Source organism: Saccopteryx leptura, chromosome 5 (assembly GCF_036850995.1).
Source record: "Saccopteryx leptura isolate mSacLep1 chromosome 5, mSacLep1_pri_phased_curated, whole genome shotgun sequence".
NCBI classification, from domain to species: Eukaryota; Metazoa; Chordata; class Mammalia; order Chiroptera; family Emballonuridae; genus Saccopteryx; species Saccopteryx leptura.
In genome coordinates this window covers 130,377,685-130,486,025 of record NC_089507.1, presented here as the reverse complement: position 1 = coordinate 130,486,025, position 108,341 = coordinate 130,377,685, and the positions used below count along the sequence as shown (strand labels likewise).

Here is a 108,341-nt window from a genome sequence, read left to right as displayed (position 1 = left end):
GTTGATAAATAGAGATTTAACTATACATCTTAGGACAGTCACATGCTGAGAAAGAATATAGTCAACTAAAATCTAGTGGTTAAGTAAAGGAGAGAAAAGAGAAAAGAAATATAGTAAGGACTCAATAGACAATCTAAAGAAATAGATGATTAAGGACACCAGGTAACATTATAATTATTATGGTAACCCTGAACAAAAATACAAACCTTTCAAATGAGCAAAACACATACACACACCTACAGCAAATTAAACAAAATCACACAGTGAAATACTTTTTTAAAAATTACAAAACAGAAAGCATAAAAAAAAAACAATATGACAGAACTAAGATCAGACACCTTACATGAATAAACATAAATGTGCTAAATCAGCTGATTTTAAACATACAGTTTTACATTGGAGCACAAAACATAACACAACTCTGTGTTGTATACAAGAAAATATGTAAAATAAGGCGATTTGGAAAGTTTGAAAATACAAGAATAGAAAAGCTATATAAAGAATATGCAAACAGCCTAACCAGGCGGTGGCACAGTGGATGGAGTGTCTGACTGGGATGTGGAGGACCCAGGTTCGAGACCCTGAGGTCGCCAGCTTAAGTGTGAGCTCATCTGGTTTGAGCAAGACTCATCAGCTTGAGCCCAAGGTCACTGGCTCAAGCCACTCAGGGGTCACTCAGTCTGCTGTAGCCCCCCCCCCCCCATCAAGGTATATATGAGAAATTAAGCAACAAACAACTAAGGAGCCGCAACGAATTGATGTTTCTCATCTCTCTCCCTTCCTGTTTGTCCCTATCTGTCCCTCTTTCTGACTCTCTGTGTCTCACCCACAAGAAAGAAAAAGAAAAAAAAAGAATATGCAAACATAAAGACATCAGTGATCACAAACTTACTGCCACACAGGGTTGAATTTATGACAGAAAGCATTGAGATTAAGAAAGACATTTTAGCCTGACCAAGTAGTGGTACAGTGGATAGAGTGTCGGACTAGGACATAGAGGACCCAGGTTTGAAACCCTGAGGTCGTGGGCTTGAGTGCTGGGCCGCTTGCTTGAGCCCAAAAGTCGCTGGCTTGAGCAAGGGGTCACTTGCTCTGCTGCAGCCCCCCACACCTGTCAAGAAACATATGAGAAAGCAATCAATAAACCACTATGAAGACTAAGGAGCTGCAACAAAGAATTGATGCTTCTTTTTTTTTTTTTTTTGGTATTTTTCCGAAGCTGGAAACGGGGAGAGACAGTCAGACAGACTCCCGCATGCGCCCGACCGGGATCCACCCGGCACGCCCACCAGGGGCGACGCTCTGCCCACCAGGGGGCGATGCTCTGCCCCTCTGGAGCATCGCTCTGCCGCGACCAGAGCTACTCTAGCGCCTGGGGCAGAGGCCAAGGAGCCATCCCCAGCGCCCGGGCCATCTTTGCTCCAATGGAGCCTTGGCTGCGGGAGGGGAAGAGAGAGACAGAGGGGAAGGAGGGGGGTGGGGTGGAAAAGCAAATGGGCGCTTCTCCTATGTGCCCTGGCCGGGAATCGAACCCGGGTCCCCCGCACGCCCGGCCGACGCTCTACCGCCGAGCCAACCGGCCAGGGCGAATTGATGCTTCTTATCTCTCTCCCTTCCTGTCTGTCCTTCTCTCTGTCTCTGTCACAAACACACACACACAAAGAAGGAAGACATTTTTAGCCTGACCTGTGGTGGAGCAGTGGATAGAGCTTCAACTGTCAATGCTGAGGTCACAGGTTCAAAACCCCAGGTTTGCCCCGTCAAGGCACATATGACAAGCAAATCAATGAACAAATAAAGGGAAGCAGCTAGGAGTTGATACTTATTGTTCCCCCACCCTTCTCTCTCCTCTTTCTGAAAAATCAATATATATAATCTTTTTTTTTTTAAAAAGTGGGAAATTTTATAATCATAAGAATTATAATTCACAATGCAGAAGACACAGGATTATCTATACACTGAATAACAAAATTTTATTATTTAAAGAAATTATAAGCAAAGATTATAGAAGATATAAAGAGAATAAATAGAAATAATTGGTATAGTCTTTTCCAGATGAATGGCACAAGAGGAAAATAAGGTTAGAGTAGACCTAAAAATACAATGAATATGATAGATTTAATATATCAAACTCTGTACCCTGACACAGTGATATCATTTCAAGTGTCCTTGGAACATTCAGAATTATTGGCCATATTTTAGGCCACAGAGAAAATTTTAATATATTCCAATAAGTAGAACCACATAGATAATATTTAATCACAATTTAAAAAATTTTCCAGAAATTAGTGACAAAGCAAAATAAATTAGTCTTATTCCTTGGAAAATTTTAAATTCTTAGATAACATTTGGATCAAACAGGAAAACAAAAAACAAAATAGATAATACCTAGACAAGTATAAAAATGAAAATGACATATCAGAACCCATGGAGTTTCACTAAAATAAGAGCAAAGTGTATGGTTTTAAATGACTGCAATTATTAAAAAGCTATGATAAACTAAATTAATTAAGCACTCATGTAAGAAATTAGAAATAGAACAAAATAAGCCTTTTGAAAACCAGAAGTATATAAGTAATAAAGATATAATTATAAAAGGATGATGTATAAAATAGAAAAATATAAAATTAAAACAATAAATCCAAGACTGATTCTTTGAAAATAAATAGATGAGCTGTTCACTGATCAGGAAAAAGAGAGAAAGGCACAAATATACCAAATATGGACTACGGAGAATTGGCTCCAGGTGCAGAGGGAAGTATTCTTATCTTGAGACTAGAAAGCCCGGCGGTCATACGAAATGACCGCTGTTCTAGATATTATAAATTGTAATTAAAATGATTTGTGCAAAGGTGTCTGCTAATTCAAACTGAATTACCCAGGGCAGGTGGCGAGGATGCCTCTTTGCTTAGTGCCCCATGGGGTTTCCCCCTTCTACTTGCTTAATTGCTTAAAGTAGAGTGCAATGAAGGAAACCACTAATGGATCGAATGCTATCCATGTACTGTTTGCTATTTGAATGCTGATTAGTCAATAATTTATTCAAGAGTGGTGGATAATTCTCAATTAGTGGAACTACAATGTTTCTGTACTTGCAACATTGAGAAAATCCTTTCTTGCCACGGTCAAATCGATTAGTTTCTAACTTAAAGTTTAAGGACTGACAGTGTTCACATTTAATATTCATGTCACCAGAGGAATGCTCAAAAATTAAAGTTTCTCCGTTTGAAACTGTTTTAATCCTTTTTGCGTTTCGGTCAGCATTACTCTGTCGTGTTTTTTTTGCATTTCTCTCCTGCCTTTGTTCAAGGGACTCATTTTGTCGAGACAGGCTTTTTTGTCTTGCATCTGAGGCAAGCCTTGTTTCTCTATGCTCATCAGTCTCATTTTGCCGAGAAAGACGCATTTGCTCTGCGACTGAAGCAAGCCTTGTCTTTCTCTGCTCAGTGGTTTCTTTTTGTCAAGAAAGCCGTTTTTGTGCAGCTTTAGTTCCTTTTCTCTCCTCTTCAGTGCTGTATTTTCTAGGAGGCATTCTTAAAAGAAATTACGTTAAGACGTAGTTTTTATGTAAAACAGATGATTGCCAATGCAAACAAATGTTCACCTTCCCCCTGACACGCTCAATTTGCGTTCAGCCTTAAATTGTTTCAAAAGCAGATGATTGCCAATGCAAACAAATGTTCACTTTCCCCCTGACCCGCTCAATTTGCGTTCAGCTGTGGCAACTTCACCCCATTGGCTAGTACAGTTACACAAGCAACCAATAAGCTATCGGCGACAAACAGACACTTAAGCCGCATATAATGAAGATGACTTCAGTTTTGTCAAATAAATTAGAAAATCTGAATGAAATAAATAATGTTCAGAAAAATATAATTTCTTAAAATGGACTGTCAATGAGTTATAAAATATAAACAGACCAGCTGACACAGGAGAAAAAGGGAGAAAGAGCGAAGTGCTACTCTCTAAAATAGCACCAGGTCCAGATGTTTCCAAAGGGGAATTTGACCAGCCTTGAGGGCCAATGAATTCTGATGGATTGTTTCCGAGCCTAGAAAAAGAAGGAAAGCTTCAAATGTCTGTATGGAACTAGCACAGTAGTGATACCCAACAAATACAGCCTGAAGAAAACTGTAGGCCATTCTCACTTATGACTCTCAATCCCAAAACTCTAAGTAAAATATTAGTGCAGCATTAGGACAGAAAGGCTCAGTCCTAGAATAAGATTATTCCCAGAGCTCCAGAGATCACCCTCCCCTTCTCACCCCCCATGGGAAGGGGAACATTCTGATAGTAAGATAACATGCTTTGGACTGGAGTACTACTCAGGTTAAGCTTCTGGTAGGACTTAAAATGTGATTAATGAAAAAGGAAAGGGAAATTTGTTTGAAATAGGATATGTTCACTGAACATTTCAGAAAAAATCAATTTATCAAATGCCTCCAATAGTTTCTGGCTCTGGGTTTAGAGAGCAAAGACAGAAAATGTCAGGACTGGATCTCTTCCCCCAATCAAATAACAGGTAGAGTGGGCAGAGCCCTGACATTGAGGCCCAGAGCCCTGAGGCTCCGAGTGCAGTTTGCTGTCTACCAAGCCACTGTCATTTGCTGGAGGTCTCCAGTTTGCAGGCTGTTAACTATCACTGCCTGCCTTGTGGCTTTTTTGTGCATTTTTCTGTGCATTGAGTTTTATGCATTCCCAAATAATTAAGTCACATGTTCACAGACAACTTTTTGATTTACAGACCATAGATGCAGTCATCTCCATCGTTGGGGAATTTTCTAGTTTAATTCTCAGAAGGAAATCTTTTTCCCTCTCATCTCTGAGTGTAATAGAAACATCATTCTTTCTTCCACTTTCTGTCCAAGGTAACTAATATTACTTTTATTTTATAAACTGAGAATCTCAGGCTTAATAAGATGGTGGACTGTAAGCCAGGCCATGTAGTTAGCAGAAGGATAAACTAATTGTGGAGTCAGAAGAGGGACAAGACAAGGTCCAGGCTGGAGAGCAACTATACCTGGTGACTCCCAGCAACAGAAGTTGTATAATCCCCTCCCCCAAGTGTTTAGCAGCCTGGAGGGAGGAGGGCAGAAAGTAGATGGTAGAATTAGTCAAAAAAATAGAAATTAGCATGGCAAATGTTCTAGAAAAAAAGGAGACAAGAGAAGTGCTTAGAATGGCAGGAAGTGGGTAGAATGAAACGCCATAGTACACAGGACAGACAGAGGCTGGGGGAGGATCAGGAAGAGTGAAAAATGAGTGGGTGCCCTGAAAGGAAAACATGTTAGTTAAGATGACAGTTTAATTAAAATTATAATTTAGACAAATATGATTGATTATTTCCAGGGACTTTGTGTGTGGTGATTCTTTTGACAGACCCTGAAGGATGATTTTTGTTTATTTTTATATAACTCTAAGCAGCTTTGTCCATTTTTCAGAAATGGCTTCTAAAGCAGCTGTATCAGTTTGCATTCTCATTAACAATAAATGAGAGTTCACATTGCTTCACATCCTAGTCAGCATTTGGTGGTGTCAGTATTTTGCATTTTGGCCATTCTAATAGATGTATCAAAGGTATCTCGTTGTTGTTGTTTTCACTGATTCATTTTCAATGGTTGCCAAGTTGTTATTAAAACCTCATCTTCCAGGAACACAAAGGCCTTTGAAACTTCCTCTTAGTTTTCATGTGTATTTCGTTGTTGAAATCTGTATCCCTGAATTTCATCATCAAAGATGTGTCTTTGGTAATCTGGCGGTATTTTTTTGTTTGTTTTTTTGACAGAGAGAGAGAGAGGGAGAGAGAGAGATAAGGACAGACAGACAGGAAGGGAAAGACATGAGAAGCATCAGTTCTTTGTTGTGGCTCCTTATGAGTTGTTCATTCATTGATTTTTCATATGTGCCTTGACCAGGGACCACAGCAGAGCGAGTGACCCCTTGCTCAATACAGCAACCTTTGGCTTCAATCCAGTGACCCCATTGCTCAAGCTGGTGAGTCCCACTCGAGCTGGTGAACTCAGGGTTTTGAACCTGGGTCCTCTGCATCCCAATCTGATACTCTATTTACTGCATTACTACCTGGTCAGACAATCCAGTGGTGTTTAATTTTGAAATAATTACTGCACAGATCCAATAAGTCTTTTTTTTAAAATATTTTTCCGAAGTTGGAAATGGGGAGGCAGTCAGACAGACTCCCGCATGCGCCCGACCGGGATCCACCTGGCACACCCACCAGGGGTTGATGCTCTGCCCATCGGAGGCATTGCTCTGTTGCAACCAGAGCCATTCTAACACCTGAGGCAGAGGCCACAGAGCCATCCTCAGTGCCCGGGCCAACTTTGCTCCAATGGAGCCTTGGCTGCGGGAGGGGAAGAGAGAGACAGAGAGGAAGGAGAGGGGGAGGGTGGAGAAGCAGATGGACACTTCTCCTGTGTGCCCTGGCCAAGAATTGAACCCTGGACTCCTGCATGCCAGGCCGACACTCTACCACTGAGCCAACTGGCCAGGGCCCAATAAGTCTTTACTCAAGTGAATGAAGATTATACTGAATTGATTTACAAATGGGTTTTATATTGAATAGCAATTCACTATTTAGTCCTGATTTTAATCTATAAATTGTTGGAATCCATGGGAGTCCGAAAAGACCAGAGTAACAGGCTTTACTGAAAGGAAGAATGGAACCCTGCCGGGCACTTCTCCAAGGAGAAGGGCACCAGTTACAGACTAGGGGCAAATTTTATAGGGTTTGGGAGAGCTTGAGGGGGTACTGATTCAAAAGTTCTGGTATGTTCCCATTTATGGTTTTAGGATTTCAGCTTTCTGGAATGCTCCTTCTTGGGGCAGGTTGACCAGCTTCCTGGAACTCTTCTGCCTCAGGGGCGAGTGTCCAGTAAGTAAGGGTGAGGTCAGGCAGCCAGGTGGGACAACAAAAGGGCAATGGGAAGTTCTGGTATATTCATGTATCTATCATTTCTCAACTCTGTGGTATGATAAAAAGGAAAAGAGGTGGGGGAAGGAAAGGGTATTGGGTTCAGGAAGGAGGTTTGTCTCGGACCAGCCATCTTCTGGAGCTACTTCCTGCTGTTATCCCAATTGGGGGCCTTCGTTGTGAACCCCCCCTGGGGCAGTTGGAATAGGGGTTGTAAAAGCATTTGATTGTAGGTAATCCTGGAGATTTCCCTCATTCAAGCCTGCAAGAACTTGATAAAGAAAGAAGCAAGCATTAAAATTAGGTACAAAATTAGGATTGGTCCTATAATTGGTGCTAGCATCGAGAACAAGGGGTTTTCCACCATTGTTCAGAGTAGCGGTGTTTTTATAGGGTTCCAGATTTTTCTGTTTCACGAGGGCAACTTTTAGGGTTGGTGTGTAGGGTTAGGTAGATTTTTCCAATTTTCTGATTGACAAAAGTCTGCATGTGGTTCTGTAAGAAACTAGTGAACAAATGTAAGAGGCAGGGTTCAAAAGTTAGAAAAATAAATAGGAGAGTGTGTGGACCAATGAAAGGCAATAGTCAAGACACCCAGTTTGTGCGAAACCACTGATTCCATGACTTGGTTTGTTTTTTTACAAATTCTCTCTCTCTCTCTCTCTCATGGGAATCAGACAGGGCAGTGGCCAGTCCCCCTGCCCCTAGACCTATTTTTATAGAAATTCCTAAAGCAACAAGAAGAGGGATTACCTGTTCAGCTCATTTGGTCCTTAGATTGACGGGTAGTGTACTAGAAATGGAAAGAGGCTCATGGGGTGGGATTAGGTAGATATTTGGGGTGAGATAGATTAGGGTACAGGTTTCTGTCCAGTTAGTAGTGAGACACATATAGGTGTTGGTCCCACACAAGTAGAAAGCCCTTGGTTGGGTAATATAAGATGAGAGGTGAATAGAGAATAGAAGGACAAGGGGTTGGCTTCGTTTCTCTGTTTCTGAGCTCCAGATGGTCAGGGTAGAGGAAAGAGTCTCCCTTAGCAGCAGTGGGAGTTGTCAGGATCATGGTGTGTGGACCTGTCCATGTGAAAGTCAGTCCTTGGGTAATGTACTGCTGGAAGCACCTCTTGGACAGTCTTTGAACAGTTTGCTGAGTAACCTGTAAATCATGCAAGTACTTAGGTGGTTACATTTCTACACTTTGCAGCTAGAGTTTAAGTCCTAGTGACCACTGCTTCTAGCTGGAATTAGCAGCAGGTCCCAGCCTAAAATAGGCATGGGGCATTGAGACAGAGCAATAAAGGAGACACTATACATTAAATAAAGCAATCAAAATTAGACTGTCAATCCCCACAGTAGAGATCTTTGAGGGATAAATAAAACTAGAATATTCAGGCAAGGCATAGTAGATGGCCCTTGTGTTTAAAAGAAATGAGATCAGTTTATCTGCTACTTGGAAGAAATACCTTAGGCTCATGAACAATGTCCCTTGGGCCTTCTGTGGCAATTCCTAGCATGCTGGGCAAGGTCAGGTCACAGGTAGCTGGAGCAGGGCTAGAAGAGACTGAACCCCCCTCCATGGAGCATGGGGGCAGCTTACCTTCTCGTGTCCCTCTTTCCACAGCAAAGACATATCAACTGGTGGGCTGGGAAGCCTCACAGGCTTCAGTTCAATGACCATTCTTTCCACTCTTGAAGCAGGGCCCTGATGGAATCCAATGAAACCCTTTAGGGCTCTGGAGCCTTTAAGAGTGTATGCCAAAAGCTGGTATTTTCTGAACTCTTTTGGGCCTTATTTGCCTTTTCTGTTACTTCCTTGACCATAATAGACCTTAAAAGCCATGCTCAGAAGATCTCACTGAGAGGCTTGACTCAGAGAGCAAAATTGGGAATCTAGTGTCTAAAGAAGCCTATTAGACCAAGGAAAGAAAGAATTTGATATGTGGTAATAGGTGGTTGGAGATTGTGGAGGGTCTGAATTCAATCTAGGGTGGGGGTATTGCAGGTTGAATCCATGGGGATGAGTAAGCCTTGATTTAAGAGGTGGGTAGTTATTGGTTTAAGGCCTTAGAAACAGACACAGTTACATGTTAAACAAAGACTTCACATACAAATTATGAATTAAGGAATTTAAATGAGTGCACTTTACTTGTTTCAATTAAATTGTACTAGAGATATTTTCTAACAAACAAAGAGACAAAACAGATTACTCACTCACACAGCTCAATAGACAACTCTGCTTTTTAAGCTTTTTGAGATGGCAGGGAGTTGTCAGCATAGAGGGGAGGAAGAGAGGAAGCAGATGGATGAACAGTGTAAGCAGCTGGATAAAAAAGAAGGAAGGTCAGAATCTGCAGGTAGAGGAGGAGGAGGTTAAAGTGCTGATGGTGGCGCCACATGGTCAGAGGAGTCAAAAAGATTTGGATCTCTGAAGAGAGGAGAGAGGACAAGGGGGAGAAAGGCATAGCTGTAGCCAAAGCTGGTGGGGTGGGAGGATTGGTAAGATACAGCCAAAGCCAATGGGGAGGGTGGAATGGGTCAAAGAAGAAAAAGAGACAGAGCCTGCCAGTCTGTAAGGAGGGAGGAGGGGTTTAAGAACACAGTGGAGAAAGGAGGGGCCCCTGGCCAGCAGGGGAGGAGAAACAGAGAATGGTATTTGTAGGTGAATGAAAAAAGAGGCTCCTGTGAAGGGAGGGGGATTTCTGGAGGGAAGAGACTCAAGTAAAAGAGATTTGCAGAGGGACCAGAGAGGGGTCCCAAGAGAGGGGTGCCCCCGGGGGTCAGGCAGGAGGGGAGAGAGTTGGGAGTCCACAGAGAAGGAAAGATTAGGAGTGGAGGTTTTAGGTGAGGTTTCTTTGGCCAAAAATGGCCTGCGTGTAGAACAGAAGGCACAGAAATTAAGGACAGGAGCAAAAGTAAAAGGAAGCCTGCACATAAGGAATTTCAGAAGCCTTTCTTGTCTGGTGGCAAAAATTATCTAGATCTCTCAGTATGTTGAAATCAAAGGTCCCATTTTCAGGCCAGTGGGAGTCGTTGTCTAGTTTATATTGTGGCCAAGCAGTATTGCAAAAGAAAATGAGTAGAAAAGACAGCCCAATGGGGTTTGGTCAGACGGCTTTGACTCCAAAGAGCCCATTGTGGGGATTAGTGATTTAGAGAGGGCACCCCCACCTCCAATCACAATCTCAAAGGAGAAAGCTCTCCTGGGAATGTGGAGTCATCCTACTTAGGGGTCGTCACCACCCAAGAAGGAGCTCAAAGAGAATGTGGAGGGATTTGGCTAAGCACTTAGACTTTTGGAATGTGCTGGCTCCTGAGACAGAAAAATGGCAAACTCCTCAAAATGTGAGGCTGATCAGAGAAAGCTATCTGACAATGGATTGGGGACTTATGGGTCAAATTAAAGCCAACCAGTAGAGGGAAGGGAGAAACTCCTTACCTTTCTGGTCTGGCAGAGGTTCAGGACAGGGACAGATCACCAGCCAATCAACCTACAACTACACATCCAAACAGAATCAGGGAGTAAGCCCAGGATGAGCTGCCACTGTCCATTGCTTCCCTGGTTGTAAGTTTGGGCAGCAAAGAGGGATTGTCCAGGCAGTTATTACCCTGTTTCAGGTTTTGGCACCAAATGTTGGAATCCATGGGAGTCTGAAAAGACCAGAGTAACAGGCTTTATTGAAAGGAAGAAAGGAACCCTGCTGGGAACTTCTCCGGGGAGAAGGACACTGGTTACAGACTAGGAGAGAATTTTATAGGGTTTGGGAGAGCCTGAGTCAAAAATTCTGGTATATTCCCTTTTACAGTTTTAGGATTTCAGCTTTCTGGAATGCTCATTCTTGGGGCAGGTTGACCAGCTTCCTGGAACTCTTCTGCCTCAGGGTGAGGTCAGGCAGCCAGGTGGGACAACAAAAGGGCAGTTGGAAGTTCTGGTAAATTCATATATCTATCATAAACTATTAGTAGAACTAAATATGTGGGCCCTGGCCAATTAGATCAGTTGCTCAGAACATCATCCCAATATGCCAAGGTTGTAGGCTGGATCCCTAGTCATAGGACATACAAGAATCAACCAATGGATGCATAAATAAGTGGAACAACAAATCAATGTCTCTTTCTTTCTCTTTCTTTCTTTTCTTTCTTTCTTTCTTTCTTTCTTTCTTTCTTTCTTCCTTTCTTTCTTCTTTCTTTCTTTCTTCTTTCTTTCTTTTCTTTCTTTCTTTCTTTCTTTCTTTCTTTCTTTCTTTCTTTCTCTGTCTCTCCCCCTTTCTGCTCTCTCTTTAAAATCAATAATAATAATAATAATAATAATAATAATAACTGCAGGCTTGAGCAGAAAGGGGAGATGGTCTTTGTGATGGGATTCCATATGCTGTAGCACCTGAATAAATCTCTTTCCTTTTGCATCAGCACTGTCTCAGTCTTGAGTGGGAATTATGTGGGTTTAGGAAATAAACACAGAGAAAAAAAGAACGGGATCCAGAGGTCACCTCGCAGGCTGATGGCAAGCCAGAGCAAAGGGAAACTCCTGATTTGCTTTACTATATATAGTGCAGAGCCATATGCAAAGTAAGGAAGTCTCCATACAAAGTCACATATCTGAGGCATAAACAGGAATTCTCCAAATGTATAAACAGGAATTCTCATAAGGCATAAACAGGAATTCTCATAAGGCATAAACAGGAACCTCCCATCAAGCATAACATTTCAACAAACAGCAGAACAAACAAAGGGTGAGAGGAAGGGCATGTAAATTGCCTCTAGCAACTTAATCAAGCAAATGAGGTAGGGGGATGGGAGGAGTAGAAACAATCAGTATCACAGCTAACATGGAATTGTGGGGAAGAGTTTAGCCTTTGGCTTAACCCTTAAACTGAAAGGATCTTTGTCAACTTGCAGTCTCCCACTTCTCAGGATTCTGACTTTTGTTAGGACAGGTAGCCAGATTTTTGGTTATATTGTTACTATAAATAAACCACCACCAGAACCACTGCCATGGAACCACCATTCTAAATTGGAAAAGAAAGTTAGGTCTTCTTTTTTCCTAGAAAATGAGGACAGGTTAAGTGAAAATCACAAATTATTTAAAATTATGTTGAATATCCAATAGTTATTTCAGATTGGGTAGGTGTTGGGCAGATAAAATATATTATGCTCACTTTGTTAAAGATGGTGCTGCCCACGTGGAAGCCCATTGCCCCAGGGACATTAGTTGCCCTTCTTGCTTGGGATGGGTGTGATTATATTAATGTATGTTGGAGGTGGGCTGTGGGCAGGCAGGATTTTTGTAGCCTGGGGCTTGGTTTTGAGACTAAGCCTTTCCCATGCTTTTTGATGTAGGGTGGTGCACTCTCATGAGGAATCCCATTTGCCTCAGATAAGTGACTTTGTATCAGAGACTTCCTTGTCTGTACAATATATTGGATTAAAGGTTTTGGTTTCTATGCTATAAAGTTGGGAGACCAGGAGCTTGCTCTCTCTCAGTTCCTGAGATTAGCATTAGGAAAGAGAGCAGAGAGGAGAGCAGAGAAAGGCCACGCGGAGGAGGCCAGGAGAAGCAGCCATGACGGCAGAGTGCTGAAGGAGAAGCCAGTTTGTGCAGAGAGAAGGAGATGGGAAACAGAGGTGAATAAGGCTGGTGAGGTAGATACCTTTGATCCTAGGAAAACTCAGATAATTCAGTGGCTTTGGGAGCCCTGAATGTAAAGAGAGGTGTTTTCTCACTGTGTGTATTTCTTGCTCACTGGGTGCAAGCTAGGATTAAAGGTAATGGCTCACCAGTTCTTAGCTCTGTTGTTTCATTACCGTCTGTCCGAATCTGATGTGAACCTGCATGTGAATGGCCACGATGGCGGCTCCTGGCCTTACAGTAGGGAAGCAATGAAATATATACTGATGAATGAGTTTCATGGCAGCTCCTAAATTTAGCATGTGTTAAAGCGTTTAGTGCTGCTAAGAGCTTGGAATTTCTCTTTTTTAGTGTAAAAATATTTTTCACATGGAACAAACATCAGAATTTGGGGCACTGAGCAGATTCTCTTTCATTGTCTGATCCAGTGTTTCCAGCAGCTTCAGTGAAGTGCACAGTTAGCTGGTGAGGAAGAAACAGTATATCCTTTCCCCTAACTTTACCAACAGATATATTTATATTCAACAAGAGATGTATCTATTTTCATAAACTATTTCATACTAGGTTCTTCTCCCCATCCTCAAAAAGGAACAAACCTCAAAAGCAGAAAACTCAGGAGATGACATCAGAGTAATGGTGCGATAGGAAGCAATACCGATAAATCTCCCCCAAAACTCAACAAGATCTTCAACCAGAAACAGAAAAACCTATCCTTGGAGCCTCCAGATGTTTTGCAATACACTGGAAGGTATGGTTGAGTGAAAAATTGGCTAAATATATAATCAAACCCCGAAGGAAATAGGGAGTAAGAAATGCTCCGCCTTCCTCACTAACCTAAATAGGGCTGCTTTCACTGGGAACTGAGAATATAGAAACTAAGGCGGGCAAAGGAGGTGAATAGATCCAGGCCGCAGCACAAACGGCCGAACCAGGCTGTGGCACAGAGATCCAAGCTGAGGAAAAACTGTGCCTGTGGCAACCCAGTCAATACATACTAACACTCGCGCCAAACCCAGACAAAGAAAGACAAGTGGGGCAGCCATTTTCCCCAATCTCCTAGTCGGCACATGCAGATAGTGGGTGAGAGATTCCTTAGAAAGCCCGAGGAGTGGGTGCTCATGGTAACCCAAAGAGATGCAGAGTCAGAGGCCTTTGGGTGTGCTGAATGGGAATAGAGTGGGGACTTGCCAGATCTTTGAGCCTCTTACTATCCAGGCAGAGGCAGGAGCAACCACATAGCTGGATTATCAGGTTACTAATTGAGGAAGGAAAGACTAGGAGAAAGGCTCCAGGAACACAGACTCTCACTGTCGGAGCCTATAAATGCTAATGAGCCTCGACTGCCAACGAGAATGGAGCCCAATACATGACATCGCCATAGAGACTTATCAACTGCAAACCTCTACCTAAGCATGCCAAAGGGGCAGAAACCGGGGTAAAGAGTCACCGACCAGGAAGAGAGAGAGAAAAGAAAAAGCAAAAAGATAACCTCTCAAAATCAAGAATAATCCGCAGACTTTATAACCTATCCCATTTTATTATATTTGTTCGTTTCTCTTATCTTCATTCTTGATTTTTTTTTCCTCCTCCAATTTGGTCGTTTAACTCTCTGCCAGTCTTACTCTCTCCTCTCCTTGAACTACACTACCCATAAGTGTTACATCTCCCATTATCTTTTCTTTCCTCTTCCTTTCTCTCTATGAGGGTTGCACTCCAAAACCCTTAACTCTCTCTCTCTCTCCTCTTTTTTCTTCTTTTAGTGGTTCCCTCTTTTTTTCTCTCTCTCTATTTCTTTTCTTCCTCTATATTAGTTTATTCCTTTCGCCTTTATGTCTCCTCTCATTCAAACCTCAATAATGAACAAATTATCTTATCTGGGACTAAAACTTATGTTTGTGGCATTTCGGGTTTTTTTTTTCTTTTGCATTTTTCTGAAGCTGAAAACAGGGAGAGACAGTCAGACAGACTCCTGCATGCGCCCAACCGGGATCCACCTGGCACGCCCACCAGGGGACGACGCTCTGCCCACCAGGGGGTGATGCTCTGCCCCTCCGGGGCGTCGCTCTGTTGTGACCAGAGCCACTCTAGCACCTGGGGCAGAGGCCAAGGAGCCATCCCAGCGCCCGGGCCATCTTTGCTCCAATGGAGCCTTGGCTGCAGGAGGGGAAGAGAGAGACAGAGAGGAAGGAGAGGGGGAGGGGTGGAGAAGCAGATGGGCGCTTCTCCTGTGTGCCCTGGCCGGGAATCGAACCCAGGACTTCTGCATGCCAGGCCGACGCTCTACCACCAAGCCAACTGGCCAGGGCTTCAGGGGGTTTTTACTTCATCTTTTTAACTCACTAGCAGTGCTCCCATCTCTGGATCTCCATTTTATCTAGTTCTTGTTCCACTAAATACAATAGTAATTTTTTAATTTGTCCCCCCATTTTCCTGTTTTCCTCTTATTCCTCTCATCATAACTCTTAGCCAACACCTAAAAGCAAATCATTTTATTCTTAACCCAAAATTTTTCCTTATTTGCTTTTTCTGGGTCCATACCCCCTTTTTTTCTGATTTTTTTTTTGCCCCTTTATTACTTTTCTCCAATTCAGGCCCTCCATTATAGGCATTGTTTGTTCTATTTAGTACAATATAATTCAGAGTTCACCACAAGATTCTCTCAAGTAAGAGAGGAGAGGAGAGGAGAGGAGAGGAGAGGAAAAAAGGAGAAGGGGATAATTTCCTTTTTTAAAAATTTTTATTTTATTTTATTTTTCTTTATTTAATTATTAATTTAAAAAAACAATTTTTTTATTTTTTTATTTTTGTAACTTTTTATTCTTTATTAAATCTCCTTAATACTATCAACAAACCAGCCTCAGATGCTATTAAGGAAGAGAAAATCGAATATCATGGATACAAAAGAAAGAGAGGTAACACAGCTAGATGAGGAAAAATCTATGGAGAAAAATATTTAATATATTGGAAACCTGGGAGATAAACATCAGAGAATTCAAAATACAAATCCTAAAAATACTCAGAGATATACAAGAAAACACAGAAAGGCAATTTAGGGAGCTCAGAAACCAACTCAATGAACACAAAGAATATATTTCCAAGGAAATTGAAACTACAAAAACAAATCAAACAGAGATGAAAAACTCAATTCACGAGCTGAAAAATGAGGTAACAAGCTCAGCTAATAGAACAGGGCAGATAGAAGGTAGGATTAGTGAAATAGAAGACAAGCAACTTGAGGCACAACAGACAGAAGAAGAAAGAGACTCAAAAATAAAAAAAAATGAGGTCCTGGCCGGTTGGCTCAGTGGTGGAGCATCAGCCTAGTGTGCAGAAGTCCCGGGTTTGATTCCCAACCAGGGCACACAGGAGAAGCACCCATCTGCTTCTCCACCCCTCCCCCTCTCCTTCTTCTCTGCCTCTCTCTTCCCCTCCCACAGCGAGGCTCCATTGGAGCAAGGATGGCCCGGGCACTGGGGATGGCTCCTTGGCCTCTGCCCCAGGCGCTGGAGTGGCTCTGGTTGCAACAGAGCGATGCCCCAGAGAGGCAGAGCATCACCCCCTGGTGGGAAGAGTGTCGCCCCCTGTGGGCATGCCGGGTGAATCCCGGTCGGGCGCATGTGGGAGTCTGACTGTCTCTCCCGGTTTACAGCTTCAGAAAAATACAAGAAAAATTAAAAGAAAAAAGAAAAAAAAGTGAGATAGCCCTACAGGAATTGTCTGACTCCATCAAAAAGAATAACATAAGAATAATAGGTATATCAGAGGGAGAAGAGAGAGAAAATGGAATGGAGAACATACTCAAACAAATAATAGATGAGAACTTCCCAAGCCTGTGGAAAGAACTAAAGCCTCAAATTCAAGAAGCAAACAGAACTCCGAGTTTTCTTAACCCCAACAAACCTACTCCAAGGCACATCATAATGAAATTGGCACAAACCAACGGCAAAGAAAAAATTGTCAAGGCAGCCAGGGAAAAGAAGAATACAACATATAAAGGAAGGCCCATTAGATTATCATCTGATTTCTCAACAGAAACTCTACAAGGTAGAAGTGAGTGAACCCCAATATTTAAAGTCCTGAAAGAGAGGAACTTTCAGCCACGAATACTATACCCATCAAAGCTATCCTTCAAATATGAAGGAGAAATAAAAACATTTACAGATACAGAAAAGATGACGAAATTTATCATCAGAAAACCCCCACTCCAGGAATTACTAAAGAGGGTTCTCCAATCAGATACAAAGAACAAAAAAACCCAGAAAAACAAAAAAACAAAGCCACAAGTAAAAGCTCCAAGAAGAAGACAATAAAACCAAATTTAAACTGTGACAACAACAAAAAGAAAGGGGGGGGAGAGGATGGAGATTAACAGTAGCAAAGGACGATGGAGTGCAAAAAGTATTCACAAAATAGTGCATTACAATGAACAGGGTAGGAACCCTTTTCATTACTTAAAGGTAACCACCATTGAAAAAACCACCACAGAAGCACATGATTTAAAAAAGATAGCAACAGAGGAAAGATGTATGGAATACAACCAAATAAAAACAAAAGATAGAAAAACGAAAGAGAAGGATCAAACAAGACACAAAAATAACAGAAAGCAAGATATAAAATGGCAATAGGGAACTCACAAGTGTCAATAATTACACTAAATGTAAACGGATTAAACACACCAATAAAAAGGCACAGAATAGCAGAATGGATTAAAAAAGAAAATCCAACTGTATTCTGCCTACAAGAAACTCATCTAAGTAACAAGGATAAAAACAAACTCAAAGTGAAAGGCTGGAAAACAATACTCCAAGCAAATAACATCCAAAAAAAAAGCAAGCATAGCAATACTGATATCTGATAATGCTGACTACAAGACAGCAAACGTACTCAGAGACAAAAATGGCCATTTCAAAATGGCTAAGGGGACACTGAATCAAGAAGACATAACAATTCTTAATATATATGCACCAAACCAAGGAGCACCAAAATATATAAGACAGCTACTTATTGACCTTAAAACAAAAACTGACAACAATACAATCATACTTGGAGACCACAATACACCGCTTTCGGCTCTAGATTGGTCATCCAAACAGAGAAACAACAAAGATATAGTGGCCTTAAACAAAACACTAGAGCACCTGGATATAATAGACATCTATAGGACATTTCATCCCAAAGTGACTGAGTATACATTTTTCTCCAGTGTACACATGGATCATTCTCAAGAATTGACCATATGTTGGGCCACAAAAACAACATCAGCAAATTCAGAAAAATCGAAGTTCTACCAAGAATATTTTCTGATCATAAAGCCTTGAAACTAGAATTCAACTGCAAAAAAGAGGAAAAAATCCCCCCAAAATTTGGAAACTAAACAACATACTTTTAAAAAATGAATGGGTCAAAGAAGAAATAAGTGCAGAGATCAAAAGATATATACAGACTAATGAAAATGACAATACAACATATCAGAATCTATGAGATGCAGCAAAAGCAGTGATAAGAGGGGAGTTCATATCACTTCAGGCATATATGAACAAACAAGATAGGGCCCAAGTGAAACACTTAACTTCACACCTTAAGGAACTAGAAAAAGAAGAACAAAGACAACCCAAAACCAGCCGAAGAAAGGAGATAATAAAAATCAGAGCAGAAATAAATGAAACAGAGAACAGAAAAACTATAGAAAAAATTAATAGAACAAGGAGCTGGTTCTTTGAAAAGATCAACAAAATTGACAAACCATTGGCAAGACATACCAAGGAAAAAAGAGAAAGAACTCATATAAACAAAATCCAAAATGAAAGAGGAGAAATCACCACGGACACCATAGATATACAAAGAATTATTGTAGAATACTATGAAAAACTTTATATCACTAAATTCCACAACCTAGAAGAAATGGATAAATTCCTAGAATACAACCTTCCTAGACTGAGTCAAGAAGAAGCAGAAAGCCTAAACAGACATATTAGTAGAGAAGAAATAGAAAAAACCATTAAAAACCTCCCCAAAAATAAAAGTTCAGGCCCAGACGGCTATACCAGTGAATTTTATCAAACATTCAAAGAAGACTTGGTTCCTATTCTACTGAAAGTCTTCCAAAATATAGAAGAAGAAGCAATACTGCCTAACACATTTTATGAGGCAACATAACCCTCATACCAAAACCAGGCAAGGATGGCACAAAAAAAGAAAACTACAGACCAATATCTCTAATGAATAAAGATGCTAAAATACTAAAAAAAATACTAGCAAATCGAATACAACAACATATTAAAAAAAATACATCATGATCAAATGGGATTCATCCCAGAATCTCAAGGATGGTTCAACATACGTAAAACGGTTAACATAATACACCATATCAACAAAACAAAGAACAAAAACCACATGATCTTATCAATAGATGCAGAAAAGGCTTTCGATAAAATACAACACAATTTTATGTTTAAGACTCTCAACAAAATGGGTATAGAAGAAAAATATCTCAACATGATAGAGGCCATATATGATAAACCATCAGCTAACATCATATTAAATGACACTAAACTGAAGGCTTTCCCCCTTAAATCAGGAACAAGACAGGGTTGTCCACTCTCTCCATTCTTAGTTATATTGGTACTAGGGGTTCTAGCAAGAGCAATCAGACAAGACAAAGAAATAAAAGGCATCCATATCGGAAAGAAAAAGTAAAGGTATCACTTTTTGCAGATGTTATGATCCTATACATCGAAAACCCCAAAGAATCCACAAAAAGACTACTAGAAACAATAAGCCAATACAGTAAGTTCGCAGGATACAAAATTAACATACAGAAATGAATAGCCTTTCTATATGCCAACAATGAAACATTTGAGAACGAACTCAAAAGAATAATCCCCTTCACGATTGCAACAAAAAAAATAAAATACTTAGGAATAAACATAACAAAGAATGTAAAGGACTTATATAATGAAAACTATAAACCATTGTTAAGGGAAATCAAAAAAGATATAATGAGATGGAAGAATATTCCTTGTTCTTGGTTAGGAAGAATAAATATAACCAAGATGGTCATATTACCCAAAGCAATATACAAATTTAATGCAATTCCTATCAAAATTCCAATGACGTTTTTTAAAGAAATGGAGCAAAAAATCATCAGATTTACATGGAACTATAAAAAACCCCGAATAGCCAAAGCAATCCTAAAGAAAAAGAATGAAGCTGGGGGCATTACAATACCTGACTTCAAACTATGTTATAGGGCCACGGCAATCAAAACAGAATGGTACTGGCAGAAAAAGAGACACTCAGACCAATGGAACAGAATTAAAAACCAAGTAATAAAACCACATATATATAGTCAAATAATTTTTGATAAAGGGATTAACAGCACACAATGGAGAAAAGAAAGCCTCTTCAATAAATGGTGCTGGGAAACTGGAAAGCCACATGCAAAAGAATGAAACTGGACTACAGTTTGTCTCCCTGTACTAAAATTAACTCAAAATTGATCAAAGATCTAAATATAAGCCCTGAAACAATAAAGTACATAGACGAAGACATAGGTTCTAAACTCATGGACCTGGGTTTTAAAGAGCATTTTATGAATTTTCTCCAAAGGCAAGAGAAGTGAAGGCAAAGATAAATGAATGGGACTACATCAGACTAAGAAGTTTTTGCTCAGCAAGAGAAACTGACAACAAAATAAACAGACAGCCAACTAAATGGGAAATGATATTTTCAAACAACAGCTCAGATAAGGGCCTAATATCCAAAATCTACAAAGAACTCATAAAACTCAACAACAAACAAACAAACAATCCAATAAAAAAATGGGAAGGGGACATGAACAGACACTTCTTCCAGGAAGAAATACAAATGACCAACTGATATATGAAAATATGCTCATCTTCTTTAGTTATTAGAGAAATGCAAATCAAAACTGCAATGAGATACCACCTCACACCTGTTAGATTAGCTATTATTAACAAGACATGTAATAGCAAATGTTGGAGAGGCTGTGGAGAAAAAGGAACCCTCATACACTGTTGGTGGGAATGTAAAGTAGTATAACCACTATGGAAGAAAGTATGGTGGTTCCTCAAAAAACTGAAAATAGAACTACCTTATGACCCAGCAATCCCTCTACTGGGTATATACCCCCAAAACTCAGAAACATTGATACGTAAAGACATATGCAGCCCCATGTTTATTGCAGCATTGTTCATAGTGGCCAGGAGAGGAAAGAACCAAAACGCCCATCAATAGAAGACTGGATAAAGAAGATGTGGCACATATACACTATGGAATACTACTCAGCCATAAGAAATGATGACATCGGATCATTTACAGCAAAATGGTGGGATCTTGATAACATTATACGAAGTGAAATAAGTAAATCAGAAAAAAACAGGAAGTGCATTATTCCATATGTAGGTGGGACATAAAAGTGAGACTAAGAGACATTGATAAGAGTGTGGTGGTTACAGGGGGAGGGGGGAGAGGGAGAAGAAAAGGGAGAGGTGGAGGGGCAAAAAGAAAACTAGATAGAAGGTGACAGAGGTCAATCTGACTTTGGGTGATGCGTATGCAATATAATGGAATTACAAGATAACCTGGACATGTTATCTTTGAATATATGTATCCTGATTTATTGATATCGCCCCATTAATAAAATAAAATTATTTAAAAAAAAAGCAGAAAATTCAGCCTGGTCACCCAATTTAACTCTTCCCTTAATAAGCCTGTCAGTTTAGGAAGGCAAACTAGGAAGAGTCTGAAGAGGGTATAGAATAACAGTAGGAGCTAAAATGTGTTGACACAGGAGAAAATATTATCCACAACAGTGACTGTAAGGTATTTCCCCACCGAGGAAGAAAGAAGGGTGTATTTACCAAGTGTGGAATAGCAAAAGCTTTATTTACTTTAGCGCATCCTGGGTGAGGTTCTCTGGTCTGCGAGACTGGTCAGAGAAGTCGCATGGATTCTCCCAAGGTGTGGGAATTTATAGCGTCGGTAGGGTGGTTGAGTTGATATGATGTGGTGAAATTTCATTGGCTGACAGTCGTTCTTTTCCAAAGTGTTCCTGGGAAGTTTCTTTTGGCAGGCATGGGTATGAGCAGTTCCAGCCAAGGTCTCCAGACCTGGTTCCTCACATGACCTTCCTCCATTGCCAACCAACCTCACAGTGACCATGGGAATGAAAACCATTCAAAGTACCTTAAACACCAAATTACCTTACAGTATCTTAAAGCTTCCATTAATGTTAAGTCTGACCAGGTGATGGCAGTAAATAGAGCATTGGTCTGGGACTCTGAGGACCCAGTTTCAAAACCCCAAGGTTGTTGGCTTGAGTGAGGGCTCACCAGCTTGAGCACAGGGCCACTGGCTTGAGCATGGGATCATAGACATGACCCTATGGTCACTAGTTTGAGCTCAAGGTCGCTGGCTTAAGCAAGGGTCACTGGCTTGGCTGGAATCCCCCAGTCAAGACACCTATGAGAAGCAATCAATGAATAACTAAAGTGCCACAACTATGAGTTGATGCTTCTCATCTCTCTCCCTTCCAGTCTGTTGCTTGTTCATGTATATCAAGAAGTTCTGTAAAAAATAGTTAGCATTATATCAGTACACAAAAAATTTTAAAATTACATGTATGGAAGTATATATGTATGTATTGGTATATGTTTTATATAAAAAATATTAGCCCTGCCTGACCTGTGGTGGCAAAGTGGATAAAATGTCGACCTAGAATGCTGAGGTCGCTGGTTCAAAACTCTGGGTTTGCTGGTCAAGGTTCATATGAGAAGCAGCTATGAGTTGATGCATTCGGCTCTCTAATCCACCTCTCTTTCTCTCTCCTCTCTCTAAAATGAATAAATACAAACCTTTAAAAAAGGAACACATAAAAAATTTTATCCCAAACTATACTTAAAACCTAGATTTATTTTTTAAAATTTTATAAGTCATCATTATAGTACTACTCATTATAAAATAACATTAGATAGGCCTCACCAGCAGTGGCACAGTGGATTAAACATTCACCCAGAACTCCGAGGTAGCTGGCTCTGAGTGCAGGCTACTCAGCATGGGGTCACTGGTTGAGCAGGGTATTATCTACAAGATCCCAAAGCTCACCAGCTTGAGCCGAAATGTCACTGGCATAAAAAGTCTAAGGACCCCGAGCAAAGGGACACTGGCACAGCCCTGGTCAAAGCATGTATAAGAAGCAATCAATACAATGAAAGTGAAAGCAACTATGAGTTGATGCTTCTCACCCTCTCTCTTTTCCTCTCTCTCTTTCTCTCTCAAAAAACAAATAACATTAGATCAGGTTTGTGATACTTCAGATGTTATAAAATGTATTTATAAAACTTTATATTCAGTATTATCTTTTTTAATGGAGGCGTTTTCCCCGAAACTAAAGAATTATTGGTAAGAATAAAAGGGGAAAGGTACTTAAACATATTCACAGAAAATGACTGATTTGAAGTGACTTAGCTTTAGAAAAACAAATGAATATGCTAATTATAATTTGTAAATTTCACTATTGGGTAGCAGTGAATCCACTTGCATAATACTTGAAACATAGACAGTTGATACTGTCTCTTCTATGAATAAACCTAGGCAGTGTGCTTACGACTAGGAAAATAAAGACAAATAGAACATGGTATCTGCCTTACAAAGGCTAATAAGTTATTAAGGGAGACAGATGAATAAATCTGTGCTCTCTCTGTGTTTACACAAACACACTGTAAGGCCAGGAGCCACCATCGTGGCCATTCACATGCAGGTTCCCATTGGATTCGGGCAGACGATAAAGAAATGGCGGAGTCAGAGGACGGGGGGCCATCCTATTTATTGGTGTCTCACCAAGACAGGCAAACCACAAAAGAAGACAAGGGAAAAGCAGAAAACCAGCTCTTCCCATGAAGGGCAAGGGATCAGGGAAGCCCCTGCAATTGTGATAGCAGGAACTGTGTGTCCAAGCTCCTGGTCTGTCCCACTTTATAGTGTAGAAAACCAAAATCCCTCAATCCAATATACAAACAAGGAAGTCTCCGATACAAAGTCACCCATCCAAGGCACAATTGGATTCCTCATGAGAGTGCACCACCCAGATAATACAATCATTCAAGGGTGTGGGGAAAAGCTTAGTCCCAAAACCAAACCCCAGGCTACAACGACCCGGCCTGCCTACAGCCTGTCCCCCACACCCAATACAAGTCACAAGCGAGCAAACATATACATCACATTTACAAACCTATTTGACCAACACACACTTAATAATATAATAACATCTGCTAACTGTGTTACAGAAGTGGCAACATTTGAGATGAATCTTTAAGTACATGTACTAAGATTTTCAAGTGAAGAGAGGATAAGAATAAAATTCAAAGCAGAGGAAACAGTAAAAAGACATAAAAAAATCAATGTATTTAAGGGTGAAGAAATTGTCACAGCTTCCTTATGTTTTAAAGTACTGTAATCCATGGATTACTTAGAGACATCAAGGCAGGTTACAGGAGAAATTTTGAGGAGTTTATTAATTATCCAGCTAGCTACATGGGGCATAGTCCCAAATCATGTAGGCTCTCATACAGTTCTGGGCCTGCTTTTATACAAAATCAAGTACTGGTTGGGGTGGGTAAGGAGGGGGAGCATGGAACAAAAGTCATTTACTAGCAAGCTTACAACATCTATCTATAGGATCTATTAAAAAGCAAAAACATCCCCACACACCAAGACCACAAGATAACACAGTAGTGATAAATGTTTTACATACCCGGCAAAGACATTCCCAAATCTTCTAGGGTCTACTACCTATCCCTGTCACCACAATAGTGGGAAAAGAAATGTTTAGCTTAGGATAAGGAGAGAAGCTAAATGAAAAAACCTTTGCTAAAAGTGTTGGGGCTTAATAAGCTAGTCCCTGCTTGCTTAGTTTACAAGTTTTATACATATAAAGAATTTCAAAAGGGATGATTATTAGAAAGCATATAAAATGTTACAGAATGCAGGTTTTTCAAGCAAGGGGAGTGGGCTCGTGATCCCTTTGTCTAGAGGTATACCTCACTCTCAGGACTCCAGGAGGGAGAAAGAGTTATAGGAATTTTTAATTAAGATATGTAAACATTGTCTCCTAAAGGCTCTTAAGAAAGGGGAAGAGGAAGTTTTCAGATAAGTCCTACCTTCTTTGCTCTGTCTAGCAAGTAGCCTCAGTCCTTCCAGAGAAGTATAGTTAAACTATGACTAACTACTAACTAACTTTTGCCCCTTTAATCTCTTTCTCTTGTTTTTTTTTCTCCTCAGAAAGGAGGGGTAAGGAGGCCTGACTCTTCCTTTTAAAACACTAATATTAACAATTTTTCCAATTTCTTGGCACCGTATCACACTTAAAGGTTTCTAGCCTGATGAAAGTGATAAATGGTGATTAAATAAAGAAGGAATTAAGGAGGAGTAGGTCTGGAGTGATAAGAAGGGAGAACATGAGTTTGGTTTTACATAAAATGAGACTAAGGACCTGTTAGAACTTCTACCTGGAGAGATGATAGTGCAGATCTGGAACACAGGGAAGAGTGGTGAGGGCTGGACACACAGCTCTGGGAATCATCAGCACAACGATGAGAGTTGAAGTCCTAGTTGTCGATCAGAAAGGACAGCCTGACCAGGCGGTGGCACAGTGGATAGAATGTTGACCTGGGATGCTGAAGATCAGGTTTGAAATCCCGAAGTGGCTGGCTTGAGCATGGGATCATAGAAATGACCCCATGGTCACTGGCTCAAGCCCCAGGTTGCTGGCTTGAGCAAGGGATCACGGGCTCAGCTGGAGCCCCATGGTCAAAGCAAGTATGAGAAAGCAATCAATGAACAACTGAGGTGCCAGAACTATGAGTTGATGCTTCTCATCTCTCTCCCTTCCTCTCTTTCTGTTCCTGCCTGTCCCTATCTCTGACTCTTTCTATAAAATAAAAAGAAAGAACAGACAAAGCATAGAGAAGGAAGAGATAAGAGATAATTTCACAACAGAATTGTAATTGTGATGATATAGCTTACAGCTTTCAGCTATTTTATATTAAATAGAATTATAATAATAATTGGGGGCCATACGTACTTCTAATAAGCATATTTGCTGAATAAAATTATGTCTATTGTAACAATGTATTTATAACTGCATTTTTTAACTCTCTGGTCATCTTTTGTCATTTTTATCTATTAGAAAATTACATTTTTCTTATCAAATAATTTTATAATAGGCTAGCATTCTCTTTTAATTTATATGGATGAGCTAGTCATATTGTTCAAGTTTTTCTCACTCTCTAGTGTTGGAATCCATGGGAGTCTGAAAAGACCAGAGTAACAGGCTTTACTGAAAGGAAGAAAAGAACCCTGCCGGGCACTTTTCTGGGAAAAGGGTACCAGTACAGACTATAAGGCTAATTTTATAGGGTTTGGGAGAGTCTGAGGAGATACTGAGTCAGAAGTTCTGGTATGTTCCCTTCTATGGTTTTATAGTTTTGGCTTTCTGGAACACTCCTTCTTGAGGCGGTTGAACAGCTTCCTGGAACTCTTCTGCCTCAGGGGTGATTGTCCAGTAAGTAAGGATGAGGTCAGGCAGCCAGGCAGAACAACCAAAAGGCAGTTGGAAGTTCTGGTAAATTCAGATATCTATCATCTAGTACAGTGTTTTTCAACCAGTGTGCTGCGGCACACTAGTGTGCCGTGAGACATGGTCAGGTGTGCCATGGGGAAATTAAACATGGGTCTCCAAACTACGGCCTGCATGCCGGATATGGCCCATGGAGGCTACTTATCCGGCCTGCCGCCAGCCGCCTGCATCCGAACATAAACATTCCGCTCACAATCCCTCCAGCTATCAGCGACAGGAAGAGTGGAGGCACAGGGAACGCTCACTGATCAATCACCTTCTAGGACTCATCCCGACCACTAGCGATGAACCAATAGTAGGCTGCCTCTCATCCACACCCAGGAAGGTCCCCACTCGGGCTGCTGCACACTTGTTATTGTGTGGCCGGGCGAGTAGTTGAAGCTGCTACTCCTCCCCATGGTCCCGATTTCTAATCCTGGTCAGGACTGGAGGTAAATGTTACCATCACTAGATGAAGCCTCAGCCTCAACTGGTTATGTCTATCCTGATGGTGTATATAGATATTTGACCTTTTTCTTTTTAAAAGAGGCCCCCGCAGAGGGAGATATACAATGCATTACAATGCATCACAATGTTATCTAACTTTAAAGCTAAAGTTTGCTGATCTTCCTTTGGACAGTTTTTGGTTATCTGTTGCCAAGGAGTTCCCCATTCTGGCCAACAAAGCTATTTTGACATTGCTCCCGTTTTCAACCACATATCTATGTGAGCTGAGCTTCTCAAGCTTGACTGCGATAAAAACTAAAAACAGAGAGAGACTGAGAACTGTTGAGGAAGAGCTTCGTGTGTGTCTTTCTACCATTCCTGCCAGGATGTCCCTTTTGTGTTCATCGAAACAGGCCCAGGTTTCACACTAAGTGAGTATAAATACATTTAGAAAGTATATTATTAACTATATGCATAATAGGTACTGTGTTAGAGTGTCATTTTGCTAGGTGGTGTGCCCCAGGATTTTGTAAATGTAAAAAATGTGCCACAGCTCAAAAAAGGTTGAAAATCACTGATCTAGTACATTGATTTTGGCAAGAAGGTAACTTCAGAAATTCTGATGTGAACTTCTGGTATAAGCTTCTGGCATTTAACATAATTGTTCTGCCAGGAGGTTTTTAGACCTGGACGAACCGGTACAAGCAGGTATAATAATTATTTCATTAAAAATGAAGCATGTCGACCCCCACGCCATTCAGAAGACTTTTTTTTTCCCTTTTTTTTCTGAAGCTGTTTCACCTGGAAACAGGGAGAGACAGTCAGACAGACTCCCGCATGCGCCCCACCGGGACCCACCGGGCACACCCACCAGGGGGCGACGCTCTGCCCACCAGGGGGCGATGCTCTGCCCATCCTGGGCATCGCCATGTTGCGACCAGAGCCACTCTAGCGCCTGAGGCAGAGGCCACAGAGCCATCCCCAGCGCCCGGGCCATCTTTGGATCCAATGGAGCCTTGGCTGCGGGAGGGGAAGAGAGAGAGAGACAGAGAGGAAAGTGCAGCGGAGGGGTGGAGAAGCAAACCTGGCCGGGAATTGAACCCGGGTCCTCCGCACGCTAGACCGACGCCAGGGCCAGAAGACTCTTGTTTCAAGTCCACTGTCATTTGTATCTATAGCTGGGAAACTACAGGGGCACTACTGGAGGGCGCCACCAGGCGCCGCTCATCACAGAGGTTTCGTCAACAACGGGCGCCATGGGCGCTCTCTTTCCTCCTGTCGCTTACCTCAGCTTCCGCCGGAAGCGCCCCTGTCAGTGCTGCAGCCAGTATTGGGGCTCGCAGTTTTTCTTGGTCGGGTGTGCCCGGAAGGGTGAGCCTTGTCTCAAGGCGCCCAAGAGGAAACCTGGAGCTCAAAGCCAAGCGACAACATGGACATTTTGAAGTCGGAGATCCTCCGGAAGCGGCAGCTGGTGGAGGACAGGAACCTGTTGGTGGTGAGGAGCCCTGAGGTCGCGGGCGCGGGGCTGTGGAGGGGACAGCGGAGCAGGGCCGAGTGAGGGGTGGTAGTGCGAGCATGTGGGCGGGCGCGGGGCTTAGCGAGACGCCTCGCGACCCTGGCGCGGCCCCTCCAGCCCACTCCGACACCGCACTGGGGAGCCTTAGGGAGGAAGTGTGTGTGTGTGTGTTTGTGTGTGTGTGTGTGTGTGTGTGTGTGTCCCCGCACTGGGGAGCCTTAGGGAGGGTGTGTGTGTGTGTGTGTGTGTGTGTGTCCCCGCACTGGGGAGCCTTAGGGAGGGTGTGTGTGTGTGTGTGTGTGTCCCCGCACTGGGGAGCCTTAGGGAGGGTGTGTGTGTGTGTGTGTGCGCGCGCGTGCAGGAAAACGCGAGAGTTCGACAATTGCCCCCGATGCCCCTCATTACCAGCGCTGTCCCAGGTCTTGTCGTTCACGCCTGTGGCTTCACCAGGGTTTGTGCCCAGCTGAGACCTAGAGGAAGGGTAGCCTCGGAATTGGTCTTTGAGTCCTTTCTACCGGGAAACCCGTTTTTTACTACATTCTACCCAGCCCCAAGTACACATAGAAAAGTCTGTTGGTCAGCTCGTCACTGAAAGGAAGGCTAACACCGTTGGAGAAACAGTGGAGAAAGAGGAATAAGAATTACGTGATTTAGAAACAGTGGAGAAAGAGGAGTAAGAATTATGTGATTGAGGAACTTCCTTAAGTTGATCTCTGTTACCTCATTGCTTAACAATAACTTAGATCACTGGTTCTCAAAGCTTTTAATCTCAGGACCCCTTTACACTCTTTCAAATTATTGAGGATCCCAAAGGGCTTTTGTTTATGTGTTTATTGGTGTTTAATGTATTAGAAGTTAAAACTTAGAAGCTTTTTAAAGATTTATGTATTAATTTATTGATTATTTGAAAGTAGTGGTCCACTGAGTTATACAGATCTTCCAAATGTTGATATATTTCATTTACTGTAAAAGATCACCTTATTTAATATTACCAGTGACATCATGAGAAACATCTAAGTATTGGGACACTTTCAAGCTCATGATGGCAGGTTTAGGAGCTCCACAATTTTCATTTTCATGTGAAAGCTGGAATTTTATCATAGACAGCAAATGTAATCAGTTGTTTCCCAGAAGTAGCAGGCTCACTTTGTTGTTAAACTGGAGACACTGATAAGCCTCCTACCACCTGTCCTAAAACCTGCCTGGTAACTGCTCTGAGGTAACTGCTCAAATACCAATTTCACTCAACACAATGCCTCATTTATGTGGAAAACCAGGCTGTTGTTTCTGTGGCCCATTTTGTTTAATCAGGATAATGTTTTCAGTTGTATTCATGTTGTTATATGTATCAGTTGTTTATTCCTTTTATTGCTGAGTAGTATTTCATCTACATATACCCTGTTTGTTATTCCATATTACTGATGATGGGCTATTTTCAAGATTTGGCTGTTATGATCAAAGCAGCTGTGAATCTTTTTGTACAAGTCTTAGGTTTTCTCTTCTGGGAAACGCCAGGGATTGGATTTGGTAGATCTTAGTTACTTGTGTGTTTAGTTTTTATAAAAAGCAAGCAGATCTTTCTCCAAAGTGGTTGAATTATGTTACACATTGACCGCAAAGTACAGAGTTTAGATGCCTTACATTGTTTCAAAGATTTGTCAGTCTTTTTAATTTCAGCTATTAGGGTAGGTGTATTGTGGTATCTCATTGTGCATCTCCCTCTTAATAAATGGTACTGACTTTTAATTTTTTTTAAAGCAAGAGTGAGAGACAGAAACAGGAAGGGAGAGAGATGAGAAGCATCAACTTGTAGTTGCGTCACTTTAGTTGTTCATTGATTGCTTCTTATATGTTCTTTGACGGGGGTGGGGGGGTACCTCAAGCCGAGCCAGTGACCCCTTGCTCAAGCCAGCAACCTTGGGCTCAAGCCAGAGACCATAGGAAAATGTCAGTGATCCCATGTTCAAACAGGATGAGTCTGTGTTCAAGCCAGTGACCTTGGGGTTGAACTTGGGACCTCTGTGTCCTAAGTCAGTGCTCTATCCACTGTGCCACCATCTGTCAAGAGGTGTTGAGTACTTTTTAAGTGTTTTTTTTTTTTTACTATCTTTTGTTAAGTGTTAAAAAAAATTTTTTTTGGGGGGGTATTTTCTGAAGTTAGAAGCTGGGAGGCAGACAGACTTCCGCATACGCCAGATATGGATCCACCTGGCATGCCCACCAGGGTGCTATGCTCTGCCCATCTGGGCGTTTCTTCGCTGCAGCTGGAGCCATTATAGCGCCTGAGGGGGGAGGCCATGCAGCCATCCTCAGTGCCCAGGCCAACTTTGCTCCAATGGAGCCTTGGCTGTGGAAGGGGAAGAGAGAGACAGAGGAAGGAGAGGGGGAGAGGTGGAGAAGCAGATGGGCGCTAGGGGAAGAGAGAGACAGAGAAAAAGGACAGGGGGAAGGGTGGTGAAGCAGATGGGTGCTTCTTCTGTGTTCCCTCACCGGGAATTTAACCCGGGACTTCCACACGCTGGCCTGACGCTCTACCGCTGAGCCAACCAGCCAGGGCTAAGTGTTAAAATTGCTTGCGTATTTTTCAATTTTTTTTCTGATTTTCCCATTGATTTGAGAGAGAGAAAGAAAGAGAGGGAGGGAGTGGGAGGGAGGATAGGTAGAGAAGCATCAACTCACTGTTCCACTTAATTGTTCCATTTAGTTGTGCACTCATTGATTGCTCCTCCTGCATGCCCTGATTGGGGTTCGAATCGGCAACCTTGGCAGGCTGGGACAGTGCATTATCCACTGAGCCACTCGGCTAGGGCCTGTTTTCTTTTTTCTTTTATTTTCTTTCTTATTTATTTGAAGGCATTCTTTACATATTTTTGATACCAGTCCTTTGCCTGGTATATGTTTTGTGAAATAATTTCTCCAGACTGTACATTTTCTATTCATTTTTTAAAGCAAAAGCTTTTAATTTTGAGAAAGCACAGTTTATCAATTTTTTTTATGGCTACTATTTTCTGTGTACTATATGGGGATATAAAATAGTATAACCTGGTGGAAAACAGATTGGCAGTTTCTTAAAATATAAAAATACACCTGCTTTATGATTAAACCATTCCACTATTAAACATTTATTCAACAGAGTGAGATAATCTCTTGTATTATTTTCAAAAAGCTTTATGGTTTTAAAGGAAGTTAAAATAACTATTTTTTTTAAGTGAGAGGAAGGGAGATAGTGAGACAGACTGCTGCATGTGCCTCAACCAGGATCCACCTGGCACCACCTGTCTGGGGCTGATGCTCAAATTAGCCAAGCTATCTATCCTCGGTGCCTGAGGCCAACACTTGGACCAACCAAACCACTGGCTGTGAGAGGGGAAGAGAGAGAAGGGGGAGAGGGAGGGAACAGAAGCAGATGGTCGCTTTTCATGTGTGCCCTGACCAGGGATCAAACATGGAACATCTGCACACCAGACCAACACTCTCTCCACTGTGCCAACTAGTCAGGGCCTAAAATTTTTTAAATAATATTTTCTGTGGTAAGAGGTAGGGGTATTGTTTATTGTTTTACATGTGGATACCCAGTTGTTTGAGCACCATTTACTGAAAATAGTTTTCTTTCCCCCTTAGATAATTTTGGCATCATCAGAAATTAACACATTTGACCTTTGAACAATGTAGGGGGTTAAGGGTGCTGACACTCCATGCAGTCAGAAATCCTTGTATTACTTTTGACTTCCTCAAAAAGTTAACTACTAATGACCTATTGTTGAGTGGAAGCCTTACCAATAATGTAAACAGTTCATTGAAACACTTTGTATGTTATTTGTATTATGTACTGTATTCTTACAATAAAGTAAATGTTAAGAAAATTATAAGGAAGAGAAATACATTTACAGTATTAAAAAAATACTGTAATACGTGGATAAAAAATCCACGTATATGTGGAACCGCACGGTTCAAACCCATGTTGTACAAGAATCAACTAATTATTTGTATGGCTCCAATTCTGGGTGCTTTATTCTGTTCTTGTGACCTGTTTTGGATCCTTATGCTGGTGCCATACTGTCTTGATTACTGCAGCATTATGGTGAGTCTTCAAGGCAGGCAGTGTAAATGCTACCACCACTGCTACTAGGTTTTTTTGTTGTTGTTACCTGTAATTCTTCTTTGTGATATTTTGTTTTTATAGCAGCTTTACTGAGATATAATAGATATACAGTAAACCCCACATATTTAAAGTGTACCATTTGGTGAGTTTTGACATATGTATACAACCGTGCAACTATAAACATTGTAAAGAGAGTAAACATGTCCGTCTCACTCCAAAGTTTCCTTTTGCCCTTTTGTAATCCATCTTCTCATCCCTTCCTGCACTGCAATTCCATCCTGTTTACAGGGAACCACAGATCGGCTTTCTGTTACTTTAAATTAGTTTGCATTTTCTAGAGGTTTATGTAAACAAACTGGTTTAATATGTTCTTTTTTCAGTCAGCCAAATAATTCTGAGACTCATTCATGAGGTTGTATATATCAGAAATTCATTATATTTGTTACTGAGCAGTATTCCACTCTTGTATGAGTATATTATTAGTTCCCATTTTTGGCTGTTACAATAAAGCTGCTATGAACTGGTGTACAGGATTTTGTATGGACATATACTTCCATTTCTCCTGAGTAAATGCTTAAGAGTGGAATGGTTGGGTCATATAGTAAGTTTGTGTTTGACTTTATTAAAGAGTTTTTACAATATTATATTATTTATTTATTTATTTTTACAGAGACAGAGAGAGAGTCAGAGAGAGGGATAGACAGGGACAGACAGACAGGAACGGAGAGAGATTAGAAGCATCAAACATTAGTTTTTCATTGCACGTTGCAACACCGTAGTTGTTCATTGATAGCTTTCTCACATGTGCCTTGACCACGGGCCTTCAGCAGACTGAGCAATCCCTTGCTGGAGCCAGCGACCTTGGGTCCAAGCTGGTGAGCCTTGCTCAAACCAGATGAGCCTGCACTCAAGCTGGCGACCTTGGGGTCTCGAACCTGGGTCCTTCCGCATCCCAGTCTGATGCTCTATCCACTGCGCCACCGCCTGGTCAGGCTATTAAAGAGTTTTTGTAAGACTGGTGTTATTTCTGTTTACATTATTATATAATTTTATTTATTTTATATTGTATATAGTTATGTAAATACATGTAATTATAAAATAAATAGAATTCACTCCTGCAAGGTGGATTTTGATGTAGTTTTCTAGTTTGGTTGACATTGAAAAAACATATTGCCTAACTAACAGTATTCATTGACTCTACCATTTGTTTTTAATTTTCAAAAGCATTGTGTCTTTAAATTTTGTATGCACTACCATGTAGCTTATTCAGACTAAGACTTATTTTTAAATTATTTATTTGTTTAAATTTTTTCATTGATTTAACAGGGTGGGGAAGGGAAAGACAAAGACAGAAATACATCAACTTGTTTTACTTAGTTGTCCCATCTAGTTGTATACTCATCAGTTTCCTCTTTTTTGGGGGTGGTTTTTTGTTTGTTTGTTTTTTGTGAGAGAGACATAGACAGACAGGAAGAGAGATGAGAAGTATCAACTCATTGTTGTGGCACTATTAGTTGTTCATTGATTGCTTTCTTATATGTGCCTTGACTGGGTGGCTTAAGCCGAGCCAGTGACCCCTAGCTCTAGCCAATGACCTTGGGTTCAAGCCAGTGATTTTGGGTTTACATCAATGATCCCACGCTCAAGCTGGCAACCCCTCACACAAGCTCTACTACCGCTATATTACTGTCAGTCTCTCCCTTTAGGTCTGTCAGTATTTGCTTTATATATTTAAGGGCTCTTATGTTAGGTGCATAGATGTTTAGGATAGTCATAGCCTCTTTTTTTTTTTTTTAATTATTATTGAGGGACAGAGAGGCAGAGACAGACTCTAGTATGCGCCCTGGTAGCCTAGCTTTTAGCATCTGAGGCTGAGGCTATTGAGCCAACTTCAGCACCCGGGGCCAACTTTGCTTGAACCATTCAAGCCATGGCTGTGGGAGGAGAAGGGGGGAGGGAGGAGAAGCAAATGGTCACTTCCTCTGTGTGCCCTGACTAGTAATTGAACCCAGGACTTCCACAAGACAGGCTGATGCTCTACTGCTGAGCCAACCAGCCAGGGCTGTCATACCCTCTTTTCAAGATTGCTGAGGCTATTCATGTTCTTTTTTGGTTATATAGAAATTTTTGGAATAAGTGTTCTATATCTTTGAAGTATGTCATTGGTATTTTAATTAGTATTGCATCGAATTTATAAATTGCTTTGGGTAATATAGATATTTTAATGATGTTTATTCTTCCTAACCATGAGCACGGCATATGCTTCCACTTGTTTGTATCTTGCTTGATTTTTTAAATCAATGTTTTATAATTTTCTGAGTACAAGTCTTTAATCTCCTTGGTTAAATTTACTCCTAGGTAAATTTTTTGGTTGCAATAGTGAAGGGGATTGTTTCCTTAATTTCTCTTTATGACAGTTCATTGTTGGTGTATAAAAATGCCTCTGATTTCTGAGTATTAATTTTATATCCTGCCACCTTGCTGAATTCATTTATCAGGTCTAGTAGTTTTTTTACTGTAACTTTAGGGTTTCCTATATACAATATCATATCATCTACAAATAATGATAGTTTTACTTCTACTTTTCCAATTAGGTTGCCTTTTATTTCTTCTTCTTGTCTGATTGCTGTGGCTAGGACTTCCATCCTTATGGGTGTTTCTTTGTATAGGTGATTGACTGTTTTTCTCTTACAGCTTTTAATATTCTTTCTTTATCTCTTAGCTTTAGTATTTTGATTATGATATGTCTTGGTGTGGGTCTCTTTGGTTTCTTTTTTAATGGGGTTCTCTCTGCTTCTTGAACTTGTGCGACTCTTTCCTGCATCAATTTAGGGAAATTTTCAGCTAAAATTTCCTTAAAGAACTTCTCTGGTCCTTGTTCTTTCTCTTCTCCTTCAGGAACCCCTATGTGGATATTGTTTCTCTTCATGTTGTCACAGAGCTCTTTTAGAGTTTTCTCAGTCTTTTTGATCCTCTTTTCTTTTTGCTTTTCTGTATTCGTGCTTTCGCTTATCTTGTCCTCTAAGTTGCTGATTCGATCCTCTGCTTCATCCAGCCTGCTTTTAATTCCTTGTAGTGTAGTCTTCATTTTTGATATTGTGTTTGTCATTTCTGTCTGGTTATTCTTTAGGATTTCTGTGTCCTTTTTGATGCTTACAGTTTCTTTATTGAGGTGTTAAGTCCATCCATTGTAGCTTTGAGATCCTTAAGCATCCAAATAATCATTATTTTATACTCTGCATTCAAATAATCAAATAATTTGATTATTTCCGATTCATCCAGGACTTCTTCTGAGGAGTGATCTTGTTGAATTTGACTTATGCTTCTCTGCCTTCCCATTATGTATGACTTGTATAGGCTTTTTCCAGTTGTGATCTCCTTACCTAGTAGAGCCACTTTGAAGTCTTGATTTGCAGTTTTCTTAACTGGGTGGTAATTTTGTTTACTGATCTGAGCAGGGAGCTTAATTGAAGTGTATCCAGGAATGCGGTGGGTATAACCTCTGAGACTCTGCCAGCTACTCTCTGGGGGCGGGTGCTTTCTCAGTTTCAGTGTGTGTGTGGGAGGGTGTATCTCAGATCTCCATGGAGACCTGAGTTACTGCCCCTCCTCCCCACTTTCTGTTTTCAGCTGTGTCTTTTTGCGCTGATTGGAGCTGGAAAGCTTTCTGGAGGTGGGTCACCCAGAACCACTTTAGGCTTGTGCTGTGTGGAGGGATCAACCCCTCCTGCAGCTATGGCCACCTCTGCACTGGATGAGTCAGCTTCTCAGGTCATCCCATGCATTCCTCTGCCCGTCACCATCTGCCTCTCTCTCTCCCCCATTTCCTTTTGGAAGACAAGCCAGTCCTCTCAGCCCATCTCCTTCCCAGGTCCCCAGGCAGTGGCTGTGAGCAATATTTTCTGCTCTTCTTCTTGTAATGAGAGTCCTCTAGGCTCTCAGCCTCACCCCCTTCCCTCCTGGAAGCAGGTGAGCCCCCACCATGCCTCCACACTCCCTACCAGGCTTGGGTGGCTTCTTCTTTGCTCCTTGGTTTTTGAGACTTGTTCTTTTAGTCCAAAGTTAGTTTTTTTTGCTGATTGTTCCTAAATTAATTTGTAATCCAGTTTGGTGGTGTAAGATGGGATTCTGTGCATCTGCCTACTCTGCTGCCATCTTGGTATCCCTCAGCTTTTTTTTTCTTGTTTTCACTTGATATATCCTTTTTCATTCTCTTCCTTTTTTTTTTTGTATTTTTTTGAAGTTAGAAGTGGCAGGGGAGAGGGAGGTAGACAGACTCTTGCATGCACCCAACCGGGATCCACCTGGCATGCCGACCAGGGGTGATGCTTGGTTCATGTGGGGCATTTTTCCACTGCAACCGGAGCCATTCTAGTGCCTGAGGCGGAGGCTGTGGAGCCATCCTCAGCACCCAGGCCAGCTTTGCTCCAGGGGAGCTTGGCTGCGGCAGCGGAAGAGAGAGACAGGGAGAAAGGAGAGGGGGAAGGGTGGAGGAGCAGATGGACACTTCTCTGTGTCCTGGCTGGGAATCGAACCTGGGACTTCCACATGCCAAGCCCACACTCTGCCTCTGAGCCAACTGACCAGGGCCTCATCCCTTTACTTTTAATCCATATATGTCTTTCGATTAAAGTAGGTCTCCTGTAAGTAGCTTATGTACAGATCTTGTCTTCTTACCCATTTGGCCATCTATGTCTTTTGATTAGAGCATTTAATCCATTTACACTTAAAACAATTATTTATTGGTATGTGATTATTGATATTTTATTGTTTCTGATTGGTTTAGTAATTCTTGCCTGTTCCTTATTCTCCTGCTCTCTTACATGGTGATTTGTATAGTGTTGTGTAAAGGGATTCCTTTCCCTTTATTTCTTGTATATTTTTTTACAGGTTTTTGGTGTTTGGCTATCATGTGCTTTATATATATATATATATATATATATATATATATATATATATATATATATATATATATATATTAAGCTGTGTTTATAGCCGACTATCTTAAGTTGATGGTCGCTTAAATTTGAGTTCATTCTAAAATCACTGTAGTTTTTATTCATCCTCTCCATGTTTATGTTTTTGTCATTATTTTTTACATCCTTTGTATGTATGTGTTTATATCTTTTTATTTATTCTTGTAATTACACGATTTTCTTACTTTTGCCTTTTAACCTTTGTACTAGCTTTACAGTTGGTTGATCCATTGCTTTTACTGTTTGTCTTTGCCAAATTTTTTTTCTTATACTTGACTATTCATATTTTCTGTTTTTTAATTTTCTACTTTCAATAGTTCCTTTAGTATTTCTTGTGATACTGGTTTACGGGTGATGAACTCCTTTCACTTTTTCTTATCTAGGAAACTCTTTATCTCTTCTTCAATTCTAAAAGATCGCCTTGGTAGGTAAAGTAATCTTCATTGTGAAGTCTTTACTTTTCATCACTTTGAATATTTTGTGCCAGTCTCTTCTGGCCTGCAGTGTTTCTTTTGAGAAATCAGCTGACAGTCTTATGGGATCTCCCTTGTATGAAACTAAGTGCTATTCTCTTGCTTCTTTTAAGATCCTCTCTTTATCTTAGACCTTTTTCATTTTAATTATGATGTGTCTTGGTGTGGTTCTTCACCAGGTTAGGGAACTCTTTGGTCATCGTTTCTTCAGATAGGTTTTCAAACCCTTGCTCTCTCTGTTCTCTCTGGTACCCCTATGATGTGAATGTTAGTATGCTTATTTTTGTCCCAGAGCTGTTTTTTTTTTTAATTATTATATACTTATTTATTTTAGCTGAGAGGAGGGGCGTTGTGAGGTAGACTCCCGCATACGCCCTGATCAGAATTCACCCAGCAACCCCATCTGAGGCTGACACTTGAGTACCAAGCTATCTGTAGCACCCCAGGCTGTTGTGCTTTGAAGGAGCTATCCTCAGCACCAGGGCCATACTCAAACCCATCCTGCCACTGGCTGCAGAAGGAGAAGAGGAAGAGCAAGGGAAGAGGGAGAGAGAGAAGCAGATGGTCACTTCTCCTGTGTGCATACGCCAGGCTGATGATCTATCTACTGAGCCACCAGCCAGGGCCATATCTAGCTATTTTTAGCACCTTAGGCTGACACACTCGAACTAACTGAGCTGTCCTCAGTGCATGGGGCAAAACTCAAACCAGTTGAGCCACTGGCTGTGGGAGGGAAAGGGAGAGAATGGGGAGAGGGAGTGGGGAGAAGCAGATGATCAGTTCTCCTGTGTGCCATGACCGGAAATCAAACCTGGGACATCCATATGTCGGGCTAATGCTCTGTCCACTGAGCCACCAGCTAGGGTTTTGTTGTTTTTTTAAAATGTATTCACTGTTTTTGGCAAGAGAGGAACAGAGAGAGGGGGAAAGACAGGAACATCCATCTGTTTCTGTATGTGCCCTGGGTGGGGATTGGACCCACAACTTCTGTGCTTTGGGACGATTCTGTAATCATCTGAGTGGTCTAGCCAGGGCTTTTTTTTTCTTTTGCTGTTCTGACTGGGTGTTTTCTGCTGCCTATCTTCCAGGTAGCTGATTTGATCCTTTGTTTCATCTGATCTACTGATGATTCCCTCTAACATTCTTTTCATTTTAGTTATTTTTTTCTTTATTTCTGACTGGTTGTTTTTTATCATGTCTGCTTCTTTGATGAAATTCTCACTGAGATCATCTATTTTTCCCCTAAGTCAGTGGTCGGCAAACTCATTAGTCAACAGAGCCAAATATCAACAGTACAAAGATTGAAATTTCTTTTCAGAGCCAATTTTTTAAACTTAAACTATATAGGTAGATACATTTCTTATCGAGGTAGTTCCCACATATGGTATTTTGTGGAAGAGCCACACTCAAGAGGCCAAAGAGCTGCATGTGGCTCAGGAGCTGCTGTTTGCCGGCTAGGGCCCTAAGTTAATTGAGCACCCTTATAACCAGTGTTTTGAACTATATATCTGGTAGATTGTTTATCACCATTGTTTTAAGTTTTGTTTTTGTTTCTAAAGTTTTTTTTGGTTCTTTTATTTGGGACCAATTCTGTCTCCTCATTAGGCTGATTCCCTGTGTTTGTTTCTGTATATTAGGTAGATTTACTATGTCTCCTGCTCTTGGCAGTTTGGTCTTATGTAGTAGGTGTCTTGTGCAGCCCTGTGGTGAAGTCTCCTTGGTCACCTGAGCCGGCTTGGTTGTATGTTCCCCTCTCTTGTTATGGAGCCTTGATTGCTGTTGGGATGTCAGGCTGACTGGCAGTGAGGGTTCTGTGACAAGAGCAGACAGGCTGTTGTGTGGGGTTGACCACATGGTGTGAGAGTTGTTTTAGCGAGGCTCTGGTGCCAGCTAAGTCTACCTTTCAGGTGTGTCATTGTGGTGCTGGCTGTGTGATGCTCTGTGTTATCTGAAGCCAGCCACTGGGTATGTTGGATCTGGAACCTCTTGAGAGGGTGAATTGCAATTGGTTGTTGCTTGTGCTGGACTTGGAGGTCCTTGGGAGAGCCTGTGCTGCAAACCGAGGCCAGCTGCCACTAATGTCAGCCTTGGGACCCTTTGGTAGGCACCATGGTGTGAGCTGAGACCTTTTTTGCCAGGCTTGGGGCCACCTGGTGGGATTTACAATACAAGTTGAGACAGGTCACTGTTTGTGTTGGGCTTGCGCCTGCTTAGCAAGAGGTACAGGGAATATTAAGGCCATCTGCTGCTTGTTTGGTATTTTTGGAGCTTTGACAGATTTTAGGGAAGTCTTCAGGACAAGCCAAGGCAGGTCACTCTTTTGGAAAAGCCTCTGAAAATGGCTCCAACCATGTGTATGAGTTGTTTGGGATAGGATCTCATGGAATAACCAAGGTGTGGTCAGCACTATTAGCCAGGTCAGTGGAGAGCAGAGATATGGCACCTGTCAGTTCATCCTCCCAGGAGAGAGTTGCCTGACCTCTGCCCTTCACACCCTCACTCTGAATCTACTCAATTTAATTCTTCCCTGTACGTCCCTAGTGCTTTATCTGTTGCTGCCTGTGCATTGGAGCCTAGAGTAAGTTTACAAGTAAGAGGGTCTGTTCTCAGGCTCTCTAAGAGGATGCTTTGGTCTATACCAGCTCTCTTTCTTACTTAGAAACCACCTTCACTGGTTTTCTCAGGCTGATGTTATGCAGACTCCTTCCTGGCACTGGTATTCTGGGTTTAGGAGCCCAGTGTGGTACTGGACCCTTGACTCTTCAAAGGGGACCCTTTGTACTGAGATATTCCTCCTAATTCTGAACCACCACACTGTGGGTTCTGTGTCTCTACCCTACAGTCCCATAGTGGTTACTTCTTTATATCCTTAGTTATAGGATTTCTGTTCACCTATTCTTTAGGTGGTTCTCACTGATGGTTGTTCTGTAATTTGGTTGTAATTTTGATATGATTTTGGGAGGAGGCCTGCAGAGCATTAAACCTACATTGCCATTTTGACCAGAGTCTGTTTTCTTCATTTTTAATACAAATGATAGCATATAAGAGCCACTCACTACTACATAGGGTTTTCATTTGTGAAAATGTAAAACCCACCTAATTAAAAAAACAAAACCTCATATAACAAAAACTGACAAAATCCTGAAATTGAAACAATAAAGGGAAGAACTTTAGTAACCAATTTGGAAGATAATTGGAAAATAATAAACAATTAGGGAGAATAATGTATCAATATATTCTAGTAAATTGGAAAATCAAAGTTATGTAAATGACTAAAAAAGAAATAAAAGAGAAAATGAGAACGAATCTGTAAGTGAGAAAGAAATAAGGAATTTGTCTGCCAGCTGAAAGAGGAAAGCAGATGAAGCATAAGAGAAGTCAGAGAGGATTCTTTGGGTTTGCACCTTGGATATTGTTTATGACCTGAGTATTTTTCAGTAGAGCAATAAGAAAGGACACCCAATTGTTTGGTGACTGCAAAGAGAATTGGAGGTGAGGAAATGGAGACAGAGGAGAGAAATATTTCAGTGTAGTTCTGCTGTAAATGGCACTCAGCATGGTACCCAGTGCAGAGTAAAGAATTTTTCCTTTAAGTTTGCCGTCTTGAGCTTATGTAAGAAATGGTTGTCTGCTGCCAGTAGAGGGGAAAGGTATAGATACAGAAGAGAAAATAGATAATTGATTATGAGACATTCCTGAGAAAGGCAGGAGGAATTGATGGAATACAGTTGAAAGGTAGTGGTCTTAATCAGGAAGGATCCCTTACATTCTGAAATGAAGGGATCCATACAGGTGCAAGTAAGGATTGGTGCTGGAAGGAATGTGCAGAAATATTTGTTGATGGTTTCAAGTCTTTGTAGATTGGCTTAGTTATATGCTGAAAATGAGAGGAGAAATGAAGGGATAAGAGGTTTAAGCAAATGGGGAATGGGTAACGATCAGTGTAGACAGTAGGAGAGAAAACAGTGGTAAAGTACACCAGGATCAGAGGACACCATTGGGGCCCAAATGGTGTCCCACTATTGCTTAGCACCGTGCGTGCAGGCATGGAGAATTCCAACAAGAAGATTCTGCTAGGACTGTTCTCACTCACTGGTCTCAGGACCTCTTTACAGACTTTTTATTGGTAGTTCTGGAGAGCTTTTGATTATGTAGGGTGTGTTTATTGATAATGACTTTCTTAGACATAAAAAATGGGGTCCTGGCTGGTTAGTTCAGTTGATTCGGAGCATGTCTTTAAATGACAGGTTGCAGATTGGATCCTGGATCAGGGCACACATGGGAAGCAACCAAGAAATGTACGACTGAGTGGAACAATTTGTGAATGCTTCCCGTCCCCTCACCTCTCTCTCCCTTCCTCTCTCTGTCTCTCTAAAAATCAATAAAAATTATGCCCTGGCCGGATAGCTTGGTTGGAGCGTTGTCCCCGAGCACTGAGATTTTTGGTTCTATTTCCTGGTCAGGGCACACACAGGAGCAGCTCAATGTTTCTGTCTCTCTCTCTCTCTCTCTCTTCCTGCCACTCTCAAAAAAATAAATCTGTCCATCTATATAAATAAAAATGTAAATGTTCATTTGTTCAAAATCTTAAATCTCCAAAAGTTCTACACTGATTGCTTTGAAATTTTGACACAATGTTGCATTCGAATATTCATGTGTTTTTATGTTTTTATATACCTACTATTATGTAGATGTCACACCTGTGACAGGTAAAAACATGCTTTTTTTGAAAAACAGCTCCATCTGTTGGATGTAAAAGCAACACACACTATACTAAATATTTTACGATTCCATTTCAATGTTATGGGAGAAATATAAATCGCACATGGCTGAAGATATTTTCCGTCGAATATGCAAGAAAATTCAAATATAAACATGGATTTCACAGCAGAAATCTACAACGAAGCATTGATAATGATTGAAGATTTGTGCTTAGAAATCATGAACAAAGTTCTCAATCAATTGGGAATGCCATCACTGAATCAATCTGCTGCTGCTTCGTTCGATGTAGAATTGTGTCATGAACAAAATTAAAACATGGGTGATCTTTTGTCGTATGTGCAATCAAATATTCCTAAGCTAACGCTTGAGCAAAAAGGCATTTATGATCAAATAATGCAAACTGTCAATAACGGGGTTGGAGAAATCTTCTTAGATGTGCCAGGAGGAACTGGTCAAACGTTCCTAATTAGATTGATTCTGGCAGCAATTTGATCCCAAAATGACATAACGTTAGCTCTTGCATCGTCCAAAATAACTGTGACATTGCTACCAGGTATAAGAACTGCTCATTTGACTTTGAAATTGCCATTGAACATGCAATTCATTGAAACTCCCACGTGCAACATTTCCAAAGCATCCGGCATGGGAAAATTATTGGAAAAATGCAAACTTATTGTTTGGGATGAATGCACAATGGCACACAAAAAATCGCGCAAGGCTCTTGATTGATCATAGCAAGATTTGCGTGGAAACGTCAGACCATTTGGGAACGCATATTGCTTGCAGGAGATTTCAGACAAATATTACCTGTAATTCCTTGATGGACACTAGTGGATGAAATAAATGTTTGCCTGTAATACTCTACTTTGTGACGACGCATAAAAACATTAAAATTAACTACAAATATGCATGTCCAGCTGCATAACAATTGATCAGCTGAGATATTCTCACATCAATTTCTGGAAATTGGGAATGGAAAGGTGCTGGTTGATCTGACCTTACAACGAATTTAATTGCCTCATAACTTCTGCAATTTAGTGACGTCAAAAGAAGAATTGGAGATGACGTCAGAGTAATGGCGCGGTAGGAAGCGATACCGATAAATCTCCCCCAAAACTCAACAAGATCTTCAACCAGAAACAGAAAAACCTATCCTTGGAGCCTCCAGATGTTTCTCAATACACCCGAAGGTATGGTCGAGCGAAAAATTGGCTAAATATATAATCAAACCCCGAAGGAAATAGGGAGTGAGAAATGCTCCACCTTCCTCACTAACCTAAACAGGGTGGCTTTCACTGGGAACTGAGAATATAGAAACTGAGGTGGGCAAAGGGAGTGAATAGATCCAGGCTGCGGCACAAACGGCCGAACCAGGCTGTGGCACAGAGATCCAAGCTGAGGAAAAACTGTTCCTGTGGCAACCCGGGCAATACAAGCTAACACTTGTGCCAAACCCAGACAAAGAAAGACAAGCAGGGCAGCCATTTTCCCTGATCTCCTGGTCGGCGTGCGCAGATAGTGGGCAAGAGATTTCTTCCAAAGCCCGGGGAGTGTGCGCCTGTGTTGTCCCACAGAGAGGCAGAGTCAGAGGCCTTTGTGTGGGCTGAAAGCGGAATCTCCGGGCCGCCCCAGCGCCCTGGAAAAGCCACGCAAGGAGAGAGAGGAAGAGACAATTCCAATGCTGGAACTTTTCCGTGCGGGCGGGGGATTCACTCAGAGGGTGAGGCGGCTGGCATGATATCCTGTTAGGCGCACGCGCGCGCAGAGTGAGCAAGAGATTCCTCCGAGCACCTCAGGAGTGGGCGCCTGTGTTACCCCACAGAGGGGCAGAGTCAGAGGCCTCTGTGTGGGCCAAAAGCGGAATCTTCGGACCGCTCCAGCGCCCTGAGGGAGCCGCGCACGGGGACGGAGCGAGAGCCAATTCCAACGCTGAAACTTTTCCGTGCGGGCGGGGGTTTCACTCAGAGTGAGAGGCGGCCGGCCTGATATCACGGTCTGCCCGTGCAGATAGTGAGCAAGAGATTCCTCCGAGTGCCATGGTAGTGCCTGCCCATGTTATCCCACAGAGGGGCAGAGTCAGGGGCCTTTGTGTGGGCCAAAAAGCGGAATCTCGGGCCACCCCGGCACCTTGAAAAAGCCGCACCCGGGGACGGAGCGAGAGCCAATTCCAACGCTGCAACTTTTCCGTGCGGGTGGGGGTTTCACTCGGAGTGAGAGGCGGCTGGCCTGATATCCTGGTCTGCACGTGCAGATAGTGGGCGAGAGATTCCTCCTATCCTGGTCTGCACTGCGCAGATAGTGGGTGAGAGATTCCTCCAAGTGCCTCGGCAGTGCGCGCCCGTGTTATCCCACAGAGTGGCAGAGCCAGAGGTCTTTGAGTGGGCGGAAGCCCCGCCTGATTATGCTAGCAGCTCTGACTGGCTGAGTCTTACCCAGAGCCCTGTGCTGAGTGGGAAGAGTGGGGATTTGCCAGCTCTTTGAGCCTCTTACTATCCAGGCAGAGGCAGCAGCAACCTCATAGCTGGATTATCAGGCTACTAATTGAGGAAAGAAAGACTAGGATAAAGGCTCCAGGAAGATGGACTCCCTCACTGGCGGAGCCTATAAATGCTAATGAGCCTCGACTGCCAACAAGACTGAAGCACAATACACGACATCACCATAGAGACTTATCAACTGCAAACCTCTACCTGAGCGTTCCAAAGGGGCAGAATCCGAGGTACACAGTCACTGACCAGGAAAAGGGAGAGAAAAGAAAAAGCAAGAAGATAACCTCTCAAAATCAAGAATAATCCGCAGACTTTATAGCCTATCCCATTTTATTATATTTGTTCGTTTGTTTCTCTTATCTTTACTCTTGATATTTTTTATTCCTCCTCCAATTTGGTTGTTTAACTCTCTGCCGGTCTTACTCTTTCCTCTCCTTGAACTACACTACCCATAAGTGTTACATCTCCCATTATCTTTTCTTTCCTCTTCCTTTCTCTCTATGAGGGTTGCACTCTAAAACCCTTAACTCTCTCTCTCTCTCTCTCCTCTTTTTTCTTTTTTCTTCTTTTAGTGGTTCCCTCTTTTTTCTCTCTCTCTGTCTCTTTCTTTTCTCCCTCTATATTAGTTTCTTCCTTTCTCCTTTATGTCTCCTCTTATTCAAACCTCAATAACGAACAATATCTTATCTGGGACTCAAACTTATGTTTGTGGCATTTTGGGGGGTTTTTACTTCACCTTTTTAACACACTAGCAGTGCTCCCATCCCTGGCTCGCCATTTTATCTAGTTCTTGTTCCACTAAATACAATAGTAATTTTTTAATTTGTCCCTCCATTTTCCTATTTCCCTTTTATTCCTCTCATCATAACTCTTAGTCAACCAACACCTAAAAGCAAATCATTTTATTCTTGACCCAATTTTTTTTTTCTTATTTGCTTTTTGTGGGTCGATATGCCCTTTTTTTTTTTTTTTTTTTTGCCCCTTTATTACTTCTTCCCAATTCAGGCCCTCCATTACAGGCATTGTTTATTCTATTTAGTATAATATAATTCACAGTTCATCACAACATTTTCTCAAGAAAGAGGGGAGAGGAGAGGAGAGGAAAAAAAGGAGGGAGGGGGAAATTTCCTTTTTTAAAAAAAATTTTTATTTTTTATTTTTCTTTAATTATTAATTTTTTTAAAAAAACAACTCTTCAATTTTTTATTTTTTTAACTTTTTATTCTTTATTAAATCTCATTAATACTATCAACAAAACCACCCTCAGATGCCATTAAGGAAGAGAAAATTGAATATCATGGATACAAAAGAAAGAGAGGTAACACAGCTAGATGAGGAAAAATCTATGGAGAAAAAATTTAATATATTGGAAACCTTGGAGCTAAATGACAGAGAATTTAAGATAGAAATCCTAAAAATTCTCCAAGATATACAAGAAAACACAGAAAGGCAATTTAGAGAGCTCAGAAAACAACTCAACGAACACAAAGAATATATTTCCAAGGAAATTGAAAGTATAAAAACAAATCAAACAGAGATGAAAAACTCAATTCACGAGCTGAAAAACGTAACAAGCTTAGCTAATAGAACAGGCCAGATAGAAGGTAGGATTAGTGAAATAGAAGACAAGCAACTTGAGGCACAACAGAGAGAAGAAAAGACTCAAAAATTAAAAAAAAATGAGATAGCCCTACAAGAATTATCTGACTCCATCAAAAAGAATAACGTAAGAATAATAGGTATATCAGAGGGAGAAGAGAGAGAAAATGGAATGGAGAACATACTCAAACAAATAATAGATGAGAACTTCCCAAGCCTGTGGAAAGAACTAAAGCCTCAAATTCAAGAAGCAAACAGAACTCTGAGTTTTCTTAACCCCAACAAACCTACTCCAAGGCATATCATAATGAAATTGGCACAAACCAATGGCAAAGAAAAAATTCTCAAGGCAGCCAGGGAAAAGAAGAATACAAAAAATAAAGGAAGGCCCATTAGATTATCATCAGATTCCTCAGCAGAAACTCTACAAGCTAGAAGAGAGTGGACCCCAATTTTTAAAGTCCTGAAAGAGAGGAACTTTCAGCCACGAATACTATACCCATCAAAACTATCCTTCAAATATGAAGGAGAAATAAAAACATTCACAGATACAGAAAAGATGAGGGAATTTATCATCAAAAAACCCCCACTCCAGGAATTACTAAAGTGGGTTCTCCAATCAGATACAAAGAACAACAAAAACAAAAAAACAAAGCCACAAGTAAAAGCTCCAAGAAGAACGCAATAAAACCAAATTTAAACTGTGACAACAACAAAAAGAAAGGGGGGAAGAGGATGGAGATTAACAGTAGCAAAGGACGATGGAGTGCAAAAGTACTCACAAAATAGTGCGCTACAATGAACAGGGTAGGAACCCTTTTCATTGCTTAAAGGTAACCACCATTGAAAAAACCACCACAGAAGCACATGAGATAAAAAAGATAGCAACAGAGGAAAGATGTATGAAATACAACCAAATAAAAACAAAAGATAGAAAAACAAAAGAGAAGGATCAAACAAGACACAAAACTAACAGAAAGCAATCTATAAAATGGCAATAGGGGACTCACAAGTGTCAATAATTACACTAAATGTAAACGGATTAAACTCACCAATAAAAAGGCACAGAGTAGCAGAATGGATTAAAAAAGAAAATCCAACTGTATGCTGCCTACAGGAAACTCATCTAAGTAACAAGGATAAAAACAAATTCAAAGTGAAAGGCTGGAAAACAATGCTCCAAGCAAACAATATCCAAAAAAAAAGCAGCCGTAGCAATACTCATATCTGATAATGCTGACTACAAGACAGCAAAAGTACTCAGAGACAAAAATGGCCATTTCATAATGGCTAAGGAAACACTGAATCAAGAAGACATAACAATTCTTAATATATATGCACCAAACCAAGGAGCACCAAAATATATAAGACAGCTACTTATTGACCTTAAAACAAAAACTGACAACAATACAATCATACTTGGAGACCTCAATAAACCGCTGACGGCTATAGATCAGTCATCCAAACAGAGAATCAACAAAGATATAGTGGCCTTATACAAAACACTAGAGCACCTGGATATTATAGACATCTACAGGACATTTCATCCCAAAGTGACTGAGTATACATTTTTCTCCAGTGTACATGGATCATTCTCAAGAATTGACCATATGTTGGGTCACAAAAACAACATCAGCAAATTCAGAAAAATCGAAGTTGTACCAAGCATATTTTCTGATCATAAAGCCTTGAAACTAGAATTCAACTGCAAAAAAGAGGAAAAAAATCCCACAAAAATGTGGAAACTAAACAACATACTTTTAAAAAATGAATGGGTCAAAGAAGAAATAAGTGCAGAGATCAAAAGATATATACAGACTAATGAAAATGACAGTACCACATATCAGAATCTATGGGATGCAGCAAAAGCAGTGATAAGAGGGAAGTTCATATCACTTCAGGCATATATGAACAAACAAGAGAGAGCCCAAGTGAACCACTTAACTTCACACCTTAAGGAACTAGAAAAAGAAGAACAAAGACAACCCAAAACCAGCCAAAGAAAGGAGATAATAAAAATCAGAGCAGAAATAAATGAAATAGAGAACAGAAAAACTATAGAAAAAATTAATAGAACAAGGAGCTTGTTCTTTGAAAAGATCAACAAAATTGACAAACCCTTGGCAAGACATACCAAGGAAAAAAGAGAACTCATATAAACAAAATCCAAAATGAAAGAGGAGAAATCACCACAGACACTGTAGATCAATGTTTCACAACCTTTTTTGTGCCATGCCCCACCTTAACCTTTCTAAAATTTTTATTTTCCCCCTATGTAACATACATAACTTTTAACGTTAAAAAATTGATTTGTTCACTTAATAAACATAAATGATAGGTTCTAGGAAGAAATCTCTATGAAATTGTTAACAAAACACTAAGTAAAATTTCAAAACATATAATGGAAAACAAATTTAAATTCCAAATAATATTAATACAGATTTTTCTATATTAATTAATTATTTTAATTTAGTGTGATCCTTGCGCTTGATGCTTGCTGCACAGAGATTTTATATAAGGTTCCAATTTGGTTAGCTTTAGTCTCAAGTCTCCATGTTGTGTTATATCCAGCCAATTTCTATTTTTTACCAGTAAATCATTTACAGCACTAAATCCACATTCAGCTAAAAATGAAGATGGAAACGGTAGCAATAGTTTTCTTGCACATTTGGTTGAATTTGGGTATTTGATTTCTGTTTCCTCACAAAGCCATGCCATCGCTCCTTTGATATTAAATAAAGCTTTAACTGACTCATCATTTTGCAATTCTGCGAGTTCTTGATACTGCATATTTGATATATCAGACAAATCCACTAACATTGGCTGCATCATCCATGTTGGGAAATCAATTTGTTTTAAATCAGAAAATCTTTCTTTTAAATCAGCCGATAGAATATTCAAATGATTGACAGTAACAAGTAAAGCGGTATCAGTTACTTCACATTTTTGGAGCCAATGAAACTGTTTAAAGTTTTTTTTTTTGTTTGTTTGTTTTTTTGTATTTTTCTGAAGCTGGAAACGGGGAGAGACAGTTAGACAGACTCCTGCATGCGCCCGACCGAGATCCACCCGGCACGCCCACCAGGGGCTACGCTCTGCCCACCAGGGGGCAATGCTTTGCCCCTCTGGGGCATCACTTTGTTGCGACCAGAGCCACTCTAGCGCCTGGAGCAGAAGCCAAGGAGCCATCCCCAGTGCCCGGGCCATCTTTGCTCCAGTGGAACCTCGGCTGCAGGAGGGGAAGAGAGAGACAGAGAGGAAGGAGAGGGGGAGGGCTGGTGAAGCAGATGGGCGCTTCTCCTGTGTGCACTGGTCGGGAATCGAACCCGGGACTTCTGCACGCCAGGCCGACGCTCTACCACTGAGCCAGCCAGCCAGGGCCTGTTTAAAGTTTTTGTTGTTAATATGTTTCTGACGTAACTCAATATTGGTAATGAAACCAAATATCTTTGCTTTTGCATTGACAAGAGTTTTATTTGTTCCTTGAAGTTGCTTATTTAATATATTTAGTTTTTCAAAGATATCGGCTAAATAACTCACAAATGCTTTACCATCTATTGTTAACAGATACTTCATTTCAGGTTTGTCGCTTAAAAAATCACTAAGAGTATCAAACAGTTCCATAAATCTTTTCAAACAGTTTCCTTTAGATAGCCATCTTACTTCATTATGAAGTAAAAGTCTCACATGGTCTTCATTTTGTTCTTCACAAAATAGCTTGAAAAGACGCTCACATTTGGTACTAACTTTAATAGCATTAACACACTTTATTACTGTATGTAATACTTCATTCAGAACAGGCGAGATGTTTTTAGCTACCAAGTTTTCCCTATGAATAACACAATGCACAAGAATCATTTCTGGATTTGCATCTTTCATCAATTTTTTTTTTTTTGTATTTGTCTGAAGCTGGAAACGGGGAGATACAGTCAGACAGACTCCCGCATGCGCCCGACCGGGATCCATCCGGCACACCCACCAGGGGCGACGCTCTGCCCACCAGGGTGTGATGCTCTGCCCCTCCGGGGCGTCGCTCTGCTGCGACCAGAGCCACTCTAGCGCCTGGGGCAGAGGCCAAGGAGCCATCCCCAGCGCCCAGGCCATCTTTGCTCCAATGGAGCCTTGGCTGCGGGAGGGGAAGAGAGAGACAGAGAGAAAGGAGGGGGGGGGGGTGGAGAAGCAAATGGGCGCTTCTCCTATGTGCCCTGGCCGGGAATCGAACCCAGGTCCCCCGCATGCCAGGCCGACGCTCTACCGCTGATCCAACCGGCCAGGGCCTCTTTCATCAATTTTAAGCAGCCATTTTTCTTGCCCATCATATTGGGAGCACCGTCTGCAGCACAAGATGTTATATTTTTCATTGGTATATCATTGACATCTAAGTAGTTTTTTAGCTTATTATATATATCTTTGGAGGTAGTGGTGCTTTCTAATCTTTTACAGAACAACATTTCTTCAGCAAAATGTCCTTTATCAATATATCTTACGTAAGTTATTAATACTGCCTCACTGTCTCTCAAAGTTGATTCATCCATTTGCAAGGAGAATTTTCTTGTTTTCAGCTTTTCAATAAGTTGTTTTTCAATATCCTCACTCATTTCATCTCTTCTGCTATCAGAATTGTTATTGAGTGGCATAGCTTTCACATCTTTGTCATCTTTTTCAAGAACCGTTTTAGAAATGCTGATATTGACGGTTTTATTAAATTCTCTCCTATAGTGTGATTTTCTCCAGTTTTAGCGATGACTAAAGAAATTTGATATCTAGCCTCAAGAACACGATTATTAGTTGAAGTATGAGCAGTAAATAGAGACTTTAATGTTCGTTTTTCAAAATTTTTCTTTAAAGTTTTAAAGTAACTCAAATCTGAATTAATATGAGCTCTATGTTTCACCTTCAAATGTGCCTCAAGACGACCTCGTTTCATTGATTCGTTGGTCAAGCATTGCTGGCATAAAAGACAAAAAGGAATCCGCTCATCGTGAACAGTGGGTATGAACCCAAATTTTAAATATTCCTCCGAATATTGACGAGTTTTTTTCTTGCTTGCACCACTCATTATACTATCGGCTATAATAAAAATAAGATCAATTAAAAACTAATATTAAAATATGTGTTAAAATATATTCAATGTGACAGAGTAAACATATACTAAAAATTCATATTTATTTAAATGTATATAACACATTTACTACACTACCACCACAAATCAAAAGGTATCTTTATTTTTTCCACTTGACAACATTTTCTGGAAAGTTATGCTTCTACAATTAAAATTGTCGTGCATGCACTATTATAGCCCCAATAATATTTATAAAATATTATTGCTTTCTAGCCCCGATGCAAGAAGTACTTAATAAAGAGTTTAATATTGATAAAAATAAAATCAAATACCAATTATATCTATGCAATATATATATGTATATTTATTAAATCAACGAGCTTTTACAAGTTTTGACTGACATTTATTTCAAATTAACACCAACTGAATGATGTGAAACACTACAGAAGTTGTGATGGGCCAATTAGGTGAGAATAACTGTGTTGTTTAGTGAGTTTTTAAAACATCCGGGGTTCCCCACGGCAGACGGCACGCTCCGCGGTGAACCCAGGACGAAGTTTACTTGACGACGCCAATCACCCAGTTGATATTTTGGTCTCGTCAAACGAAATTATACTTAATAATTATTTACTGCAATTATTTAAGAATTGCATTTTTTGTTAAATTTGGCACAGATATCTAGCATTGCATTTAAATGGCCCGGGGCGAAAGAGTTAAAGTCATGTCGAGTCCATTTTCAAATTGCCCCCCTTAAATATTGGATTGCCCCTTGTGGGGCGTGGGCCCCACATTGGGAAACACTGCCGTAGATATACAAAGAATTATTGTAGAATACTATGAAAAACTTTATGCCACTAAATTCAACAACCTAGAAGAAATGGATAAATTCCTAGAACAATACAGCCTTCCTAGACTGAGTCAAGAAGAAGCAGAAAGCCTAAACAGGCCTATTAGTAGAGAAGAAATAGAAAAAACCATTAAAAACCTCCCCAAAAATAAAAGTCCAGGCCCTGATGGCTATACCAGCGAATTTTATCAAACATTCAAAGAAGACTTGGTTCCGATTCTACTGAAAGTCTTCCAAAAAATTGAAGAAGAAGCAATACTTCCAAACACATTTTATGAGGCCAACATAACCCTCATTCCAAAACCAGGCAAGGATGGTACAAAAAAAGAAAACTACAGGCCAATATCTCTAATGAATACAGATGCTAAAATACTAAACAAAATACTAGCAAATCAAATACAACAACATATTAAAAAGATAATACATCATGATCAAGTGGGATTCATCCCAGAATCTCAAGGATGGTTCAACATACGTAAAACGGTTAACGTAATACACCGTATCAACAAAACAAAGAACAAAAACCACATGATCTTATCAATAGATGCAGAAAAGGCTTTTGATAAAATACAACACAATTTTATGTTTAAGACTCTCAACAAAATGGGTATAGAAGGAAAATATCTCAACATGATAAAGGCCATATATGATAAACCATCAGCTAACATCATATTAAATGACACTAAACTGAAGGCTTTCCCCCTTAAATCAGGAACAAGACAGGGTTGTCCACTCTCTCCACTCTTATTTAATGTGGTACTAGAGGTTCTAGCCAGAGCAATCAGACAAGACAAAGAAATAAAAGGCATCCATATCGGAAAAGAAAAAGTAAAGGTATCACTTTTTGCAGATGATATGATCCTATACATCGAAAATCCCAAAGAATCCACAAAAAGACTACTAGAAACAATAAGCCAATACAGTAAGTTCGCAGGATACAAAATTAACATACAGAAATGAATAGCCTTTCTATATGCCAACAATGAAACATTTGAGAACGAACTCAAAAGAATAATCCCCTTCACGATTGCAACAAAAAAAATAAAATACTTAGGAATAAACATAACAAAGAATGTAAAGGACTTATATAATGAAAACTATAAACCATTGTTAAGGGAAATCAAAAAAGATATAATGAGATGGAAGAATATTCCTTGTTCTTGGTTAGGAAGAATAAATATAATCGAGATGGCCATATTACCCAAAGCAATATGCAAATTTAATGCAATTCCCATCAAAATTCCAATGACATTTTTTAAAGAAATGGAGCAAAAAATCATCAGATTTATATGGAACTATAAAAAATCTTGAATAGCCAAAGCAATCCTAAGGAAAAAGAATGAAGCTGGGGGCATTACAATACCTGACTTCAAACTATATTATAGGGCACTACAATCAAAATAGCATGGAATTGGCAAAAAAGAGACACTCAGACCAATGGAACAGAATAGAAAACCCAGAAATAAAACCACATATATATAGTCAAATAATTTTTGATAAAGGGATTAACAACACACAATGGAGAAAAGAAAGCCTCTTCAATAAATGGTGCTGGGAAAACTGGAAAGCCACATGCAAAAGAATGAAACTGGACTACAGTCTGTCCCCCTGTACTAAAATCAACTCAAAATGGATCAAAGATCTAAACATAAGACCTGAAACAATTAAGTACATAGAAGAAGACATAGGTACTAAACTCATAGACCTGAGTTTTAAAGAGCATTTTATGAATTTGACTCCAAAGGCCAGAGGAGTGAAGGCAAAAATTAATGAATGGGACTACATCAGACTAAGAAGTTTTTGCTCAGCAAGAGAAACTGATAACAAAATAAACAGACACCAACTAAATGGGAAATGATATTTTCAAACAACAGCTCAGATAAGGGCCTAATATCCAAAATATACAAAGAACTCATAAAACTCAACAACAAACAAACAATCCAATAAAAAAATGGGAAGAGGACATGAACAGACACTTCTCCCAGGAAGAAATACAAATGGCCAACTGATATATGAAAAGATGCTCATCTTCGTTAGTTATTAGAGAAATGCAAATCAAAACTGCAATGAGATACCACCTCACACCTGTTAGATTGGCTATTATTAACAAGACAGGTAATAGCAAATGTTGGAGAGGCTGTGGAGAAAAACGAACCCTCATACACTGTTGGTGGGAATATAAAGTAGTACAACCATTATGCAAGAAAGTATGGTGGTTCCTCGAAAAACTGAAAAAAGAACTACCTTATGACCCAGCAATCCCTCTACTGGGTATATACCCCAAAAACTCAGAAACATTGATACGTAAAGACACATGCAGCCCCATGTTCATTGCAGCATTGTTCACAGTGGCCAGGACATGGAATCAACCAAAAGCCCGTCAATAGATGACTGGATAAAGAAGATGTGGCACATACACACTATGGAATACTACTCAGCCATAAGAAATGATGACATCGGATCATTTACAGCAAAATGGTGGGATCTTGATAACATTATACGAAGTGAAATAAGTAAATCACAAAAAATAGGAACTGCATTATTTCATACATAGGTGGGACATAAAAGTGAAAGTAAGAGACATTTATAAGAGTGTGGTGTTACGGGGGAGGGGGGAGAGGGAAAGGGGGAGGGGAAGGGCACAAAGAAAACTAGATAGAAGGTGACAGAGGACAATCTGACTTTGGGTGATGGGTATGCAACATAAGTGAACGACAAGATAACCTGGATTTGTTATCTTTGAATATATGTATCCTGATTTATTGATGTCGTCCCATTAAAAAGAAAATTATATAATAAAAAAAAAAAGAAGAATTGGTTGAAAAAGTATTTCTCAATATTCAAACCAATTATAAGAATTACGATTGGCTGAGTGAATGAGCTATTTTTGCGGCCAAGAACAAAGATGTCTACTAACAATATTATAAAGTCTAACATTCAAAGTGAGGCAGTCACATACAAGTCCATCGACACTTGTATGTGTTGCTTAATTAACACAGATGAAGCGGTTAATTATCCAACAGAATTTTTGAATTCACTGGATCTGCCAGGGATGCCACCGCATGTACTGCAATTGAAAATCGGCTGCCAATTATCATGTTGTGAAATATCAACCAGCCAAAGCTTTGCAACGGCACGTGGCTTGCAGTAAAAAAATTAATGAGCAACGGCATAGAAGCAACAATCTTTACAGGACCTTTCAAAGATGAAGATGTCCTCATTCCTCGCATTCCTATGATTCCAACGGATATGCCATTTCAATTTAAGACATTGTAGTTCCCAATTCGATTGGCGTTTGCAATCACCATCAACAAAGCTCAGGGCCAGTCTTTAGAATTGTGCGCTTTAGATGTAGACACAGATTGCTCCTCACATGGCCAGTTATATGTTACGTGTTATAGAGTCGGCAAACCAGACAATCTATATCTGCACAGACAATGGAACAACAAAAAAATTGTATACCCACAAGCATTGTGAAATTAAACATATTAGAAACATGCACTTTCTCTATTCTTTTCCATTTAACCAGACTGAGCCACAGCAACGCGTGGCCGAGTACAGCTAGTAAATAAATAAAAAAGAAAGAAAGAAGTTAAAACAGGAAAATTTATTTATTTTTTATTATTATTATTTTAAGTGAGAGGAGGGGAGATAGACTGACTCCCGCCCTAACTGGGATCAACCCAGCAACCCCGTGTGGGGCCAATGCTTGAATCAACTGAGCTGTTCTCCGTGCCTGGGGCTGTCACTCAAACCACCACTGACTACGAGACAGGAGAGAGAGAAGGGGGAGAGGGAGAGGAAGAGAAGCAAATGTTCGCTTCTCATGTGTGTCCTGACCAGGGATTGAACCTGGGATGTCTGCATGTCTCTATCCACTGGGTCAACTGGCCAGGGCAAAACTGGGAAATTTAAAAATGTTTGTACAGAGTGGGGCAAATGTAGATTTACTGTTGTGAGTACATGAAACACAGAGTTTATTCTTGTATTATTATTTCTTAATTATTGTATTACTTTTCGTACAATTATAAACCTACTTTTGCTCCACTGTGTATATATTTCATGTAGAAATACAATAGAAACCCATCATAAGTTAACAAATATTACATTTTTATGAAAACTGACTATGTTTTCAGAAAAAAAAGAAATTTAGAAAAATGGTGTATTTGACAGTTTTGCAGATCTCTTTAATCTCTGGCATATTAGGAGACAGTTGGATTCTCCCGTGCGTTTCTCAATTCAACCTGCTGCGATATGGTGTTTTTGTTCAATTATATGCTGAAACTTCATCCTCGTACAGATAGGTAATTGGAAAGGGGAGTGTTTTAATAGCCTTTTCAGATAATGTGGTTCTTTGTTATTATACCACAAGTAGACAAATGGTAAATTTTTTAAAGATTAATTAAGAGTGTGGATTCTAACTCAGATCAATGACTTTTTGTATATAAAATCTATTGATATATTCTGCTCTATATCTGTTCTGATCTAATCTGTTCATACATCTTCTGCCTATGCATGATTTTGTAACATCTTGCCTTTATAACATCATGGTTTGCTGAGTTAAGCAGATCTTTAAATGTTGACAGATTTCAGTAGATGATACAAAGAAAATCCCATTCATTAATATTATTCCTAGTTGATCAGAAAATCCTTTAAATATTGGGAAACAATCAAATTCACAGTGATGGATACATATTTTCCAACATTCTAAGTTTTGCTTGAAAGATGGAATTTTATCATAGGTGATAAGTACTATCAGTTTCTCTTGAAGTGACAGGCTTGCTCTGTTCAGTTTTGAGAAAATACCCAATATGCATATCTGAATAATTATTGCACAAGTGCTTTTCTTTGAGACAATGATCCCATTTCATTATGTAGCAGAAGTGCTTTGCTTATTTCATTATACCAAAACTCAAGAGTTGAGATTTAGTAAAATTGTACTTTATCACGATATAAGAAGAACTGACTTCTTGATTTTACTGCAAGCCCATGGTAGTGAGGAGTATGACCACAGCTCTATAAATAAGGTACTTAGCCTTTATTTATGCTAAGATTCCAGTAGTTTTCCTCACCATCGTTTTAGTACCATTAGTGCGAATGTGTGCACAGTGAAAAGGGGGCACATAACATATTATGAAAATAAATTTGACCTTGAAGAATCTCTGAAAAGGTCTAAGGTACTCCCAGGATTTTATCAACCACAGCTTGAGAATTGATGTTCTATATTTAAGATTTTATTAGTTGTGTTCAATGAAACACATGAAAGTAAAAGATACAGTAATTGATTAGACTGTGGACTGTGAGCTGGAGAGTCCTTTTACTTTCCTCCTATGTATCTTCTTTTTCTGAGAGACACCACATGTTTGTCAACTTGTTTATTTGAACTATGACAGTTATCTGCTACATAAAAGGAGCAATTCATGATGCTGAAATAACATTTTGGGAGCGAAGAACTGTAGCTTGGAATATTGAACAGTACAAAGGATTTAAGGACAGAGTTCTAGTCCTGCCTCTGTTACTCATGAGGTTAAGTTTGGGAATGTCACCTACCCTTTCTAATTCTCAAATTTCTCACCTCTCTTGTGGGATTACTGTAATATTATTTGCTCCTACCTTTTGTCAGGGTAGTTTTGATATTCAACTGATACCATCAGTTCTTTACCCCAGGTAGTGTCTTCTTCATCTTTACATCGTAATGCTGCATTTGGTATGTGATAGTATTTATTGAGTCAATGAAAGAACTTTTAAAAAACTTTATTATGAAAGTTTTAAACATATACATAAATATAATTATATAATAAGCTCCTGTCTACCCCTCCCCCTAATACATTTGTAACTCTAGGAAATATCAGTATGTTTTTATATAAACGAAATGACACCTAGCAAAATTAAAATTAGGTCCTTATTATCATCAGATACTCTTTTTCATTTACATATCTCCAATTGAATTAAAATATATTCATGTATATGTTTTTACAGTTGGTTTGTTCAAATCAAACCCACACAAAGTACAGTCATAGCATTTGTTTATTATGACTCTTGGTTTCTTTTAATTGAGAACATTTTTATTCCCTCAGCTTCGCTCCTTTTTGATGCTATTAACTTGGAGAATCTGGAGCTAGTTTTATAAACTTCCCAGTGCTTGATGGTTTCCCTGGTGTTAGTTAGCTTGTCCCTCTATTCCCTACATTTCTGGTAAACTGGTAGTTAGACCTAAAAGCTTGATTAGTTTTATATTTACCTTTCTGGAAAGAATGTTGTATCACATAGGAAGTGCATAAAGATTTTATTTTACTAATTTTAGGAAGAAGAGAGAGAGAGAGAGAAGGGGTGGGAAGCAGGAAGCATCAACTCATGGTAATTGCTTCTTGTATGTGCCTTGACCAGGCAAGCCTGGTGTTTCAAACCTGTGACCTCAGCATTCCAGGTTAGCACTTTATCCACTGCACCACCACAGGTCAGGTGCCTGTGTTTTTGGTGCCAGCCATGATCAGTATGTTCAAGTATTGGCAGCCTGATCATTCCATTGAAAGTCATTGCCGAGTAAATGAGCTTTGGACTATGAGGTGCTACATACGTGAGTAGAGGTGGTATTGAGGTACTATTATAATTACTACTAATAAAATAGGGCAATATCTTTATTTGAGCAAAGTCATCAATGGAATAAGAGCTGCTGATAGTAACAAGCCTCCAAATTAGTAACTGTAGATTTAACAGCAAGGGTAATTTTTTATTTATTCATTTTTTTAGAGAGGACAGGGAGAGAGAGGAGAGAGACAGAGAGAGAAGGGGGGTTGGAGCTGGAAGCATCAACTCCCATATGTGCCTTGACCAGGCAAGCCCAGGGTTCAAACCGGCGACCTCAGCATTTCCAGGTCGACGCTTTATCCACTGCACCACCACAGGTCAGGCAGCAAGGGTAATTTTTTATATGGTACAGAAAGCACTAACATTTTTTCTCCTGTCATAGTAGATTCAGAGCTTGTCTCCTAACATCAAGTCTTATTAAAACAAATGCCTTTAAACTGTATTTTCAATTAAAAAAAAAGACTCTAAAATCTGTCAGAATGATTTTAAGGATTAATACAATTTTAAGAATTAATAAAATACTATTAAATGATACAGTAAGTTTCCAAATGACAAAAAGAATTTGGACACACTCTTAGAGCTCTCTTGGTAATGAGATTTAAGATGTTCGCTATAGATGCCATAATTTTTGTTTGATTACTTCTGTTAAGAAATATAATTAAAACATTTCATTTTATATGGTTCATAATGAATCCATTTATAGAGATGATCGTTGAACTCAAATCTTGGAAAATTAAATGAAAACTATGAACATTTGGAAAATATTGTTGGTTTCTTCTCTTTGCTATTGAATATGTCTGTTAAAATGACATTGCAAGAAAAATAGTACTTCAAATTTAGACTAGAAGTTGAGGACAGGTGGCAAGTTTAGGAAATCAATATAATCTCTATGGAACTAAAAATCTTGACCAATTTCTTGAAAAACTGAAGAGTGTTTTCCAATTGTTGACTCTGGGAAATGAAATTTTACCCAAGGACATATTATTAACATATTTATTTCTTCAATAGGAAAATAAAAAATATTTCAAGCGTAGTGAACTTGCAAAAAAAGAAGAGGAAGCATATTATGAAAGATGTGGCTACAAGGTACAAATTCCTGCTATTATGTTAAATTGTCTATTTCTCAGTTTAAATTTATACAGCTGTTCTTAAAGTGACAAAATTATTGATCTCTGTTTAATTTATCAATGTTATACATTAGCCTATAAGTGAGAAGCCATCTGGAGAGGTATGAGTTTTTGTTTTCATTTTTTCTTTCTTTTTTTTTCTTGAATTCAGGAAAATACATGCATGACTTTTGGCTTGGAATGGTTTGGCCTTCAGTGGACAGCATGAAGTGGCTTGAGATCAAAGCTTGACTTTGTTTTTTAAATTAAGTCCTGGATCATTTTTATCTCTACCACTACTCCTCTCCCCACCTCTCCCAATAAAAGTCTATTTAAAGGGCTAAAAACATTTTATTCATTCAACAACAATGGATGGTATAAGCAGTGGTATTCTTTCTGCTTTCTCCTGAATATTTTAAGCCATTGTTTTTACATTTGCATTGTTAATAATTCCTTTTGGTTTTAAGTACCTCTGCCTGAAGTATAGTGTCATATAGCATATGCTTTTATGTAATAAAGAACCACATTTCAAACACTTGATCAGGCTATTGGATAGAAAATGTACTATTGAAATATGTGTTAGAAACAAATGAGTTGTCTGGAAGACTATTGTTTTTGAAGAATGACTATAATCATCTTTGAGATTACCTAGTTGAATAACATTGAGTTTTTTATTGGGAGGGGTTAAAGGTTATGAAGTGAAGTTATGTTTAAATTATTTTTAAAAGACTATGTCTAGTTTTATAATTTTTTAAACCAAATTTCAGAAGCTCTTTGAAATACTTTTGCCAAATCATGAATTTGAAATAAACTTTTTGCTTGTGAAACACCAATATAAAATATTTACTCTATGCATGTCATCTTGAAAGTTCTGGAAATTAATTTATCTGGCATAGCATTTCTAAGAGAAGCATGAGTAGTGCAAGTGGTATGTATATGCATTTGGTTCTATTTTGTAGTGCTGGGAGAGGGCCAGTTTGAAAAATGTAGTTATACTATTTCTGATAGGTTCCTATAGTATGAAAGTTTATATTTGTATTTTGACATTTACCATGAATATATTGATTTCATTTACTTCTAATGTAGGAGATTAAAATGTTTTGTTTAACTAACCATTGAATAAATATTCAGAAAAAATTCTCATCTTTTGCTTGCCTCAACATTGTCAAACTCTAACTAGATTTAGAATAAGAATTACTTACCCTGAGTTTAGTCTACTGACTTGTTACTTTGCCTGATTCCTAAATTTGAACCTTTCAGCTTTTTGATAAGATAGGAAAAGAATGTATAACAATGTAGCAATTTTGCTTTGCTTGGGTTACTCTGCCAATACAGCAGTATTTCTTGCTTACATGGAGGAAAGCACTGAAGCAAAGTAATTACTGGGAAGTGTTGCTTGTAATGTTGAGTCCAGCTGCCATTTCATAATTGAAACCACTTTTCATCCAAAATTTTTGGAGAAATGACCTGGTTTTTTTGTTTGTTTGTTTGTTTGTTTCTTTTTGTATTTTTCTGAAGTTGGAAACGGGGAGGCAGTCAGACAGACTCCCGCATGTGCCCGACCGGGATCCACCTGGCACGCCCACCAGGGGGTGATGCTCTGCCCATCTGGGGCATCGCTCTGTTGCAACCAGAGCCATTCTAGCGCCTGAGGCAGAGGCCACAGAGCCATCCCCAGTGCCCGGGCCAACTTTGCTCCAGTGGAGCCCTGGCTGTGGGAGGGGAAGAGAGAGAGAAGAAGGAGAGAGGGAGGTGTGGAGAAGCAGATGGGCAGCTTCTTTGTGTGCCCTGGCCGGGAATCGAAATCGGGACTCCTGAACGCCAGGCCGACGCTCTACCACTGAGCCAACCGGCCAGGGCAGGAGTAACCTGTTTTTATGCTTAAAGAGAAGGCACGGGTTGTTTCTCAAAGATTTTTAATATTTCCTTCTTGGTAGTAATGAAAATACAGCATGTATTGCTTTTATTCCTTTTTTAAAAAATGTTAATTTTATTGATTTTATTGGGAGGAAAGGAGACAGCAGGAAAGAGACAGGAACATCTGTTCCTGTCTAAGGATTGAACCTGGCAACCTCTGTTTTGGGGCTTTTATTCCTTTATAGAAACTGGTTTCCATTTTTAAAAGGCTTGATGCTGATTTGTTTTGTAAAAATATACAAGTTTTTTTTTTTATCTTAGTTTTCTTTTACACTAATTAATACTGACAAACCTAACCATTAACCATAAACTGTGGAATTGTAAATTATATAATTTTAGTTGTATAGCCTTTCTTAGGTGAATGTGAGTTTTTCCTTAATGTTGATCTTTTATGTTTTTGTGATCTTTTGGAATTTTAGATTTTCTATGGTCAGTTGGGAAACCATATTTCAGTATCTTTTTAGAGAACACACCATGGGGCTTATAAATTGCTTAACTCAATTTTCTTAAACGGTGAGGTGGCAGATTCAAGAAAATATTTGAAGAGATTTTTTTCCCTGCAGGTTCAGATGAACAGAAAGGAATGTCCACTTTTTCTTTGTGTGGTATGAGTAGAGAGGTGTGATTTCATTATTGTCTCACAAAGTTTGTAACTCAGTTTATGAGCAAGTTCTGGATAGCATTGGAAATTTTTCTACGTGTCCAAAAGTAGAAATTTCTGTGATTTCTGTGTATGTGGAATAATACTTTTCAAAAAGCTGGATCTTGAAGCTTCATAGATTTCTTTTAGAAAGCAGTTTTCTTTGGCCTTCATTTTAAACCCAGAGCAAGGATCAGGCAACCTTGTAGATGATTTTCTCAAAGAGAAGAAACAGGTTAGTAGTTTTTCAAGAAAAAAATAACATTCTTTAGAGTTGAGGAAGAAAGTCTAAAATTCAGCTTTTTAAGGTTTGGTTTTGGAAACCATTATACTTGTGTCACTCTTCCGTAGCAGAATGCTGATGTGCGTGCTTCCTCTTTGTGCTGCTCTGGAAATGGACAGAATTGATAAGCTCTTAAAGCTGCACATTTATTATGAGCTCTTTCCTTGGAGTAACGTTCAGAAGACCTTCAGTAGTTAAAACATTTAACTTTCACAAACAGCTAATCTAGTAGAATAGTAGAATAATAAGGATTATCTACAGTTTAAAAGCTGAATTTTATTTTATTTTATATTTGCTGTTAATATAGATACAGCCAAAAGAGGAGGACCAGAAACCATTAGCTTCATCAAATCCAGTGTTAGAACTTGAACTAGCGGAGGAAAAATTACCCATGACTCTTTCTAGGCAAGAGGTAAGTTTCTGTATAGAGTGTTTCATGAAAAGAAAAAAAAACCTCTCCATAACATTTACATTTATCTGTAGTTCTATCCAATAGTTTTATTATGTCATTCCTATATAAGATAACTTACTAAACTCAATTATTCTGCAGTTGGCCAGTTTTCTTCGTGAAGTTCTAAATTAATCTCTGATTTTCTTGATGCTACTTATATTAAACTTTTTTAAGTAGTTATTTTATACTTTAAGAACTAAACACATTGTTTTAAATGTACATATTCTAAAAAATTATACTTAAATTATTTTTATAAATTATTTTAAATATACTATTTTGTAACTTTCTTTAATACATCTTTCTAGGTCACAATATGGAGATCTTGCCTGACCAGGTGGTGGCACAGTGGATAGAGTGTCAGACTCAGATGCAGAGGACCCAGGTTCAAAACCCTGAGGTTGCCTGCTTGAGCACAGCTGATCTGGCTAGAGCGCGGGCTCAGCAGCTTGAGCGCAGGGTCTCTGGCTTGAGCATGGGATCATAGACATGGCCCTATGGTTGCTGGCTTGATTCCAAGGTCACTGGCTTGAGCAAGGGGTCACTTACTCTGCTGTAGTCCCCCGGTCAAGGCACATATGAGAAAGTAATCAATGAACAACTAAGACACTGCAACAAAGAATTGATGCTTCTCATCTCCCTGTCTGTGTGTCCCTATCTGTCCCTCTCTCTCTGTCTCTGTCACACACAGAAAAAAAAATTTATATAAGGAGAGCTCTTTCTAGGTCAAAATATAGAAGTATATATATAATTTTTATGACTATAATTTCCCATAATGTTTTTAAAACCAATTTATTATTGGTCATTTAGATTGCTTCAGCATTTCCCTATTATAAATCATACTAAAAGAAACATCTTTCTGTAGACATCCTTGCATGCATAATAATGTGTGACTATTTCCTTCGAAAAGTTTTCTAGAAGCGTGATTTCTGGTGTGTATATACTAAAGATTAAAGTCTCTGTACATTTCTAAGATTTTTGATACTCATTACCAGAGAACCCTATATCTGTTCCACCAGTTTATATTCTCATCTGTAGTGTTTGCCCATACCCTGGTCAATATCAACTATTATTTTCTTTAAAATATTTCTAAATGATATTTATGTGATATAAAGAGTTCAAGCTATTAGAAGGTACAAAACAAAAATAAACTTTGAATAAAAGAAAACCTTTAGCGGAAAGGATTGCTGACTCTGGAAGCTGTCATGTGAAAATTAGAGGAAAGTATTTTGAATACTTAGCCTGAAGAGTGGAAGAGTAGAGACTTTTAAAAGCATCCATTGACAACAGCTCTAATTTTGAAAAGGAATTGAGTATTCTCTGTGGTTTCATAAAGTAGAGCTAAGGTAAATGGGTTTCATATAGTAGAGCTAAGGTAAATGGGTAAAAGTTTAAGGCAGGTAGATTTTACTTTATTTTGAGAAGCAAAACATGCCCCAAAATGCAGTGGGCTGTTTTCATGAAGAGATGTGATTCCTGTCATTTGTCAGGAAGGGACCTGACAGGTGTTTTTGAGATCATTTCTGCATTGATTAGAGAAAGCAATAGATAACCTCCTCAGTTTCTTTTTAATACCAGGCTTTCAGTTAATCCATAGAGAGCCCAGGTAGTGGTTTCTAAGTGGATTCCCAGGTGAAGTTCTTGGTATTTTTATTTAGTTTGGATCAACCTTTATTAATTATAAATTTTATTTCTCCTTCTTAAGAGATAAAACATGTATATAGTGTCTAAAACACATATGTTCAATATATTGGATAATTATAAAGCAAGCACCCATATAAGCTTCACCTAAGTCAAGACATAGAATATTACCAGCCTCTCCAAAGCCCTGTACATTCCACATTCTGATCATACTCAGTCTCTCTTCTGAGAAACAAATGTTTGGTTTAAAATGTAGTATTGAGTACTGCAACGCTGACCTTAGTTAGCTATGGTCATTGAGTTACCAGCTGACTCTAAATTTTATTTTCCTTGTCTATATCAATATTATCATTTGCTCCCATCTTACTGTTTTTCTTATGTGTTCTACTGCAGTGGTCCCCAACCTTTTTTGGACCACGGAGCGGTTTAATGTCAAAATATTTTCACGGACTGGCCTTTAGGGTGGGACGGATAAATGCACAAAATAAAATTATGCGACCGGTGTAAAAACTGGTATTTTTAAATATAATTGTTGAACTTATGAGACAAGCATCAAGAATGAGTCTTAGATGGATGTAACAGAGGGAATCTGGTCATTTTTTAAAAACAAAACATTGTTCAGACTTAAATATAAATAAAACGGAAATAATGTAAGTTATTTATTCTTTCTCTGCGGACCGGTACCAAATGGCCCACGGACCGGTACTGGTCTGTGGCCCGGGGGTTGGGGACCACTGTTCTACTGCACAGTTGATACTTACCTGAAACAGCCAAAGGACCTAAACCATTAAGGTTATTTAAGATGTTTCATTTACCCTGTATATTCGTTCATGGAAAATAAAAGGAAAAACAAACACACATTTTTGCATTGACATTTCAAAATAAGTGTTTGTTCACCTAAAATAGGAATTACTATTACTAATAAAATAAGAAATTACTAATGTGTTTTTGTTTTTTTAATAGGTTATCAGAAGATTGAGAGAAAGAGGAGAACCAATCAGACTATTTGGAGAAACTGATTATGATGCTTTTCAACGTTTAAGAAAAATAGAGATCCTCACACCAGAAGTTAACAAGGTAAGAAGTCAGAACAAAGCTAGCAGAATATCACTAGTTTATTTCACATAAACTAGAATAGTATGGGTTTGACAGTTTGACCAGTTGCATTAAACACAAAATGGAAACAGCCATAGTACTGCTGTTGAATGTAAGTTTTTCAAAAAAATTAAATTTAACAGGGTGACTTTGATCAGTAAGAGTACATAGGTTTCCAGTGAACCTCTCTACACCATTTGAACTGTTGATTGTGCTGTGTGCCCATCACCCAAAGTCAAATCATTTTCCACCACAGTATATTTATCCCTCTTTCCTCTCCTCCTGCCTCCTCTCCCTGGTAACTACTTAACTATAATCTATGTCTATAAGTCTCAGTTTTATATGACATGTATGTGTGAAATCATATAGTTATTAGCTTTTTCTGATTTACTTATTTCACTTACTATAATGTTCTCAAGTTCCACCCATATTGTCATAAATGGCAAAATGCCATCATTTCTTATGGCTGATTAGTATTCCATTGTATATATGTATCACATCTTTATCCAATCCTCTATTGAAGACACTTTGTCTTGGCCACCGTTTCCATGTCTTGGCCACCGTGAATAATGCTGCGATGAATATGAGGGCGCACGTGTCTTTGCGTACCAGTGTTTTCGAGTTTTGGGGGTAGATACCCAGCAAAGAAATAGCTGGGTCATATGGTACTTCCATTCTTAATTTTTTGAGGTACCACCATACTGTTTTCTATAATCCCTGTACCAATTTACATTCCTACCAGCAGTGAATGAGGGTTCCTTTTTCTCCACAGCCTCTCCAACACTTGTTATTACCTGTCTTGTTGATAATAGCTAATCTAACAGGTGTGAGGTGGTATCTCATTGTAGTTTTGATTTGCATTTCTCTAATACCTAATGAAGATGAGCATCTTTTTATATATTTGTTGGCCTTTTGTATGTCTTCTAGGGAGAAGTGTCTGTTCAGGTCCTCTCCCCATTTTCCAGTTGGATTATTTGTTTGCTGTTGAACTTTGTGAGTTCTTTACATAATGTATTGCCCATGTATAAATGTACCTTTTCCCGAAAAATTTGGGGTCTAAAAATTGGGTCTTACACAGCGGTTGTAGATTTTTTTTTACTTACATTTCCCACTTTTTTGCGCTTGTTTTTGTACTTGTTGAAGACAGTGATTTGTCATCAGACACAGATGAGGACAAGCTAATGGATGGGAGTTTTGATAATGATGAGGAGTTGTATGAATTTTATGATGAATAAAACTTGAGTTCAGTAACTTGATGTAGTACATTTTTTTTCCTTCAAATTTCGGGCCTCAAAATTAAGGTGGTGCGTCTTATACATAGAAATGTCTTATATCTGGGAAAATACAGTATTTTGTATATTTTTTCCTTATCAGAGCTGTTTTTTGTGAACATCAACTCCTGTTTGTTTGGCTGCCTGTTTGTTTTGTTGTCAGTTTCTTTTGCTGTGTAGAAGCTTTTTAGTTTGAGATATTCCCATTCATTTATCTTTGCCTTTACTTCCCTTGCCTTCAGGGTCAAATTCATAAAATGTTCTCTATGACTAAGGTCCATAAGTTTAGTACCTGTGTTTTTTTCTCTAATTTATTGTTTCAGTTCTTATATTTAGGTCTTTGATCCAATTTGAATAATTTTTGTACATGAGGACAAACTGTAATCTTCTTTTATTATTTTGCATGTGGCTTTCTAAATTTCCCAGTACTATTGAAGAAGCTTTCTTTTCTCTATTGTGTGCTCTTGGCTCCTTTTAGATTATTGTTCTATATATATGTAGTTTTATTTCTGGGCTCTTGATTCTGTTGCATTGGTTTGTTTGTGTGTTATTCTGCCAATACCATGCTGTTTTGATTATTGTGGCTCTGTAGTATAATTTGAAATCAGGTACTGTGATACCTCTGGCTCCATTCTTTTTTCTCAGGATTGCTTTGGCTATTCAGGAGCCTTTTTTGGTTCCATACAGATCAGGTGATTTTTTGTTCTATTTCTTAAAAAAAAGGACATTAGAGGGGTGGAGGAAGGAGAGGGAAGGGGTGAGGGGAGAGGATGGGCACAAAGAAAACCAGATAGAAGGTGACAGAAGACAATTTGACTTTGGGTGATGGGTATGCAACATAATCAAATGTCAAAATAACGGGGAGATGTTTTCTCTGAACATATGTACCCTGATTTATCAATGTCATCCCATTAAAATAAAAAAAAATAACATTGGTATTTTGATGGGAATTGCATTAAATTTATATATTGTTTTGGGCAATATGGCCATTTTAATTATTGTATGTTGATTCTTCCAATCCATAAACATGGAATATTTTTCCATTTTGTTGTGTCTTTTTCAATTTCTTTTAATAATGATTTGTAGTTTACAGTATATAGGTCCTTAATATCTTTTGTTGTCATTTTTAGGTATTTCATTTTTGTTGTTGCGATTATAAAAGGACTTTTTTTTATTTTTAGTTCATTTTCTGAATTTTCATTGTTGATGTATAGAAAAGCAATAGACTTTTGTACATTGATTTTGTATCCTGCGACTTTACTGTATTCGTTTGTTTCTTATATATTTTTGGTGGAACCTTTGGTGTTTTCTATATATAGGATCATGTCATCTGCCAAAAAATAATACCTTTACTTCTCTTTCCCAATAAGGGTGGCTTTTATTTCTTTCTCTTGACTGTTTACTCTGGCTAAGACTTCCAATACTATGTTGAATAAGAGTCGAGAGAGTGGGCAGCCTTGTCTTCTTGATTTTAGAGGAAAAACTTTCTGTTTTTCACCATTTAGTATGATATTGACTGATGGTTTGTCATATATGACTATTATGTTGAAGTACTTTTCTTCTAGACCCATTTAATTGAGTGTTTTAAACATAAATGGGGTCCTGGCCGGTTGGCTCAGCGATAGAGCGTTGGCCTGGCATGCGGGGGACCCGGGTTCGATTCCCGGCCAGGGCACATAGGAGAAGCGCCCATTTGCTTCTCCACCCCCCCCCCTCCTTCCTCTGTCTCTCTCTTCCCCTCCCGCAGCCAAGGCTCCATTGGAGCAAAGATGGCCCGGGCGCTGGGGATGGCTCCTTGGCCTCTGCCCCAGGCGCTAGAGTGGCTCTGGTCGCGGCAGAGTGACGCCCTGGAGGGGCAGAGCATCGCCCCCTGGTGGGCAGAGCATCACCCCTGGTGGGCGTGTCGGGTGGATCCCGGTCGGGCGCATGCGGGAGTCTGTCTGACTGTCTCTCCCCGTTTCCAGCTTCAGAAAAATACAAACAGAACAAAACAAAACAAAACAAAAAACCATAAATGGATGTTGTGTCTTATTGAAAGCCTTTTTTGCATCTATTGATATGATCATATAATTTTTGTCCTTTGTTTTGTTGATGTGGTGTATTACATTGATCAATTTGTGTATGTTGAACCACCCTTGTGCCCCTGGGATAAATCCCACTTGATTGTGTTATATTATCTTTTATTTATTTTTTGTATTTTTCCAAAGTTAGAAGCGGGGAGGCTGTCAGACTCCCACATGCGCCCAACTGGGATCCACCGGGGGGTGATGCTCTGCTCATCTTGGGCATTGCTCTGTTGTGGCTGGAGCCACTCTAGCACCTGAGGCAGAGGCCATGGGCCAACTTTGCTCCAGTGGAGCCTTGGTTGCGGGAGGGGAAGAGAGAGGTAGAGAGAAGGGAGAGGGGGAAGAGTGGAGAAGCAGATAGGTGCATCTCCTGTGTGCCCTGACTGGGAATCGAATCCAGGACTTCCACACGCCTGGCTGATGCTCTACCATTGAGCTAACCAGTCAGAGCTTGTATTATTTTTTAACGTATTGTTGTATTCAGTTTGCTAGTATTTTGTTTATGATTTCTGCATCTGTATTCATTAAAGATATTGGTCTGTAGTTTTCTTTTTTTGTATTGTCCTTGGCAGGTTTTGGTATGAGGGTTATGTTGGCCTCATGAAATGTGTTACAGAGTTTTGCTGCTTCTATTTTTTGGAAGACTTTGAGGATAGGTACCAAATCTTCTCTAATGTTTGGTAGAATTCACTAGTGTAGCCATTGTGGCCCTGGACTTTTATTTTGGGGGAATGTTTTGATAGTTTCTGTTTCCTTCCTGCTTAGGGTCTATTTAGGTTTTCCACTTTTTTGTGCTTCAGGCTAGGAAGGTTGTATAGTTCTAGGAACTTGTCCGTTTCTTCTAGTTTGTTGAATTTGGTGGCATATAATTTGTATAGTATTCCAGTATGGTCCTTTGTATATCTGTGATGTCTGTGGTAATTTCTCCTCTTTCATTTCAGATTTTGTTTATATGAGTCCTTTCTCTTTTCTCTTTAGTGAGTCTAGCCAGGGGTTTGTTAATTTTATTCATCTTTTAAAGAACTAGCTCTCTGTTGTATTAATTTTTTCTATAGTTTTTTTTTTTTTGTTCTCTATATCATTTAGTTCTCTAATTTTACTGTTTTCTTTCTTCTGCTAAAGTTGAGTTGCCTTTGTTCTTTTTCTTGTTCTTTCAGATGTGATGTTAGGTTGTTTACTTGGAATCTCTCTTGTTTCTCATTATAAGCCTGTAATGATAAAAACTTTTCTCTTGTTATTGCTTTTGCTGCATTGCAGAAGTTTTGATATTTTGTGTTGTCATTCTCACTTGTCTGTATATGTCTTTTGATTTCTGCTTTTATTTCTTCTTTGACCTAGTCATTTTTAGAAGCATGTTATTTAATTTGTCCTTTTTGTGTGTTTTTTTTACTTCCTTTTGCAATTAAATTCTAATTTCAAAGCCTTATGGTCAGAGAATATGCTTGGTTTAATTTCAGTCTTATTGAATTTGTTGAGGCTAGTTTCTGTGGCCCAATAAAGTCTACCTTGAGAATGTTCCATGCACACTAGAAGAGAATGTATAATCTGATGTTCTGGGATGGAATGTCCTGTAAATGTCTACTGTATTCATTTGATCTAGTGTGTCGCTTAAGGCCAATATTTCTTTATTTATTTTCAGTTTGGATGATCTAGCTAATGCCATCAATGGTGTGTTGAGTTCTCCAAGTATGATTGTGTTTTTGTCTTTTTCTATTTTTAGATCTATTAGTAGATGCCATATATATCTTGGTGCTCCCTAATTCAGTGCACATATATTCAGAGGTGTTATATCTTCTTGATACAGTGTCCCCTTTATCTTATGAAATGTCCATTTTTGTTTCTTGTTACCTTTGTTGTCTTGTATATGTGCTGTCGAAGTGAGCACACCTTTGTTGTCTTGAAGTCAGTATTACTGGGTATAATTATGGCTATCCCCACTCTTCTCTGGGCCTTATTTACTTAGAGAATCATTTTTCATCCTTTTATTTTAAGTCTCCTTTTGTCCCTGCAGCTCAGATATGTTTCTTGAAGGCAGAATTTGGTTGGGTTTTGCTTTTTGATCCAGTCTACTACTCTGTGCCTCTTTATTGGTGAGTTCAGGTTCATTTACATTTAGGGTAATTATTGATGCTTGAGGATTTCCTATAGTCCTTTTATGTTTTGTTTTCTGCTGGCACTGTGTCTCTGGTTCTTTTCCTTTGTATTTCTATCAGATATTTTTGTTTGGTGGTATTCCATGCTTCTTTCCTCTTACTTCCTCTTTTCTTAAAGTTATGTATTTCAGTTTTGGTTTTTTCATGGATGGTTACCGTTAGCTTATTAAGAAAAAAAATTTTCATATACACACAAGTCCTTTATCTTTTGAGTACTTCCCCACTTCATCCTCCTTTACTACTTCAGCCCTTTATCCTCTCTCCTTTTGTGTGTTTGTTGTCACAGATTGTCCGTGTTTATATTGTAACTTTGTTGGAACTTTTACTTACAGTTTTGTGTTTTGTTCTTTGTATTGGTAGAAAAGCCATTTCTTGCAGTGAGTGTTTTCTGGTGATAAATTCCCTCAGCTTTTGTATGTCTGGAAAAATTTTATTTCTCCTTCATACTTGAAGGTTAACTTTGATGGATATAATATTCTTGGCTTGGTAATTCTTCTTTCAGTACTATAAATGTTTGGGCCCCCTGTTCTAGCTTATAGAGTTTCTGCTGAGGAGTCTAATTGATGACGGGCCTTTATTTTAATTTTTTTGTGACAGAGACAGAGAGAGGGACAGATACGGACAGACAGGAAGGGAGAGAGATGAGAAGCATCAACTCTTCATTGTGACACCTTAGTTGTTCATTGATTGCTTTCTTATATGTGCCTTGACTGGGGGGCTACAGCAGACTGAGTGACCCTTTGCTCAAGCCAGCAACCTTAGGTTCAAGCTGGTGAGCTGTGCTCAAACCAGATGAGCTGTGCTCAAGCCAGTGACCTCAGGGTTTTGAACTTGGGTCCTCTGCATCCCAGTCTGATGCTCTATCCCAGTGGTTGGCAAACTCATTAGTTAACAGAGCCAAATATCAACAGTACAATGATTGAAATTTCTTTTGAGAGCCAAATTTTTTAAACTTAAACTATATAGGTAGGTACATTGCTATTAACTAGTTAGGGTACTCCTAAGCTGGCCTTTGCTAAAAATGTCCTCAGTCTAATTGAGTTGCATGTGGCTTGCGAGCCGCGGTTTGCCGAACACTGCTCTATCCACTGTGTACCGCCTGGTGAGGCAATGGACCTTTCTTTGTATGTTAAGTTCTTCTTTTCCATAGCTGCCTTGAGGATTCCCGTTGTCACTGAGGTTTGTTTTTATTTGTTTTAGTGAGAGAAAGAGATATGAACAGACAGATAGGAAGGGAGAGATGAGAAGCATCAATTCATAGTTGTGGCACCTCAGTTATTCATTGATTGCTTTCTCATATGTGCCCTGACTAGAGTGCTCCAGCCAAACCATTGACCTCTTATTCAAGCCACAGCAACCTTGGGTTTCAATCCAGTGACCTTTGGGCTCAAGTCAGTAACCATGGGGTCATGTCTGTGATCCCACGCTCAAGCCAGGGACCCCGTGCTCATGCCAGCAACCTTAGGGTTTTGAACCTGAGTCCTCATCATCAGTCCACAGCACCACTGCCTCAATAGACTTTTTTCTTTCTTTTTTTTAATAATAGCCATTTTTATGGGTGTGAAGTGGTAGTTTATTGTGTTTTTGATTTCATGTCTCTACTTACTAAGTGATGTTGGTTTCCTTTTCTTTGCTTATTGGCCATTTGCATGTCTTCTTCTTGTCAAGTCCTTTGCCCATTTTTAATCACATTATTTGTTTTTTGTTAAGTTGTAGGAGTTTCTGTATTCTAGATATCAATTCTTATCAGATACATAATTTGCAAATAATTTCTCCCTTTCCATAGCTTATTTTTTTCACTCTATTAATAGCGTCTTTGATGCATAAACGTTTTTAATTTTACTGAAGTTCCATCTTGTGTATTTTTATTGTTGTTTTCTGTGCTGTGGTATGTATACAAGAAACAATTTCCAAATACACTGTCACGAACTTTTCCTCCCATGTTTTCTTCTAAGAGTTTTACAGTTTTAGCTCTTGTATTTAGGTCTTTGATCCATTTTGAGTTAGTTTTTGTATGTGGTATAAGGTCAGGATCTAGCTGAAGACTATTTTTATTAAATGGTCACAACTGGATATGAATAGAATGTGGAATTTTCTGTCCTTAGAAATGTGATAGCCTGTGATATAGAGGAAACGCTAGTTTTATACTGTTGACATTTCTGAATGTTTCAGAGTTGAGTATAATCTTCAGGTGATTCTCAGTGATGATGTACATCATTTATGTTGTAATTTTGGTGTGGGCATGAGAGAAGGCAAGTATAGTGTTATGACTTACTCTGTCATCTTGACTAGTGTTCTAAAATTATATATACTTATTAATAAAAATGTCAAATGAAACATCAGTGAAACTTCATACAAGGTGTAATTTTTTTACCTTTTTTAGGGATTAAGGAATGATCTAAAAGCAGCTTTGGATAAGATCGATCAACAATACCTCAATGAACTTGTGGGTGGTCAAGAACCTGGAGAGGAAGATACACAGAATGATTTGAAAGTTCATGAAGAAAACACCACAATTGAAGAATTAGAGGTAATCTCGACACCCACTGTACCTCATTTTCTGTCACACCTTTCATTCCTTGGAGCAAATAGTTGAGTTCATCAGGTTGTTCAGTTCAGAGCACAGTGTGGTCTTTGGTCTTTCCACAAAAGCCCTTCTTTTGTTTCATGCTTCACTTTCCTTTTTCCTCATTCTCCACTCACTTACCTCTGTTTCCTGCCTTCAAAAGTAGTCATTCTACTATGTATGATATACACTGTTTTTTTTTTTTGGTGGTCTTCTAAATCCAGTAGTGTTTGTGAACATGTGTTTTTGATTCGTATTTACATTTAAATGGTATTGTACTGTGAATTTTTTACTCTGTTTTTTACTTTTCCTTTTTGTACTTGGAACTGTGTTTTAATATCCATCCTTGCTGTCTTATGTACATCTAAACCTTTTCTTTTAACTGCTGAGTAATGAAAGGTCGGCCAAAGGGGGAATACACCTGAGTTCAGGCAAGAAAACTTTATTAAGGAGTTTTCTGCTGGGCTGACTCTAAGGAAGCGGTCTCTCTAACATGCAGGGTTAAATAGGGAACCCTTGGGTGGGGGCTAGCAGGCGTTAGAGGAATAGGGAAATGTGGTTTTGGCCGTGGATGTAAGCTTTACCCTTAGAGGGTTACGGGATAGTTCCATATCTTAGTTAGTCAACCCTGATGTCGGGGGCAGTGATCCTGATCATCCTGTTTGTCAGAATTCTTTTCATGAGGAGGGGGTTAGGGACCCTGGCTGCAACCCAATTAAGTAATAGTTTATAATAGCATTCACTACCTTTTACTTTTGTTCTCCTGTAATGATGGAGAACTAGATTGTTCCCAGCTCTCTATTACAACAGACAACTTTGTGATAAATAATCTTGTACATCAACCCCATGAATTCAGAAGTGGGATTGCTGGGTTTACATTTATTCAACTTGTCTAAGTACTGCTAAATTGCTCTCTAGAATGGCCGTACCAGTTTGTACCCCACCAGCACATCCTACATCCCTGTCAACACTGGGCAGTCTTTTGCTTTCTAATTTTTGTCAGTATGTTGAATGTGGGGTGATATATGTAATCTCAGCTAAAGTGAATGTTGTATTATCCAAATAACTAGCTCGAGCAAATAATATGGCTTAGTTTAAAGATCTTAATACTTAAGAAAATGCTAAGTGTTAGTTTTCCTTTTCTTTTCATCATTCTTTACTCTATCTGTAGACTAGTTTTATTGGAATAATTGATGTGAGCAACCAGTTCTGGGTTTTTTTTTTCCGTTAGCAACTTTTTGAGAAATTGTGTACCATACAATTTACCAATTTAAAGTACATAATTTAGTGGTTTTTAGTATATTCATGGGGTGGTACAATTATTATCACAATATAATTCTATAACAATTTTGTTCCCCTGGAAAGGAATCTCCTGTGCATTAGCAGTCATTTTCCTTACCCCTCTTCTGTCTTTTGATTCATAAAAATAGCGTGCTTTTGCCTCACTGGTGGTGGCACAGTGGTTCAAGTGTTCACCCACAACGCTAGGTTTGCTGGTTTGAAACCCCGAGGTCGCTGGCTCTGAGCGCGGGCTCATCAGCATAGGGTCACTGGCTTGAGCAGGGGAATCATCCACATATTACCAAAGCTCACCAGCTTGAGCCCAAAGGTCACTGGTATAAAAAGCTCAAGGGCGCTGGCTTGAGCAAAGGACACTGGCTTGACCCTGGTCAGGGCACATACTAAAAGCAGTTAATGCACAGCTAAAGTGAAGGCAACAATGAGTTGATGCTTTTACCCTCAATCTCCCTTCTTGTCTCTCTCTCATTCTCTATCTTTCTAAATAAATAAATAATAACAGATAAAAAAAAAGATATAACATGCTTTCAAAATTTAAATGGCAAATTGGTGTTTTTCAGAAATTTTATTTAGAAGTTTCTTTAGGCTTTTAAATATAAATGGACAGTCTGTGTAATGAAGAGCTGTGTTTAGACTAGTATTGACAGCATACATATTCTAGTTTTGCTTTTTACTCATGAGCAGGAGCATTGTTTTTCTGCAGGCCCTGGGAGAGTCTTTAGGAAAAGGTGATGATCATAAAGACATGGACATCATCACCAAATTCCTTAAGGTAGGTACTTTTAGGATAAGAAAGGAGGGCATTTTGGTTGGTTAAGAACTGTTCTTGTATTTTGGGATGTCAAGGACTAAAGACGGGCAAGAGAAAGCTCAGGAAGCCCTTCTGCATGTACACTGTTGGGGACACTGCTGTGCACTTGGACACAGGTTATTCGAAGACTGTGTATATTTATGTGCCTCGTGGCACTTTCTTTAAAGCTGACTTATTAATGTTAACACAGAGGAAAGGATTACAGCACTGGAGTGAGCACAAAGTTTGGGGAGTTCTATATTTATTTACAACCTCTGGGAAGGAGTGCCGTGTGGGGAGAGTGCTAGTAGCTCTGAGAGAGGTGATGACATAAGGAAAGGAAGGAGGTAGGAAGACATTGGCAGTGATAAAAGACACATCAGTGACATTTCAGAGACTGTTCATTCTCGCAGCTCTGCGGAGAGCTGCTTATTTGTGCTGTGAAATGCTCATTCCACCTTTCTTCTCGGCAGTCCTGTCTTTAGCAGTTTAGGTAGAGTGTGTGCAAATCCCAGGTTTATTTCAGCATGTATTTACAAGTTATTTGTGTTTGGTCACGAGACTGAAATGCAAGATGCTTTTACTTGCATTTACAGGTTAAGAACAGCATATTAGTCATCAGGATTCTGAATGCATTCAGGAGATGATGTGGAACTAGATGGGGCACGGAACTAGCTATGAACTAGAATTTTCTCCTGGAGTGACGTCTCTCTTTACATAGGACGGCACAGGGACTGCCCTGGGGAGGCATGTTCTCCTCAGCCTTCCCCATCTGTCTGCCTCTAGAAGTTGCTCTTTGGACAGGGGAACCGAACCCAAGGGGCCCGCCCGGCGGTCGTGTTCCGGGGTGGGGTTGGGAGAGGGTATGGGTCATCGTTTCTTTTATTTCTCTTCCTTCTTTTCTTTCCTTCTCCTTTAGTTAGGCACTTTAGTGGGAATTTTTAATTGAATTATTGTCTCTACTGTAAAAGTGGAATGTTATTTTTGCAGTATAGACAAATATAACACATAGTTGGGAGACTGAATAAATATCACAGAATATATGTTATGGCTGGTAATCTAAGTGGGGTGAATTTTATGTAATAGAAATAAAAGTAAACGTTTCTATCAAGTAGTTATTCATGTAATTTGATAATTCTTTTTAGGGGACATGGATTATCTTTGAGCTAGGTATATTTTTAGAATAGGGTAAGTTTGCGAATTGCCAAAACACTACTTCAAAACATACATGACAGGCTCTGGTCAGGTAGCTCAGTTGGTTAAGCACTGTCCTAATATGCCAAAGTTGCAGGTTTGATCTCCTGCCAGGGCACGTGCTCCAAGAGTCAACCAATGACTGCATAAATGAGGAGGACAACAAGTCAATCTGTCTGTCTCTCCCCCCTTTCCTTTTCCCTTTCCCTCTCCCTTCCTCCTCCTCTCCCTCCATCTTCCTCTCTCTCTCTCTCTCTCTTTCTCTCTCCCTTTCTGCCCCCACCCTGCAATCCGTCTCTTCATCTTTCTCTAAAACCAATAAATAAAAAATATTAGAAGTATTTTAAAAACATGACAGAAGAAGCAGGTATAGTTCACTATTTAAATAATTAGTGGATGATATTGGAATCAGTTGAGAAATTAATCTAAGGATCATAGTATATTGTTTTGTACGTTATGGAACTTTTAAACATGTTCAACCACTGGGTGGCATTGTAGTCTGAATTTACCCCTTCTTCAACAGTTCCTTCTTGGTGTTTGGGCTAAAGAACTGAATGCGAGAGAAGATTATGTGAAGCGCAGTGTGCAGGGTAAATTGAACAGTGCTACTCAGAAACAGACCGAGTCTTATCTCAGACCCCTTTTCAGAAAGCTACGAAAAAGGGTGAGGTTTCTCCAAAAGCTTTTATAAATTGATTTTTAAAAATAGAGTATATAAAATTAGAATAAATGCAGTCTGTCATTACACACATTAACTTCCAAAATTAATAATGCTTTTTATTCTTTTCCAGAATCTTCCTGCTGATATTAAAGAATCCATAACTGATATTATTAAATTCATGTTGCAGAGAGAATATGTGAAGGTACATTACCACGCTATGCATCAGAATTATGGTTATCTGCCTATCTAGGTTGTGTACATAATATGTTAATTTATTGTTGGAGTGCTTTATTTAGGAGACTTAAGAATAAATGTAAAATGAGTTAGTAAAAGCAAAAACATTCGGGTCGACACCAGAATCAATGTAAACACAATAAATTAAAATCAATAAAAAACAAAACTTTTCTTATGTATTGTCAGCTTTACTGTGGTACATTCAATATTAAACTTTCAGACCACACTGTATTTTTAGTTATTTTTAAGATAGGTGTAAAGATTCTTCAGATCATGAACTGGATATGGGCAAGGTACATCTCATGACTGGGACTGAATTTCAAAAATTGTAGATTGGTGATTACAGCTTGGAACAAATTGTCCCGTAGACAAATGTTGTGTAGCTATAAACACCTATTTTATTCATAATATAGCTGTACTCTTGTACTAATTGTGCAGTGGAGTGTGACCACACTTTATATTTGTTTCTTTGAGGAAATGTTCCGAGTGAGGCTGCGGGCATTCATCTTTCCCATTTCAGGTCTGCGATCGTAGCAGACACCTTGTAGGGGAAGACTTTCCCCGTGCTCAGTGTCTTCCTCCTGAAGGGGCCCTGGAAGGAGACGGCCTGGGGAACGAGCTCTGGTGTCCAAGCTGCTGGGGCGGTTTAGAACGGGTCGAGTGGACAGCTGTCAGTTGGTAGAGGGGAGGGAAATCGGACACTGCTTGGTGGGCCATAAGCTGAGGGTGAGGAGGGGGCCTTCTGGTGGCTGTGCCTCCCAAGAGAGTAGCAGTAGAGGATTTCAGTGACAGTTCCAGAACAGTAGGCAGGGCTCTGACAGAGAGGTGGGAACGACATTGCTATTTCTGTGCTCTGAGTATACCCACGAGAAGGGGCTGCTGGCATTCCTGGGTGACTGGTGGTCTCCGTGATCAGAGGCTCATGCTGATGAGGCTAAAGCAGTGGTCGGCAAACTCATTAGTCAGCAGAGCCAAATATTAACAGTACAACAATTGAAATTTCTTTTGAGAACCCAGTTTTTTAAACTTAAACTATATATTGTAGGTAGGTACATTGTTATTCACTTAATTAGGGTACTCCTAAGCTGACCTTTGTGCCCGCACTCAAGGGGCCAAAGGGTCTCACGTGGCTCCCGAGCCATGGTTTGCCGACCACTGGGCTAAAGTATTGTTTTTACGCCCTCTGTATGAGAGCTAGTTAGTTTCATGAAAGATGATGTTTTTGTTCTATGGCTGTACATTTTATTCTTGGAGTTTCTGTTAGCTGCATGCTGCTTACTAAGGACAGCATTGGGGTGGGTGGCTAGGTCACCATCACTGCAGAAGGAATTCAGATCACTTGCTTTTCCTCTTGTTACGTTTCTCATTCTCATGTATGAGAATCAGGTGAAAGATTATTTTGTGTAAACTAAGAAAAGTACCAAGAAACTTTAATGACCTATTTGGGGGTTTTCTTTGGAAATTTAGGGAAACTAAATATTGGAAATTTCATCAGTTAATAATCCAGTGTTAAAATTTGAACCCATGGGAATCAGTGACAGAAATGAGTATGTGCCCTTTTAAAATCAAGCTTTAATAAAACTGAGTAGATTAAATTCAAATTTATCTTTAGGGTGGAAACAATCTTTTAGTTAACCTACTTGTAGTACCTGATTGTTTTAAAAATCACCTCTGCATATCAGACACGTAGGAGTTTGATTTTTTTAAATAATTAAAATCTGTTTGAAGCCTGGGTATATAGGCTTCTCTGAAACCTTTGGGAGGTTTTTAGAATTTTCTTGCTTTCTATTTGGTTTTTCTTCTTTTCCTTACTTACTAATTGCTAGGCTTGGTTTAGAAAATGAGCCATTTCTCCTCATTTGTCTTTACATTTTGTTGCTTTTATTTTAGGTTCTTGGTAGGTGGGACGTTTGGGGAGGCCAGAGTGAACTGAATTCAACATTTAGCTGTTTGACTCAAGGGCCAGCATTTAATCTGTTCACACATCTGCCGTGGGCCCTGTGCAATCGTCCCGGCCAGCAGAGTCCCCACTGCTTTCAGAATCTGACTGCTGTGCGGGGATGCACAGAGTTTCAGGGTGGAGTGTGAAACTATATAGTTAGTCTCTGTCTTCTGTGTGACCACCTGTGGAGAAAGGAGGTCCGAACTAGAGGTACTGTCAGTACATTGAATTACCTGCTTGGTAATTTTAGATCTGAGCATGTATTTTCAGTGCACAAAGGCTGTAATTTTTTCTCACAAGGTTAGCTTTGGTTTCTGTTTTTCCAGACATTTGTGGTGCTGGGCAGGGCTATATTTTAATTTCTTTTGTTTGAATAAGGAGAATGGTAATGTTTTCAGCATGCTTAAGAGATGGATGAAAATTACATCAGTAAGAGCCGTGAAACACTTGAAATAAAAATTTGGAACAATACAATAATACTTTTGTTTTTCTGATCTCTTAATCTTTTTCTTTTTTTTTTTTAGGCTAATGATGCTTATCTTCAGATGGCCATTGGAAATGCCCCTTGGCCCATTGGTGTCACTATGGTTGGTATCCATGCCAGAACTGGTAGAGAAAAGATTTTCTCCAAGCATGTTGCCCATGTTTTAAATGATGAAACACAGCGAAAATATATTCAGGTAAGCAGCTTGGAGGGAAACAAGTCTAAAACTCGGTATTTTGAAAGCAAAAGAATTACTGTAAATATGACATAGCATGATAGACTGTAAGTCCAGTACTTACAAATACTTGTGTTTAAGATTTCTTCACTGAATAATATCTTTAAATGTGTACGATACAAGGCAGTGTGAAATGCTCTAATTACCTTCGCACTGACATAAGACTATTCCAGTTTCCTTTGGGAGCTTATTGAAGAACAGCAAATTTAGAATATTTTGCAGTAAATCTTGTTTTGTTACTTTTGTTGTTTTGATACTTTTAAGGTAGACTTGACACCTAGGATCAAGGTTTTGAATGGTAAAAATTTGGTTTTAATAAACATAATTTTTAAGTAACTTATAACACTTCTCTACACAAATAGCTCTAAAATGTTTATAGTTTATTTTCTTAGTTGTTTATACCTCACATGAATTTAAGTGCACTGTTACTAGTTAAATTTTTCTTCTTAGTGGGAAAATCAACTCTGTTCTTAGCTTTTGACAAATTATCAAGAATCCCAGGTTGTGTTTGGATAATGACTTTTGCTGGATTTTAAATTCTAAAGCTTGAAGATGGTATTCTGAAAGTTTACTTAAAATTAAAATTTCACTGAAAATGCATAAAGTGCTTTCATATTTTGTGACAGAAAACAGTTATTACCATATCCATGAATTATCTTTTTGTTTATATTTCAATTCCAAGTGATAAATGTTTATTATTATATTTACATTTCATTCACATAATCAATTGATAGGGCCACTGGAAAGTCTAATGGTATTATGTCTAATAATCAGACATAATAATTTAGTGTTGGTTCCACAAGGCAAGAACATAGTTCACTGTTACACCCCAGAGTTTAGAACGTACTACACTTATGGTGGGTGCTCAATGAATATTTGCTGATTGAATGAATACGACAGGTGAGTCCTTGAGAAAGGAAGGAGACTCAGAGTTGTAGATAATGGAAGAGTTTTCTGGTGTAAGGTGGATTAAACTTGTCATATATGGTTAGGGACTGATTAAGGTACAGAAAGGAAGACAGATTTCTAATCAGTGTGAGATGAATTTTTTTTAAACATTTTATTTTGAAATAAATGTAGACTCACAGAGGTTGCAAAAATAGTACCAAGAAACTTCTTACCAGGAAGAATTACGAGAGATAGGAATAGGGCCACTTTGGAATGTATGGGGGAGAGCCCTCCCACTGATGTTTGCAAGCATTGAGTTAACTATTTCCTTTTCTGGTCCTTCTTGCCCTTGGAGATCTCTGATTCTTTTCTGCCATTTCCCCAGATGCCGTTGCTTAAAACTAAATTTGTAATTTGCATGCCCATGACAGTCAGGTAACAAGTGAGCTGAGTGTTAAGGAACACCTGACCTGTGCTGTCTTTTGTTTGCCTACTTTCCATGCAGGCACTAGCAGCAGCAGTATTTCATGTGCTCTGCTGCGCTGTGAGAAAAGTGGACCGTGCAAGCGCGTGTTAAGTGTCAGCCAGTGCTTAGCCGCAGTGTTGTTGGAGTCACTGGAGCTCGCTGTTCCCTTCCCAGGAATATTATTGCAGTGTTGCTCCATCTTCTTTTCTTCTGTATGAACAACCAAAACCTTGATTTTTATTTTTTAAAGTACACACTCCTGTTGTTAAAGTATCAGCACCAAATTAAAAAAATTAATACTGTGTAAAGCCAAGTAAAATGTGTGGTGTGTTTCATTAAACCCATAGTGCAGCTCAAGGCAAAAGAATGCTACCTCCCCCATGTTAGAGTTTTATGAAATTCTTACAGTTGACTAATTTTCTAAGCTCTCTTATGAATCTTCCTGTTACTTTGGTATTTAGGTGAGGTTGATTTGAATTATTCTAGAAAAAGGGACAGTTTATTTGAGGCCCTGGCCAGGTGGCACAGTGGATAAAGCGTCAACCCAGTGTACCAGAGGTTGAGGGTTCAACCTCTAGTCAAGGCACATATGACAAGCAATCACGAGTACACAACTAAATGGAACAACTAAGTGAAACAACGAGTTGCTTCTCTCTCAAACCTCTGCCCCCCCCCTTCCTTCCCCTCGCCTCTCTCAAAGCAATGGAAAACAATTTTTTAAAAATTTTTTTAGCGAGAGGACCAGAAGGCAGAGACAGACTCCCACATGCATCCTGGCCAGGACCCACTAGGCAAGCCCACAAGGGGTGATGTTCTGCCCATCTGGGGCTCTTGTTCCATTGCAACTGGAGCCATTTTTTAGTTTCTGAGGCAGAGGCCATGGAGCCAATCTCAGTGCCTGGGGCCAACTTGCTCCAATGGATCCATAGCTGCAGGTGAGGAGGAGAAGAGAGAGAGAAGTGAGAGGGGGAGGGGTGGAGAAGCAGATGGGTGCTTCTCCTGTGTGCCCTGACTGGGAATTGAACTTGGGACATCCACATGCTTGGCTGACGCTCTACCACTGAGCTAACCAGCCAGGGCCAACAATTTTTAAAATATATTATTTGATGTTTAATCCTGATGTTGGCAGACCTTTTCTTAAAGGATCATTGGTCTCTGTTGCAACTACTCACCCTGCAGCTGCAGTCAACAGCAGCCTATGACAGTGTCCCAGTAAAGCCTCATTTATGGAAGAGGCAGGGGCTTGAGGGACACAGTTTGCTGGCCCCTGGTAAATGTATAAACCCAAACCTTTTCTACATTAAGGTATTTGTTTGTTGGTATGGTCTATCTCAATTTAAAAAGAAATAATTACTCCATTAAATGACTTTTGCAATTACCTCCACAGCAGTGTAGTGTGTGAAGTGTACTAATCTTAATTGTAGAGTTTAATGATTCTTGAAATGTGTAATATACATATATCAAGATGTAAAACAAATCTAGATATAGAACATTTCTAGCAGGGCCTCAGAAGTTTCCTTCATGCCTCTTCCCAGCCTGAATCCTCCTCCTCTCATCAGAAGTAGCCACTATTCTGACCTTGTCATTATTGATTAATCTTTCTTGTTCTCGGACATCATTTTAGTGGAATCTTGTAATGTGTAGAATAAATATTATTTTATTTAGAAATATCTATTTTATGAAATATGATAGAAAACAATTTAAGGGTTTATTTTACTATAACATGACTTCATCTTTTAATTTTATTCAAACCTCTGGAATTTAATCTGAATTTTTGAAGTGTTTCCTTTCTGACAAAAATTAAACACAGAACAGGGAGGATTTTCTCACCACACAGAGCAAAGAAAATTTGTATAGCTTATTAGTTAGGGTGAGATTTAATTGATGGTAATAAGTAACTTCAAAGACTTTTCTCATTCTGCCAAATACAAATGTAGCTGTTGGCCCAGATATGAGTATAAAGCTTCTTGTATACAGATTATAGGAAGTGCTTGATTATTTAGAGACTTTATAAATCATTTCTTTTTCTTCCTTTTTTTTGTTTTTTTTTTTTGTTTTTTTTTTTGTTTTGTTTTTTTTTCTTTTCATTTTTCTGAAGCTGGAAACAGGGAGAGACAGTCAGACAGACTCCCGCATGCGCCCGACCGGGATCCACCCGGCACGCCCACCAGGGGCGATGCTCTGCCCATCCTGGGCGTCGCCATGTTGCGACCAGAGCCACTCTAGCACCTGAGGCAGAGGCCACAGAGCCATCCCCAGCACCCGGGCCATCTTTGCTCCAATGGAGCCTTGGCTGCGGGAGGGGAAGGGAGAGACAGAGAGGAAAGCGCGGCGGAGGGGTGGAGAAGCAAATGAGCGCTTCTCCTGTGTGCCCTGGCCGGGAATCGAACCCGGGTCCTCCGCACGCTAGGCCGACGCTCTACCGCTGAGCCAACCGGCCAGGGCCTTCCTTTTTTTTAATGGAATGCTTCACAAATTTGTGTGTCATCCTTGCACAGGGTCCATGCTAATCTATGTGTTGTTCCAGTTTTTTAGTGTATGTGCTGCCGAAGCGAGTACTAATTCAGTCATTTCAAGACCTCTCTTGAGAACGTTCACATCTTAGGCATTCTTTACTTGTGAGTAAAGAAGGGAAGGATGAAATGGTGAAATTGACATCAGATGGCCATTTGCCTCTCTAGATGCCCTCTCCACCATTCTTCACCTTGTCCTATGTCTCAGAAACCTGGCTTTCATGAACATCATTGACAGGCTCCCTGCCTTCTGGCTTCTGATTGGGGCAGGTAGTGAGAGAGATGGAAAGGCATTTTGTAGACAGGAGAAGAATGAGTTTAAAGTACTTATTTCCCTGGGTTCCGGCCAGTGGAGTGCACTCTTCCCCCAAGGCTGTATCTTCTCCTAGTGTCTGTCTCTGTACGGTTACCCTCTCTGGGTTTCAGTGACCACCCTCCTCCTATGGCTCCTTAGAACGACTTCCCAGTATTGTCAGCACTGAGATACTGTACTGTCTCTTGTTGCACATTCTTTGACTATCACAGTACAGGTCAAACAAGGACATATTACTTTAGTCTGAAGTTAGCATGCATTGTTAAGTATCTCATGTTAATTCATGTCTTTATTAGAACTTCGGCAATTCACTGACAGGATTTTTTAAACACTAGGTGGGAAATGTCACTCAGCTAATATCTTACTCTTCAGGTTCTTAGGCTGCACCACTAAATGGGTCTCTGCTTTCATCTTTAGGCTGTGTTGTTATAGTGTCGTCTAGTGACAGGTGCAGAAAAAATGATTTCATAAAATGTCTTTTTTATACTCAATAAAAAGATTATCTAAAAATTTCTTTTTCAAGTTCTATAACGGATAGTTTCTGAAAGAAAAGGCAGATCTAACTAAAGAGTTATTATTATAGTTGGTTTGGCCCGGGTGGCTCAGTTGGTTGTAGCATCATTTGAACACACCAAGGTTGCAATTCAATCCCTGGTCAGAGCACGTACAAGAAGCAACCAATGAGCCCTGGTCAGTTGGCTCAGTGGTAGAGTATCAGCCTGGCGTGTGGAAGTCCCAGGTTCGATTCATGGCCAGGGCACACAGAAGCACCCATCTGCTTCTCCACCCTTCTCCCTTTCCTTCTCTATCTCTCACTTCCCCCTCCCATAACCAAAGCTCCATTGGAGCAAAGTTGGCCCCGGGTTCTGAGGACGGCTCCATGGCCTCCATCTCAGGTGCTGAAATGGCTCCAGTTGCAACAGAGCATCGCCCCCTAGTGGGCTTGCCAGTTGGATCCAGGTCAGGCACATGTGGAAGTCTTTCTGTCTACCTCCCTGCATCTCCAGAAAAATACAAAAAAAAAAAAAAAAAGGCAACCAATGAATGTACAACTAGGTGGAACAGCAAATCAGTTTCTCTCTCCTTTTCTCTCTCTCTCTAAAATCAATAAAATAAAAAAATTTTTAAGTGTTTTCTACAGTAATAAAATTAGTGGATCAGGTTGTTTTAATAGTTTGTTGATTATCTGGATATAAACAAATCTCATTATTCAGGATTTGTATCCTATATCATGTGCTATGATATACCAAATTGTATCTGTATTTGATATTTTTATACCTTATTCAGAATATTGTATAATACTTTCAGTTACTTTTTTAAAACTGAAATGCACATAAAATTTACCATTCTTATCTATTTTTAAGTATAAAGTTCATCAGTTGGAATTTTTTTCTTTTTTTTTTACAGGGACAGAGAGAGGGATAGATAGGGACAGACAGGAACGGAGAGAGAGATGAGAAGCATCAATCAACAGTTTTTCGTTGGGACACCTTAGTTGTTCATTGATTGCTTTCTCATATATGCCTTGACTGTGGGTCTTCTGCAGACTGAGTAACCCCTTGCTCAAGCCAGTGACCTTGGGTCCAAGCTGGTGAGCTTTTTTTTTTTTTTTGCCAGAGGAGCCTGTGCTCAAGCTGGTGACATTGGGGGTCTCGAACCTGGGTCCTCCGCATCCCAGTCCAATGCTCTATCTACTGCGCCACCTCCTGGTCAGGCCATCAGTTGGATTTTTAAATGCAGACTATTTTCCTGGGAACATACTGATTTAAAAAATTAATTTAGTTAAATATTGTGTGGGGAAGAAGTCATTAAGGAATCATTCATATAGAATCTCTAGATTCTGGGAAGGCTCAGGACTTGGGGTTGTTAGGCACTTTTTTTTTTTTAATAAATTTTTATTAATGTTAATGGGATGACATTAATAAATCAGGGTACATATATTCAAAGAAAACATGTCTAGGTTATCTTGTCATTAAATTATGTTGCATACCCCTCGCCCATAGTCAGATTGTCCTCCGTCACCCTCTATCTAGTTCTCTGTGCCCCTCCCCCTCCCCCTAACTCTCTCCCTCCCTCCCTCCTGCGTCCTCCCTCCCCCCACCCCTGGTAACCACCACACTCTTGTCCATGTCTCTTAGTCTCATTTTTATGTTCCGCCAATGTATGGAATCATGTAGTTCTTGTTTTTTTTCTGATTTACTTATTTCACTCCGTATAATGTTATCAAGATCCCACCATTTTGCTGTAAATGATCTGATGTCATCATTTCTTATGGCTGAGTAGTATTCCATAGTGTATATGTGCCACATCTTCTTTATCCAGTCTTCTATTGAAGGGCTTTTTGGTTGTTTCCATGTCTTGGCCACTGTGAACAGTAGGCACCTTTTTTTAAAGTAGTATTTTATTTTATTTTTTAGATTTTATTTATTCATTTTTATTGGAGAGAGAGAGAGAAAGAGAGAGAGATGAAAGAGATAGACCAGAGGGAGAAGCATGAAGCATCAACTCCCATATGTGCCTTGACCAGGCAAGCCTGGGGTTTCAAACTGACAACCTCAGCAGTCCAGGTCAACGCTTTATCTACTGCGCCACCACAGGTCAGGCTGTTAGGCACTTCTAAGAGGCTAGACTACAGGACGGGGTTTAGAATGAGGGAGTGGTTGAGAATTAGGATAAATAGTCCAGAGGTTCTTCCTACCCTGTCCAGGTGGGCCCTCCTGCCCTCTCCCACTCTGGCAGAAATCAGGTTTACTTTCTGAGGGATTTGCATGCTCAGGAGAGGAGACTTGAGTGAAAGTTGTGTGTTGGCAAAGGAGGCCTCTAGTTCCTCTTCTCCACGGATTCCTCTGTTGCTGGCAGCCAGGCTTTTAACCCGAGTCAGGAGATTGGTTCATCTTTGTGAACTGACTAAGAGAAAAGACCTACAATTACTAACATTCAGTGTTACTCCAATGAAAAACTAGCTGCTGCCATAGTGTCCTATAGTGAAGTTCCATTGACAAACCTACCCATTTAGGGAGTTTCCTTTAGCTCTGTGGTGCCTTACTCAGAAAAATAAATGCTCACCTAAAATCCTCAGAAATTCAGAGAAAGTTTTCAAGACGAAAGATACCAAAATAAATACATAAAAATAAGGAGTTCAGAGAAACAGTTACAGAATAGGGAATAGGAAAAAACCCTTCAGTTAAAAATTTATTATCATTAGAGTCATAGCCATGATATAAGAACAATGTGCAAACAAACAAAAAAGGGGCAGAGAGTGAAAATGAGCTCTTAGAAATTAAACATTATGGCAGAAATTTAAAGATTAAATAAAATGGATAGAAGATAAATTTGAGGAACTCTCAAAGGAATGAAGGATAAAAGGATTTTAGATGATGGGTATACAATATAATCAACAATTCAAATGCTATAGAAATGTTCACCTGAGACCCATGTACTCTTACTGATCAATGTCACCCTGTTAAAGTTAATTTTCTAAATAAAAGTTTAAAATTAGAAAAAAAAAAGCTAAGAGAATGATGGAGTCAATCTGTAAGGCCTGCAACAATTCTAATTCCAGGAAAAGGCAAACAGAGAAATTGGAAGGTGAAGAAATAGAGAATTAATGCAGGTAAACTTCCCATAGTTGAACGAAGGACATGAGGTTCTAGAATGAAAAGGAGAGCTCCCTGAATACATAGGCAAATGAATAGGAAAGATTTCATAGCAAGGCAAAATATATATAATGAAACATTGGAGGGTAAGAATAAAGTATTTTTTGATTGTTGTTTGTTTTTTGATAAAGAGAAGATTTTACGTGCTTCTGGAGGTAAGAAAGAGGTCATTTACAAAGGCTCAGGGATTTAAGTGCCACCCTACTTCTCATTAACAGTAACGGAAGCTGGAAGACAGTGGAGCAGTACCTCTTTAACAGTGAGGGAAATAATATCCAACTCAAAATTCTATTTCCAGCTGAACTAACAATCAGTGTGAATCTAGACTGAAGATATTTCAAGATAGTTGAAGTCTCAAAATGTGTCCTCTCCCATACCCATTCTCTGGGATCGTCATAATGATAGCAGTTCTGCAATGCCAACTATGTGCTTAGCTTTACCACTTTAGAGCACAAATATGAGGATGGAATTATGATTTCTGTTCTACAAGTAGGGAAACTGAGGCACAGAGTGTTAACTTCCGAAGACTACGCAGCTAATAAGTGGTGGAATTGGGATTTGAACCTGGGTAGTCTTCATTCCACTATGTTATATTTCCTCTGCTTGAAGGTCCTCCACCAAAGTGAAGGAAACAAACAAAAAAGCAACAAGAAAAGAGGTGCACCCAGGACTGGGAAAAGGAGCCCCCAGGTTGAAGGTGAAGAGATGCTCTTCGATTGTAGCAGAACAGGTGGTCTGATATCCAGATGATCTAGATTGGAACAGATAGAAGGCTCCAGAAAAAACCCCAGACAGATACATTACCGATGTGTTTGGTCATAGAGTTATCTCACAGATATGACTTGTGATATCTACATGGAAGAGCAAAGAGAAAAATGTCTTTGAAAAGCATATCATTGTGTAATATACTATACGGCTCTGTTTCGAAGAGTATCTGTGTAGATGTTATGATGTAAATCCTGATTATTGTGTGAACTAAGACTTGTGATTTGGGGAGATAGGGAAAGTGTGTAGGTGTGTGCATGCTTATGTGGGGCCAGCTGGCATGATGGATAATTCAGTCCTCAGCTTTCATAGTAGGATGTCAGTAGATAAAAAATTAGAAACAGAAATACATCAAGCACTATCAGCATAGTACTTAGGAATATGGCAGAAAAGACCAGAAGAAGCACATAAGAGATGTGAAGTGGTTGCCTCGGGGGCACTGGAACTAGGGATTAGAAATGGTGAGGCAAGGGACTGTTACTATTTGATGGAAGAGCTATGTGATTTTAAAAATAATAATGAGCACACAAAACATGGAATTATTTTGACTTTTCTCGTTCTGTTCCAGCCCATATTGTATCTGCCAGCAAAACTTGCTGGTTCTGTATTCAAAATGTGTCTAGAATCTAATCCCATCACATCACCTCACTGCTGCCACGTGGGTCCAGGTGCCACCCTTTGTCTTCTGGAGTATTGCAGGGTCTCCTCTATGGTCTCTGAGCTTCTCTTGCTCCTTTTCAGTTCGGAGTAAGCACAGCACCCAGAGTGATCTAGTTAAACCACAATCTAGATTACATCGCCCTCTTGGTCAGAGCCCCATGGTGGTTCCCTAGCTCACCTGAAGTCAGAGACAAAGTCCTTTCACGTGCCCCGCCCTCCACATTCCCACACACCCCTTCCCTGCTTCTTCTCCGTAGGATTTACCATCACCTAACATATTAGATATTTTACATACTCGTTTTGTTTCTAGTCTATTTTATATACATTGTTTCTTCCTGTCTTCCCTATTAAGAGCATAATCTTACTGAGAGTGCAGTTCTTTTGGTTCTTGGGTTTTGTTGTTGTTGTTCCCATCTGTATTCCCAGAGCCTAGAATTGTGCTTGGCACATAGTAGGCACTGAATAAAAGAGTTAATAAATAAATGTTTTGCTATTATAAAAATAAAAATTATATTAAAAATGCCATATTTTGAGCTTCAGTAGCAAATTTATTATGTCAAATTGACATCAAATATTTCATAACTGCTCTCAGAATATGCTCTTTTGTTCAGTTATACCAGCTTTCGCACTCTTCCAAATAATGATCTCCGATTTTATCCTCCATTGTAAAAAAATCCCTTCTTTCTTTCCTCTTGCCTGTTGACAGTGTTGCATAATTGACTTTGAAAATAGAAGACAGCTTACAGGGCCATCTCCTAAAGAAGCTATTTGCAGTAAGTTAAACAGCTCGTCTTTCTGCATCCACAAGCAATTTGGAACTGAAATCCTGAGCAATCTAATTGAAAAGATTTGTTTCTACTTGGAAAACAACCATATGGTTTTGTGAGATTATGCCCCTCTACAAATCTGTGCTGTGCACTGTCATCCCTTACTGCACAAGTTTTTGTAATGTAAACTACTTATGACTTAGACCAGGGGTCTCAAACTCGCGGGCCGCATGGAACAATTTTGTGCGGCCCGTAGACTAATCCACTAATCAATTTGAACTTCGCGGATTAGTCTGCGGGCCGCACAAAATTGTTCGGCGGGCTGCATGTGGCCCGCGAGTTTGAGACCCCTGTCTTAGACCATTGATTTTTCAAATACTTCGGCAGCTAAGATTTGACAGGACATTAACATTTATTTTTAGATCAGATTCTACTTAGGGTAAATAGACATCACAGATACCTTTTTTTTTTTGTATTTTTCTGAAGTTGGAAACGGGGAGGCAGTCAGACAGACTCCCGCATGCACCCGACCGGGATCCACCCGGCATGCCCACCAGGGGGCGTTGCTCTGCCGCAACCAGGGCCATTCTAGCACCTGAGACAGAGGCCACAGAGCCAAGATACCTTCTTTAAGGGGAAAACACCTAAGATTCTGTTGCTTATAAAGAAAATTACCTCCATCAGCCTTAATATCAGTTTGCCTTTTCTTTGCTTCTCATAATTCTTGCCATGTTTTGCTGCTGCCTAAGCTGTTTGTATTCCGTCAGGGTGTTCTCCTTTTCTTTGCCTCTCTTCTCACCTATCCCATCAGGAAATCTCAGATGTCAAATTAGTGATATCACTCATTCCCATGACTGCAGATCACAATTCTACATACACATGATTAGAATTCTCAGCAGGAGAAGGAACGGTCTTCATCTAAAGCAAATACCTGATTAGCACAGGGAATAAAAAAAAATGAGGAGCAAAGCAAATTACATGGTCTGTCTTTGTTGTAAATTCTTTCCCTTGGATAAAAGATAACTTCCCTCCACATTCCCAATTCTTCAATAGCACTGTATGGACAATCTTTGAATCCACAAAGGGCTTTAAGTAAGATGTTTGAAAATCATGTTTCTTGATGTTGAATCTATTAGATTAATGCTCAGTGCATAGAAATAATTTATATTTGTGCTCTGTTCTTACTGTGGTTCCAAAGCGATTTGTCAGGTATTTTTGTTATGTTTTATTTTGAACGTAGAGGAGTTATTTGAATGCTTACATAGTAATCAAGAGCTCTAAATGCTTGGTGATGTTTCAGGTACCTGTTACATCAGCAAACATTTCAAGGTGATTTTTTACCATTCCTCCTCAGAGATTCAGATATGCTCTTCTGTTGTTGATTTGTGCAGTTATAGCCATATGCTCTGCCTTCCCAATAGGTCATGAAGTTCTTTCTTCCTTTAAGAGCAGATGATATTTCACTGCATGATTTTGAGGCAAGAAAGTGAATTTGGAGGGAATACTAGTTAAGTACCAGGCAGGTACTATATATGCACTTTCATAATTATTATCATTAATGCACATAGTCAACCTTTGGCCTCCAATAAAATTTCATTATTCTTGTTATTATGATAGGATTTGGGTGATTTTAATTTTTGTGAACCCATGCTGAGAAACCTTAAAATAATTTGTGCCAAAAATCGCACTAGAGGTAATTAAAATTAAGTGCTGCTGTTCTTGGTTATTCATATATATTTCATTTTTACATCGACTTTTATAGAGATAGGAAGGGAAAGAGACAGAGAGAAACATCGATTCACTGTGCCACCTATTCATATGGTCATTGGTTGATCCTGGTATGTGCCCTGACTGGGGATCAACTCCACCGCCTCAGACTGTCGGGATGATACTCTACCAACTGAAGTTCCCTGCCAGGGCCAGTTGTTGTTATTTGTAATGACTAATCAATATTGCTGTAGATACATGGATTTCAGTAGGACATTTTACAAAGTCTTTCCTTGTAAACAAGGACATGTGTAGGCTGGTAGATAAAACATTTTAATAGGATTCATTGCTGGTTGCAGAACTCTTCTCAGACCTGTTCTAGAGAGATGGAGAGCGGCATGTCTCAGGCTTCGGTCCTTGTTCCTGGCTTGTTTGTGAATTTAGGTCGACTTAGAGGCAAGTTTGCTTACTGGTGGATAAGAAAGCTAAGAGTAATAACTGGAAACAAAATGTCAACTAAGGGTTTTAAAAGATCACAGATTGAAAGATGAGTTTCAAGAGATTGAATGAATTTTAAGAGTGATAGTTCTTGTCAGCAGGTAAAAGTATCACTATAAAGTTATAGACTAGACAAGAACTGTCCTAATTGCAGAAGAGATAGAAAGCCCTTGAAATTTGTGAGGTCGTGGGAATTTGTGGTATATATTGTAGTTGTCCAAAAAGAATTGAGGTGGAGGATAAAAGAGCCTAAATATATGTGACAGAAGATGGTTTGACTTTGGGTGGTGGGCACACAATGCAATATACAGATCGTACCATAGAGATGTCTACCTGAAACCTGTATGATCCTATTAAGCAATGTCACCTCATTAAAAAAGTTAATTAAAATTTAAAAGGAAAACAAAACAAGTCCATGGTAACACAGATGCCAAAGATACAGAACAAAGATTATGCAGTAGCCTAATACTGACTTCAGAATTGGCCAGGTCACATTTGGAATGTTGTACAGTACTCAGTTTTTATGATATTAAAATGTTTTTATTATGTAGTATTTATGCATACAAAGAAACCCATATAATATGTAAGTTATGAAGTACACCAAACATATGTAGTATCAAAAGGCCTTGATCCCAGTTTCAGAACTATGCATTTTTGTAGATTATGGATCTGTATTTTCCTTCTCTACCCCAGAAGTAACCATCTTAATTTATGTTTGTCACTTCCTTGCTTTTTCAGAAATAATTCTGCCATGTTGTATGTGTATTTTTAAGGAATATATTATTTTTTAACTTGTTTTAAAGTTTTATTAAAATGCATTATACTGGATGCAGCCGTTGCCACTTAACTGTTTACATTCAACATTGTTTCTAAGATTCATGTATTCAGTATATCAATTGTTCTCAACCAGAGTTCTCCATCTGGACCACAGAACACAGAAGATGATTTGAGTGCCTATTTTCTCATGTTTTTCAAGGATGGTACATAAATAGCACCCTTTAGATACACAGGAGAGGAGCTGTCTCATTCTGTACAGTGGATGCTTTAGGCTAGGCAGTGGGTTTTAATTCTCCACTGGAACCTGGTGGAGAAAGACTCGGTTGTTCTATGTAACTCTAGTTAATTCATTTTTAAAGCTCTAAAATGTTCCATTTGTGAGCCTACTTATGCCTTATTTTTTTAAAGTGAGAGAGACAGAGAAGAAGAGAGAGGTATGAGAAGCATCAACTCATAGTTGTGTCTCTTCAGTTGTTGGTTGTCTGTTCCTCATATGTGGCTTGACCAGGGGGCACCAGCCAAGCCAGTGGTCCCTTGCTCAAGCCAGCAACCTTGGGCTTTAAGCCAGCGACCAGGGGATCATATTAATGATCCCATATTCAAGCTGGTAAGCTCATGCTCAAGCCAGCAACCTTAGAGTTCGAATCTGGGACCTCAGCGTCCCAGGCCGACCCTTTATCCACTGCGCCACCACCGGTCAGGCAGCATATTAATGTTTTTTCACATATTCTCCTACGATGGACATTGGGGTTGTTTCCAGTTCTTTTGCTATTGTGTTTGTGAACAATTTGCTCTGATCATCTTGTAAATAAGTACACCTGGGTGATATTGCTGGGGACTGCCATATGTTAATGGAGACATTGGTAAACCAAATGAGTAGTACAGAGGAGGGCAATTAATAAAAGTTTAACTGTCTCATAACCAACCTTTATTTTCCTTATTTTCTTAGGGATTGAAGAGGTTAATGACGATTTGCCAGAAGCACTTTCCCACAGATCCATCGAAGTGCGTGGAGTACAATGCACTGTGAGATCTGTGTACAATGTGTAGATTACAATAAGAAGCTTAAGGGAGCATGGTACGGACTTCTGGAATTGCCAACAGGAATGAAAAAAATGGAGTTTCTAGACTCTGGGTTCTACCTGATGCAACTCCTGGGTTTGGGAGCTGACTTGGTTTTCATTTCACATCTGACTGCAAACTGATTTCAGTGTCTTGCTTTTATTTTAAATATGTAGTCAAACTACGTTCTAAGACTTTTCTCTGTAATTTAAATGTGTAGACAGTGGTCACAGAAGGAGGCTTAAAATGACGCTTTCCCTCTACACCTGAAAGTTGCAGTTAGATGATTAACAAGGAACATTTGAGCCTGACTGATGGTGGCACAGTGCATAGATCGTGGACCTGAGACATTGAAGTCCCAGGTTTGAAACCCCAAGGTTGCCGGCTTGAGTGCAGGAGGCTTGAACCCCGAAGTCACTGGCTTGAGCAAGGGTTTGCTGGCTCAGCTTGAGCTCCCCACCGCCCCTGTCGAGGCACATATGAGAAGCAATCAGTGAACAACTCAAGTGACACAACTACAAGTTGATGTTTCTTATCTCTCTCCCTTCCTGTCTCTCTCCTCTCGAAAATGAAAATAAATATATAAATAAATAAGTAAATGGAACATTTGATGGTATAAAATCTTTCTGTAAAATGGTGATTTTTACATTGTCTAATGTCATATTTTTAGAAAATATTTTTATATATTTCAACAAAAGTATGGAACCATTTAATGAAACTATAGTCTTTAAATGTTGCTGAAGTTTTGCATCTTGCAATAGAATTTGAATGTAAATGTTATTATGATTAACTCGTGTTATTTTTCTTGCATTCCAAAGCTTGCTTTTATCTTCTAAGGAGGGTAAATTTTTGTATTTGTCATCTCCTAAGATAGATAGAATTAACAGGAAGTAAAAGTTTGAAAAACCAAGATGGTATATTGTATCAACATAAGTTCAAATTAAGTAATGCCAGTGCATCCAGGTCAAGGTGGGGAAATGGATTGTCAAGCCAGCCAAGAGCGGGGATGCTGCTGGTTCTTCCCAGAATAGGACTGCCTGCGAGTTTCATCCTCATGTGACCTGTGGTGGGCTGCTATTCCCAACTCCATCCCTGCAAGCAGAAGAGAAAGGTGCCATTGCTTTTGTCACTGCCCCAAAATCTTGGGTCTAGTTTTCCAAAAATGAGGACTAATGACTCTTGTACAGTGTCCTACCCAGATCACTGTGAAGAATCACTGTTAGAGGACTTAGTTAATAGAGGAAAGTGGGTAAATAAAATGTTACCTGATCAGGTGGAGTGGCAGTGTCAGGTAGTGGTGGGAATACAGCTCTTCAAATAGTAGTCAATAATAGTAGTCCATATCTCCCAGCATCACTGTTGTTTAAGTAAAATAAAATGTTTAGCACACTGCCTGGCAAAAAAAGAGCTCAGTCAATAATAGTTATCATGTCCTTGTTATTACTAGGGTGAAGCCAAAGTAGCTGTCATGAACCCCATGGTCAGGGCAGTTGTGGTAGAAACATTTACTGAGCATTTACTATATGCAGGCTCTGCGGTGCTCCCACTTTCAGCCAGCTCTAAGTTTACCAGAGTAGGGGATGCGGGAGCTAGAGGCAGCTGAGTAGATAGGTGAGGTAGGTGGACGTAGACCCACAGTCACTTACTCTGGCCCCTCTCGGGAAGGCTTGAAAGCTGGTTTTGGCCTCTTGTGGCCTGTGCCCATGCCTGATTGTTTCTGCTGGATATTGGTGGCTGAGCCCCACTGTCCTAATTTGAATAAGGTTGCTTATCCCCAAACCCACCCCACTTCCTATTCTGGAAACTTTTCTTAGACTTTTCTAAGATAAGACAGCAATCTAGACCAGCGATTTTCAACCCGTGTGCCTCAAGAATTCTTAAAACACACAGTACAGACTGTTTAGTCAGGAGCACTGACATTTTTTCCCTTAGATTATCAAAAATGACAACAGCCAATAATACAATAGTTGTCCAGTGTGAATGAAGCAAAATTATGCCTCTTTCTTTGGTGTGCCGTAGAATTTTAGTAATTAGTTTATGTGTGCCACAAGCTGAAAAAGGTTGAAATCACTGATCTAACTTTTGCTGTGTAGTCATCTTATCGTATAGGACTCACGTATAAATATTGTTGACTGAACATTCCCCACATCAGTCCACTCACCAGGCATGGCACGGCAATCAGTTCAGTTCACATTACCTTCCTTTTGCTCTTAGTTAATATGCCACCTAAAGAGGAAACCACATCATGTGAACGCAGTACCTTCTAAACTTGATCAGTATGGACGGATGGTTTAAAAAGTATCTGTAACATTCTACAGTGCTGTGAATGTTAACCATTTTGGGTTTGGGTAGGAGGCAGGTTAAACATGTACTATAGATCCCTCATAGAAGAGTTTTCCATTTCCCTGAAACTAAAGATTTCAGATGACGACAATATGTAAGTAGATTTAAAAAAATAACACCTCATATTCTCTGTAGCAGATACTACATATTGTTTTTAGCTCTCTAAAACAGTGAAGGCATATCTTTTAAAATCAGTCATAATTCTAAAATAACTATATTCTTCTCTTTCTTCTTCCCACCTCCTCAGACTCCTAGTCAAAGGAATCGTCTTCTTCAGATTTAGTAAAACACTGGTTTTCCCTCAGAAGTCAATACTGCCTTTCCGAGGAAGGAGAATTGCCAACTGGAAAGACTGGGCAGTGTTTCAGCATTGCAGCACAGAGCACCGGCAGTCTGGAGGTCATGGCTGCCTTGGTCTTGGGAAAATGAAGCTGAGGACAGTGATAATTGACACCTCGGGAGGGAGAGCACCATTCAGTTCTTGTGGGGAGAAGGGGGAGGTACTGAGAGACCAGAGCTAAGGAGGCAGCTGTCACTGATAACAGATCTTAGGGATTTGCTGTGGGCTCTGAACCCTCAGCATTTGGTGGAATAAATAGGAAATAGGATTGATAGCAATACACTTCTTAGTGTTAAGTTCTTTCTGGTGATTTACTGACCTACTCTAACATCTTTGATTGCCCTGGTATTTGATCTCTAAATACTTTGGAAATACAACTATTTCTATTTGAAAGAAATTAAATCATTTATTTTGAAAGTAAAATGCTTGGAAAAAAACTAATTATAGCCAAACTATCATTTTAGCTCATGCCCTACAAACAGTTCTTCCACTTACAGCATCATGATGACCATTCTCCGTGACCTAGTCTCACCAACCTAGCTCTGCCTCCTGCAGTCCACTTGATTGGAGAGCTGTGGTAGTTCTATCAACATTCTCTTGATCCCATCCATCATTCTTAAAGGAGTTACCATTGATATTACTGCTTTATGTTTCCTTAGCATGCTACTTGTTAACCAATGAGGCCCATATACTTTATTAATAATATTATGCCTGACCTGTGGTGGCGCAGTGGATAAAGCGTCGACCTGGAAATGCTGAGGTCGCCGGTTCGAAACCCTAGGCTTGTCTGGTCAAGGCACATATGGGAGTTGATGCTTCCTGCTCCTCCCCCCCTTCTCTCTCTCTCTCCTTTCTAAAATGAATAAATAAAATAAAAATTAAAATAATATTAAACCATCCTTTACACAAGAAAACACCCTCATAATAATGCACCAAATAACCTCTGCTGCTCGTAACTATTAACTCCCAAGATCATTCTGTGGACATTGTATTGTAAATATAATTTAACCAAAATATTAGATTGTGAATCTAATAATAGAATCTAAAATTTCTTATCGAAAAAGTATATAGGAACTGCTAACTCATGCTTCCACACCTAACAGTGTGGCTTTTCCAGACTTTTAGAGAATGGAAGTTATCTACTGGTTTTAGGAACCAAAAAATTGGTCTAACTCCAAATAAATGTAATAAATCCATTTGCCTCCTCAATAATAATTTTGCTACTTATACTAACTATATCAGTCTTAATAATCATCTCTAACATGCAGGAATATATTCTATACCCAAACTTTGTAAAAAACTGTAATCTCATATGCCTTTATCACCAGCCTAATCCCCACTATAACATTTATCTACTCTGGCCAAGAAATAGTAATTTCTAATTGACACTGAATAACAATTTAAACTATGAAACTCTCAGCTTTAAACTAAACTACTTCTCAATAATATATATACCAGTAGCAATATTTGTCACATGATCTATTATGGACTTCTCAATATGATATCTCAGATCCCGACATCAATAGATTCTTTAAGTACCTTAATATTACTCATCCAATACTAATTCTAGTTACCACCAACAATCTTTTTAAATTATTGATTGGAAGGAGTGGGAATTACATCATTCCTGTTAATCAACTAATGATCTGGCAGAGCAGACTAATACTGCCGCTCTGCAATCTTACATAACTGTACTGGAGATGTAAGATTTATTGTATCCATAGCATTGTTCCTAATTAACTCCAATTCATGAGAATTACAATAGATTGTTGTACTCAACTTTGACAACTTTCTGCTAACTGGATTGCTCCTCGCTGCCACCAGTAAATCTGCCTGATTTGGCTTACCCATGCCTGCCTTCTGCAATGAATCCCTGCACCCGTCTCAGCATGACTCCACTCAGGCACAGTGGTCAGAGCACACATTTTCCTACTAATCCAGTTCTACCCACTAACAGAAAATAATAAGCTAATTAAAACAATAATATACCTAGGAGCAATCACCACACAATTTATAGTAATCTGTGCCCTCACCCAATGACATTAAAAAAGTTACAGCCTTCTCCATCTCAAGCCAACTAGGCCTAATAATAGTAACCATAGGCATTAACCAGCCATATCTAAGCACATTTCCATATCTGCACACACATATTTTTTTAAGCCATACTATTTCTATGTTCAGGTTCTTCTATTAACAGCCTAAGTGATAAAATGTTCAAAAGATAGGCACACGGTTCAAAGCACTGCACTCATTGGAAGGCTGGCACTAACAGGAATCCTTTTTCTAACAGGATTTTACTCCAAAGAGCTAATCATCGAAATTACTGACATGTCACATCTGAACCCTGCTAATCTCTCTCATCTCCACATCCCTAATGGCCATCAGCACTCGAATCATTTTTTTTTAACACTATAAGGACAAGTGTGATTTCCTACCCTAATATTCATTAATGAAAATAGCCTTCCCCTGATAAACTCTTCTTAAATGCCTGCTAATGGAAGCATCTTTGCAGGCTTATTTCCAAAGATACTACCCCACAACCATTGAACAGGTAACTGTGCCTCATTGTCTGGAATTAACAGCCGTAACTGGTCCTGCACAAGGCTTTGTCTGGCACTCGAACAACCTCACGACACAAAATTTAATTATACTGCCTGACCAGGTGGTGGCACAGTGGATAGTGTTGGACTGGGACGTGGAAGACCCAGGTTCGAAACCCCGAGTTTGCCAACTTGAGCGCGGGTTCATCTGGCTTGAGTGGAGGCTCACCAGCTTGAGTGAGGGGTAGCTGGCTTGAGCGTGGGATCATAGATGCGACCCCATGGTCGCTGGCTTGAGCCCAAAGTCGCTAGCTTGAGCAAGGGGTCACTTGCTCTGCTGTAACCTCCAGTCAAGGCACATATGAGAAAGCAATCAATGAACAACTAAGGAGCTGCAATGAAGAATTGATGCTTCTCATCTCTCCCCCTTCCTGTCTATCTGTCCCTATCTGTCCCTCTCTCTGACTCTCTCTTTGTCTCTGTCAAAAAAAAATTATTCTTCAAGGGTGCATGTTAATTATTTATTTGAAACTTCATTCAACATATTAGAGAAAAACTTGAAACCATCTGCTTGATCAAAACTAGACAATTTCTTAGTCCTAGGAAGGATTGAGGAAGAGTCACAAAAAGAGACATGGAGTCCAATACTGCAAAGGCAATATGATGCCCAGTATTTAACAAGAGCAACTGAAATTTGTTACTATTTTTAGTACCTCTTTATAATACAACCACAGCAACTAAAGATGGTTAGTAACGTTTCTGACTCCAATGTTAAGTTGAATTCATGGGGCTGAAAGTCTGACTGAAGTAGATTAAAAAGAAAATGAGCCTGACCTGTGGTGGCGCAATGGATAAAGTGTCAACCTGGAATGCTAAGGTCGCTGGTACAAAACCCCGGCTTATCTAGTCAAGGCACATATGAGAAGCAACTACTACAAGTTCATGCTTCCCACTCCTCCACTCACCTTTTTCTTTATATCCTCTTTCTAAAATCAATTTAAAAAATAAAACTTAAAAAAGAAAATGAAAGAGAAATTGAAGACAGTGAGTACAGACAACTCATTTACTGCAGAAGGAAACAGAAATGGAGTTGTTGCTGGCTAAGTGAGTCGAGTCAAATGCAATCTTTTTTCATTTGCTATAACAGCAAATGGTATGATGATGGGGATGAGCCAACAGAAAAAGAGATGTGATGACAAGGAAGAATAGAGAGCTGAGGGAGCAATGTTTTGGGAAGGATGAGAGGACAGAATTGAGTGCACAAGGAAAGGAGCTAGCATTACACAGAAGCAGATGTCTGTAATAGGAACAGGCAGAGTACATGGGTCCAGCTGGTACGATGTAGGCAACTGGCACTAGTCCACTGAAGTAATTAACTTCAAGTTTCTATCATGGACTGACCCTTTGGATCGCTACTTGGCACACTAACCAGTGGATGGTAATGCACTGTCCACTATGGGGTCAGGCCATGTGGCAGGCTTTATGGAAAATAGGACACCAGAAGCAGGCGACAGTATATCATGTCACAGGGCATGCCCCTCTAGCCCATCCTGGGAATGCTGAGGCAGACACTTTGGCGAGGGTGCAGTGGTTGGAGATTGCACCTACAGGTGACATGGCACAGTGGCTCCACCAGCGTCTGCTCCATGCAGGACAAAAAACTATGTGGCATGGAACTGGCCTGTGCCCTATGCAGAGGTATTTGCAGCCTGTGAGCAATGTGCAGTGTGTTCCAAGGAGCACCCACAGAGACAACTGGCATTACCTGGCCAGATCCAGAGGGGTTGTGTTCCACTGACACGGTGGCAGATAGACATCACTGGACCCTTACCAAAGTCAGAAGGGTACCAGTATGCAGTCACATGTGTAGATACTGTCACCGGTCTGCCTGCTGCTTACCCTGCCCATAACCCAGACCAAAAGGCAGTCATACAGGCTCTGACCCCCTGAGTGCTGCATATGGGCGATCACTGCTCCTTGAAAGTGACAATGGCACCCACTTCACTGGTTCAACAGTGAAGCAATGGGCTCAAAAGCTGGGGGTGGACTGGAAGTACCATGTTCCCTACCACCCCCAGGCTGCTGATATCATTGAGTGGTATAATGGACTCTTAAAGCAGGGACTGCGACAGGAGGGGTCACTGGCTCCCTTACTTAATGAACACGCCGCTTATGGACAGTACTCTGGATTTAGAATGAGAGACGTTGACCGGGGGGAAGCCCAGCTCCGGTGAAAGCCCTCCTGCACTGGCCAACTGCTCCCATCCAGTTGCAGATACGCACCAAGGATGCTTTGCTCAAGCTGGGCTTTGGACAGCAGGGCAACGTGTTTTTGGCTGCCCCAATAACCCTCCTTAAAGGCCAACAGATTCAATAGACATGGCCCTGGACAGTATAGGTCCCCCACCTGAGGTGGGTGGTCTTGTTGGCACTGTGGGGTAGGGGACTAGAAGTGGACCTCCAGTTAACTCCCTGGGCAACCAGCACCTGGCCACCTAAGGTAGAAGTGTATTATCCCTTGAGTGCTCAGGGGGCAGCATTATGAAGGGCACCTTTGTAATTTCTTTGTAGCCCATAATGAGTTCTCCCATCTTGCTGCACACTGAACCGGCACACCCTGGTGTGCAGGCCAATAAGCTTTGGTATGCCCGCCCGGGGTGGCCTCTGGTACCTGCTACTGTGCTGTCTGCAGACAGAAGTGTGTGGATGAGTGACAGCACCGTGTGTGTGTGGTCTTTTCCTGGGCGGCGACTCTCCCAGATGGCTCTCCCGCCACTGTGAGGTGTGGTTTTCCTTGCTCCTTTCCCCTTACTATGAATAGCAGGTTTTCCTTTGTTTTTGTTTTTTGCCTTTTATGTTGTTTATTCACTCGCCTGTTTTTGCGAGCTTCTAATGAACAGGTATGGCCTGACACTTTCCAGCTCTGCAGTTTCCCTGCCATCTGCTCGAATTTAATGGGAACCTAACTGGCCTTGGCCACCGGCATTATAGACACATTTAAATGTTATATAGTACTATTTAGAAAAATTCTTTGCCTGCCTTAGATTCTTTTATCCATTGTTTTAAATTCTTTACAAATACCTTCTCTTCCACTTTACCTGTCCAAACCACAACCTTGGTTAGTTAATTCACTGTATGCTTGCTTCAGATCTGTTGAATTTGGCTGGAAAAAAACATGCAGGCATGCTAACTCTGAAGTGATATCACCCCCTCACACTAATTTTCCTAATCCGTTTACCCTGCCCTCTTAGGCAGTTGTTTAACATCTTTTCTTCCCCAAGATTTGTTTATTTATTGATTTCTTTTTACTTTTTTTAATTTAATTAATTGTGTTTACATAGATTCTAGGGTCACCTCAAATGCCTCCCCCCCCCCCTATTCCCTTCAACATCTCGCTTGCCCCCCTCCCTACAGCGCCCTCCCCCCTTCTCTTCAGGTTTATCCCATCCTATCATCCCCTTTCTCTCTGTCCTCTTTTCCTCAAGTCCCTTTGATCCCTCCTCTGTCTCAATTTCATTCCTCAGTTCTCATTTTTCCTTGGATTCCTCAAATGAGTGAGGTCATATGATATTTTTATTTTTCTGCCTGGCTTATTTATTGGTTTTTATTTTTTCTTTATTTTTTAAACTTTTTAAAATAAATTTTTATTAATTTTAATGGGGTAACATCACTAAATCAGGGTACATATGTTCAAAAAACCATCTACAGGTTATCTTGTCATTTAATTATGTTGCATACCCATCACCCAAAGTCAGATTGTCCTCTGTCACCTTCTATCTAGTTTTCTTTGTGCCCCTCCCCTTCTCCTCTGCTTCCCTCTCCTCCCCCTTCCTCATAACCACCACACTCTTATCCATGTCTCTTAGTCTCATTTTTATGTCCCACCTATGTATGAAATCATGCAGTTCTTAGTTTTTTCTGATTTACTTATTTCACTCAGTCTAATGTTATCAAGGTCCATCCATGTTGTTGTAAATGATCTGATGTCATCATTTCTTATGGCTGAGTAGTATTCCATAGTGTATATGTATTACATCTTCTAAAGAGAGCAAGAGAAGGAGGGAAGGAGCAGGAAGCATTAATTCTTGCATATGCCTTGACCGGGCAAACCCGGGGTTTCCAACCAGCAACCTCAGCATTCCAGGTTGACATTTTATCCCCTGAGCCACCACAGGTCAGGGCATTAATAACTTTCTTCCTTCCCTGTCCTCACTCATAGGTCCTTACCCTACTTCTTATCTCTAGAAAATAGAAGAAATCAGAAGCCAGTAATAGCTTCTGCATCCTCCTACTGTTGCACCTACCAACCTTCCTACAGCTGAATATATTGCTACGCTCCAGCAATTGGGTAAACTGTCAAATTTCCTAAGACCAAACTTGCTACTTTGCACTGAGTTCCATTTTACTCTTGGAATTGTCTGCTTTTCTTTTTTTTTTCTTAATTTTTATTTTTTGTATTTTTCTGAAGCTGGAAACGGGGAGGCAGTCAGACAGACTCCTGCATGGGCCTGACCGGAATCCACCCGGCATGCCCACCAGGGGCGACACTCTGCCCATCCAGGGCGTTGCTCTGTTGCGACCAGAGCCACTCTAGCGCCTGAGGCAGAGGCCATGGAACCATCCCCAGCGCCCGGACCATCTTTGCTTCAGTGGAATCTTGGCTGTGGGAGGGGAAGAGAGAGACAGAAAGGAAGGAGAAGGGGAGGGGTGGAGAAGCATATGGGTGCTTCTCCTGTGTGCCCTGGCCAGGAATCAAACCAAGGATTTCCGCACGCCAGGCCGACGCTCTACCACTGAGTAAACCAGCCAGGGCCTATTTTTTCTTTATAAGTAAATTTTCATTAATGTTAGTGGGGAGACATCAATAAATCAGGGTACATATATTCAAAGAAACATGTCCAGGTTATCTTGTCATTCAATTATGTTGCATACCCATCACCCAAAGTAAGATTGTCCTCCGTCACCCTCTATCTAGTTTTCTTTGTGCCCCTCCCCCTCCCCCTTCTCCTCTCCCTCCTTCCCTCCCATGCCCTCCCCTCTCCCCCATCCCCGGTAACCACCACACTCTTGTCCATGTCTCTTAGTCTCATTTTTATGTCCCACCAATGTATGGACTCATGTAGTTCTTGTTTTTTTCTGATTTACTTATTTAATTCCGTATAATGTTATCAAGATCCCACCATTTTGCTGTAATTGATCCGATGTCATCATTTCTTATGGCTGAGTAGTATTCCATAGTGTATATGTGCCACATCTTCTTTATCCAGTCTTCTACTGAAAGGCTTTTTGGTTGTTTCCATGTCTTGGCCACTGTGAACAATGCTGCAATGAACATGGGGCTACATGTATCTTTATGTATCAATGTTTCTGAGTTTTGGGGGTATATACCCAGTAGAGGGATTGCTGGGTCATAAGGTAGTTCTATTTTCAGTTCTTTGAGGAACCACCATACTTTCCTCCATAATGGTTGTACTACTTTACAGTCCCACCAACAGTGGATGAGAGTTCCCTTTTCTCCGCAGCCTCTCCAACATTTGCTATTACCAGTCTTGTTGATAAGAGCTAATGTAACAGGTGTGAGGTGGTATCTCATTGCAGTTTTGATTTGCATTTCTCTAATAACTAATGAAGCTGAGCATCTTTTCATATATCTGTTGGCCATTTGTATTTCTTCCTGGGAGAAGTGTCTGTTCATGTCCTCTTCCCATTTTTTTTATTGGATTGTTCGTTTGATTGTTGTTGAGTTTTATGAGTTCTTTGTAAATTTTGAATATTAGGCCCTTATCTGAGCTGTTGTTTGAAAATAATATTTCCCATTTAGTTGGCTGTTTATTTTGATATCAGTTTCTCTTGCTGAGCAAAAACTTTTTATTCTGATGTAGTCCCATTCATTTATCTTTGCCTTCACTTCTCTTGCCATTGGAGTCAAGTTCATAAAATGTTCTTTAAAACCCAGGTCCATGAGTTTAGTACCTATGTCTTCTTCTATGTATTTTATTGTTTCAGGTCTTATATTTAGGTCTTTGATCCATTTTGAATTAATTTTAGTACACAGGGACAAGCTGTAGTCGAGTTTCATTCTTTTGCATGTGGCTTTCCAGTTTTCCCAACAGCATTTGTTGAAGAGGCTTTCTTTTCTCCATTGTGTGTTGTTGGACCCTTTATCAAAGATTATTTGACCATATATATGTGGTTTTATTTCTGGGCTTTCTATTCTGTTCCATTGGTCTGAGTGTCTATTTTTCTGCCAATACCATGCTGTTTTGATTATCGTGGCCCTATAATATAGTTTAAAGTCAGGTATTGTAATGCCCCCAGCTTCATTCTTTTTCCTTAGGATTGCTTTGGCTATCCGGGGTTTTTTATAGTTCCATATAAATCTAATGATTTTTTGTTCCATTTCTTTAAAGAATGTCATAGGAATTTTGATGGGAATTGCATTAAATTTATATATTGCTTTGGGTAATATGGCCATTTTAATTATATTTATTCTTCGTATCCAAGAACAAGAAATATTTTTCCATCTCATTGTGTCTTTTTCTATTTCTCTTAACAATGCCTTGTAGTTTTTGTTATATAGGTCCTTTACATTCTTTGTTATATTTATTCCTAGGTATTTTATTTTTTTTGTTGCAATCGTGAAGGGGATTATTTTTTTTAGTTCGTTTTCTAATATTTCATTGTTGGCATATAGAATGGTTATGGACTTTTGTATGTTAATTTTGTATCCCGCGACCTTACTGTATTGGTTTATTGTTTCTAGTAATCTTTTTGTGGAGTTCTTCGGATTTTCGATGTATAGGATCATATCATCAGCAAAAAGTGATACCTTTACTTCTTCTTTTCTGATATGGATGCCTTTTATTTCTTTGTCTTGTCTGATTGCTCTGGCCAGAACTTCTAGCACCACGTTAAATAAGAGTGGAGAGAGTGGACAACCCTGTCTTGTTCCTGATTTAAGGTGGAAAGTCCTCAGTTTTATGCCATTTAATATGATGTTGGCTGATAGCTTATCATATATGGCCTTTATCATGTTGAGATATTTTCCTTCTATACCCATTTTGCTGAGAGTCTTAAACATAAAATTGTGTTGTATTTTATCAAAAGCCTTTTCTGCATCTATTGATAAGATCTTGTTGTTTTTGTTCTTTGTTTTGTAGATATGGTGTATTACATGAACCGTTTTACGTATGTTGAACCATCCTTGAGATTCTGGGATGAATCCCACTTGATCATGATGTATTATTCTTTTAATATGTTGTTGTATTTGATTTGCCAGTATTTTGTTTAGTATTTTAGCATCTGTATTCATTAGAGATATTGGTCTGTAGTTTTCTTTCTTTGTGCCATCCTTGCCAGGTTTCGGTATAAGGGTTATGTTGGCCTCATAAAATGTGTTTGGAAGTATTGCTTCTTCTTCAATTTTTTGGAAGACTTTGAGTAGAATAGGAACCAAGTCTTCTTTGAATGTTTGATAGAGTTCACTAGTATAACTGTCTGGGCCTGGACTTTTATTTTGGGGGAGGTTTTTAATAGTTTTTTCTATTTCCTCCCTGCTGATTGGTCTGTTTAGGCTTTCCGCTTCTTCATGACTCAGTCTAGGAAGGTTGTATTGTTCTAGGAATTTATCCATTTCTTCTAGATTGTTGTATTTGGTGGCATATAGTTTTTCATAGTATTCTACAATAGTGCTTTGTATATCTATGATGTCTGTGGTGATTTCTCCTCTTTCATTTTGGATTTTATTTATTTGAGTCCTGTGCCTTTTTTCTTTGGTGAGTCTTGCCAAGGGTTTGTCAATTTTGTTGATCTTTTCAAAGAACCAGCTCCTTGTTTTATTGATTTTTTTTTTTTAGTTTTTCTGTTCTCTATTTTGTTTATTTCTGCTCTGATTTTTATTATCTCCTTTCTTCGGCTGGTTTTGGGTTGTCTTTGTTCTTCTTTTTCTAGTTTCTTAAAGTGTGAAGTTAAGTGGTTTACTTGGGCTCTCTCTTGTTTGTGGGTTTT

General features: G+C 39.6%; 1 protein-coding gene and 1 non-coding gene across 3 annotated transcripts; one reads left to right on the top strand and one right to left on the bottom strand.

Moving 5' to 3' along the window:
- The first annotated feature begins 27,945 nt into the window (after nt 1-27,945).
- On the top strand, nt 27,946-96,021 carry LOC136405828 (pre-mRNA-splicing factor 18). 2 transcript variants are annotated; one of them, XM_066385370.1, is made up of 10 exons: nt 27,946-28,135; nt 60,023-60,100; nt 63,268-63,372; nt 66,013-66,126; nt 74,018-74,164; nt 76,203-76,271; nt 78,007-78,147; nt 78,275-78,346; nt 80,845-81,000; nt 94,999-96,021. In XM_066385370.1, the coding sequence occupies exons 1-10, from the start codon at nt 28,070-28,072 to the stop codon at nt 95,077-95,079; spliced, it is 1,029 nt and encodes a 342-aa protein (XP_066241467.1). In that variant the 5' UTR covers nt 27,946-28,069; the 3' UTR covers nt 95,080-96,021. The 2 variants fall into 2 exon arrangements, with proteins under 2 accessions (XP_066241467.1, XP_066241468.1); XM_066385371.1 differs by lacking the exon at nt 78,007-78,147.
- On the bottom strand, nt 84,847-84,952 carry LOC136407320 (U6 spliceosomal RNA). The gene has a single exon (XR_010751871.1). It is a non-coding gene; the product is annotated as a U6 spliceosomal RNA (small nuclear RNA).
- Nucleotides 96,022-108,341: the final 12,320 nt, after the last annotated feature.

Coding starts and splice junctions, on each gene's coding strand:
- LOC136405828 (XM_066385370.1), top strand. CDS start 28,070: ATGGACATTTTGAAGTCGGAGATCCTCCGGAAGCGGCAGCTGGTGGAG. Junction 28,136..60,022: donor AGGACAGGAACCTGTTGGTG/GTGAGGAGCCCT, acceptor TTTCTTCAATAG/GAAAATAAAAAATATTTCAA. Junction 66,127..74,017: donor TCACACCAGAAGTTAACAAG/GTAAGAAGTCAG, acceptor TACCTTTTTTAG/GGATTAAGGAATGATCTAAA.